The sequence below is a fragment of the Apus apus genome, chromosome 3 (genome assembly GCF_020740795.1).
Source record: "Apus apus isolate bApuApu2 chromosome 3, bApuApu2.pri.cur, whole genome shotgun sequence".
Classification (NCBI taxonomy): Eukaryota; Metazoa; Chordata; class Aves; order Apodiformes; family Apodidae; genus Apus; species Apus apus.
The window spans coordinates 93,118,372-93,250,577 of NC_067284.1; the positions used below are offsets into that span (position 1 = coordinate 93,118,372).

At 42.3% G+C, this 132,206-nt stretch overlaps 3 protein-coding genes across 5 annotated transcripts; 2 read left to right on the forward strand and 1 right to left on the reverse strand.

Annotated features, from left to right (window-relative positions):
- The first annotated feature begins 706 nt into the window (after positions 1 to 706).
- On the forward strand, positions 707 to 61,579 carry PLG (plasminogen). The gene is made up of 38 exons (XM_051615053.1): positions 707 to 814; positions 3,371 to 3,506; positions 4,118 to 4,224; positions 8,520 to 8,634; positions 9,764 to 9,927; positions 10,412 to 10,541; positions 10,665 to 10,783; positions 12,217 to 12,379; positions 13,263 to 13,393; positions 14,330 to 14,489; positions 16,029 to 16,219; positions 17,178 to 17,326; positions 18,033 to 18,126; positions 20,017 to 20,134; positions 21,222 to 21,296; positions 21,841 to 21,981; positions 24,255 to 24,361; positions 26,190 to 26,335; positions 27,337 to 27,492; positions 37,832 to 37,928; positions 41,187 to 41,322; positions 42,325 to 42,431; positions 46,751 to 46,865; positions 47,785 to 47,924; positions 48,400 to 48,520; positions 48,645 to 48,763; positions 49,646 to 49,808; positions 50,400 to 50,530; positions 51,297 to 51,462; positions 52,173 to 52,339; positions 53,244 to 53,392; positions 54,400 to 54,493; positions 56,004 to 56,124; positions 56,871 to 56,945; positions 57,301 to 57,441; positions 58,267 to 58,373; positions 59,256 to 59,401; positions 60,899 to 61,579. Exons 1-38 carry the CDS (start codon positions 766 to 768, stop codon positions 61,058 to 61,060), a joined length of 4,908 nt encoding a protein of 1,635 aa, XP_051471013.1. The 5' UTR covers positions 707 to 765; the 3' UTR covers positions 61,061 to 61,579.
- Positions 61,580 to 65,785: 4,206 nt separating this feature from the next.
- On the reverse strand, positions 65,786 to 93,840 carry SLC22A3 (solute carrier family 22 member 3). 3 transcript variants are annotated; one of them, XM_051616003.1, is made up of 12 exons: positions 93,165 to 93,840; positions 81,270 to 81,373; positions 80,329 to 80,379; positions 78,523 to 78,677; positions 77,040 to 77,205; positions 75,882 to 75,999; positions 71,344 to 71,441; positions 70,997 to 71,211; positions 68,461 to 68,569; positions 68,105 to 68,217; positions 66,785 to 66,884; positions 65,786 to 66,031 (listed from the first exon to the last, which is right to left on the reverse strand). In XM_051616003.1, exons 1-12 carry the CDS (start codon positions 93,576 to 93,578, stop codon positions 65,974 to 65,976), a joined length of 1,701 nt encoding a protein of 566 aa, XP_051471963.1. In that variant the 5' UTR covers positions 93,579 to 93,840; the 3' UTR covers positions 65,786 to 65,973. The 3 variants fall into 3 exon arrangements, with proteins under 3 accessions (XP_051471963.1, XP_051471964.1, XP_051471966.1); XM_051616004.1 differs by lacking the exon at positions 80,329 to 80,379; XM_051616006.1 differs by lacking the exons at positions 77,040 to 77,205; positions 80,329 to 80,379 and having other exon boundaries at positions 78,523 to 78,564.
- Positions 93,841 to 115,155: 21,315 nt separating this feature from the next.
- LOC127383103 (solute carrier family 22 member 2-like) lies at positions 115,156 to 129,219 on the forward strand. Its single transcript, XM_051615511.1, has 11 exons — positions 115,156 to 115,587; positions 116,122 to 116,225; positions 120,648 to 120,802; positions 121,562 to 121,730; positions 122,563 to 122,677; positions 123,235 to 123,341; positions 123,508 to 123,722; positions 125,558 to 125,666; positions 126,490 to 126,602; positions 126,971 to 127,070; positions 128,727 to 129,219. Exons 1-11 carry the CDS (start codon positions 115,177 to 115,179, stop codon positions 128,791 to 128,793), a joined length of 1,665 nt encoding a protein of 554 aa, XP_051471471.1. The 5' UTR covers positions 115,156 to 115,176; the 3' UTR covers positions 128,794 to 129,219.
- Positions 129,220 to 132,206: the final 2,987 nt, after the last annotated feature.

The window sequence follows — 132,206 nt, forward strand, 5'->3', positions numbered from 1 at the left end:
CTTGAGGGCACTCTGGCTGGGAATGCCTTGCTTGCCTTAGCTGAGGCCCATGGGGGTGATGGAAGTGGTGATGCTGAAATGCATGGGGCTTCCTGCATGCACCTCGAGGTCTGGGAAGACCTGAGATACCAGGAGCTTTGTCTGGAGGGCAAAGGCGCATTGTATGCTGAACTAAAGTGAACACCGTCCCCCAAGTCACGAGCAAGAAACAACCCAGGAATGGAAAAGAAGCATCTCTCCCCCAAAGAGGACACTGGCAATTATTGAACAAAATTCTGATATAGAGTTAACGTTGTCAAGGTCTGTTTTTTGAGACTGGCTTACACAAAAGTATAAATCAGAAGCAGTTCCAATGTAAGCAGTGCCAGTCTGTGACTGAAAATATCATTGGGACCTAAAGCTGCATATACAGGACTGAGTAAAATGATGTTGTGCCTAGGTTCTCACACTTTCCACCAACATGACCCCCATCTTTACCTTAGCAAATTGAAGCCAAGCAATCTGAGAACAAAACATGCCCAGCAAAACAAGAGAGTGTCTTCACATTTCCCAGCATCCCGAACAAATGATTGAGTCTGATTTGGTAATCCACTCAATTCAAGGTTGCTTGAATGGCCACACCACAGCAAAGGGGGTCACAGCATGGGAGAATCATTAACTGAACTTACCTGCCTTGTTTGTTTGATGCTGCCTCACTCCAGTGCGAGTCAATAAAACTTTGTGCACCAGCACACACAACCTCCAGCACCCGCCAGCTGGGCCACAATGGAGATTAGCAAAGCTGCCTTTCTCTTTCTTTTCTTGCTCAGCTCAGGTAAGACTCCTTTGCCTTCTGCTTGCCTAGCTGAGATGGGGGCCTGCAAACATGCCTCATGGCCAAAAATGGGGGCACACTTGGAAAGTAGCCCCAAAGCCTGGTACAAAACCTATAGCAGTCAGTGAAAAGGCTATCTCCGGTTTCAGCAGGCTTTGGGTCAAATGCTAAAGCTATTTTTAGTGCCAAGCATTGCTAAGCACAGTGATTCTGATTTTCATCCCTTATTACTGAAGTTTTAAAGTCTTTAAATTAAGTATTTAAAAGAAAATAAAAAAATAAAAGTCTCCTTTATATTTCAGCAATTTCACATTTTCTCTTGACAAACACAAGAAAATGTTCTCCTTTGTTTTCTTGGGGGCAGTAGGTAGAAATTTAATCTTCGGTAACCTAGATCAACTTTACCAGAAATATGTCTAGAATTCTTTTTTAACACTTCCACTAAAGGTAATATATGAATTTCAAGGTCAACTACAAATTATATAAATAAATATTCCACCTGTAGTATACATTTCAATCAGGTTTCCATCATCTACCATATTCTCTAGTACTTTAGCAATGGAAATCATTGTTTGGCCCTTAAGTGAATTTTAAAAAGTACTGCTAAAAGCATATGAGCACAGTTTGTATGATTTTTCTAATAGCTCAGGCATTTAATATCACAGAATAACAGGGATCTATCATTGTATGATCATGCTTATAAAAGAAAGATGATAAAATTATTTTTATCTGCTCATTTTATCAGCTCTAAATCACTTCTATTTCCAAAGTGGTGGTCCACAAAACTGCCTTAAAACTATTTTCAGTTCTTCTGGATTAGTACTGGTCAAGTCTGGAAAGATATATAGGTAAAAGAAGAAATCGGTTTGCTCACATATATTTTAATATTCTATTAAATTATTATGTGTCATGTCTGGGTTTATAAAGACTTGGACTTTAGCCAGAATAATACATTCCTTGCTGTATTTTAAGATCTGCTGTATTCTTTTTAAGGTTTATACTTTGCAGTGTTTCTCAGGCAAATAACATCTCATTTTCTTTTCTGTTATCTAACCTTCTGCCAATCTGTGCTGCCTTTCAGCTTATGCATGTCATACAAAATATTTTTTTTTATGATCACTGAAAAGTACTTATATGCAAAGTAGATCTCTTCATTCAGACACATCCTTTTAAGATGAGCCAATAAAATTTGGAAAGTAGTGTTTTCCCATTCTGGTCCCCTGCAGTTCTGGAACAGTGGCCTCAGTTAGCTTAGGAAGATCAGGAGAGGAAACTCTTGTTTGCTGAGTCTATCAGGAGAAATTGGTAGGCTGTCGGTGCTCCACATAGCCCTATTGAAACAGCAAGATTAGACATGGGAGGCCTCAGTGTCAGGGATTTCTTAAGACGTGCGGGTTTTATAGCATTGAGCCAAGTCTGCAGGCACAGAAGATCACCCTCAGGCAATTAATCATCTTACTTTCACTACTGGCCCGAGTACCTTCTATTTTATATGCATGTGTCATGTGGAGGTAGGTGATGGATGACATGTCATGCAAGTTAATTACACTAGAGTGATGTTGCAGTGAATTGAGCCTAATATGGGTGTTTGCATAAAAGAAAGATTCACAACATTACCTGTGAGAATGCTGCACAAGATGATGAATTTCCTGAGCCTGTCAATAATAATCTAGCTTGAAAATTGAAATTATTATACAATGTACTTCTGTAACTCTCTAACCTGGTGCTGGATACAGAAATAAACTTTTGTAGAAGTTAGGAACAGAAACATAGAATCTTTATAGACATAAAGGAAAAAAAAAATCAATTAGATGGCAAACTCCATCATGAGCAACAACATTTTGTAGCTAAGGTTAAATGTATTAGCAGGTACATCATATAAATCTTATGCTCATGTAACTTTCATCTACAGTAACACTAACTGATTTACTAGTTTAAAATCTTGAGTTAATTTGTTGCAACAGAGACGAAGTCTGACAGATTCATTAGTAAGTCAGCTCAACCCCTTTAAAACAAAAATAATGGTGGCCATTGTAAAAGACTACGTAGTCATCTTACAGTTTCTTGTTCCAGGGCAAGACATCTTAGGTAAAACAACTATTCAGGGACCAGTGAAACTGTAGTGATTGCACCATTCACATGGGAGGTAATAATCTCACATCTTCCCACTTCATGCTTCTCCAAAACTTTAATATTGCTTTCACTTCCCTTCATCTTTTTCTCTGACTGGTGTTTGACACCGTTTAGTTCCTCTCTCCAGTCCCTCTTACTCTTGTTTCACATTTCTTGTTCTCGGCTTCTAACCCATACATGCCCTTCAGAGCTGCTTCTCTATGTATCTTTTCTGCTGTTTTTACCTATTATGCATTCCAGTCACACAGCTATGATTGTGTCTGGAGACAAAAATTTCCTCATAGCTTATAACGTTTTACCCAGAATTGCACAAAATAAGTAGTGTCTTCACCTGGCAATACTGCACGGAAAACAAGACTCTTAATGGGGTCTTAACTGCAGCATCCTCATTTTTAATGTCAGTTTCTTTTCCTTCCCTTGTAGCAAAAGGAGATACACTGGATGACTATTTAAGAACAGATAGTGTTTGGATACTTTCTCCAAATAAACAGTTTTACAAGACAAATGATGAAAAAGAATGTGCAGAGAAATGTGAAGCCGAAAGAAAGCTTATTTGCAGGTAATTTCTATTAAATCTTAAAACTATGTCATTGTGGGTATCTGTACAGCAATGATATTTTCCTGCTGTTGCTTGGAACCAACATCCCCATGCTGCTGCAGCTCTGCCTACAGCAGTGTCACCCATGCCTGTGCCTTTATCTTGTGGTTTATCCATGAATTACCACAAGGTCACATAGAGGGTGGATTTACTACATATTACTCATTCTATATTAAATGCTCAAGTTTCTGCTCTTATCCAATGTTACATGGAGAGCAGCTTATGCCTCTTTAGCTGGATGCTGCCTTGTTTCACAAAAGAAAGGTAATATGTTTTAGATTAATGGTGGGGAAAGGCACAAACCTGAGCAGCTAGGATGCTGATGATAATGTTTTGCCAATACAGCAACTATATTTCCACACAATAACAGTCATTCATCCTAAAAAGTCAGCCGCTTCAGAGTGTCAGTCTCTTACTCAGTGTCTCAAATACTGACTGTGGTATCTGAAAGATATAAAGGGATACAAAACACTGCTAGTAAATTAATAATCTAGAGAAAAATATTCACAAGTTTAACAATTTTAATTGAATTGCTTCCTATGTCAATATTGCTTCCTTCTCAATTTCAACAGGGCCTTCCTATTCACCAGGAAAAAGCAACAGTGTTTAACTCTGGCTGAAAATAGCAAAATGGCAGTGATGTTCAACAGCACAGATGCAATTCTTTATGAGAAGATAAGTATGTATATAGTAAGATGATACACATTTACATGCTAATCCTGTTTTGCCTGCATCCTTGCATTCTCTGCTACAACACTGGAGACTGCAGGTGGTGGCAGTCTCAGTGAAGTGGGCCTGCACCCAGTCTGAACTGGGCTGAAACTGCTGGAGAATTTCCCATATAACAGCAAGACTCCTTGCATTTGAATGTACATTTCACTCCTTTAGTCATGTATTACTTGGACCAGGTAGAATAAATGTATTCCAAAGCAAAAAAAAAAATGTTCATTTCTCTGGCCTTTAAATATTTCCAATCCTTTGCTTCATGGAGCTAGAGGAGTTCTTGGTCATGCAAGTTTTCAAGACTACAGGACTATCTACTCCTACATACCTACTTCCCTAATTTTCTGTGTCATAATTCAGCCAAGAATTATGTGACTGAAATATTATATGAACTTATAATTGGGTGGGGTTTTTAATGATAATAAAATGCTCATGTTTTGTAAGCTGTTTTGGTTTTTGCTTAATTCTTGTTTTATGTCAGGCTCAGAAGTGTCTTGATTTTATTAGCTTTTCTACATTTAGAATAGATCCTATATAGCTGGAAGAATATTTAACTTTTAAATAGACTAACTTCTTAAGTTTTATGGAAACATAGATAATGTAGTCACAAACTCATTCCTTCTGGGAATAAGAAAGCTCCTATTACTAACTAATATGTAAGATGAATAGTGAAAATTTCTTGTTAGAATGTTTCTGTTTGTTTGAAAAGACAATAATTTTCAGTGTCTTTCCAATTCTCAAGCATTTATAATATATACAGAAAACTGATTCTGCTTTAATAATCATGTTCTGGGTCCTTTTTGCCATATCAAAATTTTAAAGAGAAAGTTCATGTCCAAATTCCCAGCCATTATAAACTGATATAATTTTGGTGAATTCATTAACTTCTGCTGGAGATCTGGCCCAAACATAACAAAAAGCTAGAATGGCGACATGTAAACAACTGTATCCCGATTCTTCTGCTACTAGACTGGTTACTAGGTTGCCGGGTTCCCAGCACCGGGTGCAACTGAGTTTGTAACAACTGTTTTCAGCAAGTGCTGACTTAACCTCTAGCTGATTATCAGCCAGTGACATTTTGCTCTTATGGTGCAAGGTGTGTTCCTTGGTGTCTTTTTTCGACGCTAACAACTGGATTTTCTCACCAGTTTTCCTGAAGTTATAGCTTATGTTTAGCTCGGACAGATTACTAAAGCCTTAAAAGCTAGTATTTGAAGCATACTACCACAGTTACAGTTGTTTTGTACAGATCAAAAGAGTTTAGGTCTACAGTCATGAGTGCCCCTACCCCAGTAATGAATCTCAGAAGACTAAAGCCTTTGGAGAGCTTTTCTCCACTTTTATTTTTCCATGTTCCTCACAGATGACTGATGTGTGAGTAACTAGCACAGAAGAATATTGGGGTGGGTGCAGATAATTTCTGGTACAAGAGAAATATCTGTAGAAATAATGGATGTAGCTAATGCCTCAATATTTTAAGTGCAATTTTCTTTTTACTGGAGTAAAAATTTCTTTTGAGGGTGGAACGGGATGGATGTAGGAGTATATGCTTTGTAAATTCCTCTGCATATGTTAAAAGTGAATAAATACAGGCACAAGTCATTCATTATTAAATTGATATTGGCCTTTTAAGTTAATAAATAATTCTCATTAACCCTAATGATATGCTGTCACAGACACCCAGACAAAAACTTAGGCTTAAATTGGTACAAATCAAGAAAATTGTTTTCAGTGCTTTTCTTTTCCAAACTAAGGTTGTAATGTCATCTGCCTTCTCTTTTTCACCAGAAGGAACACAGGACTATCTCATTCCTTCTGAAACTCAGAGCTCCCACTACCAACAACTTTGTAAAGTCTCTGTGTAATACAAATGGCAGCATTTTTTATCTGTAATGACCTCAATCCACCTCAAACCAGAGATAATTCTCATAGGGCTGTTGAAGTGCAGTGTAGAAGTGAGACTCACCTTCCTAGAAGCAACGTAATTATCACAGGCAGCATCACCAAGATGAACTTGAATTTGCAAATAAAGACATCTAGTGTCCTTAAGCCTCAGAAAGGATTTCTGTCCTCACCATGACTCCTCAGCACCAGAAAATAGCTGCTGCAAAATTCCTTTCTGCTGAGATATGATGGAATCTGTTTTGCTTGGAGGAAGCAACCCCCAGGACGAGTTGTGACTCTGCCGCTCCCCCAGGCTCATGATGACTGAATAATCAGTCTCACCTAGGCCTGACTCAGGCCTTGGAGTTCATAACAGCTACTCTGACACCAGTCTTTGTCAGAGCTTATTTTCCTTGGGATTGGATGCAAAATATCTGTACAGAACAACTACTTTAAAGTCAAAAGATTCATCCTTCTGTGACTATAAGAGTGTGCCTGGCTGTGCTGGGCTACATAATGTTGTGCACTGACAGTTTATCCCACCACAGACACTCTGGGACCTGAATGCAGACCATACTCTTCTGGATTGTCCGTTTTTACAAAGATATCACAAAACGTATGTCTGACAGTTATAGCTTCACTTTCTCTATGTTAATAGCAAAAGCCTGCATGAAGAATCCTCTTCTGATGACAGCCTCCATGTTAATAGTAGGAATAATCCACAAAGCACAGATACATAGGTTTTGTAGACTGTGCTCACTACATTATGTTGAGTTGGATTCCTTCACACGCACACCTCCAATACGGCCCTTTATAAAATCCTAATTGTCATCTCAGAGCTTAAGAACTGTGGCTTGTTTACTAGTTCAGTGGCCATCTGGGATGATTACTTTCTTGTGTGGCTATAACCAAAGTTTTTTCACTTTGTCGCTGAAAAAGTCCTTAAGAACTTGGTTAGAGACTTCTTCCTTCAAGTCAAACCTAAATTTTGTCTTGACGTATAGCTTGGCTCTTGACCCCATCACTCTTTTGAGAAACACAGAGGGTTATAGAGGAGGAACACAGAAGGTTTGAGGAACACAGGAGTTATAGAGCAGCACAGAAAAAAAACCCACAAAAAAACCCCCATAACAGTAAGAAATACTTTGGGGTTCAAGTAGAAAGGAGCCATATTACCAAAAATTCTGTTTAAGAGGAATCAAATACCAAGGTCTAAATCCATGGTGTCCTGCGTGTGCCATTTGCACAGGAAAGTGACTTGCTTGTCTTCATTCCTGACCCAGCTATACAGAGACTCCACCCCTTCTCCCCAGGTGTCACATGAGTCTGGCTTAGCATTTATACATGCTAAAATAATTTAGGAGGTACCTGGCGATATCAGAAAGTCCATGGGCAAGACTATTGACCAGATATGGTCATGCTGGGACTTGCTATGGGATTTCCAGTGTTAAAGCAGCAGTGACAAGACTTTTGGGCACCCCAGCAGTACCCTGACAAGCAGGGAGAAGCTCCAAGAGCTCCTGTTAGTAAAACACGCAGAACAGAAATTTTGTAGGCCCAGATGCATGCTGTGATGACAGTAACTACTGCTAGGTGTCCAACCAAGGCTCAGCTTTTCCTGTCGGACTGGTCTCTCAAACATGTCCATTTCATATTTGAGGGCTCAGGGGGACTTTTCTTGGGCAAAGAAACTGCTAAATTGGAAAATTAGGATCACTCCCCCATAAATGGAGATCTTTCAGTGTGTGTTATAACTGGAGATTTTTCAGTGTGTGTTGCCAATAAAAGCATTATCAACATGCTTTGCATTCTCTCTCCCTTGGAATCCCACTAGAAAGTAGCTGGTGGTCTGAGGATAAAAGGAATCAAAAGTGTGGAAGCCACTTCTGTGACAAATGTATTCTGACAACTAAAAATTCTCCATCTTGAAGGGAGAGTTGCACAATATCCAGACTTCTAATGTACTTATGAGCAACAAATTAAATTTAAAAGAATCTCCATCTGCTGGTGAAAGGTCTTCCTTTTTATCCCAGTAGTACAGCAATATAAACATGACAAAACCAATTGTAACTTGTATCTATTTCCTTAACTTGATTTTATTAGCTTTATAAAAATGCTTCAGGAATTTTCCTCTGTGGTTGCCTAGCAGCCGCTGACTTCTTTTTGGTTTTTTTTTGTGTTTGTTGTTTTTTTTTTAAATACCTTGTGGAATCACATATATCTGTTTGCATGAACAAGAGGTTCAAAGCATGGGTAAAGCACAGGTCATCATAAACTGATGAACTTCAGAGTTCTCAGATTCTCCGCAGATTTCAAGAGATGCAGTGTTGTAACACCATTGAATTAACAAAGCCAATTATATTTCAGTTTACCTTCTACAATGTAAAAAAGGGATTGGGAAGGACTACAGAGGAACAGAAGCCAAAACTTGGAGGGGTATTCCATGCCAGAAGTGGGCAGAAAAAACACCTCACAACCCAAAGTATGGTCTTATTTGTATTTGTCTTTATGTTGTTCTGAATCTTTTCCAAACTTCCCCAACTTCATGTGTCTAAATAATTTAATAGTGTGTGTTATCAAACCTAAAAGGTGACTTTTAAAGACAACTTTATCTTCACCTGTCTTGCTACTTTTCACCTACGGACAGAGAATTTAAATGGTCTGGGTAAGGAAATGGTGCATTGCCAGTTAGAGAAGTTGTGTCTAATTGTTGAGCCTCTTAAGAGTAAAAGCTCCTCTGTCAAACCATTATGAAAATTTTGCTATTTATGATAATGAGGTTATAATTTCTCTCTTCTGTATGAGGTATGAAAAAAAGTAGTATATGTCCAGTGTTATGACCTCCTGCCTGACATCCAGAGGCAGTCAAGAAGAAACATCCAACAACGCATCTAAGTATCCAAGGGAGCTGCCCAGGCAGAGTTTTCTCAGGATTGGCTGTCACTGGGCTCACTGAAGCAAGTGTGGAAGCAGAGGGTCTATTTTCTCTGATCTGTGTTGGAGTTTTAACTGTTTAAAAAGGTTTTTTATTTGATGTTATTCTAATGAAACTTAGAAGCACTTGTTTAAATTTTTTGTTTGAAGGCCATTCAGCCTTTTCTGTGAGAATTGCTATAGGAAGAAGCCTAGGCTCACTAGCTTCAAAGTCTTTGCAAATTAGGATCCAGTAGTGTTTGGTGAATAGTTTCTAGAAATACTCTTATTTTAAATCAGCTGCGTTAAGAAAATTATGTGATGGCCACAGGCCATAGTGAGCTTACTAGATGAGATTGGTGTAAGTCTTATAGGCAATAATTGTCCTTTGAGACCTGTCATAGTCCTTACAGGCTGTAAACTCATCATTGGTAACAAGGACCTAGGGAGAAGCTACTAATAATGATAGTTGGAGAATGTTTTCCAGATTTCATTTATGGGTTACAATGGGGAATTTGTCCCATTTTTACTGTGAATGAATAGAGCCCACAGGTAGATGATCAAGTTGAACATTTCTATTCTGCTCCACTGAATTAACAGAATTTCAATGCTATTTATTAATTATAATATTAAGACACAATTATTAATTATAATATTAATGCTATTCACTATTATTCATTATTTTAATACTATTACAGTTATACACCTGAAAAATACCCCAATGCAGGGCTGGAGGAAAACTACTGCAGAAATCCGGATGAGGATGCAAATGGACCCTGGTGTTACACAACAGATCCTGCCACCAGATTTGATTACTGTAACATCCCAGAGTGTGAGGGCCAGGTCACGCACACTGCAGAAGGTATATTTATTTCTCAGAAAAGAAGTGTGTGAGTAGGCAATATTATTCCTGCTATTTGTTCTTTCTTTATTATTGCACATTGGTTTTAACTGCAGAAGTTCTCAACACAAAGGTTTTTTTTTCCCAATTGGCTCCAGTTATCAATGTAATTTTGTGAATATGGAGGAACTGAAATTTTTTAATAGTTTACTGATTTTGTCCTGTTCTTACCCTTAACAATTTATTTCATTTTAACAAGAGTAAAGACTGATGCAAGTGCTGCGTTACATACAGAACTCCCATTGCTATTAACACATACTGATACGTGACAAAGTTATATGCCTAAAGCTGTTTTCATTTGTCTAGGCTATAATGGATTCCTTTCGTCCTTAGCTGGAGCAAAACCTTCTTTTCCTTTCAGTGAAGTCTTCCATGAATAGATCAAGACCTGAATTTCTGAATTCATGGGTTGGTGCAAACCTTGCTTTGTTTTCATTCTGCCTAGGCCCTACAGCAGAGTGTATGCAGTGTAATGGTGAAGACTACCATGGAGAAGTTTCCAGGACAGTGTCTGGGCTTGAATGCCAGCACTGGGATGCCCAAGAGCCTCATATGCATGGATTTACACCGAAACAGTGAGTCATGCTCAGCATTTAATTCCTTCCTGCAGTGTGTGGGAGACACTGCCTGCAGGCAGCCTAATTGCTACAGCCAGCCACTGCTGACTCACTACCTTCTCTTTCATTTTCAATGTGCAGTTTTCCAGAGAAGGATCTGAAGATGAATTATTGCCGTAATCCTGATGGCGAACTTCAGCCCTGGTGTTTCACTACCAGCCCAACTAAACGCTGGGAATATTGCAACATTCCTCATTGCAGTGAGTCTCGTTTCCTGAAATCATTCTGGGACGTAGTTCTTCTCACTAAAACTAGGGAGGGAAAGACAAGAAATGGCATTGATGAGTTACCTGAGGAAATCCTTGTGAACCAGGCAAAATGCACATTAATAAGCAGAATCACTCACTAAATTTATGTTACATAAAAGTCTGTAAAGTCAGAGAGGATACAGGCTTCACAAAGTGCAGTAATACCAGAGGTGTTATGGAAGCCCTAATTTGTTTTCAACCCCCTGACTTTTCAATTACCTGAGAGGCAGGACATTCAGGTTAAATCAGCTGGTAGTTTTCAGCTGACCTACTAACTCATGGAAAACACGTAAATCACCATGTGGCCATTACTGTGATATTTTACCTGGGTCTGGTCAGCACAGCCTGTGACACCTTTTTTTTTTGCAAAGAATGAACCCTGAGAAACACGTTGAGGACTCAGGAGAAAAACCTGACTTATTGGTGAGTTAGCTGAACCCATTAAGCTGATTACACTGCATTTAGACATTTCCAAAATACTGAATAAGCAGATTAGCATTGCCATTTGTAGAACTTGACTGCACTTTGAGAAAATTTTGTTTTACCTCTAGAACTTGCTTTCTTATGCCTCTGCACTTGTCAGTGCTCTCAGCAGCAGCATGTGTTTGCTGGGTGTAGTTCACCTCAGCATGCTCAATTACTGATGGAAAAATGACTATAGACTTCTGTATGATAAATTGTGAAAGTTAACCATAGCATCCTCATTTCATACTTTAAACTTTAAAAAGTTTAAAGAACAGACCAACACTTAAGAGTCACACTTGTCTCCTCGGGAAATCCAAGGCAATTTCTGTGACTCTGATTGCTACTCTTAATTTCTGTGTTGTTCCCCACGTGCCAGACCAATTCACTTACTTTCACTTCTCCTTCTGCCCCACTTTCCCCATTCACTGACTCCAGAGGCTCAGTTCTGGAGGTTGTTTTGACTTTTCTCACAATTTCTTCTTGGATCTTACGCTTATCCTTTCTACTTCCTCACTCTACCCGTGTGTGCTATATTAGTGTACTCCCTTCATCCCACTTGTTTTTACAAGACTACTTACTGCCTTTCCAGCTCTGCTGTCAGCAGGCACAGGCGTCTGCAGGCACAAAGTCTGGCGCAACCCAGCAAAGTTATTCACTGACTGCTGTAAAAGGGCAGGCACAGGACATGTGCCTGAAAGGCCCACTGCTTGTGAAAATGTACACCTTGGTTTTGCCATGGCTTGCAACCAATGTCACCTCTGCTGAAAGAGAAAAAAATGCATGTTCAGCATTACAGAAAACAGGGGTTTAATGTAATTGAAAGCATTATCCAGGTATATTTTTTGTTTATTTTCTCTTCCTTAATTATTTTTCCTTTTTTTCTTTTTTTTTTTCTTTTTTTTTTTTAAATCCTGCTACAGCTACACACCCACCAGCCTCTGGCCTGGGCTCCCAGTGTCTCTCAGGGAAAGGAGAAGACTATCGAGGCAGGACAGCCATCACCGAATCGGGAAATGCCTGCCAGCACTGGAGCACTCAGTTTCCCCACAGACACGGCTGGATTCCTGACAGATACCCTTGCAAGTATGCTGAGCCTCATCATTTTAACAAATGCAAAAGAACAAAATTATTCCTCATAGATCCAGAGGAATAGGTTTTTGGCAGCTATGTTGATAAGCTGTTTTCCCACCTTTTCTCAGCTGTCATTAGCTCCCTTCAGGTCTTGTTCTTAATCTTTTTTAACCTTCCTTTGTTTACCAGTTACTTCATTCTCAGGTTCTTGTCTCACCTGTCTCCTCCACATCCCACTGCAGAATTATAAGTATTTACCACTTTTATGTTAAAAATCCCCTGGATGTGTTTCGGTGCACTTTCAATGCCTTATTCTTCTGAAGAGCAATGCTCCAAGGTCCAAGATATGCTCCATTACATTCTCATGCTCCAAGGGCAGAGGTGCTGGGTTTGCAGAACATTATCAATGGGCAAGGCTAGCTGGACAGAACAGGCTTTTTTTTAGCTCTGTATTTTGATCCTATGGGTTGTGAAATGCATGCCCCAAGTTTTCCTGTTTCTGTGAAACCCTGTCCACCATCACGGGGCAGAGAGCAGTGTACACCAGTGCTCGTATGCACAGGCTTCCAGGATCAGTGACATCCAGCCTCACTTGCTGCTTTCCATGATAGTCAGGTACATGAATAGTTTGTGTTTCAAAGTCTGTTTTTACTGGTCTCAAAAAGAAGAGGAGAAAGTGTAAGCACTGGAAAAGTTCAACATATATCGTCAGCATTTAGGCTCTAAATTGAAGGTTGTCAATTAGTCTCAAAATAGTGGTGCATGAGGTAATTCATCTCCAGAAGGAATAAATGTAACCATTGAGTTAATATCTGAGTTGCAGTAGTTGTTAATGGCTTGCACACAACTCTTCTTGATTTCTATTAATAATTTAAAGCCCGTGTTTCTGTTTCAGGGGCTTAGAGGAAAACTACTGTAGAAACCCTGATGGAGAGAAGAGGCCTTGGTGCTACACCATCAACAGCAGCGTTCGGTGGGAATATTGTGCAATTCCTCACTGTGATGAGACAGAACAAGGGAATGCTGGTATGAGTAGCGGAATGTACTTGAGATAAGGACTTTAAAACAGTGAGAGACCTATTATTTCTCATTTTAAATGCGTGAAGGTCTTTTTTTCAGTCACTTTGTCACTGTTGTTAATGCAATTTTTCTGTGTGGCATGTGTGGCATGTTACAAAACCTGCCAAATATTGAACAGAAGAAAGACATGCAGCTCCCGGAGAGAGTCCAGAGGAAGGCCATGAAGATGATCAAAAGGCTGGAGTACCTCTCCTGTGAAGACAAGCTGAGAGAGTGGGGTTGTTCAGCCTGGAGAAGAGAAGGCTCTGAGGAGACCTCATAGTGGCCTTCCAGTATCTGGATGGGGCCTACAGGAAGGGGGCCTTTTTACAAGGGCTTGTAGTGAGAGAACAAGGGAAAATGGATTAAAACTGAAAGAAGGGAGATTTAGATTAGAAATTAGGAGGAAATTCTTTAGTGTGAGGGTTGTAAGACACTGGAACAGGTTGCCCAGGGAAATTGTGGAAGCCCCATCCCTGGAAGTGTTCAAGTGCAGGTTGGATGGGGCCCTGAGCAACCTGATCTACTGGGAGATGTTCTTGCCAATGCAGGGGCATTGGAACTAGGTGATCTTTAAGGTCCCTTCCAACACAAACCATTCTATGATTCTATGATTTCAAAGGTTAAGAAAGTGCAGTGAAAACATTCACATATACCAAAAATGAAACAGGGGTGTGAACCTTCCCTGGAACAACATCTGACTTAGGAGGATAATCTGTGCAAATTTTCTAAATATCTTTGGAAATGCCCTTCCACTTCTCATGCTGGCTGCGATGCTTTCACTAGACACTATCAATGAGCCATTCGTTCAGACACATGCAATGCGTTTGATGCTTTCTTGTGCCTACACAGGAAGAACATAAAACTGTGATGCAAAAGACCGGTTTCTGTTGTTCGCTGCAGATGTGCCTGTGCAGGTTCCCCTGGCAGAGGAGTGCTACCGAGGCAAAGGCCAGAGTTATCGTGGCACAACTTCCATCACTGCATCAGGAAAGAAATGCCAGGCTTGGGACTCCATGTTCCCACACAGACATGAAAAAACCTCAGACAGATTCCCAAATGCGTATGTTTATCTCAAATTTTCTTGCTTTATTTGACAATTACCATTGCTGATTGTATTATTTTTTTATTTTATCTATGCTTTATAACACTTATAGGGAATCTATCTATAGAAGAGAATTTTTCCCAGATGCAGAAATATTTTCTGTTAGTCTCCTTTTCAACCTATGTGTTTCCTCGTTATTTAAGTTTTGAGTAAAAATACTGCTGTGTCCCTTTAATCTTAGAGTTTCTGTAGCCAACACTGGGAGACCTGTATCCAAGCCTAGCCATCTACTGAAATATGCATTTAATTTATGAATTTGAGACCTTTGTGGTGGCCTTTCTACTTATTTTATGTGGGGACAACACAGCATTTATGCTGTAAAACACAGTTAGATATATTGTGATTAGAACTACTTTTTAAATGTTCTTCATAGTTGGAATTGGGTGCCAGAATTGCATACAATGATTTTTTTCTCCTTGTTTTGTCTTCTTCACACTAAAAAACTGCACCAGTGATGATTTAAAGAGCTCATCACAATTATTAATATGTCAGTTGTTAACAAGGATAGGAAAACAATAAGATGACAATTGCTAGGAAATACATCACTGCTCGGTGCATTACAAGCATAAGCAGGAAGGCTGATTCTTCTTTGTTTTGCCTTTTTAATGATATCACCCTAAATAATAATAAAAAATTCAGTCATAGTTTGATATAAAAAATACTTATGTATTGAAAGTGAAACATCCTCACAGGGGATGCTGTTTTTCACAAAACATTTTAAAAATGTTTTAAAAGCTGTGTGCTTTCTGAATGAAATGCATTCTGGCATTTTTGAAAAAAAAGCTTTTCCGTTTTTTTTATTCTGTAATTGTGCTGTGATTCAGGACAGGGAAATATTGCAAGTCTGCAAATTATTAAAGAGAGGAATTTTACTTCCCCCTGCCCCGAAAAGCATGGGCATGGGAGTGTTCCCACTGAATTCAGTAGAAGTTTTATATATATATATATATATATATATATATATATATTTATATATATATATATATAAAATATAAATATTAAAAAATATATTTTTTGGGGGGGTGGGAGGGATCACTTGCCCAAGTGTTTGTCATCCTTCTCGATATGAGAAAGAACTCTTTGACATTTGAAAATAAAAATTCTGGAAAACATAATTGCCCACCAACAGTATGAATCTTCCTGCATATTTATTGTGTTCACACATTTACACAGTTGCATATGGTTATACACATGTAACTAGAAATTAAATCATTGGCATATCAGGCATTTATTTAACTACTCAGCACATTGATATACTACAGCCAGAATTTAAACCAGTAGTTGAATTATGTCCCCTTATGCATAAATATATTCCTTAATCTGAGGTACATGTGAAATATAACTCTCCACTCAAATCACAGCCATAAATGTTTTTGCTGATAATAAAAATCAATAAATTTATTCATCTCCACGTAGTATAGATCCACATCTTTTTGGCAAGATATTCTTGTGATTACTTTCTGTCTTGTGCAGTTTAGCATGTATGTTTTTTTGCAGGGATTTGAGGGACAACTATTGTAGAAACCCAGATGGTGATAACAGCCCATGGTGTTTCACCACTGACCCCAGCACGACATGGGAATACTGCAATATCAAGAGATGTGATGATCACACACAAGAGCCCACACCAAATGACTCCCCTGTAAGGATGGCACAAAATGTTGGCCTGACTACACCCACCGCATCTGGTAACAGCTGACTTATAAATGTCACCTCCTGTAGCTTTTATGGGTAGAGGGAATAGTAATCTATCAAAATCATTATTGAGTAGCAACATAACAGTCACATCCCTCTTCCAGCTTTTAGATTGCACTGCTGAATTTACCACAAGTGCTCTTTGATCTGTTCATATCCTGTAGCCTGTACCATTTTACAGTGAATTCTGTAGGATACCTGTTTCATTTAGGGGAACAAGAAGAAAACAGCTATGTGCTATTGAAATACCATCACAGTGAATATTGATATCATAGGAATTTTGGTGGTGCTGTGCTTTTATGTTTTAACCTTAGCTCATTATACTGTTCATAGGCAATCCTGTTTTGCAAAATGCATGTAGCAAGAGAAACAGGTTTTTGCTCTATCCTGCTTAATATCTTCCTTAATAGTCCAAATTGGTCAAAACGGTGTGATTTTTCTGAATGTGTAGTAGAGCTTTCCATGTGTTATTGACTTTGCAAAGAGAGGTTGCAGGGTTGGACAAAAGACACATTTCTAAATGGAGCTGTGTACTCTTCCTCTTGGGCGGCAGAAGAAAGTACCTGAAGCAATGTCCTTGGAAGCAACAATTGCTCTCTCACTGTAAAGGGCTGCTAATGCTGAAACATGCTTCTCTCATGGAAGGTGGTTAATGGTACCAACTTGGTGAAAAATCTTGGCATCTTTTTGGTATTTGCAGTATATTACAGAAAATGTTTAGCCAGAAGTTCCTTGAATTTTTTCCAATTTGGTTACTCTGTACATCCTGGAAGACATCCAGCTTGACAAACTAAGAGATCACATCAAGGGTACATTTTTGTCTCTCTTTCTGCTGTAGACCCTAGAAAGTGAGCAGGTCCTAAAGGTACTTAATCTGCCTTGTTTCTGCATACCACCACCACACACAGATACAACAGCTAACAATCGTTTCCTTTTCCCCTTTGTTCACAGACTGCATTAATGGTAATGGTAAAGACTATCGTGGCACAGTAGCAAAAACTGGAAGGGGCAGGACTTGTCAAGAGTGGAGTTCTCAGAAACCTCACAGCCACAAATATTTCACTCCTGTGACTCATCCAAGAGCAGGCCTGGATAAAAACGTAAATTGCTGCAAATGTCATTGGTATAATTGATTGTTGTCTCTTCTCCATGAAACCCTTGGTAAACAGTTCATGTTCAATCTTTATAGACCAAGTTAAGCATGTCTGGAAGTCATCACCTTGACAGCCCAGACTTATAATAACATTGAAGAGGGAAGGATACATTTTACATTACCTAGGATGGTGGTACTTCAAGTGCAGAGGTTCATAGTGGGGTTGATGCTGACAGGCAAGCAGCACAAAAGAAAACATACAGGACTTCCGTGATTTCTGCAAACCTGAAGCAATACCCTTTGTTGTTTTTCACAAACTGAGCAGGCTTCTGGAAAAATCTCAGAGCTGACCTGACTTGCTCTCCCTGAATTTAGAGGAAGAAGGATTAGTGCAATAAATATTTTAGTGCATTTAGTCATGCAATGTCAAGCTTTACTTCTCATGAGGCCTCAAACACATACTAGAGGTAGGGTGACTCTTGCTGGATGAATAAATTATAGCAATTTTATACATTTTTTCTAATTTCACCTAATCGTTTTGAGATACAGGAAACAAAGGATTTTGTGATAAGAGAAAGTAGAAAGCATTAACATTCAGTGGAAAAGTAGTTGGGGGAAATATTTCAAAGTTTTAAAAAACATGCACTCATAGACTTCTTCCTTCTGTGCCTAACATTTGGAGTCCTCATTCTTTGTTTTTGTTATTATTACAGTATTGCAGGAATCCTGATGGAGATGTAAATGGTGTTTGGTGCTTCACAACAGACCCAGAAAAAAAATGGGAGTACTGTGAAATCCCACGCTGCTGTAATTATCCTTACACATTTTTCTGTCCTCTCTTTCTACAACCAATTATGATAGTTGCAAAATGTTTTCAATCCAAGCATAAAAAACTGCAGTAGACAGTAGCTTTAGATTTGAATTTAGGTCTGTAAGGAAGTTTGACATAATCAGGCACCTGTAACAGTCAGCCAAAGTTTAGATACTCTGGTGCTAAGAATCATCAGTCAGATTTCATAGATAACAATCTCTGTGCTTTTTATCATCTGTGCAGCTAAACATTCAAAGTGTTAGCAAAATTTGAAATGTCCAGGGAAGCTGTGAAGAGAGATATTCCTTCTCTTGGCTCCTCAAACACAGGAGAGGATTTCCTTGATGTTCATGCTCATTTTCCCATGCATTTATTAACGGGACTAATGCATCAAGAACCTGCTCATGCACTTTTCCTGTTATTTAGGAGCACCAGCCATGACATTCTTGGAAAATCTTTTCATCTTTTGCTAATTTAATTTTTATTCTGATCTGGATGTTAACATAATCTATCCCTAGATATTTTGCCTTTCTTTTGGGGAAGGGAGTTAATTTGATCCTGGATGTTTTTTGCAGATTCCCTTATTTATTTATTTTTCTATGTTTTGGATAACGATCAGTACATTGAGCATGTGTAGTGTTTGCTGAAAGATTCAGTAGTGAAAGAGATTTTTACCTTCTGTGGTGCCTTGGTAGTTGGCACCAGTAACAGCTGTAATGTACTGGGAGCGCTGCTTGGCACACCCAATAGTCAACTCGTTTGCTTTGCTCTTCCCTTCCTTGCCTGTATTTTGACATAAGGTTTTTTTTTATATATATCTGGCAGGGATATAGGAAGTCTGTTTCTTCTTCATCACATGTATTATATTTACTACAGTAATATCCAGAGGCCAGGTCCCTGCTCTGTTGGACAGGGTAGCAATACAAAATAGTGAGGAGTGGTCACTCTCTCAGAGTATGTGATATTCTTCATCTAATGAGTTCCTCTGTGTAGCAATGTACTGTAATTGTACACATTAATTTTGTCAACCAGACATAAGAACTATGCAGGCAAAAAGAATATGGGATGGTATACAAACTACACATACTACAATTGTAAAAACTTGCTCCCTGAAAATGCTGTGATGGAGCTTTACTTTGAGATCTGATCTCTTTTCAGATCAGCCTTTGAATACTAGATTTTTTTTAAGTAAGGTACAGTCTCTTACTTTTTATTACTTTGTTAATTGACTCAGACTGGGACTAGCCATGTGCAACTCTGGAAAGAGCTACTTGGGTCTTAATGAGCATCCAAGCTTGATCCATTTAGAAAAAGTTTGGAAAGATTTGGATTAACAAGGAAGTGGAGTGAGCAGTGTGAGCACAAAATTGGAATATTCTATGATAAGGGAAGAGTGACTCAGTTTTATGTATAATCTAGGGATTAGATTTAACTCAACTAAGGTGTAGAATGTGATGTTTTAAGGAATTTAGGAATTGTTAATATTTTCTATAAAATAAACTCTTCCACTTTCTTAAGCTCACTTTTGCCTCCAAATTCCCGACAGATTTTCTTTTGTGGGTGGGGCTAACTGTAGTTTTACTTATGTTATCTGACTATATCCAAACACTTGATATAGTTAAAAAAATTTCCAGGTAATTTAATATTTTATCATGTCAAATTGATATATTAGTCCCAAGTTTAAATGCTCATGGTAATGATAATACAATGGAATCTAAAGGTTCTGGTTGTTCCTTTACTTTCAGTTTCTATTAACCAACATAAAAAGTGAAAACCTAAATAAGATTTAAAAGTGTCTTGTGCCGTTCTCTTTTCATCTGATTACACTGTGGATGACATTACAGAATTGCTTTAAAATTCTCCATTGTAGTTTTTTTTATTCGTAGCTTCTTCTGAGCATGACTGTGGAAGAGTCCCAGTGAGGAGTGAGGAAGCCTGTGAGCAATATAGCATGTGTGATGCATCCCCGGGGTCTTGGCCTTGGCACATCAGCCTCAGGACAAGGTACTGTTATTTCAGACTGTATTACCATCCATTAGCACCAGGGTTTTACAGGAAAAGAGACTTACAGGAAAAAATGAATATGCTTCTGGAGATTGGCCTTGGTTTCTATATAAAATGTCTTAGCATGTAAAATTAAAAAAATAATAATAATCTTACAGTTCTGCTATGATAGATAACAGCTACTTATTGGGTCATGAATCCTGAAATCCTCACCTTCTCCTGATCTCTAGAGAGCAAACTTGAACTGCAGACATCAAGTACACCTTTATTTACTGATATGGAGAAGGAATATTTCCCAGTGAGGATAACGACAGTTAACTCCATTCTGCAGCGGGAGAGTTAAGCCCAGGAATATAACCCACCAACCTGCAATGTGTATGAATGGATTTTGATCATCCCTTTTCACCCAGCATCCAATCTGGTTCAAGTTTAAATTGATGCTGTGACCACTCTAGTTAGAAGGCTTTAGAAGTAAGACCATCATCTCTCAGTATAAAAAAAATATATATATATATATATATATATATATATATATTGTGCATAGTATTTCCACAGTCACAATGAGACCAGAGTGGCTGAGCAGGAGATGAAGAAGTGCTTACAGAAAGGCTAATGAAAATTTCTATAGAGTTGTTGACAGTTACCATAATAAATATTATCCCTATGAAATATAAAAGTTCATACTAAGGTTTATTCTAAAAGTTTTAAAGTCTAAAGAAATCCCACAAGTTAGAACAACATATCCATTGTTAATTGCTCATCGAGACAAACCTGTTACATTACAAATGAAATTGTTAGGATATGTAATTATTTTTATTAAATTCCTGAAAGCAGGAGTCCTCTGTTGCAAAATTTTCATCTGGGTGTCAAATTTCTCTTCACGTCTCTCATGTTCTGGAGCAAAGAAAGCTTGTCCTTTGAAAATCTGTATTTGATTTCTCTTGCCATTGACAATAGACAAACTATGACTTGTAACAGATTTGAATAAGGGGCATCATGTTAATTTGCTAATATTTCCCATTGTGCAGAGCATAGGTGGTGGGTAATTGACTATGCAGTCTCAATGTGATTATCCTCTCTATTCTAGTATCAACCTGCACCATTGTGCTGGCACTCTGATACATCCACAGTGGGTCCTTACTGCAGCTCGGTGCTTGCAAGCGTGAGTATCCCCTAGAATGAGCAACAGGCCTTTCCAAAATCTGTATGAGAAAATCAATAGAGGAGAAAGATCTACCACATCAGGCACTTTATTTACTCCTTAATTCCTGTCTTTCTAGCCAGAAAGATGATTTTTTTCTTCTGCTCCTGTCTCAGTCAAACAACACGAGAGCACAACTGAGGTTACTTTTGTCATCTGCCCTCTTGCTCACACAAAAGCTTGCCAAAAAGTATGCTAATGATATGCTGGTGGTAATTGCACTTGGAAAAAGCAGCTGACTTGTTGGGCTTTAGGAGTTGTGAACACTGCAAAGGTGCCACATAATTTACAGCCCATGGGATTTTCACCACCATAAAAATCAAACTGTTAAAAAAGCTACATTTTCTTTTCTCCCCAAGAATAAATGTGGCCATCTATGGTCAGAAGCAGTAGCCTGACCATCTTGCTAATTGCAGTTCTCCAGCAAAATCACTGGATTTTGTAGGAGTGACATTCCTGGTTACATGTATGGAAGTATAACCTTGCCACTGTCATTTTTTTCCAGGTCAACAGAGCCTTCCTCTTACAGGGTGTTTCTTGGGATACAGAATCTCAATGCAGCAGAGCCATCCCTGCAAATCCAAAGCGTTCAGAAAGTATTAAAAGAACCAAGTGGAGCAGATATTGCTTTGCTGAAGTTGAACAGGTACCATTTCAGTCCAAGTTTTCCAACCCTAATACCTTTATCCTGAAGTTCAAAGTTAGCTTAGCCTGGAGTTAGCTCTAAGGGGTGGTTGTGGGTGGTATGAAACAGTATGAGAGTCCTTTTGTGTGTTAGCATTAGGCATCTGTTCAAGGGTGAACTCTGAGCATCCCTCCTACTGAATGATCCCATTGGCACAACCTCTGTGAGCTTGTTACATAGTTTAGGAAAGGCAAGGACCACTTAAAATTAGAGGGATTGTCATGAGGAATTCCTACTAACAGCAGCTCCACTGAACCAAGGAGGGTGGAGGCTAACTAAAGCAGAGTTGTGTCTGGAGGATCTTCTGTTTCAAGGTTTTTCCTGCTTAGTTCTGAAGACTGTGAGTCCCAGCTGAAGCTTTGGCCAGAAGGCACCACAGCTTCATGGAGCAAGCAGAAGGGTCCAGTTTCCCTGGCAGTGCACCAGTTTAATGAGCTGCAGACTTAGCCAGATCCTGCTTGTGATACAGTGAAAAATCCTGTTGGTAACCATAATTGCCTGAAGCAGGGTAGATCTATTGAGGAGGACCATTGGTTTCATTAGAAGTCTAGTCCCAGGTGAATTATGTGCCACAATCCTCAGCAGATGCGTGCTGAGATTTTGTATGTCCATTTCAATGTCATGTCAACCATATTATGGCACATCTTCTGAAGTTTTGTTCCCTGCTCGCTGTTAATTTACCTATCCAGATATCAGAGGCCTCTGAGAAGGTGCCAGTGTCACCTCTTGCTCATTGCAATTCCTTTTGGAGGCCAACAGGTTTTTCAGATGCTGTCTTATCTTAAGATGACTATAGAATTTCCTTGGTGCAGATTTGGAGCACAGGTAGAAACAAAGTTAGCTTCTTGATGCTACGAAAGCAGGAGCTGCAAGACTCCGTTGCTGTCTTTCAAAAATGCTTGTCTGGCTACCATGACACCAGCAGGCCAGACAGGAGCCAGAGTTGCTGTGATAGACATAGTACCAGCAAAATTAGATCATGTGAGAGTGGAGGTTTGAGATCGTCTAAGTCTTCAGAGGGCTGGAGAACAGAGTTCAAAAAGAAGGCGAGGACATTGGCACAACTGTAGATTCAGCACAGGACCTGGGCATCATCTCCTACCCTCCTGAACTGCTGAATTCATGTTTCATTCAGATTTTTGTGTCGGAAAGATCTTTATTTTAAGATGATTCCGAGTCAGTTCCTTTTGGTCTCTCATTCTCTTCTTGGGGCTTATGGCCCTGGCATGGTCTGATTAGGAACCGGGAGATTTTTTAGTTCCCTTTAATTGGATATTGAAGATCTCACTATGTATATACTTTGAAAATCATTCTGGGCGTGAAAAGAGGTAATAAATATTCATTTTACCCTAACCAAGCACTTGGAGTTCATTCAGGTACTTTTACTCTCTTTCACAATCAGAACTAACCTTCACAAGGTAGGTTCATGGCAGTGATAGGTCTCATTTAACAGCTTGTTCAGACATTCTTTCACTGTACCAAAACTGTTTTCACTTGTCTGACTCCTAGGGCAATGTACCTTTCAGAAGCTACCTCATCTTTTTGCATCTACATCTGAAAGGGATCAGAGTCCAACGCAAAGACCTCTCTATGCAACATTTTCATCTTCTGCAGAACTGCTTCCCAGGGCCCTGTCCATTCCATATTGAGCTTTTCTCTAGTGCTGAAGCTTCCAGATGCAGTGTTGTTGTGAAGTGTTTTATGTTGGTATTCACTTTATTGAGGTGCTAGATTTAGTAATATTCGAGATGCTTGCATGATGTCACCCACAATTATATCAGCCATGTAACCAGAGGAGAAAGGAATTTCCTGCTGCTTCAGCCTTGTCTCCTTACTTTCTCATTCATCCACCCTTCCGTCCATCTGCGAAGTCCCTGAAAATGTCCATGACCTCTGAGGCAAGGAGGATCTGAGATAAGTCAGGCTCACACCACCTGCAGGGGTTGCTAGGGCTGGGTTTGGACTTGCGCACGCTTCTCTACCTATTTCAAGGGTGCCCAGAGGTCCGTGCTCTAGCACTGTGCCCTGAACACACACTGTGACTGTGCCCACCAACACATCCTAAGTGACCAGGCACCACCTACAACTATCTATACAGTTTTAAGGCACCATTGCCTTCCCCACCCTTCCTTATGCCATTTCCATGCAGAGCCTTCTGAGCATGAAGACTGAACAAGCCAATTGTAACTTTTCTAAGGATGTTTTAATTATGCTTTTGTTTGTTTTTTTTTCAGTCCTGTAACAATTACTGACCATGTTAAACCAGTTTGTTTGCCTGAAACCAGTCTGATGGTAGAAAGAAATGCAGTATGTTTTCTAACTGCCTGGGGAAAAAGAAGAGGTAAAGCATATTTGGTGCGGTTGGAAGGTTTTCACATACTATCACAAAACATGTGCACTCATGGGACTTGAAAAATGCCTTTTACTTCAGATTTAACTAAGTCAGAGATTACCAGGCAACATACTCTGTCTTTATTTCTCTCAGAGCTTGATTTTTCTCCCTCATTGCTTACACAAACTGAGTTAATTAAACAAGAGAAAAGAGAGAGAAGAATTAGACTTAAGAGTTTACCACCTTTTATCTCTGTCTATTTTGATCTTTCTTCATCTTAGGTATACACTGCATTTCACAAATAAGGCAAATAATGTCCTGCCTTTAATTGTGACCTCCACATATACCATTTTTTAACATTTGAATGATGCTTGCACTTGTCTTCCTGTAGTCTAAACATTACATTCTGCAGGGAACCACATTCATTCCAGACAGGTAAGCTATATGGTCAAGCACTAGCTTTAGGACCTTGCATCTGAGATAAGATGGCATTCTGGAAACTACGGAGTCTTTGAGGCAGAGCTTGTTCAGATCCAGCCGGCTTTAGGGCACACGCAAGGTAAGTTCAAGCTGAAGGTTTCTAATGTCAGGAAACCCCTTACCTGAATTTTGTTCACAGTCTAGCATTAAAAAACTAGTGATGTGGCCTCCTTCTGCCTACCTCTCACTACACTGGTGCCAAGGGTTGAGAACACACTGCTCTCTTTGATCCACTTTCGCTGCAGCAAGAGGCAATTCCTCACCCCCACAGGCTCCAGCAGTGATGCTGGCATCTGCCCTCATTGTCTCCCAGCAGCTTCCACATGCACATGTTGGCCTTGCTGAGCTACAGGAGAGGGATGCTATTCCCACCCACTTTGCCAGACAGCACCTTATTAATACTCCACCTGTAAAACTAAGCGAGTGGATTCCACTCTGTCTGCACATCCACAGGATTTAAAAAAAATAAAAAAAAATTACCAGAACATATCCCTGTCTCTGAATTTCACAATAAAAACATTTCACATAAATTGCAGTACCTTTCCCCCTTTCTTCTGTCATTATTGCTATGAAGTTCATGCTATGAAAATAACACTTAAGAACAATCACTTTACTCTTAGCGTAACTCATCAACATTATCAAGAACGACTTTTCTCCAGCATAGACAGTATTTACTGGCTTTTCTCTCACCTTTTTCCCATTCCTACCTTGCATTTTTTTCTTTTTTGTTCAGTTTACCACAGGGTGGCAGCTTCTTCCTATGTTCTAGTGATCACAGCCACAAAAAATATGCTACTGGCAAGATTTATTCTGGAAGTGCATTAGTTAGGGTGGAAAAATCAACGGACCAGTGTTGCATTTAGATAGTAGGAAAGAGAGTCCTGCCATGTCATGCAACTAGTTCGTGAAAATGGCAGGGGAAGGGGAGCAGAGCCAGAGCCCCATATGTAAATAAACTGTTTTGCAAAAATTCAGCCTTAGCTTCACAAAAATCCTCCTTGTCTGGAAAACACTATATTTAGGCTTGAAAGAGTTCAAATTAATGTAAAGTAAATCGAGGCTAACATTATTCCCCCTGAAACTAGTCATTGCCACTACACCCTAATGAAGCCTACAAACTGACACAATGGCTCAGAATAATAAGCATCTGTTTTTATTCATTTTGTAACACTTTGCAAAGAATAACCTCTGCTTGTTAAGGGTAGGTATGATTCAAGTATAAAAATGGTTTAATATAGACCTTCAAGGAGCTCAGAGCCTGTTGTAGAGCTGGGGATGGATCCCTGTCCTTTCATTACTGGAGCACAGTTCCCAGGCTGCCATTTATAATTGTTATATCTTTTGGTTGTTCATAAAGATGCTGATACAGACAACAGACTAAAACAAGTTGAATTCCCAGTGCTTGAAAATAGAGTATGTAATCGCCCTGAATTTCTGAATGGAAGTGTCAAAAGTAATGAATTTTGTGGTGGATTTACCTCTGGAAACATAGGTAATTGTGAGGTAAGAATAATCTAGCTCTGTGTGTAAGCAGGTCAAATGGCAATTCGTAATTTCAAGGCTCAGAAATAGTTCCAGCATGAATCATTAGAACTGAGATATAGGTAACAGTTTTTTCTTCACTCACACAGTTAACCAGAATAGCAGGGAAATTGCATTGGGTAATTTCACCTTTCTTTCAGGCATATCCTACTCCTAGTAGCTTACTGTTGTGAATACCCCATCCCACCTGAGATAAAACCTGTGATACACCACTTGGACTTCCCTTTGTTCCTCTAGACAGAGGGGAAACTAGTGAGAGTTTCTATTGCAGACTGGAGTTGTACCAAATCTTTGTTGAATACCTTGATTAAATAAAGCTTGAAGTGCTTCCAGGGTTCTAATTGTCACAAGTATATGAAAAGATTTTTCAAATGTTGTTTTCTTAATGGAAGGTATGGAATTGGGAGCTTTTAACTAAAAAGCTGGTAGCTACTTGGTGACGGGGTCAGAAAGCAAATGTTGGTCTGCCTGAGTAGGTGTTCAAGTCTGCCAGTGAAAATGATGTCTTTGAGAGTGTGGACAACGGATTAATTGATAGATGCACAGATCACTGGACATAAGTATTCATCTCCTGCTATGTCTGGATTTTAAGTAACAGCATTATAACAAATTATATTCATTTTGTCCAGGATTGAGTAGGTAGAGGATGTGGAAAATCGAGAACCATCTTTTTTATGTATATAACTGGGCTTCACAGTGATCTGGGGATATTCCCACATCCATGATTGGCTGTTAGATATCTCTTCTTCAGGCCAAAGGAATGGCCTGGGTATTTGGAAACAACTTTTTCTTCCCCCTGTTTTTTTATTCCAGCACATCTCTCTGTCCCTACAGCCCTTGCTTCAGGCATGTTTTGAGACCTTCAGGGTTACCACAGTATTATTCCTGCTAATATTTTACTGTTTGCACATCTAGTGTCTCCATCGCTAAAGGAGTCACTTATTCTCTTTTCTTCTTCCTAGGCTGAAGTTGGAGGACCTCTGGTTTGTCAAGATAAGGGCAGATTTGTCCAATATGGAGTGACCTCTTGGGGACTGGACTGTACTCAGCCATCAAAGCCTGTTTTTGTCCGAATTCCTAGTTTTGTTTCTTGGATCAAAAATGTAATAGCTGCCCACTGACTCTGGATGCAGGCTAGATTTTCTGGAAAGCAGTCCATGAGTCAGAAACAGCATTCCAATTATGGTTTTAAAAATGTAATGATTCATAAGAATCTTAAATAAATATCATTACTGGCTAAGCATTTAAGCTATTGTGAAGCAATAGCCAAGTTGACCAATTATTACTGTCTGTCAGCGCGTTGTGCCTGGGTATGTCAACCGTGTTGCATGTGGCAGTGGCTGTAAGGATTCTGCTTCACCCCTCCTTTTTGAGATGTGTTCTGGCTCATGAAAGTGGCTTCCTCTTTGTTCAAACACCTGCTTTTCTCCTCTGTACAAGGAAGCAGTTGGTCTATCTCTGTGTACAAGTTCTTCCCTGCTTAAGAAACTTTATCCTGAGTCAGGCTTTTCCCTGCACCCATCACTATTCCCCCTTCAGTTGCTGCTTCAGGAACAAGAAAGTAGCAACCAGACCCAACCACTACCTTAGGTGAGAAAAGGCCAAGCTAGACTGTGCCTGCGCTGCCAGGAGCTAAATGAGGGCCTGGTGGGATTGCTTCTTCCTGGGGCTGTGCAATCATCTAACCTTCCCAGATTAAATGTTTGCATGGAAAAAACTACTATCCACTCCAGGAGGCAAAGTGATGAGTTGGATGGCATGTGATATGTTTAACATATTTGTGAGGCACAGAAATTCTGCTGTCACTTGCAACACCATCAGTTCAGCCCTGACATAGAGTTCAGGAATTAAAATAAACTGCTCTTTCAATTTTTTTCCAGAAGAGGCAAGGATGTTCTAGAGGGCTGGACAGATGAAACTGGGTGTCAGAGTGGTGGTGCTTGCCTTACCAGGCTTGGCTTCTTGTGCTCCTGATCTTCTCTATCAATTTGTGGTTTCCATTATGACCCACTCATTAATTTCCTTTGCTCATCATGATACTGTTTGAACAGCTGTTCTTGAACCCAGTCTTTCTTTAGCCCAGTCTTTCTTGAAAGCATTTTTTTCTTGGATTACTTCCAGATCCTGAATATTGTCCTCCTCTCTGAATGCTTGCTCTCCTTCCACCCAGTCTGCCCTTGGTTGTTCATCCCCACAGCAGCCATAGGAACAGGCCATATTTAAAGGACATTTCTCATACTGTTACAGACCCCTGTGCTCTGACACAGGGGAGCTGTAGATGGTGGTGACTCTCTTCCACTTCTTCCTGTGCAATCAGGCTGTTACAGGGGAGCATGTTTCAGGCTACAGCCATTTCTGCATCCTTTTGTTACCATTCACCTCACTTAATCAACCCACTTGGCAGGGTTGGAGAAAAACCTGAAGTATGAACCTGGAAACAGCTCCTTTTGCTCTGTCACCAAAAGGCTGCACTCTCTAGTTGCACAAGTTTTCTGCTCAAGTACAGAACTCGGTGCTTTTCTCTCTAGTTCTTCTGTGGTAATACAGCCCCAGAGACATTTCTTGAGTCATATGCTCAGTAAACTTGGATACTCTCAGAACCTGTTGACCACAGTCCTTCCTGAAGCGTATGAAAGGCTTGCTGCCATCTGGCACTTGCTTTCTATTACCCATCTATTCTTGTAAGTTCTGCCAGTAGTGCTGCTCTTCCCTCAAAAAACATTGGCACAGGTTGTCTGTAATAGCTGGCCTGACCAAATAATTGTTCCTATTTCTCTTAGTGCCTGTCGGCCATTTTTTAGTGCCTGTAGACATTGCCTAATGAAAATTTCAGGTATTTGATACTGTCTTTTGCTAGTAGATGCTGAACTGTGCCTGCTGGAGATCTGCCAACCTAGGCAACAATTGCCTGTAACTCATAGACGGCAGTAGCAGAGGAATGTGCAGCAGTATACTCCTCATGGCGCCCAACAACCCCACACTTTTGTCACTGAAATGCTCCTGTTGTTTCATAAAAAGGCTATTGTTCTTGATTTCAAGGTTTAAGAAGGCCATTGTCTGTGGACACTCTTGTCAGAGTACCTCAGTGTTATCTGGTTAGACATGGGGTGACCATCAGTGTCACTCTCCCCGGACACTAAAAAGTATGACAATTTTCATGTCACTTTGCATCACATTTGGAAACTGGATTTCTCTTCCAGGAACCTGTGTGATTTATTAGCAGTACATCCTATTACTACAGGATGTTTTCAGGGGTGGAATACTCTTTTTGCCCTTCACTTTACAATATTCTCTGAGTCTTCTTTAACTTGGTTATTTGAGCCTTTTCTGGGTGTCATTTTGTAACTTGGTTGAGGGTTTTTTTAGATTTTATGAGAACACAGTCTGGAAATCCTTCACTATTTTCTCCAGCTGAGAAAATGACTGTGGTTTTAGCTGTCCTCTTGCAGAATGGGAATTCTTGATTTACTCTCAGACATCTGTCCTGGTGTCTTTTGGAGTGTCTAAATAATAAATCTATTTTTATATTTACAGTGCAATCATTACTACTAAGACTGTGAAAATACATTTTCAGAGAAGTTATGAACTTGGACGCTGATTCTGATAATTACACCAGCACTTGGTCATCAGATGGCACCCTGCATCCTTGAAATACAAGTATTATCCTCTTTGTTTCATCCAGGCTTCTTGGGTCTGCTTCTGTGCACTGTATGTTCTTACTCTGTCACACCTACAAATGTACCACTGCATTTTTTTTATTTTCCTGTGCCTTAAGCCTCTAGACATCTACAGCACTTCAAACCTTTCTAAGTGCTAGAACTGCATTTTCTACAAGCAGCTATCTTATACCCCACGTTACAGGACTAGTGGACAGTTTGTAACTAGGGAAGGTGTTGCAGACTTTGAAAACAAGTTTGGAAAAAGGAGTGATAAAGATTGCTCGCAGCATCATCTGTTCAAGTTTTCACCCCACTTTCATCTGGCTTCCACCTCATCTGTGATCCATCTTGTATTTATGCACTTTCTTTGGCAAAAATGGCAAAAATAGAACATTATATGCTACAGTCTTTTGGACACATGACATATGTAGGTCCTTTCCAACCCCTATAGTTCTATGATTTATGATATGTAAATGGCATATCTTTCAGAAATTTACTTTGAGTTAAAATATAATAGGATCAAACAATAGAACTGATCAGCAAATCTCACATGATTTCTAAAGCAAATTTCCTGATCTGAGCTCTGGAGTTTACATGAGAGTCATATGTGGGAGCAAACGAACAACCTTTCCAATACTGCCTCCAGCATATGCAAGTTGTGGAATCTAATGGTGTGGTCTGTCTGCATAGGGACATAAAATTATTAAAGAATAAAGCATTTTTATACAACATCTATTAAACTGCAACCACCATAAACACTTATAAACTGCATGTGAACAAAGAACAGCTTATTGTATGTTATACTCACACACACAGACACACACACATGCACACACACACCTGCCAAAATACTAAATCAAATCTGAAGGTGATATTCTCACTTCACTGACTTATTGTTGAAAATCTCATTGACTTAAGTGGCTTGAACTGATCCCATTCCACAGAGCCTTGAATGGAATGTAACACCATCATTTGCTGTTGTGAGGGACCAGCCCTCAGGACCTATAGGTGCTGGAATTGGTGAAATTGAAACCCCATTGTAACCCCTAAACAAAGGCTTGTTTACATCCCAAAAGACCTGCCTGAGAGGATGGAGACTGCACTGATGGTCTGCATATGACCTGAAGCTGCATGTACAGCCACTGAGACAAGGATGGAGGGGCAGAGGGGCAGGTCCTCTCCAGCTGCTCAGGCTTATGACCCAAACACACTTGCTCATCCTTGCGAAACAAGGAAACTAGGTCTATAAAATGGGGCTGCACTGGTGGGCTTGGGGAGCCTCACTGACACCAACCCCATTGGCTGGCCCAACTCTGGATCCAGGACTGGTGACATTCTATTATCTATCTCTCTATAAACTTTTCTTCTCCTACTCTCTCTCTCTCGCTCTCTCTCTCTCACTCTTCCTTCCTATCATCACTAAGTAACACAAGGCCTAAAGATGTTTTTTTCTCAGGTTGTGCAGCTTAAACATATAGGTATTGTACTCTTGTGATCTAATTGTCAGCCTTTATGATCGTGCAGCCTAAGATAATAATTGAAGTATCCATATTCCTTCTATAGCTTTAAGTAAGCCTAATATTCAAATACAGACCTTGAGTGTTATTTCATCTTAATCTGATCAAGGGGTACTGGATGGTCAAGCATTTCCTCAGACTGTGACATTTGAATCACTCTCCCTGGAAGGGCCAGGTCTGAGACAAAGGTGGGATCCAGCCACACGAGGCTCCTCTCGCAGAGGGAGTTTAGAAAGCAAGGGGGTCCGATCTGAATCTCCCTGGGCTGCCCTACTCGTGCCACAACAGCTGCCTTGCCCTTTTAGCATTTTATTTCCTAAGATTAAACTGGTTAGACTGTCCTTCCTTTATGCAAGTTGATGAGTCAAGAACAAGCACAGAAATAAACCTACATGTAAGCAAGAAACACAAACTGCACTGGTAACTTCAATATGTACATTGTGTGGAAAGTGGAGATTGCTTGTCCCTCTTTTCTGAAAATGTCATAGAACCGAGGAGCTATTAACACTGCTATTTCAGTGGCATTTCTAGACAGCTGATTTCACCACCAGTTCTCAGATGCTGGAGCCATCATTAAACAATACACTGCTGCAGGGATCATTGTATATAACTGTGTAAGCGTGTAGAAAAATACCAGAACAACACCTTACAAATAGCAGCTGTTTTCTAGGGTCTTTGGAGACACTTGGGCAACTGTTGGGTAAGTGCAAAATCTCTTGACCATATTACCAAATGTTTTCCACACATTCTTTCCTCTGCTTTTCTAAACAGAAGTGGAGTAGTGATTATGCTTCTTTATTTTGTCTTCAACATTCTGCTGCCAAATAGCGCTCACCCTCATCCAGGGACACCCCAGCAACACCAAACATTATAAATAGAGCAATTAAAGGGTTAAGCTGCTCCATTATTATGTGTGAGAGGAAAGACTGATAAGAGCTCAACAACCCTCCCTCTGCATGGGCTCCAGAACAGCAGTCCCAGCTGAGTCCTGTGATTTAGGGCAGCCTTACCTTAAGGAACTACTTGCCTGCTAAACCTGAAAAAATATATAGCCATGACCTGCCAGGCACCAGTCTTTGACATGCCTCAGACCTGTTATTCAATTTCTTGTAGACTCTTCCAAAAAGAAAACAGAATAAAAAGAAAAACAGACTTACAGCTTGAATTTCAGGCCCTATTATACGTTGCTTCTCCAGTTCTGTTGTGCAGCCCCACATGTAAAGGGTGATGGCACTCACAGGCAGGCGATCACTGTGCAGTATGAGAATAACAAAACCAAGAAAGGATAATCTTATGTACAGGGTGTAATAAATAAAATCCAGTTTGTTAATCAAATCAGGTTTTCTTAAAGGCTTGTAAAAACTTACAATGTTATCTGAATCACAGATATCTGGTGTGCTTTAACACTTCAAAGAGTTAAATTGTGCGATAAGCTGTAAAGGGTCACCCATAGGACACCGATGAAGATGAGGAACCTTCGGCCTCACGACCACCAGGAGGTGAGATAAGACCGACCCCCTAGCAACACGTCACTCAGACACAGAATATACCAGGGATGACACATATACGGGAACCAGAAGAGTATATAATCAGCTACTTTCGGGAAGTGGGTGCGCGCCGCTGGCGGAGCAAAGACTCCCCCGGCCGCCCAGCGCTGTTTTGTTTGCTGCCGCTTGCTTAATAAACTAATTTGATTAATAGGACTGATTCCTGTCAATTATTGGACCTCAATTTATAACAAGGGCACGTGCTCCCACTAACTGAAATGTGGAATTAGGCTACAGCAGATCACCACAGTGGTTTTGCTGAACCATTGCGCCAAGCAGTGTTACTGCAGGGCATTACACACTGGGCCACTCAGGCAGGACTCCAAGCTGCTCACCTTGTCACTCTGCTGAAAGCCATCCTTCAGCTTGACTATGGTTTTTCCAAAACCCTTTGTCTAGGACATGGGGAATGCTTTTGCCCTCCTACCTAACAGTGGCATGATAAAATTGTTCCACTTGTACGAAGAGTTCTAGCACAGTGCATGCTAAATGCCACGACAGATGAACTGGATGCTATTTCTAAGTATTTACAGCTGAATTCACTATTCAGCTGCTTACTTTTAAGGCATGGGAAAGAACTGCATTTTCTCTTAATCTCCTCCGGTAAAGGTTGCTGTCAGATTCTCTAGGGCATTAATGCTCTTCACAGATCTTTTAAAGGCAATTGCAGGGCCTCTCTTTTTCCAGATATATTTTCAGAAACACAGAAACCTTTACATCTTTCTACTATAAAGATGACACTCGGTTTGCTCACTTCGCAGCTGCTCTGCTTCTTAGATGTCTGTCTGACTTCAGTGTGCTGTTTTCCTATATTTGGCAGCAGCCAGAATAAATTCAGATTTCAAAAGCTAAAACTTTCAGTACTGGAAGAGCATTCTCTCTGTGTCTTTTTACTGTCACCACCACTTTACTTTCCTTGGATACATTAGTGTCTATGGCCAGAAATTCCAGAGATGGGCTTATCTACCTGATATTCTGCCCTCTGTGCTCCTTCACGTCTAGAGCAAGGACAGAATTTATTTTTAACTCGGATACCTTTTTCTTTCCTGAACCCCTTCCCACCTTACCTGCAGCAGCTCCTGCCATTAGAAGCCACCCTCATTCTCCCTCTGGGGTCACTGCCCAAAGTGCCCTCTGGCTCTGTGAATCAGGGCTAGGTAATACTCACTTTTGTCACTTGTTATGGTTGATTTTGAAAAGTAAGCATTTCCTAACTACCTATGGATCTACATCATAGCATTACCCTTTGGAGCTCTTAAATGAGCTCCTTTAGCTCATGTTCACCCCAGTCTTGCAGTTGTGCCCTTCCTTACAGCTGCCCTTTGAGACATTCCTGTCCAAGCCACAGAATCTTGCCTTTGGTCCTTTCTCCTCTTAGCAAATAATTGATACTTAAGTGGTTGTTTTCTGACTTTTTTTTTTTTTCTGAAATTTAGGGAGATAATGTTTATTTGAATTTATTCACTAAGGTGTGACCTATGTTTTGACATTGTTTGCAATTTCTTTTCCAGGACGTTTTCCTGAGCTTACAGTAAACCCAATTTCAAGGTTCAACTTCTATTTAAAAAGCCTCCTACTGTTGTTTATATTTTAACCACTGTGCTAACTAATTTACCCTGACTCTGAAATAAGATCTGATAAACTTCTACCTACGGTTGGCCTCACAGTGGTCAAATAAATGAGAACAAACACCACAAGCCCAGAAATGCAAAAAGATTTAGACACTGTGTGGGTCTATGAGGGAAAAGAGGAAAGGCACAAAAGGAGATAGATAAGTCAACAGTTTATAAGAGATCCTTTCAAATATGGTGTCTTGAGAGGTCACGTGTTTGTCACAAGACAGCAATGAGGAGTGCCAGTCTGGCAGATGAAGAATGCTTTTTCTGTTTTGACATTTTCTTATGGAAAGCTTGCAGAATGAGCATTTTTGTAACAGGATCAGTTGTTGACAATATCCCCAAGTACATCTTTCCAGGATCAGATCCATTAAGACAGAAATGAACATTTCTCCAAATCTGCACTGTTGTCTTTGAAAGAAATGGCAATAAAAGTTTTCTTTCTATTCCTTAGAAATAAATGCAACCCACTGAAATGGATGCATTTTAAACAGGTTCAAGGCAACAGAACTGAGAGAACCACACCCAAGTCTAAAAGTGACAACTGCTGTAAATCTGAAGGAGTATATGAGGACCTGTAACATAAGGAGAGCTTGCAAAACAGTACTTGGTACATGATGCATGCAGATAGTCCCAAATTATCCTGGACATACTTCTGATTACCACAATTTTTTTGGCTCCTTTGATTTTGAACTCCTGTAGGAAAATACAATCTCATTAAAACCTCTAAAGCATTGTGTGTGTCAAAGAGTTTTACACACTCAGTTGAAACTCAAGGCTTTTCAAACCTTTCCTGTCAGGAGAAACAGCTGCATGTAATCCACATATGCAGCTTTTTTCTTAGTCTTTATCCACCAGGTGTGTACCATAGCACTGCAACCCAGAGAATACCTCAGTGGAAAGGAGCGATACAAAAAGATGGAGAAGGTGTTAGAAATACTAGAGAGGGCAGGGTTGTGCAGAAAACAAATTTTACATTGGAGTAAGGAAAAAACAGTATCTGATAATATCTGATGTGAAGAAGGCATAGGGATTAGCAAGCAGATGCTGGCTGTGGCTGGTGACAAGATAGTGGTCAGGAGTTCTGGGGGTATGGAGCAGTAGAGAGGCAACTGAGGACCTGGAATGAAAATTTAAATTGGAGTTTAGATTGTAAAAAATGTGGTGCTAAACCAGACTTGAGCAGTTCTCAAAAGGCTGCTTGCTAGTGAAGCCTACTTTGTATTCTACTCCTTCGTTTTATCCTTTTGTCCCAGTGAGTAAATGTTCCTAAAATTCAATAAGCCTGATCTCACATATAACTGCCCAGTATCCAACCCCTTTTCTCTTTCACTCTTCAAGTGTTTCTGCGAACTGAGTCCATCTCCTCTCTTGGGCACATCTACTTTGTTTCCCTGTAGTGGTCTCCCAAGCCTCTACAGATACCCCATGCTTTTGTTGTTGTTCACAAGTTGCATTAAAGCAGCTTCAAGCACAGAAGGCATCCAGGTAACATGGTATTACAGCACCCTATGGGAGAAAAATACCTTAGGACTACAAGCAGGATCAGCTCTAGATTTTTCATGAGCTATAAAATAGCAGCTAATCTGGTTCCCATACTAGAACGCCTCCTTCACATATTTACTCCTGCATCCCTAGTTTTATCCCAAGCCCTCAGTACAACGCAATTACAACTTCAGGAAAGCAGGACAGCAAGGAAATGGACAGCTGCCCTAGTTTTTAGCGGGAACTCATGATTCTACGAACTTTTTGCCTTCAGTTGCAGAAGACTGAACCTCATGACCCAGCAGCACCTATTCACTCCTGTTTTACTCACCAAGTGTTCAGCCCCCTCCTCCTCTGATGATTCACTAGCACATTTGATTTGGCAAGTTGTTTTGAAGCAACACCAGTGACCTAACATGCAGGAGAAGTCATTAAATGGTGCTGCAGTGCAGATTTTTCTAAGCCAAAGGCTGCATGGGAAATGCAGAGTGAGCTGATGTTGAAATCAGGATAACACATGGACGAGCAAAGTCTGACACCTCACTGGATGAGTTTATGCACGCAGTATGAGGTCAAATGTCTGGTAAGGAAGAGCACTAAATAGCTATCTATGGGTCTTAAACCTAAAGTTATGTTCTTGCTAAAAAAAACTCTTACTCTCAAATAAAATTGAAAAAGAAAAGCCTAGATCAAGGCAACATAGGAGAGAAGGAATTTTTTAATTAAAAAGTAGTAATAATCTATTATTATAATTACTATTGCTAATAAACTATTTTACAGAGTTAATATTGTCTGGATCTGATAATTGTCCTTACCCTGAGGTTAAATGGATGTTGGTCCTTATAAATCAATACAGGTTTGTAACCTGAAGTCACTGTTGGGACTGTAATGTCAGGAGAAATTCAAATTCTGCCTGGACACATGATTTCCCATGCTTTCCAGCAACTTCAAGGATGATTAATGGACTGGAACACCTGCATTATGAGGAAAGGCTGAGAGGCCTGGGGCTTTTTGGTCTGGAGAGGAGAAGACTGAGAGGGGATCTAATTAATGTGTATAAATATATGTGGGCTGGGTGTCAAGAAAGAAGGGACAACCTCTTTTTACTTGTGCCCTGTGATAGGACAAGGGGCAATGGATTCAAGCTAGAGTAGGAAGTTCCACCTCAACATGAGGAAGCACTTCTTTAAAGGTTACAGAGTACTGGAACTGGCTGCCCAGAGAGACTGTGGAGTCTCCCTCTCTGGAGACTTTTAAGACTTATCGGTCACATTTCTGAGTGACCTGCCCTAGATTCAGTCCTGCACTGGCAGGCAGGTTGTACATGATGATCTCCAGAGGTTCCTTCCAACCCCTAGCATTCTGTGATTCTGTGATTCATTCATCTCTATTCTCTAGTATAGAACAACCTAACCATTTCAGAACAAAACATGCCCAGCAAAACAAGAGAGTGTCTTCACATTTCCCAGCATCCCGAACAAATGATTGAGTCTGATTTGGTAATCCACTCAATTCAAGGTTGCTTGAATGGCCACACCACAGCAAAGGGGGTCACAGCATGGGAGAATCATTAACTGAACTTACCTGCCTTGTTTGTTTGATGCTGCCTCACTCCAGTGCGAGTCAATAAAACTTTGTGCACCAGCACACACAACCTCCAGCACCCGCCAGCTGGGCCACAATGGAGATTAGCAAAGCTGCCTTTCTCTTTCTTTTCTTGCTCAGCTCAGGTAAGACTCCCTTGCCGTCTGCTTGCCTAGATGATATGGAAGCCAAATGCTTTCAAGCTCCATTTGGTGAAGGCAGGTTCCCAGATCTCAGTGTCACCACTTACCTGGAGTTGGGGCTCACTGGCCAGAGAGAGCTGCTGCTGAACAAAGCAAGAGCTATGGTAGCTCCAGTGTTGTGTTCTTTAGAGACATCAGAAAAGCAACAGCCTTTGTGTCTGTGTGGGGATCTAATGGCTCCCTGAGAATGTACCTCATGGCCAGAAATGGGGGCACTCTTGGAAAGCAGCCTAGTGAAGGCTTGCTACGGGCAGGGCTTTTTATCAGCAGCTTTTTTATCCTAGCATTGTTTCTTTTCTCTGTTATTGCCAAGTTCTGTGATCCTTGCTTTGACTGAAAATGTGTCATCATTGTGAAAAACAAAACCACAAAGAAAAGAAAAAAATGTTCTATGCACTAGAGAGTTTCAGTCCTTTACATAACCACAATCTTAACAGGAAATTATTCTTTCCATGTGATAGGGAGGCCAAAATCTGCTCAGTATTAGTTTCTGCAGTATTTTTGGTGCTGCAAGACTTTTTGTGGAAGATAATATAAAATAATTTGTAACATACAAGAACTATGTAAGGCTCTTTACAGGGTTTAGTATTCTTACAGAAAATTTGAATATATATTCTCTATCCTGAAAACCTTAAACTTCAATGAACTGTGGGATTCAGGTGGCTTATCTTCTTTCAGGCCTTTTCTATGACTACACAGCCTGTTGTGGTTGCAATTAGAAACATGGTTCTGAGTGTGCCAACACACATAAAAAAACACCCCATAACACACAAGCAATTTACACATGTAGTTCTAATATATAAAAAAAGTAAAAGAAAAATGTATGGATAGATTTTCACTATAAGTATTAGAGAAGTGCTCAGCATAAAAGAAAATTCTAGATATTATTTAATTTGAATAATGATCATCTTAATTTAAATTCTATTTTCTAAGCTTTGTTTTTGCAGAGGAAAGACATCATTAAAATAAACTAATCTTCTCAAATAAGTAAGAATTTGATACAGGAGAGGAAAACATAGGATTGGGGCTTTTGTCTGCAACACTCTGCTTTTATTTGCAAATCCTTTATCAGATGGTGGTAAATACTTGCATTTCTGAATAAGGCAGTAATACATCTTTCTAACACTGAAAAATTCCATAGATGTAAGAAAAGTGACAGTAATAAAAACTGCTGCATTTTTATTAAGCCTGCATATATTTATTTTCTTTTATTTCTGTCACTAAAATATTATACCTAGTCATGTAATTATAACAGAAAAGGGAGGAAATATTTTTATTACTCAAATCAATTATGACCCTGTCAACATTTTAAAAATCAAATGCTGCAATTATAATTACAATATTATTGCAAGGTGTCAGAACAGAATTAAGGTTGCATAGAAGCTGTACCATAATAGGAATTCTTTACTTGTATTTCTTGTCCTTGTGGAGAGCATTGCAGCATCCCTATGATATTGTTTTAACCTAGTTTAATGTTTACTGTCAAAACTTATTTCTTCTTAATGTCATTTTCCTTTTGAAACAAGTAATAGAATCAGTGATTCCTGAGCCTGCCACATGGAATCTTATTGTAATCTTTTTTCTTTTGGTTTGGGTTTTTTTGTTTTGTTTTTGTTTGTTTGTTTGTTGTTTGGTTTGGTTTGGTTTTTTGTTTTGTTTTTGTTTTTTTTAGCAGCTATCCTTTTCTTTCATGCATACTGTTAAACTGTCCACCCTTAGGGCCAAACTCTTCCCTACTTACATGCAGAAAAAGCCCTCCAGTAACACCTCTAGATTTGCAATGGCATGAGAGGAAGCATAAATTGGTGTTTGGGCCTGTTTTCTCAGCTCCATCTTGTAGGTGCAAAATGATCTTACAGAAAATAGTTGCAGGCTGAGCTAGCATGAAGGTGAAGAAATTAGTCTGTAGCAGGAGGCATTTGAGCCTACTTCACACTACAAAACAGTGTTAGGAAAGGGAGGAGTAGTTGCCTTCCTGAAAGACATTTCACTAACCATCCCTGTAGAGCCCCCCGGTCGCAGGCTGGGGGTCTGGGTGGGACCAGGCTGCTTTTTGTCACTCCCACTGGCATTAGGCTATGGCTGAGAAAAAGAAGGGTCAGAAGGAGACGAAGGAAGAAGAAGTTCCTCTCTTCAGCATGACTGTCATGCCTGAGTGGGAAGTCAGGGTCTGGTTCATACCCTGGATGCCTTTTATTCAGCAATTGCATAAAGCGAGGCACAAAATCAGAGCACAGAGCAGGACTGAGATGTGTTGCAAAGACAGCAAGCCAGCCATCTGTTCGGGGTTGAGACCATGTAGAATGGATAACTCCCAGAGCCAAATATTTGCCAGTAGGATCATATGCTTGTCGGATAAAGGAACTGTAGAGAGCACAGGACTCATGCAACTCTGTGACCCTGCAGCTGGAAGTCATGAAAGTCAGTTTTGTGAGCTATAGCTGAACAGTCAAAGGTTTCACAGCTGTAACAGAAAAAGAAAATATTAAACAGCGAAGTCCTTTACAGGAGCGATTGTACTTGAAGATGTTTTTATTTTACCACTAAGCATAGCTTTACTTCTTAGCATCCTATGTATTTCACTTGCAGCAGTAGCTCAGAGGTTGCTAGGTGAATTTATTTACCTGTTTAATATCTTGTGTTAGTTGACTGCAACGGAGGGCAACATCTGCTACCTTGATTACTAAGTTCAATACAGAGCTTTTGCAAAAATTATAAAAGAGCGTTTGAAAAGAGGCAGCTATGGGGTGGCTGATAAAACTGAGATTGTTCCACATGGGTAGGTATCAGCAATGAACAGTCATAGTTTCACACCCTTCCTGAGCCCCATTTCTCCCGAAGGATGAGCAGTCACTATTGTCTTTAGTGGTGAAGTGAAACACCTCATTTCTTTTTGCATCTTGGGTCATCTTTTCTGTTCCCATCACTTTATACCCTAGGTTTGTGTTACTTATTATGACTTCCAGAATGATACAAAGCACTGTTCAAGCCACTTTTCTGTCCTGTCTTACATGGAGTTTTCAGTGATGCTGCCCTTAACCAAACCAGGAAAGCAAAATTTACCCCTATTTTTGTCACCATTAATCCAAGTATTCCAGCAATTAAGTGATGATATTACTCAACTAGATGACAAATAATTTAACATGAGAGTTTGAAATAAATCACATCAGCATTGTTACCTCTTTATGCTTCTCCTTTTAGTGCAAGGAGACGTACTGGACAACTACGTGAGAACAGAGGGAGCTTGGCTGCTCAATCCAAGAAAGCAAATTTATAAGGCAAATAGTGAAGAAGAATGTGCAGAGCGATGTGAAACTGAAAGCAAATTTGTTTGCAGGTAATTTCCACTGGTTTTCGTATATATCTTTCATTGCAGACGACTGAACAATCTGCCTTATTTATCAGTGGTATGAACTTTTGAGGGATTTGTTAGGAGTATGTGTGTCTGAGTTTTGAAGGAAAAACAAAAAATGTATAGATGCAGAATGTCTGGGACATATGGATGAAGAGAGCAGAAATGGAGAAATCAAAAAATTATGTTGAGCTTTTATTGGAAAACATGGTATCTTGATGCACAGATTAGAGCACTGAAAACTGACTTGACATGGGTTTATTAAGGCTCTTGCACTCCTTTTGCAATAAAGAGTCATACTTTATTGCTTGGAAATTTAGGACAGCTGAGTGGGACACCCACTGAGTGCCTTGTTGCTGATGCTTTTTTAGTTAAGAAACGCTAGCCATAGAACTTACTTAACCTGTCAGGAGTTATCTTAGATGCTGTTGTAGAGGTTACATCATCCATTCCAGTTCTGCAGACTTGCAGGCTAGGTACTTGCTGAAAAGACAAACGGCTGTGTTTTCCAAAGTGCTTATATTGCTTCACATACAATGACTCTGAACAGTTATCACAAGGTAATTTAAGGTTCTGGGTTGTTGTGTTTTACCTGCTCCTTGGTAACTGCTGAATACTGTAGAATGTCTTGCTTCTTGACTGACCACTACCTGATTTTTTTAAAAGTAATTTTAAGGTCCCTTTTGCGTATCTCCTCTCCACTGTGTTCTGTGAAGTCTATGGCAAGTTATAAACCTTCTTTTTTATCCCTTGTCACAATTTGTTCATGTAGCTCCCTTTCAACCTAGGTGAGATATGAAGATTTAGAAGTCAAAGTCACCACTGAAAATGGGAGCTACAATACTCAGTGATTTGTGAAACAGCACTCAAATATCCCTGAAGTGCAGTGCTTGCTAAAATTACAACTGAAGAGTAAAAAAAGAGTTTAGGAAAATAATGCCCATGTTCAGCTGTTTCTTACATTGCTTTCTCCTCTTAATTTAACAGGGCCTTCTTATTCACCAGTAAAGACCAACAGTGTATAACACTGGCTGAGAACACCAAAACAGCAGTGTTATTCAGAAGAACAAATGCAGTTCTTTATGAAAAAAGAAGTATGTCTATGTCTTTTTAATATTATTTCATTAAGATTTGCTTTCCAGTGGGACTCACATAAACCTCTTGCAAACAGGGGCTAAGCCTTTATGGGGTCAGACAAAGTAGGTGGGTCAAGCCTTACATAACACCTGTTTTTTGCCACATTGCTGATGTAGCAGTGCTACCAATCTTTTTTCCCAGATGGGTGCTCCTGTATCTTTTCTGCTCCCCAAATCCTAGGGCCCACAAGGCAGGTAAGAGCACTGTTGCTTGGGCAAAGCAGAAAGTGCTGAGATTAAGGGAGGGGCTGAAGGGTCCCTTCTCTCCTCCTTTTAACCCAGCCAATAACCTATAGATGCATCTTCTCTGCCTCTGCTGAGGGTTCTAGGAAGAGCTACTTGTTCTGACAGTGATTTCTACACAGATCCTTGCCCACTGGAAAACTGGTGGCACTACCAAATAATTTAATTTGTATCACTAAAGAAAATTCAGTTTACTTGAGTGGGACTCAATTCAACTTTTTTTTTTGTTGCACATGTTGTTAGAAGTATTAGAGTGTTTACAATGTTTCAGATAAAAATTATCTAATTCTATAGTATTGGTATATAATTATATTATGTCTGTACTCTTAATTGATTTGGTGAAACTTTTATCTTAATCTATATATTTATAGTATAATTACTTGATGTGGTGAATTTTTGTATTCTTTTGTGCATGTTTTATTTCTGTTTTGTCACAGATGAGGATTATGTGACTTACGTGTATCGGATCGCTTATTCTTTCTGAAAATAGGAAATCTGTCTTTAAGAAATTGTAACTATCCAATTTTTTATAATTTATTTTTAAAATGTATTGTCTGATGCCAGCTGCAGAAAAAGGCTGGGTTTTAAGGCTAGTTTTGAATTATATAATCAAGCACTGAAGTCTTGCTATATAGAGGGAAGAAGGAATGTTTTCTTTTTAATATAGTGTAGTTCTCTGACTTTACTAATACACAAGAGAGAAAAGATCTCCTTTCTGATCATTCAGACATATAAGATAATGTGATAAACTTTGATTAGAATTACTACTGTTCTGTGCTAAATGAATTCCTGAACATTGCCCTTCAGATTTGAAACTTTTTAAAAAACATTAATGCCTTTGAGTATATTCAGAAATTGGGAAATATAGTATCTACCAAGAAGTTGATCTCCTCCAACAAAGAAAGGTGTATAAAAAATAAACCAGACTCTCAGCTGCTGCAAATCAGGCAATGGTTTCAGTAAGTCAGTTTCTAACCAAAAGTCAAGAATCCAAAACTGCATCCCTGTTGGCCTGCAAACGATTCTAAGATAAGATAATGTTATGTTTATAGCTGCTCTGAGAAGATTTTGTGTATTAGTTCAATAGCTTTAGCTGGATTGCAGCTGAGCATCTAAATGAGATTTGTTCAGACACTGGATTTAAGGAAAATAATTTTACACAGGGAGAGTGGGTAAACACTGGACCACATTGCCCAGAGAGGCTGCAGAGCCTTTGCCCTTTCAGATATTGTCTGGGCAAAGCTTAAGCAGCCTCAGACAGCTCAGAATCTGGCCATGCTTTTTATGGGGGTTTGGACCAAAGGCCACTGAGGGTCCTTTTCAGGCTGATATTTTCTGAAGGCTACAGCCAGCGGTCTGTCCTTCTTTCTTTCTTTCTTGTTTGCTTGCTTGCTTCTTTTTATATATGTATAAAACTGCTAGGTAATTTGATGTATTGAACATAAGATTTTTTATATATCTATCCAGAAACTGCTGGGAATTTTCTTGAATCATGATTAAGTAATGCCAAGAAATCTTCTGCATTTTCCATTGTAGAAGGAAAACTGAATGGATCAATTGCCAAGTAGCAAATTTTAAAGACTGAACAAATAACTGCCCTGTAAATAATCTCTACTGGTTTTGCTTCAGTACTATGTTCAGGAGCTAGACTGTATTTCTGGTTTATTTTTGAGACATCCCTTGAATTTGCTGAAGTTAGAAACTGGATGGGAGTATTGCAATATGCAGTAAGGATTTGTTATGGCATCCTTTCAAGCCTTTTGAGGTTATAGGCATGGATTTTAGTTTGCTGAAAAGCAGAACCCATTAGTACAAGTGTGAAAATCTGTAGCTTCATGTAACGGAAATGTCAAAAAATTGCACATCTACTCAGAGAAAACAAAAGATGGACCTAGGTATCATGAACATGAAAACAAGGCCTATTCATTTGCAGACAGTCTCAAATAATTATGTGTCTGTCCTAATGTTGACAATAATTTAATCTATTTTTACAGAACAGAAAGGAAAATGTAGCTTTTACACAGGCAGGTGACACCACTCTCTCCAACAGCTGCTGCTGTCCTGACAGTTCAAGGAAATTCCTCTCAGATGTGCAGATGCTTTGCAATACTATTACTGAAACCAACTTTTTTTTTTAGATTAAGTAATTACTTGATGAGACCTAACTGCTTTTTAACATTGTGTTCAAAGAAAAGTATGACAATTCACAGTATAAAATTCACAGTTTTAAAAAATATTTTTTCTATCTTATGTGCTACAAAAGAGAAAGTTAACCTTCTCTGGTATATAGAAAAGGTAATAAGAATTAAAGCTAACATTTGGCAATTGTTACCCATATATCTGTTTGTAAATGGTTAACCCAAGGGACATGGGCTGAGTTTGGGGATCTAAGTTAGTTATTTGTCATCAGACAGAAAAAACCCAACAACCTAAAGGTTATATAAACGGTCAAAAGTTTATGCAAACAAAAAGAGTCAGCACTTGACTGATTCGGTTTTGGGGGGTTTTTATGTTAATTTATTGCAAAATTGTTTGAGGTATCCAAATGGCTTCCAGCTAAGTTTCTAGTGTAAACTTGCCAATATATATGCCTTGAAATAAAGACATGTCTAAGGGAAGATCTATAAATTCAGATCTAACCTCCCTATCAGCCCACAGAAGAGCTGGACCTTATTTCAGATTCAAATACTAATTCTTTTCACTTTTTACAAGACAGATGTGTGTCAAACAACACTATTTCCCCAGATTTATGTTAATCTTCTGCTTGTATGTCAACTTTGATATAACTTTGATGCTGTGAAAAGCTGATGCAAAACTGGGTGTCCACAAATGTCTGATTTGAACACTACTTAAAAACACCAAGACAAGCTAGGTCACAACCTAAGAGACAGCCTGCTTCATCGCAGCTCAAAAGGAGACACTGTCTGATGAAATATGCCCTGTGCATAAAGAAATGTCAAATGAGTTTCCTGGTTAGTTTTCTGAGGCAGAGGATATGTTGCCTGGCAGTGACTGTCCCAAAACTGCTGATAGACAAGGTCTGAGGGAACGTGTCAAGATCAGGCCCATTGTTAAGCCTGCTGTTCTCTGGCAGGCGCCAGTTCTTTGCTGGAAAAGGTTCAGTCCTTCCAGGAAAATTTTAAAGGCTGCAATGGGGTCATGATTGCTCTTTTCTCCTGGAAAAAAAAAAAAAAAGTGACATCATTGAGCATTCAGTTCTCATTTAATTTAATGATAAATAATTTAAAACCATTTAATGCTTTAAAGGCTACGGATACAAAACCCACATTTATTCAGCGTTAAAATTCCCCTTGACTTACATGAAAACAGGATTTTATTATTAATTCTTTCACTCCTCCTTTTTCTTTTTTTCATGAAGGTACTATGGAGTTCCAAAATCTAAGAGTACAAAAAGAGATTGATATGCACCTTCAACAAATGATCCATTTTATATTGTACAGCAGAGAGTGATTGTTTTAAGATATTGTAAATTAATTAAATCTCATTCATGACATGGTGAACTTTAATGAAATAATGTAATCCATATTTGTATGAACTTAAAAAAAATTGCCTATTTTACCTGGTAAAGTGTGTATGTATCTGGGATTCTGTCCTGCTGTCATCTTCAACTGAATTCAGGTGGTTCTCTTTAAAGGTTTGATTTTAATTACTGTGGTTAACTGTAATAACATCATAGGAGGCAATGAAAAGAGTTACAGTGCTTATTTAAATGCTAAAGGCATATTTTATTATTTAAATCTACTATAGTATGTTCTCAAAAGAACTGCATTTTGTTACACATTTCTCTGGAATACTGCTTTGGAGGTTTCTGGCTTTCACACAGATTTTTTCAATACTAATTAATTCAGTTTAAACATCAGATAACTAGTAGGCTTTTACAGAGTGAGCTGTCAATTTAATGGCATAAGAAAGTAAAAATGTGACCAAATCTATTTAAATGTATGAGCATGAAAATAGATTTTGTATAAATCAAATTGATGTGTTACTGGTTAATTGAGAGCATATAATTTCAGTTTACCTTCTAGAATGCAAGAAGGGAAAAGGGGTGGATTACAGAGGAACAGAAGCTAAAACTCAGAATGGTGTGCCATGCCAGAAGTGGTCTGATAATGCACCCCATAAACCAAAGTAAGACATTCTCATATATGTTTAGATGTTTTTTTCTGAAATTTTGCTAAGCCATTTATATGTGCTAAGTACCCTTATAAGCAATTTGTTTGGTGTTCAATATCTTTGTACAACATATTTTCCTACACTTAAAATAGAATAGAATCATAGATTAATTTTGGTTGGAAAAGAGCTTTAAAGTCATCAAATCCAAACATTATCCTAGCACTCTGACTGTTAACCTAGCACACTGACATTTATCCTGAATAAGATAATTCTCTGACTTGAAACACAGAGTCCTGCAATGATGGGTCTTGTCAGTTGTATTTAAGTTTTGTCATCCTTACGTTAACAAGATGCTTGACAGGGAAGGACCTGGTTCTGTTGAAATAAGAATTTTCCATTAATTTCACCAGGGCAAGAAGTTCTTTTGGCTAAAGGCATAACACGTGGCAGATGAGATAGAGGTACATCATTTTATCAGTGAATCCACAGACAACAGGTCAAGGTTTTTTTTATTCAATCAAAAAATATCAAACTGAGTTTATTTAGTAACCTTCTATTGAGATGGCACAGCATTCAGGTTACAGAGAACTCTCCCATTTCAGCAAATATCTCCCCAGGGAACATGTCCCAGAGGAGACACTTCTCTGAACACTAAAAAGTACGTTGGCTGAGAAATAAGTTACTGGAAACTATAAACAGCTGGAGTAAATGCAAGTATTAAAGATGTGCCTGGCCTTAGAGGAACCGTATTTCCCCAAGTCAATACCTATGGCAGTTATAATTCCTCAACAATGGCACACAGACGCAATTAGGAGACTTCTATTTAACAACTACTAAAAAGTGCTCCTCAAATAAAGATTTCACATTCGGAGTCCTCAGCTGAACAGTGGGGATGTCTTCCTTATTCTCTAATCACATTTAAATTCTGTTGCAGTTACACACCTGAAAAATATCCTAATGCAGGACTGGAGGAAAACTACTGCAGAAATCCTGACAATGATGAAAAGGGACCCTGGTGTTACACAACAGATTCTGCCACCAGATTTGATTACTGTAGCATCCCTGAGTGTGAAGGTCAGGATAAATGCAAAAATTTCATTCCATTTTTGGAAGATATGTTCAAGAATGTGAAGTTATTCAGATAACTTTAGTTTTAATCAAGTATTTGTTCCAAACTTGAATTTAGTTCAACCTGAAACTTTTCAAAGACATTTTAAGCACCAACAAGGAAGACCCATAAAACAGCTTTACAAACCCTTTTTTTCCCCTATGCAAAAAAAAAATATTGTATGGGTGCATTTACATAATTACAGCTTAGTAGATTGGATTTAGCTCTTTTAAAAAAAAAATATAGCCTATAATGTTGGAGTTTTTTTAAATGGAATGCTATAAATGCAATTAATTGGTTGAAGCCGAAATGAAGACCATCCTTCAGCCTCATGCTCTGATCAGCCTTTTGAGTTTCATGTGACATGTGTATGAGTGTTTATGGACCAGTTTCTCAGGGACTTTCTGTCTCTCTTGTCCTCATTCTGCCTTGCTCCTATAGTAGAGTGCATGCACTGCAGTGGAGAAAACTACCACGGAGTAGTTGCAACTACGGTGTCTGGGCTTGAGTGCCAGCGCTGGGACTCCCAGAAACCTCACTCTCATGGATACCTCCCAGAAAAGTGAGTCAAACTCTACCATGGGTTGTTTACTCTCAAGGGTGGCCTAAAGACCACCCTGCACCAGACAGAGTAATTGTTACAGACGTTAGTAATATTTTATTTTTTTTACTATTTTTCTATTCAGTTTACCAGAGAAGGATCTGAAGATGAACTATTGTCGTAATCCTGATGGTGAACCTCGGCCCTGGTGTTTCACTACCAGCCCAACTAAACGCTGGGAATATTGCGACATTCCTCGTTGCAGTGAGTCTGACTTCTAGGCTTCTAGACAAGGACATCTAGACACAAAGACATCTAGACAGCTTCCACTCAGGGTGATAGAAGGAGCTAGAACAAATAGAAGAGGCTCCAAGTTTAAAGAAAGAATGAAAGACTGAAGACTTTAATCTCAAAAAAAAAAAACCAACACAAAAAACTTTGAAATTACCCTCCGATAGCCCTTTTGAGACTACACATTTCTGTCTTGGGCGTTTCTAATGATATTACCTGGAGCACATCTCTCTTCCGTGATGTGTTTTTCCATGACCAAATATTTCTGAAGTTTCTTCTGATGTTCCACTTTTGATTCCAAACAGTGTCACTCTTCCTGAAAACCTTTTGGCTTTTGTTTTGTACTTCCAAATCAATTCTCCACTTTTTCAATTTCCTTTTCCACTAAAGGCCTGTCCTTGCCACGATACTTTTCCTTGGGGCTTTTCACCAGTCCTCATCCTTGTCTCTAACTCTCCAGTACCAGTCAGAGTACATCTCCTTACACCTAAACCTGTAGCTATCATTGATGGGCCTGCCACTTTCACCAAGCTTTCTCACAGTATTACCACTTGTTCACTCTCCAGCTTTGTTCTGATGGGGCTTGGTTGTGTTGTATCCTGGCTGCTGTAAAGGGGCAAATGCCCTTCTGGTAGTCTGTGAAGATGTTAAAATGGAAACAAAAAAGATTATTTTTTTTTTAGATCTTTTCTCTGCCTTTTGGAATTTCCAAACATTTTGGTCTTTAAACCTTGCCTGCAAAGAAAGCTAAAAAGCCCACTTAATTATAAAGCTCAAAGTATTTTTGTTCTTGGTTTTTTTTTTTTAATATGTCTAGAAGACACTGCTAAAATTCAGTTCCTTTTTCTGCAATAGCTACACCTCCACCAGCTCCTGCTCCAGGGCGACAGTGTCTATCAGGAAGAGGAGAAGACTATCGAGGCACAATATCTGTTACTGAATCAGGAAATACCTGTCAGCACTGGAGCTCTCAGTCTCCTCACAGACATGCTCGCACTCCTGAAAACTATCCCTGCAAGTAAGTGAAACCACTCCATTATTCAGTATCTGTGACAAACGCCAAGGCACAGATTTAACCCATTTTTCTCCAACAATGTTACAAAGTTATTTGGCTTCACCAGCATTCATTACCTGCTGGATTTCATCCTTTAAATTTTTTTGCACATTTCTTTTTATTCATTTATTTGTTCTTAAATACTAGTATCTCCTATTTGGACTTTCAAGTTCTGCTTAACTGACTTTTTTTCCCCTTTGGTTCATCCTTTTGCTCAGGTGAATCAACGTGGACTAAGAAAGTTACAACTATGACATTCGCTTTGGGTTAGATTCTTTCACCCTGTGTTTCTGCTGTGCTGCTCTTGGCCTCAAAGAACTACATGAAATACAATCTCTAATTTCAGCCATCAATCTAGAAGGTGTCTGGTGTGGCACAGCCAAAACACCAGTGCGTTGCAATTATTCGGCTAGTCAAGGGCATCAGTAAATTACAGCAGAGCTTCCCACCAGTAAATACAACAACAAACCAAGCAGAAAGGTGCATTCCCCTGTTGTTCATAACCTTTACTAGGTTTCCACGATAGGCTTTACTTAGCCAAGTTTTCTGTTTCAGGAACCTAGAGGAAAACTACTGTAGAAATCCTGATGGTGAGAAGATGCCCTGGTGTTACACCACCAACAGAACTGCCCGGTGGGAATATTGCACCATCCCCTCTTGTGATGGGGCAGAGCCAGAGGCCCCTGGTAAGAACAACAGGAGACATCTGGAATTGAAGGGTTGTTGTGGTTTATTATTGCAAAATCTTGGATGACCGCTCACCTGTATTGTTGCTGTCACTCTCAGTGTTGCTATGTATCAGTTGAACTCCTGAGCTTGGTGTGGAGCCCAGGCAGATATGTTCAGTCTGGTAGATAAGTTCAGAAGTTTTTAAGTCATCTACTGACCCAGGTCAGGAAAATACTGCAGTAGCAGAGGTCTTTTCCTTTTGCCAAGTGGTGGTTCACTCCACCTCTAAATTTTTTAATGTTTCATGGAAAAGTTAATTAGCTTTATATACCAGCTCCTGAAAAACTCAGTCCAAAGCAAAACCTAAGATAATTTAAAAGCACTGAGCAGAGAGTTCATAAAAGGCATTAAAAAGAAAATTTTATTTGCTCAAGGCAGGCTTGTTCCACACAAACATTTGTGGCAAAGCCATCAACGTTCCCCTACCCTGAAGGAGTTTTGATCCATATGTGAACTATTTGGATCACTAGCTGAAATGAATCCCCATGCATAACAGTAAAATTGATGCACAAGTGCTTTTAATCTAGCATATCATAATTTTTTTACAAACATTTTTGGAAATCTTCCTTTTGGTCTACAGTCTGAGAAGGACTCTGCTACAGAGAGCGTGCTGTGGTGGTCAGTGAGATAGTCTGCCTTGCTGTTTTCTATTGGCTTTCTATGTTCATGGGTAAATATCAAAGTATTAAGATGCAAGGGACTGGTTTCTGTTATTCACTACAGCTGTTGATGTGCCTGAGCAGGCTCAAATTGCTGAGGAGTGCTATGAAGGCAATGGTGTGACTTACCGCGGCACAGCCTCTTTCACTCTCTCGGGAAAGAAATGTCAAGCCTGGAGCTCGATGTCACCGCACAGACACAATAAAACGGCAGAACATTTCCCCAATGCGTACGTGAATTCCCCACTTCCCTGTTTCATTGGACAATGACCATTCAGGAATTCATTTTGATTTGCATCATCTTTACAACACAATGATTTTAAAGCTGGAAAGGGAGTGTACTTGATACAAATAATGCCCTTCTTAATTTTTTTTTATGTGGTAACAGTTTCTACTAACCTCATCTTGAAACAAACCACAGTTGTCACTATTATGCTTTAGACTAATTAACTGTGTCCTTCTGCAGTGCTTCTAAAGGAATCAGGATTTATCATAAATTTTCCTTTATACTGAGATAAATTGGTTTTACACAATAGTTTATTAATGAATTTAAGACTTTGATTCCTAGTGAGGAAGAGATGGGTTATTTTCTTACTTCTAATATTTACCTTTTTTTATTTATTCCAAAATGAAAAAAACTATATCTTCTTAAAAGCTAATCAGTGTATTTGAAAAAGTAAAAGGAATTATCTTTAATATATGTATGTGTATTTGCTTATCTGGATTTTTAAATTGTATTCTACCATAAACATTAATCAGTTAATAAGTATTTGATATATTGAACTACTCTGCATGTGTTTCTTGATATGTTTTTTATGCTGGAAAAAGGATTTATGTTGCACTCTGTACATGACAAATCATACGTGCTAACTAAAATGTTCTTTCAAGCTCTCCTCAGAGCAGTGCTATGTGTGGGAATATAATCTGTTTACACTTGTAGGGACCTGAAGCAGAATTATTGCAGAAACCCAGATGCTGACAGTCGCCCCTGGTGCTACACCACCGACCCCAGTGTGAGATGGGAGTATTGCAACCTGAAGAGGTGTGATGACCATGGATCAGTGACTTTACCAAAACCTCCTCAGACAACACTGGAGCCAAATTCTGGTGAGAATACTTTCCACTTCCCCCAAAGATGCTCATAACCAGCAAGCTGTTTTTTGTGGAAACATCATTAAGAATTTAATTATGAAATACAGATAAGGACTGAATTTAATATAATACTGGATCCACCCTCCTAATTTTCTGAATTTTCTTGTAGAATTTTATAGCAGAGTTTCTACGTTTGATTTTTAGATTAATACCACAACTTTTATCTACTACATCTGGTAATACTGGAAACACAAAGAAACAGCTGGCTACTAGTCTCCACGCTACTGTGGGAGGGCTGCTCGCAATGACAGCAAATATAGAGGTGATGGCATTTTGCTGGCAAATGTTCCAAAGAAGTATTTTCTCGTGCCATGCATTCAGTTTTCCAGGGCTCCCTTTCCCACCTACCAGAGGACAGCTGGCTTTTTTCAGTTCAGATGCAACTTTCTTGTGCAGTAGAGGGTTAGAGCACTGCAGCTTCCTTTTTTTTTTTTTTTTTTTTTTGCTATGACAAGTTCTTCTGGTTAGAAGGTGAATAAATTTAACTGAACAGGTACATCAGCTTTTTACCTACTGTAAAATGTGGCAGTGGACACATATCAGTGTCCATAAGGACGAGACTTTATGAGGGCATGGTCTTTGTGGTCCTGGTTTCTGGAGTCAAGGGGGGTCAAGTGAATTTTCTTTAATTTATTACTTTCATGATCATGAAGAAACATTTAAAATGCAAGGAAATTAAATATGATTGTTAGCCATCACAGATATTATGTTGTCCTTCTTTCCTTGTATATATATAATGCAGGATGTGTAAGCCCTAGTAGAATTTCCTCAAATATATTACTCCTTCACCACCACCAAGTATGAAAGTGGCCCAATAGCTCACAGCTAACAATAATTTCCTTTTCCTCTTTGTTCACAGATTGCGTTTATGGTAATGGTAAAGACTATCGTGGCACAGTAGCAAAAACTGCAAGGGGCAGGACTTGTCAAGAGTGGAGTTCTCAGAAACCTCACAGCCATGACTATTTCACTCCTGCGACTCATCCAGGTGCAGGCCTGGAAAAAAATGTAAACAGTTGTTCATTTAATACTTGCTATAATTGAGCTTCCCCCTTGTTCTTCATGGTCACTCAGCAAGCATTTCCTGCCAGGTCTTTGTAAATTAATTTACTTTGCTCGGTTCAGTTCAAGAACATATTCAATTCAAGATCATGCTAATTCTTGCTGCCATGAGCAATCTGTACTTCTGTGGGACACACAGATACCCAGAAGCTCTGTTAAATGCTTCTGCAGCACAGCCAAGAGACTTCAGATAGGCATTGGCTTCTCCTCATTGCTGAGGACTAACTGGAGTTGGTCTGTGGGCAGCATCTCTGCCTCCTCTGCCAGAAAGAGCCCTTGAGATCATAGGTTTCAGTCATAACAGGTAATGATAGGTGAGATGCTGAGGGATGTCAGTTTCAGTGCAAGTTCCTTGAGATGTATAGCTGATGGACTGCAGCCTACATCCTCTACTATTTCCCCCTCCATCCCTCCGACTTCTGCTGCAGCCCATCACACAAAGAGGTACCTGAATCTGATCCATCCTGTAAGTCTATCTCCACCCCTAAGCTTCATCTCCCTAGTCCTAACACATGTACTCATCACTAGTTCTCTAGACTTGTAACATCCCAGATGTGACATTTACCTAGTTTGTGACAAAATCTGTATGTGATATAAAGAACTTGTTTGATGTTGCCAGCTTGAACTATTTTTTCTCCAGACACATTACTTTAGAGCTTGCTTTAGCCAATCCTCTGATGGTATCCCATACCTTGTATTGAATTCCAGCTCCAGTTCCATTTTTCAGGAGCCCAGAGGTCCAAGCTTGCACTAGTGAATTATCTTTTTTTCTAAACTCACAGAGCAAATAGAAAAATGAAATAAATTTTGACAAATAAAGAGTTGGAAATCACTTATCAGTAAGGAAGTAAAACATATTTCCCAAGTTTAATTTTATTTTATTTTCAAATGTGCTTTGGTAAGGGTTTTTTTGTTTCCTGGTTAATAGCTGGTGTCTTTATTCTTTGGTACAGTATTGCAGGAATCCTGATGGAGATGTGAATGGACCTTGGTGCTACACAACAGACCCAAGAAAAGCCTGGGAGTACTGTGACATTCCCCAGTGCCGTAATTATTCCTTTAAAGACTAGAGTCTCCCTTTCCTATTACCTTTTATGACAACTGTAGGACGTTTGGTGATTAATTTGAAAGACTGATCTAAGGCTGTGCCATGGCTTTAGACTGGAAATTAAGGCTGTGGGCAAGTGATGCTCAGAATCGGTGTCTGAAGTCTTAAGTATGGTGCTTATTCCTTGGAAGCCTCAAACCCAGCACAAGATGTACCTGGAGCCCACCAAAGCTCACGAGGGTTTTGCCACGTGTTTCAAAACAGGGCTGTTCCTGCAGAAATTTCTCCTGCTCCTGCCTAGTCATCTGGAATAACTGTGTGTGTGGCCAGACTGATCTAGGGATGCTCTTATCCCAGGAAAATTTTTGCACCCCCTGACGTGTGGTTCTGGTTCTGTCCTGGATGTTACTGCAACTGTGCCATGTCAGATGTCTGGAAAGTGCATCTGACCCTAAATATTTAACCAAATTCCCTTGTCTTTGTAACTAGTAATCAAGCCATTCAGTGCTCTGAATGAGGTGGTGCAACAGAGTATTCAATGATAAAGTTTTACCACATTTTTGTTTGGAGTCCATTCATGTCCATCAACAGCAAAATCTGTGCCAGGAAGAGAGGTAGCTCCCACTCACCATAAGGTTGATTCTCTTGCTGCTCTATCCACTCAGCTGTGAACAGCAGAAAATGTACTCTAATCAAAACCCCAAAATGAAGCAAACAAGAATGTTTTCTTCTTTTTTCTATTTTTTCCCCTTTGAATTGTTCTATAATGTGCAGATGCTGTAAGTGTAAAAATACTACTGCATTAAAAATGCTGGGCTAAGACTCTTAGAGGGGAAAATGGCATTTTCACATGCTTAAGGTATTCATTTTGAAGATCCAATGTATTTTTAAAATTAGTAAATTATTTTGTTCAGCTAAAGAACGGAAAAAATGTTGCTTTTGCCTTTAATTTAATCATTTAGATCATTTTACTGATGACTAATTATGTGTCAATAACAGTTGGTTTCCTATGGCTAAATAAGAACAATCCTTTTTTTTAATAATTCAGAGACATCTGAAGTACCAAAAGATCCTGAGATAAGAGTGGACAAAATTGAATTTTGCATGCTGTACCACCAAGATTAGTTTGCAAACAGCTGCCAGTGCAGCTTTTGCATTGCTGGCATCTGCAACAATACATTTACAGATGTTGGGAGAATTTCTTTCCTCTTTCTCTCTGTTTTCTTCCCCTTTTGGTTTCTCCTGGCTGACTGTAGTTCTATTCTGGTGTAATTTTCTGATCACTGGTTAAGTGTATGTGAAAAAATTTGCTAGGCATTTTAAGGGTTTCAGATGAAGGTAACGTAACAAAATATAAGTGGTGCATGGTATAGAACTGCCTGCAGAGAATCAAAAGATGAAGTGGTAAATGTAGCAGGTTCATCTTCTAGTTTTCTGAGTGCATAGTAGATGTACAGCAAATATGCTAAAGTTCCTTATAGTGATTTTTTTTTTTTCCTTATGCTATAGCTCCTCCCCAGTATGAATGTGGAAAATCCAAGTTCAGGCCAAAGTTGTGTGCTCAAAGGATTGTTGCTGGGTGTATTTCACATCCACACTCCTGGCCTTGGCAAATAAGTCTGCGGACAAGGTACAGCCATTTCCCATTACATTAGACTTCACATTCAGGGAACCTTTGCCTCTCACAGGATGCTACAAAATGTGGTTGCACCATTTTAAACTTGATTTTAATTTAAAAACTGCTCAGGGCTATACCGTATGTGTGCTAGTCTTAAAGAAGGTCATTTAGACAACAAAAAATGCCCTGTTTTGTGATAAATACTATGAAGTCAATACAACAATTATTTGAAAAAAAAAAATCACTAAAAGGTAGAATGAATGTACATCTGTCACTATATCCTATGGAAGAATTGGGATCCTACAAGCAGAAGCAACAGTTTGAAGTATGGCTAGGACAGATCTTAATCAGTCCTTCCATGTGAGCATTTGATTCTACTGGTAAAGTTATTAGCAAAACTAGGAATCAAGGCCAGCTGCAGAACTTTCTGACTGTGATCAGAGCTAGATAAAAGCCTGAATCTCTGAACGGGTATACATTACTGCACATAAGAATTTCCTGTAGTAAAAATACTGGTGAGGCACAAAGATCTAGGTATTTTCATACAAGGCCTTATAAAACTGTCCACACAACACTACTGTCATTGTACAAAATATTGTTCAAGAAAAGTAGAATGCTTGAGTCTTAATGCAAATGCAGAATAATGTCTGTAGTTTGTAAAGGCATACATGTTAGAAAGATTACCTGATGAACGGCAGTAGAATTAACCTCCCAGCCCTAAACTAATGCCCTTTTCATGCCTTGCTGCTCTATTACAGTTATGGCCTGCATTTCTGTGGGGGAACTCTGATAGACCCACAGTGGGTTCTTACTGCTGCTCACTGCTTAGAGAAGTAAGTATCTGTTACAGCCTCCAACAGCACAATTTTACACTAGGTAGAACATCAGAGGAGAATCAAAATGGGCTGAATAGCCAACTTGAGCTTTCTCTCAGTTTGCAAACAGTTGAGACTAAGTGTATTCAGCATTCATTAAAGCAAGTTTTGACTGAAGAAACGAAGACTGACAGTGATAACTTTTGTCAACTTGATTTCATGTGCCATAATACGGGATTAAGAAATTAAGTCTAAGCCCAAACTGGCTTTATTTTTTTGGGCTTGGACAGAACAAGGTGTCCAATAGTACCATAAGTGGTCTATGTCCTGGGTGCATGTTCATCAGCTCACCATGTGCAATCATCTCCAATAGGTCCTCACGGCCAGCTGCATATAAAGTATACCTTGGATTACACAGAGAAAGAGCATTAGAGGAATCAGTACAAAAACGAGATGTTGAAAGATTGTTCAAGGAGCCACGCGGGGCAGACATCGCTCTGCTAAAACTGAGCAGGTACCCTTTCTCCTGAAGTGTTCCTTTGTTCTGACAGGACAAGTTTGTCTGTATTTTAACTAAATAGTGGGTGCTGGTGTTGGGGAAATATGTGTATCTATACACTCTCTGTTCAATCAGTGATTTAAGACCCTCTCGTTCTTCCCTTTCTGCAGAAGGTCCAGTGAAAACCGAGGTAATTCAGTTGCAGGGCTTCAGAAAGGGAAAGGGCTCATTTGAGAGGGGAGGAGGGCTAGGGACAGTGAGCCAGGCTGGCAATGCACTGGGTGACGTCTGCTGAGACGTGAGGCAGAAGCAGCAGAGTAGCAGAAGGCAATGCCTAGAGGAGATATCACTCTGTGTTCCTGCCTACATGGTTCTGTCTTGATATGGTTAAGAGGACTGAAGGCTGCAATGCTAGCATCATGTCCCCCATACTTCTTCCATGTGGTGGGGCGAGATTTCTTCTTCAGCAGGTCTGTCTGGTGTGCAGGCAAATAGCATGCATGTCTGATGCAATACCCAGTATGGCCCTTCTTCCACCTGTTTCCATTCATCAGAAACTCTTGCCGAGACACTGTGCAATCAAAAGGAGTATGTCCATACAGCCACAAGCAGATGTGAACATACAGTGCTTGTGCTTTTATTTCCGTGGCTGCAATACAGGCCTGAAACAGATGCATGGTCAGCACAATAAATGTGCCTCGTCTGAGCTGCACCGAAAGGCAAATTAGACTGCCCTGGGCTCTGACTGCATATAAAATCTTTCTAGAAACTAGAAGGTGGTGTTAAGGGGAAATGTGCTAATGATTGTTCCTGTATGAAACTTTTGTTTGTTTCTTTCAGCCCAGCAATCATCAATAATCATGTAATCCCGGTTTGTTTGCCAAAAGAAAATGCTGTGTTAGGAGGAAGAGAGGAGTGCTATGTGACAGGCTGGGGGGATACAAGAGGTGAGGTAGTGTTAACACATTTGAAAGCTCTGTGTCTGGAGAATGGTATACACTTGTATACAAAGTGTATTTTCTCTTTGCCAAAAGATAAAAGATAGCTTATATCCCTACCAATTTCATTTAAATTCATCAGGTACTGCCTTTCTCTGCACTGTCTCCCTCTGTTTTAGATTCTCCCAAGTCACTCAGAACCATGAAACTTAAACTCTCTAACCCAATACTGAAAGAGGAGACACAGACCTAAGGAGCTGCTAACTCTTATACCTTAGTCCACCCTAATTTTCTCCTGACAGCTTTTACACAGTCAATAGGAATTTTTTTTGTAGATTCCAGTTATTTCTTAATCACATGAAGGTGAGTTTGCTCATTCTTTTGAATGGTTTTACTCCCAACCAGCCTGGTTCAGATCTCACTCAAATATACTTTCATTTTTAAAACCTCACACACTCTCTTGGTTGAGAAGTGCATCAGTATTTTCTTTGTCTCCTTGTTGGTGCCCATCATGCCATTTTCAGCTGTCTGTTTACTTCCTGCCTCCTGTCTTCTACAGAGAAGAAAACTCGGATACAGACAAATAAAATGGCTTGGAAATTACTCCCACAAATGTCAGTGGGAACTGGATCTATATGGGTGTACTGTGGGAGCAGGAAAGTCAATTAGATCAGTGTGGATTTTGGTGGGTGTTAGAGTGTGATAAGTGCCATGATACTGATAATGCTTAACAATTTTGGTATAGCTTCATAGTATGCATGGAAAGCATATGCATAGAGCGTAAACAGTATGCTTATTTTACTGCTTATCCATACCTCAATGTTTGTTTTTTGAAGATGTTTATTTACCTTTGTAATTTATTGTCTTTTGGTTTTCCTTCCCTTTGCGAAGGAACTGGTGGTGATGGCTACTTGAAGGAAACTGGTTTCCCTGTAATTGAGAATAAAATATGCAACCGCCCTGAATTTTTGAATAATAGAGTCAAAAAAAATGAGCTCTGTGCTGGGAATATTCATGGTGGCACAGACACCTGTCAGGTAAGTGGGTCTGTGAGCATCAGAGTTGGTTGTCAACCCATTCAAATCAAATGCTTTCTGGCCTTTTAAGGCTCAGAATTAGCCGTGGGATGCTGCCACACCATGGGGCATACAAGCTGAAAAATGCATATGGATTCAGCTCTTCCTTTGCTCTCTTGTCTGCTGCTAGGAAGTGGTGGCAGGTAATTTTTCAGAGAAGCCTGAACTATAGGCCACATGGTAATACATGGCTGCCTGAGCCAGGTATATGGAAGCCAGCTTAGAATAACTGATTGACTAATGGCCTGATTTTTTTTCTTTCCTGGAGCACTTTGCTTGCCTTGGCTAAACTATCTCCAGTGTCAAGCCTACTCATTTAACAGCCTGGCACATCTCAGTTAGCAGTCAAGCAACAATGTAGCAGAGTCTACTGCGCAGGCATACCAAGGGCCAAAGCAGTGGCCAATTTCCAAGTGTCAGTGTCAGTACCTCTGAAAATGACACTAGGTGAGACAAAATGCAGACTAGACTTCCCTTTTGCTGAAATGGAAGAATATGGTTGGCAAAAGCTCATCTAACAAGTGTGGTACAAAGGCTTTCTCCAAAAGTCTATGTTCTGAAATTGAGTTCTTCAGTTTCTTTAAAAACATGAATGGGCTTAGAAAAGCTTAACATACTGAATCAAGATGGAAACTTTATTCCATTAAAAGCTGGAGATGACCCTGTAAATAAGTTATCTGTAAAGAAAACTGCCTGCTCCAGCCAGCAGGTCACGGCCACTGCCAGCATTGCACAGCTGTCCTTGTGACAGGCTAGCAGACCATTGAGAGGTGTGCGCTCACGTCTTAAGACCCATGGCTTGAATGCATGCATTCACTTACTTGGTCTTGGATCATCTAGTAACAACAGGATTCTGCAGAGGCATCAGAGAAGGGACTGAGGGAGGAATTGCAGGTTAAGTTAGAATCATGGAATCATAGAATGGTTGAGGTTGGAAGGGACCTTAAAGATCGTCAGGTTCCAACTCCCTGCTATGAGCAGGGACACCTCCCACTAGACCAGGCTGCACAAAACCTCATCCAACCTGGCCTTGAACACCTCCAGGGAGGGAGCATCCACAGCCTCCCTAGGCAACTTGTTCCAGCACCTTACTTTCTTACTGATGTCTAACTTAAATCTCCCCTCTTTCAGTTTAAAACTGTTACCCCTCGTCCTATCACTACCATCTCTGGCGAAAAGCCCCTCCCCAGTCGAGTTATTAAGGGCAATCAGATTCCTTCTCACCAAATCCCCTTATTTTAAAATAAATGTAATACCTGGGTGGTGGAAAGAGATTACTTTACAAAATTGTTCAACAGCGTGCACAGAGAACTATTCTTGCCTAGAACTCCAGTGTTTCCTTATAACTCGTGCAGCCCTCACACAAGATGTACTTCTGTTTCTGTGCCTCCTGTGAGAAGGCTGCTCTTCCACACGGGGGTCTCCGTGAAGGAATCATTCTGTTCTTTCTCTGTTTAGGGGGACAGTGGAGGACCTCTAGTCTGTCTGGATCAAGATAAGTTTGTCCAACATGGAGTCACCTCTTGGGGCCTTGGCTGTGCCCAACCCATGAAACCAGGTGTTTACGTTCGAGTTTCCTACTATATTTCTTGGATTAAGAGTGTAATGGAAAACTACTGATCCTCGGTATGGACTGTCCTCTCCTGGAAAGCAGTATGCACGTTAGACAAGATTCCAAGTGCAATATTAAAGCTACAATCATTCATCAGAAAGTAAAATAAATATGATAATCCGTTTAAAATTTCTATAAATTAACAGTTGTTGCCAAGAAACCCAACTGACAGTGTGTTACCCTCTCTATATATGATCTGTGGTTTGCTCTGTTTGCCAATAGGCTTACCCAGCTCTGAAATACATGACAAAAATCCCAACCTCAACTGTAACTGTGCATCTGCATTTCAATCTTATAAGGACCTACAATAACTTTCTTTTCTAAGGTTGACTTTCTCAAGATGTGTTTCCAGCAAGTGAAGAAAGGAGAATATTTATCATTTTCTATAAGTTGAGCCTTTTACCAATTTAATGTTACAAACTGAAGAAGAATCTCACTGTACATGTCTTATATGCATGTGAAGTTATATTAGATATATCTGATAGCATTAAATATATGGGATGGGGAAAATAAAAGAAGCGAACGCATGTAGTTTGTATTGTCATCGTTTTTATTGACATGGAAATCTGTGTGTCAGCAAAAGTACAAATGTTGCTTCAAAGTTATAAAACAGTGAATAAAAAATAGCTTTACCCTAAAGTTAGTCCATAGTGAAGACAGAGAAGTAACTGTCAATCATTACAGCAAGTAATGACAATGTATATAAACTATTATAAAATTTTATTGTCTGTAGTAGCCATTTGATTCACTATATAACTTTATCTCACTGTATAACCTTATATGTACATTTTTCTTCTTTAAAAGAAAATTTTGTACACATGCCTTTGGTTATACAAAGTGAAAGCTTAGACCTTTAGAAATGCTTTCCAGGGAAACCTTGGCTCATGCTTGCCAAAAATAAACACTTGCTAACTATCAATCACTGCTCCCATCCTGCACACCTTTCATAGCAGCCAGGGAGCTCCCCACATGTGGCTGGGGACTCTGGCTCTGCAGGACATCCTTCCTACATCCCCAGAGTGTTTTCAGTGTACTCCAAAAGATACAGCTACTTCTTGGGCTGGGATTTGTCTAGCCCACTTTCTGCAGTGCAGAGGCTCCCTCCAGACATGCCAAGCTGCACGTAATTTCATTTAGATGGTTATTTGTTTTTTTTTTAATGCATGTACATAGAAATTGGATGGGTTCTGTCCTAAGAGATTATAGACTTAAAGGACAATGAGTGCTATAAAACAGAGTTTAGATGTCTGGGTGATTTTTAAGGCTTCTACACCTGGAATCTAATTCTGGAAGAAGCAATGATCCCAGAGCATTTCCTTCCTGAGCAGGGTCAACTCTGATAAAGCATTCCCTACCCTTCTCTTTAGTTATAGAGATTCACTGGGAACAAACAGTCTTCTGTGCATTTTCTGTGTCTATTCATTTGGATCATTAAGTCAGCTAAGAGGTCCACACAGTACTTCCATAGCAACAGAAATTCTGTATTGCTGCTTGGTCCTTGATTTGTAAAGCTCTTCAAATGTGAATTCTTGCAGGCATGGTTAGTACCTGGCCTGTAGGCAGACAAACCCACCCCTGCTGTCCTTACCAAACCCACCAGAAATGCCTAGACATGCCTGAGCATCCACAGGGGTCCCACCTCATAACATCTTAAAGCATATAAATTGTGATCTTTTCCTTCTGCAAGTGTGTCAGTAGGAATACAAATTGCCACTTATCACTAGCCACTCATACAGACTAGATGAAGTAACAAGGCGAGTTTGATGGCAGCAGCATATTTGGACCAAATAACAGATTCACTCATTTGTTGGTCTGGTGAATCTCTTTGCAGGCAGGAAGAACACAGCTCCTGGATTTCTGTGGTCATGTTAACGTGTGTCTCTGGCAATGGTGGGGTGGTCTGCTATGGTCATCACACCACTCACTGAGCCTCAGAAGTGTAAGACATGCAAGACAACTAGAGCTGGCAGTGTTTGGCCCCACCTGAACAGATGTCTCTCACTGAGGTGGGTCATGACAGACCTTTTAGTGTCAACCCATGGAGCTTAGGGGAATACTACTTTGCTTCCTGAGAAGTTTGTAGGACTTTCCCATAAGGCTCAATGTATCAAGTGGTTTGACATACGTATGGATTTATAATAACTCTTTTTAAATAAGCAGCCTGTCCAGTGATCCACATGAACAAAGCTGGTTTCCCCTGGGGTCCTCCCTTGTTGAAGCTCTCCCACTGCTTCCACCACCTCATCTGTCCTCTCTCACTCAGAACAGGGTAACCCCACACTCACCAAACTGCTGGTCATACCACAGGTTATTGCCCACTTCACCAGCTTCAAGAGGCAACCCAAAGTCTCACAGAGACAGGATGATTTTCTGTCTTACAAAATCCTCCTGATAGGGGTAAGAGTCAGCACAGGAGCCATTACCAGTTACAAGCTCTACCTGAAAATGTTAAGTATTGGCAAATTAAAAATTGGAACACCTACACTGCCTTTTTCCTACTGTCCTTTACATAATGAATTTTTAGAAAATAAATACATCCAAACTTCTGACACTGCTCCTAGCCATTTTACATAGTTAAATATATCACTTGTATTCTCTTCTGAGCAGTGTATGATGCTAAGGAAAATAACAGTGTGAAAGGCCAGAAACAAGTCTTTAAGTCTTCTAGTTCTCAGCACATTTTAGTTGCACACAAACAGCAGCTGGCAAAATAACACTGACACCTCTTTGGCAAGCTGTAGATTTAAACAATGTCCACAGTCTTCCTCAGAGTGCTGTAGTATCCAAGAAACTGATTTTAAAAATTAAAAATTCACAAAGAAGAAACATTGGAAGGAAGAGGGAGTTTCAGTTCACACAGTATCGCATCTACTTGCCTCACCCTGGCTCTCCAAGTGCCATGCCTGTGGTGCAGGCTGGCTGGGTGTGAGGAAGGCAGGGCTGAGCTCTGCAGCCAGGCACCTGCTCTCCCACCCTGCTCTGAGACACAGCACCCAGCCAGTGCCAGCCCACAGCGTCCAGTTCAGGGCTGGTCTCTGCCAGCCTGTCCCAGGGAGTTCACAGCTATCTGCAGAAGACCGCCTTGGTGTAGGAGCTATTTTCTCCCTGAAGCAGCTGCTCCAGTTTTGGGTTGTCTTCTAGATATCACTGATTAGCCAGATATATTATGAGGTGCTCATTTACTTTCATATCTTTCAATCACTACTGACCTTAGCTAAGCACCCCATTGACCTTTAACTATGCCTCAGAGGAGTTGGAAACAGCCTTGAAAGACAGCCATTTATTGCTAATAGATCAAATTATGCAAACAGTAGACCAAGATTACTAGTAAAGCTCCTGTTTTCATCTAGCAGGGTTGGTGCAATGGGCACTTACTGGGAAAAGGCAGGGAGAGTCGGAACTTTTGAAGTGCACAGTATACTTCTTGCCATAGGAAATTCCCCTGTGCAGGCACCCACCTGCATGTGCTCTTAAAATGGTGAGACTGGAACAGCAGGCATTCAGCTGCATTGGCCCTAATATAAGCACTACTCATTTGTAATATAACCTTCAAAACTCAGTCCTGTATTTGTTTATGCCAAATATATTATTTTCTAAGCTTATAAGACTATTACAAGAGCTCATTTGCTTTCTTTTATTTATTTATTTCTCTGTTGGTAACAGGATCCCTTTTGAACATTACATCTTCTCCTGTCCTTCACTGTAAGGAGTGTGTTGTTTACCTGCCAGTGGCCAGGACCCAGTGCTTGATGAAGAAGGTCATACAGCTGAAAGGGAGGGCAGGTTGTCCCTACTATCTGCCCACAGAGCCACAAATTCAAGCTATTCTGCTACATGTCAGCTTGAAACAAGTAGGACTTGTTAACTCTTCCCTTCATAACCAAAGCTCTTGTCTAATACCTGCTCATCTTCCCAGGAGAGCTCAACATCCCTGTCAACAACCCAAATAATTCATCCCCAAGACAGAAGAATGACAAATATTCATAATGGACAGGGGACAGAAATTGGGCATCATCTTGTCAGAAGTTTGGGAGTTAAAATTTAGTTTGTAGGGATAGGCAGAAAACATGTTTTAAAAGGGAAAAGATCATCTCTTGGAAAAGCACCTGACAGATTTAAGCAGACAATAGCTCTTCCCTCAGGAGACACGGGGCTCCCAGGCCATGGGACAGGACAATGGGGAGGCACACGAATTCCAGCTGGGTCTAGGGTGAGGCACTGAGGGGCAGCAAGATGATCTGACCTGCAGAGATAATGCTCTGTGTAGGATACGTAACACCTACAGAAAGCCCTGGGAAGGAGAGGAGAAGGACTGCTGCCACACTTCAGAAAGCAGGGTTTATGTGGCAAAAACTCACTGGGGGAGAGGAGCAGACCAGGATGAGGGTCTCCTGAAGCAGGCCTGATTCCAATTTTTCCAACCAGAGATAGGACCACACTTACCAGCATCCTTCATTCCTCAGCCATCAGATCTTCTTTGTCTAGATACTCCAGGGGCAAAGGAGAACAGTTGAAATACTCATCCTGTCTTCTCTGAAGTCATCCAAATCTTAAACAAGCAGCACCATTTCCAACCCTCTACACACAAAGGTATATGCTAACAATAGAAATAGACAAATGGCTGAAATATATAAAGAAATAAATATGAGCTCACTGAGCTGGATAGTGCATCTTTTTTAAGCTGTTCTGTTCTCTACCAAGAACCAGAGAGTGCTCCCTTCCTGCAAACAGCATACTCAGAAAAAATGAATTTATTCCATACTTATAGAAAAATACACTGCTTGTTTAAAATGTCCTTATGCTTAGAAGAAAAACATGGAGTTTAATCCATACTCTGCAGCGAATTTTGAAGTAGTGGCTGTTGGAGAAAAAATTCCCAGTATGGGAACATGGTTCTTTGCTCAGTCCCATCCTTCAAAGGTCAAATATAAGAGCTGTTGTCCCGGTGTTTCCGTTTCTTGCCACATTTACCAAAATGACTAAAGAAAGAGAAGAGGAGAGTGGTGTAAGACTGAAAGAAACAGGAAAAGATGTAGTCCCAAGTTGTAGTCCAAGCTGCAGTACTGAAACATTTACTTTTTGCATAGAAAATTTTCTCTTTCTTTAGTTTGCACATTGAAGCAAACAAAAGCTGTTGATGTGATATCCAAAGCCACTGTTTGAACTATTAATGTATAGCAACAGCTCCTCAAGAAGTTGACTGCCAAGGAAGACACGGTGTAAATGTTCCCTGTATGCCCTTAGTGCAGTGAAGAATCTGGCTTAGCCTGTGTCAGGAGTGGCAAGGCTGTGCCTGCAACTCTTCAGCTACAAATTCATCTAGTATGTGACTTTGCAATGATAATAAATTGTGGATATGGTCCCAGGATCAAGGGCCCTTCCTCAAAGGATGCTTTGATTGAGGCTTTGATGGCTGGTTTTCTTCAGCAGAGAGTTGCAGGATATACTTTGCAGTATCTCTCTAGGGCACTGCAAATTTCTGCTTCTAGAGGTGCACAAGACCTTGTATTTTGTGCCTCTATGAGAAAAATGCAGATTCTTTCCCCATGCTTTTTTTTTAAACAACCTACCTTAGTGGCATTTAACAGTTCACATTTCTATTGAGGTAAATACCACCTGCTCATAACATCAATCTGACAAGGGAATTTACCTTGACACTTGGAGAACATCAATAATTTATGACAGCTGACAAGGTTAGACAGTGATCTCAGGAGAACTCATCCATATCATACCTTGAAAGTTGCTCCACATCCTCCACTGTCTCTGGTAATGAGATTCCCTTTGTCTCTGGTAAAAGTAATACTAGAAGCCCACAGGCAACTGCAAGAATACCTACAAGGGACATTGCAGAAATACAAAAGCAGTAAGAAACTCGTTACTTTTGTTACTTTTCTTATTTTGGGGGCTCATCTATTGAGAAAAGTCTATTCAGATTAAGGTTAAACTGAGATTTTAAAGTGCAACAGCAATTTCTTATTACTCTACTCTCACCAAACACATTTATGATACTTTATTTTAACCCATAAAAAGAAACAACAAGCAAACAAACAAACAAACAAACAAACCAAAACAACAAACTGAGAGCTAGAGGTCCATTTGCAGCATGAATTTCCCCAAAAGGGGTCTTAGAAGTCAAAACCTTAGATAAGTGCACAAGGGGAAGCACATACAAACTGCACTGGAACCAAGACAGTGTTTCTCACATAAGACAAATCTGCCTGTGTTCAGGGGGCCCTATCACATAGATGCATCTGTGTTTCTTGAGTTCATTGAGATTTTCCTGAAATACTATCTTCGTGTGTCCATGGACAAAGTAAATTATGTCAATAAGAATAAAAATTCATCCTTGGGAAAGAACATTTAGATAAAGAGCCAATACGAAATAGTTCACCAAGAATGGTTATTTTGGAATAATTTCCTCCATAGATACAATTTAAAGTCTGTAATAAATCAAAAATAGAAGGGCTGGAGTGGAAAATAAAATCCCTGACTGTTGCACAGTCCTCTCTGTTCCTATCTGATTCTGTAGCTCTTCACCCAGTTCTGCAAGAGCAGAATTTCAGAATTAGGCAATGTGACCAGTACTTCTATATAGATCTATTCTTGGAATAATGGTAATTTAAAAAAAAAAAAAGTCTCTTGTCTTTCTGTTTTTGTTTTCAAGCTAAAATTTTGATTAATACAACATTCACAGTCATAAATGTATATACCAAAAAAAAAATTCCAAAAAATATTTTTTTAAGGGGATTAACCTCTACTGTTGGGAGTTACAGAACTTAGCGGTAAGGCTTTTCAGTCTTAAAGCAGCTCACATAGTTTCTTTTACTCTTCTTAGGCCAAGTCACACAAGCAGACCGAGCTCTTCCATAGTGTGCCATGAAAACACCCACATTTCACCTGTTTGTTGTTCAGCCTCTTGCTCAAGGCAAGAAGGTTGAGAGGAGCTGGTCTAGGGGAGAGAGGAGGCCACACACTACACTTTTGCCCCAGAAGAAACGCTCTGTGAGAAGGAGGATATTTAAGCCAAAAGTGCATTTAAAATCAAATCTTACTGAAAATAATTAGAGGTAGCTCCAACCAAATGGCTGCTAATCGGAAAAGCAGGAATGGGGCTATGATCCCACCTAGGTCACACAAACTCGAGCACAGGGAAACACCAAAGTTTCTGCAAAAGAAAAATAATGCCAGATATTTGAGAGGCACTACCAAACAGATGCACCAGCAGTTCCAGGAGCAGAATGTAGACTTAGCTCCAAAATTATCTCATCAGAATATTCCGTCCCCATTGAGCAGGGGCAATTCAGTTGGGAAACTCTGGAGAAAATCAAGTTTTACTAAAAAGTGGTGAAATAAGGAACAGGGAAAAGCAGAGGGAAAAGTCAAAAGCTCCTGGGAGTTTTAAACATACCTCAGTGTCGTAGGATATAGTTCAGTGTTCACAAGATAGACGATTTCAAAAGCTATTGTGATGCCCAGTCTTCCCAGTGTGGCAACTGTTGTTTTGAGCCATGAAATATCTGTTAATTCAAAAGAAACCTGGGTGAAACATGCTTAGCTGCACCAACTGAATGTTTCTGAGAGCCACAGGCCCTGCCAGCAGAAGCTCTGTCACAGAAACACTGGATCTGTTCTAGTCAGGCTGAAAGGCCACTGATGTAGATAGCAATCCATACTGACATTTATTTCTTTCCAGCTTCATGCAAACATGCTTTGGAGAATCAGAAACCCCTTCCAACTGACTGATTCAAGATTCTGTTGGGGGTAACAGCATGGCTGGGGGAATGAATATTAAAAGCTTCTAAGACGATGATCAAACTGTGCTCTGAAAAGGAGAATTTATTTATATAGCAATATTGTGCTGTAAGAGCCACCATAGAGTCAGCTCCCAAAGCCTTCTGATTTCAAAGAAACTGCCTTTAAAGATGTATCTTCAGCAACAGTAAAATCATTCTCCCTTGAGCAGGCCAGTATAATTTCATAATTTTTCTAGCCATTGCACATGAGACACACTCCTAATAATACTCCCCCTTCCAGGCTCTGGTGCTTGTCTTTATACCTGGCAAGACTGGCCCAGGGGCCTTGTGCTGCCTGGGTGGCTTTGCCCAGCTCTCCCAGCTGCACTGGAGCTCTAGTACCCAGCCACTGCCCTGTATGCATCAGTGGGGTGTGCAATGGTCACATCTGCACTGTGGGGCAGAGCCATCCTGTCTCACTGTATGCAACCCCTCAGCACTCCCACTGCCCTCTCTGGAGAGCCAGTGGCCTCTGGAGAAGTGTCACAAGGAATGCAATAAGCACTTCTGCAATGCTCTTGGGAGAGAACGGTCACTTGTATGGTCTAACCACAGCCAGGCTGACAGGGAGGTGGGTGAAACAACAAGCCTGAACCTGGCATGAAGGGGAGCTCTGCCACTGGAGAGGGCTCTGGCACTAACTGTGTTTTCTCAAAACTTCAACAAGGAAGAACAAGAAAACATTTCAGTTTGCTCTGAACAAAAAAATTAAAAATAATAAAAGAAATTAGATACTTGGGGTTATTTCAATTCCAAAACAACCAAACAAACCCCTATCAAATTTCATCCCATGTTGTGAGACACTGCCTTTGCCCTGAAAACTTTTGTTTTCCAACACTTGAAAGAAAAACAAAGGCTGGAAAGAACAAAATAAACCCATGTTGTCTCCCTGGCACCCTGTCAGTCCATCAGACCTCCAACGTGAAGATGACGTCTGTGCATCTCCTCCCTCTGCCAACAGACTCAAGCTGAGCACCCCAGAGTGATGGAGCACTCAGAAGCTGCCTCTGCAGTTTGTCCCATCTATATAAACAGTTCTTTCTTGAAAGCAGGACTTTAACGTCAAGTGTCCCATCTGTGAGTATGTAAACCCCAAGCTGTCCTCTCCTCACGTGGGCAAGGTCATCTCAGCACTTCACCCCTGCTGACAGCAGGCTGGTGGCAGCATCCTACTTGGCCCAGGCCACCACATTCTCCCCTTGCTCAAGCCATGCCAACCTCACACAAGGCTCCTGCTCTAAACCCAGACCTGCTGCACTGTACTAGAGATATGGTGTGGCCCAAAATATATGAAAGGGCTAGAGGTCCTGCAGGAGTAATTCCACAGTGCCACTCTTTGTTTCCTTCTCTTGCAACAACCCTAGCTCCAGGCGATCAACAGTCCCCAGGTCCTGCTGTCCCAGCATGTCCTTTGTACTTTTTTTAACAGGGGAAGAATGACACTGTCAAAGTCAGTAGATGACATGGTGACCAGTCCCTCTGTGCCTGAATTGCTGTGCCATGCACTGGGGGAGCTGCCACAGGAGCATGGGGCAGCCAGCATCTGCTCAATATGTTGTGGTTGTTCTGAGAGGCACACAACAGTGGGGAACTGGGGAGATACCAGACCTCATAGCTGTCCTTGAAGCAAGATAAGAATAACTTAATCAAAGGCCATATCTTTCCCTCAAATCCTTAACATTACCCAAACCCCTGGGAGGGTGAGAGCAGGGCAACAACCTTCATGTTGTCTGCCACAGCCTCTACATCATATTGTGGTTTGCATTGTTTTATTTGCAAATAAGATGACCACCAAGCTGCCTCAGCTAAGTCACTGATTATTTTATATCATTGTCTTCCAAGTCACGGAATAGATTTTTCCTTTATGTTTGTATACTCTTCCTTTTCATCTGCCTTCAAAACCAGTAGAGACCCTTCCTTTCTAAGACTACACGCAGCTGTTGCTAATCACTCATGAAAGATAAGGACTATTACATGTCCCAGGGCAATCTATAAGCAGATGAGGTATGCTGTTCCATGACTGTGGTGCTGCTTGCGTCACCAAACACTTTTTACTTTTACCCACAGTTTTGTGTGGCCTGCTGTCCTTGCTTAAGGAGTGTCAGAGAGAAGTGATTGAGCTAAAAAGCCTGACTTTGGGAAGGGAATTACCTTCTGGCAAGAGGGCAGTAATGATGCATGCAATTCCCGCCACAATATTGCTTATTCCAAAGGGAAGGCGCCGGCCAACACGATCAATTGTCACTAAAATTAGGAGAGCAGCAGGCAGCTCCACAGCTCCTGAGATGAAGAAGTCTAGATAGAGATTTCCTCCAACAATCCCTAGGCGCATGACAAGCCCTTGGTAGATCAGGGCACTTGTGAACCTAAAAACAGTAAAGGGAAAAAAGAAATTGAGAGGCAAATAAATTACTACAAGCAGCTGGAAAGACCCTTGAAGTCATAAAGGATTTTGGTTTTGAAACCCCCTCACCCTGGTAACAAGCTGGAGCACTCACCAGGCGTACATCAGGATAAGCGTGTTCCTCCTCATCCGGGGAGTCCTCACCAGGTCAAGAAAGGAGGGATTGCTGACCTCATCATTGCTAACAGTGATCTGAGGAGTAAGGTAAGCAGTAGAGTCAGCTGTCAGGGGTCAGGCAGGAGCTGGGGCAGAGTTTCTATGTAAACATGTTGCTCAGCAATATTCCAGTCCAGCAAGCAAAAGTGATGATTAAGCCAGATTGCTGCTTTCAGCACTCCAGAGCAGGGCACAGATTTGGGATACAGCTTGTAACTGGACACAGCTGTGGACTTTCCTTAATGACGATAGTGCAAAAATTAGGAAAAAAATCCCCAGTCTTGACTTGAGAATGGAAAAATTACAGGAAAAATTATTTCCTGTAAACAGTTGTAAATGGAGAGAGGTTGACCTTGAATCTCTAGGAAGACAATAATCAGTCATCGTCCCAGGGTCACTGGGAGCAGAGTTGTCTTCTGTCGGAGGTGACAGAGAACAGAAGACCGTGGCAGGAAGGGCAAAGCCATGGGCTGCGGGAAGCAGGAAGAGAGGGGATGAGCAGCAAGCAAGGGGCTTGGGAACACGGCTGGTGTCATAGCTGGGCAGCATGAAGAAAAGAGGCATGAGAGAAAGAGCAGATATGAGAAGAGTGAGAAGGCACTTGGGTGCTACGAAACATTCAACTGGTGAAATTCAGAGGGTCCTAAAATACATGAGCACTATGTGGAACATGGTTTTTACCCTGAAAGAAAAAAATCCTACAAACTATGAATTAATGATTCTCATACTGTCTACAAAGTACAGTAAATCTGTTCACAGCTGCCTCTGATACAGTCACAAAAGGCACTCAATGAAATAATTAGTTAGAGGGTTTAACAGCAACAGAAAAAGGGCAGGGTTTCACACAGCCTGTATTTACACATTGGAGTTCATTGCCATAGGATACTGTGGAGCCAGAATATTAGCAGGGCCAAGAAGGGCTTAGGCATAAGGATGAAATCTGGTTTTAACTGTGGCCAGAAGTTTTTAACCGTGACGTTCAAGCCAGGTGTCATCCCTCTGTTCATATGTTCATTTGGCAGGTGAGGAAGATGAAGAAGAGAAGGCAGAGGCGGTTTCAGGCAGGGACAAACCATGAGACTGCAGAAGAAGTGGCAGCCTGGCTGGGACTGCCATTGGTTCCCCAAGCAGCTGTGGGCAACACAACGTTAAAACTGCTGCACTCTTTCAGAAGAATTTCAGGCAGTCTGGCTGCTTTGACTCTCAGTTACTGCCCTTCTCCTCAGAGACCTAAGAGAGTTAAGAGAAGTAAATCCCTCTCTAACACCACAGTACCTGCTGCCCAGATGGGCATGGTAGCTCAGGGGAACAATCCCAGCTGGGAAGTGGGAGGGAGACATTGGTGAAAGGATGGAGAAGCACATGAGAACTTGCAAATCCAGGATAAGAACAAGGGTAAAGCCAAAGGCATTGCCTGAGGGTCTCCTCAGATCAGCCAGGGCTATGCCCAAAGCTTTTGCCCTGTATTTGTTCTTCTTACAAGGTAGCACAGGTGTTTTTCAGTGAGAGTTGGCTGGGTGTCTTTATGCATGACTTTCTTAAAAAGTGAGAGACACAAAACTTTGTAAGTGGACAGAGAAACCTCACATTTGTTTGAACTTCCTTTCTACTCCCTCTTACGTTTCCTCTGTACCCAGAGCCAGAAATTTTCTTCAAAGTGCTGCCACTTCTACTGAGTGCCAGAGCCCTTTGTGGGGCAGGCTGAGGTTGCTGGTTTTCTTCACTGCTTATTGAACTTTCTCATATTATGGTTATAAAGCTGCCATGGCTGTGTTTATAAGAGCAGGCTGCCAACCAGCAGTTGTGACTTTGTGCAGATACGGTTTTAGATTTCCAAAGGACTAAAGATAAAATCAGTATGGTTGCTACCATTTATAATAACCCAAAGCATGACTGAGTACTTTTTTATAAATGGAAAAACAAACAAACAAACAACAAAAACAGTGTGTAAAGTCAATTCTCTGTAGGGGAAAAAAAGAAATCCTCTTTTTGTTCTTTGATATCAGGGAGAGCTTTGCTATTCACATCAGTAGAGTCAGGAATTCAATGACAGGGCCCATGTTTCTGAAAATACTCTACCTGAAAACTCTTGAGGAAGTTTTACAACCAACTTCCCTGTCATTTTTGTGTCCCTCAAATTACATATCAGTTTTTCTGTAATAAGTTTTCAAGATTTCTTGTAACATAGACACATAAATCCTCACAGGCTTAACTCTGCAAGGGACAGTACATCCATGTATGTCCAATAAATCTGTATTTATGCTTCTATATTCTAGAATTACGTATGTCTACAGATGTGTATATAGTAGAAATACATATAAATGGAGAGAGGTTTTGGATCCATGGTCCTCTCCAGAAGCTGCTCTTACTCAGCTAGTTGTGGTCCATTCTGTGTTTGGACAAAGACCAAGAATGAAAAATAAAACATGAAGAAAAAAATAAGGTTGGATAATTACAAGCAACTGGAAAAAAAACATAGCTTATTATTAATTTAATGAGTTCTGGCCAGAGCCGAACTGTACCAGTGTTGTAACTTACAGAGGAAAAGGTGCAAACATCTCTCTGTTTTCATACAAAGGTCATTTGTGGTTTCTGCATGCCAATAAAAATGCAAGGCTGCTACATCCAGAGCCATGGAAGGGATTTGGCCAGTGAAATTGTTACAGACCTATTGGAAAACCTTAGCAAAAATGCACTGATGGATAATGTCTCTTCTCCCTGTCCCTCCACACCTGCAGCACTTTGCATGGAATTTTGAAGTCTTTCTGTGAAAACAAATTCTGATGTGAGTTAATGTGAGAAATACACTTGATCTGCAACTAACACGCTTCCTGGAAGTGCTTTCCCTCCTCTGGGCACAGCACCAAGGATGATAGTCATTGAATATTAAAAAGGTCCCAGCACGAATCTGGATGTGTGGAGATTGATCTGCTGCAGCTGTGAGTGGCCTGGGGTCATGAGCAGGAACCCTTCTGAAAAAAAATTAAATATAACTTGAAACAAAAAGCAAGGAAAGACACACATCTAGATTCTGGTGTGGCACTTTGAAAATGCTGATGTTTAGAGAGGGAAAGTGGGTGTAGGAACTTGGGGGTGAACATAGAGGGGCTGCTTAGGCTGGCTAGGTGACCTAGGTGACCAAGTGAATAAAATCCTATGGATTAGGGAACAGCTAGCTGCTATTTCATAGGAATGTCAATAATTACTGTTTGGGTTTTATGCAGAATTATACTCAAGGATTTTGGTGAAGCAACCCTGCTTTCTTGGATAAGCAGAGCTACATTCTCAGGTTCTCCCTTGCTAAAGAAGAGTGATGAGAAAGGCACAGGTAAGACACCAAGCTGTGGGAACCCAGGTTGCCCACTGCCTGTTACAAAGCACGCACATCATGGTGTCTCTTCCTGACAGGATGGGACACGTTTGTCCCCTCCAAACACTGCCATCCCAAAGTTTTTGCCTTTAGTCTTAGTGAAAATCTAGTTGAAAGTCACACATTATAACTTTGTATATGTATAAAAATGAATATGCATGTATGAAGCATAAAGAATACTACTGAGTGTTGATAGATGGACATTGTTATGTAGGTCATTTCAATAAGAAAATTGCCATTTCTCTCTGAGGTACTTACAGTGCACTCAGTATGCCACCTCTGGGCTGCTGCATGATAACAACTTGCAGCTGTTTTCCTCAGTTCTAATACTGATCTCTAACATTATATTAGCTAGCATTTAGGCTCCAGACGTGGCTGGTTACAGAACAGGAATCTTGTCATATCTATTGCTGTCATTGAACTGTAAGGTCAATGCTCTGGTAAATATGATCTGAGAGCCAGGCAGTGATACCCAGCACAGAGCAAGGCACATGCTGCAATGACATGAGAGTGTCATCTGAAATGCAGCAGTACTTTCAGTTCTGTCAAGACCACTTGTCAAAGGACTGTAATTCTAAAATTAGTTTTTCTATTTTGTAAATAGGGTTCTCAGACAATGCTTCATCTATTTTGAATTTGGGGGCATATTTTCCCCTTATTGGGATGGAAGCAAATTTATAATTAATTTCCAATTTTCTACACCGTCTTCTTTTTGAGGTGTTAAATTCAAAGTTCTAGCAAAAGAGCCAGGGAAGGGGATTCTGCTGCCTCCGCTTTGTCAGCTAAAGCAGCAGCTGCTGTGAAATACCCTTGGCCTTCAGGCTAGTTTCTGATACTTTCCACAAGTTTTTAAAAGAAGAGTGTTGCAAATGAAAGACTTTATTCATTGTTTTGCGAACTTCTTTTTTCAGCCTGTATCTTTCCAGCTAGTTCACTTTCACCTTCTTGCAATTAACAAAGTAAGTGTGGGACTGACAACCTTTTTCTGGTAACATACTTCAAGAGTGTTGCCCATCACATAAAGAGAATGTATTTCAACACAACCAAAAATTCAAAATATTAAGAAAGTTTAGGGAAAAACTTCTAGCTCAAAAAGATGAGAGTACCTCTGAATAATGTGGTGAGAGGTATTTCCCATTGTGTTTTGCAATGTTGTGCATGATTTTTAATGCCTTCTCTCCCTTTTTGCGTGTCAGGAGCCAACGTGGAGATTCAGGAACCACCCTGTAAGAACACAGAGGTCATAAATAGGAGTTTTGCCTGTTAGCACTGCAAGTAAAACAAAATCTTTTGCCTTTTGCCTTTGTTAATACATAACACACTGGTTTTCAGTCTCTGGAAGAAAGAAACTCTTTTGTGGACTATTTTTCCAGTCAGTATCCTGAAAAAATATCTGACCTTTGTGGGCAAGAAAGATTAAAATAGACTATATCATTACTCTGCAAAGCAGGGAAAAAAAATTCTAACTACTGTATTTGCACAATAGATGTTTAAAGCAAAATAACCAACAAGCAAACCATAAAGGTGCCTGTAGGACAGCAAGGAACAATGAAAGTTAACACCAAACATGTATGGTACCAAGTACAGAGAGACTAGAAAACTTCTAGCTGTTTAATGATATAAGATATACACACAGTCAAATGTGTAAGTATTTTATAAACCGAACACAAAGCAATAGTACTGATCAGTGTTTCAGTTTCTGCTAACCTAGCGCTAAGATGATTAACAATCTAAAACTTCACAACAGCCTATATGTAAGGAAACAATGTGCAGGAGCAGGGTATGGGAATTAGTTTCTTTGGATCCAGCCTGTTGGATGACTGTGCTTCACTGGGTCAGATGGGCACCATGGCATAGTGCTCTGCTTTCTTGCTAGCTGTAATACCCAGTTCATGGGACCCGTAGGGCAAGCTTAAGCTTGAACTGAGCGCATAATTAGAGATAAAGGTGGCATCCCATGGCTGATGGGAAAAGCAGACTTTCATCAAGTTAACCAGATAAACAGCCAGCCTCAGGCTAAGCAGGAGGACAGCAGTGTTCTGTGAAGAGCTAGCTGTGGCTGACAAGAGAGGCAAACCCTGGGCAGAAAAAGGAACGTAACATGTCTCTGTGATACACTTTTTGTGAGGTTAAAAATGCCAGAATCAATAACTTTCTTCCCAATCTGCAACATCTTGCACTTTGGAGACTTTAGACCACAGTGGGGTCTCAAGGTTCTCGAATAACAGAAGCAATAAGAGCAATTGCAATTACTGCAATGTTACCAGTAGTATAGCAGGAAGAGGAAGTTGGGCAGTGAAATGGCCAGCTGGATGCCCTGCCAGGTGGGAACCAAATATGCAATTCCAGGGAGAATCATAATTCCCAGCGTGAAAAACATCTGAATCACGATCCCAACGAACCGCTGGTCAGAACCAACAATCTCTGTCACTGAGCAGAAAGAGCCAAAATAAACAACATAGAAACAAACCTAACTGGAAAGCAAAATATTAGTGGTGGAACATAAGGAAGGACAGTACTGTATTGGGTCACTAGTCTGTCTAGTTCAGCATCTTGCCTTCAGCACTGTAAGCATGTCACTGAGACTACCCAGGGCAAGCATGGGCAACACCTCTTCATCAATTCACCCACCGTTCTTCAGCTAGAGGGGTTTCTGACTGCATGTTTACTAATGAATTATATAAGGCCAGAACAGGGGTTTGAGACTGCATCATGATCATGTTTAATGGTAAATTGTTAGCACTATTCCAGGCACTAGAATATCCTCCAAGCATGTGGCTGCTCCCAGCAGGTAATATGGACAAGGCCTCTGTGGGTATACACACAGAGTTTAGCCATACCATGCTGGTTGCTCTGAGGGCTAAGGTATGGTATGATCCACAGCTTACTTCATTTATTAGAGCAATTCATTAGTCTGATCTGAGCATTGCAAAATGTTCCTTCCTGTTAAAACTTGGCAATTTTAAGGAAACGGTTGGTCTGTCATAAAACATTTTGCTGGTTAGGGCACTTGCCAAGGTTTTAGGATAAGAACTCAGTTTAAAATTAGGCTGTGTGCTTGGAAGTGAAGAGAAAAACAGCTTCTGACCTTTTGACTGGATCTGGGACCTGCTCAGCATGGTAACTTTGCTCAGAAAACTTAGTTGCTTCTGGCCTTTAGATGTTGAGAGAGCTACACTGGAATGTTGATGTGTCCACAGTGTTCCCAGGTCTTACTATAACTCTTTACATCTGGTTGCACTTCTGCTCTCACTCTTGTAAATTCCACTAGGAATTTAAAAAAATTATCACAGGCCTCACAGACTACAGTGACGGCACAAATTTTTGCACTGTATAATGATGTTCGCACTGTCTTTTGGATTATCACAGTAGATTAGTGAATAACTGATCTTCTTTTTGAGTAAATCTGATGTCTTATCTCTAGCAGGATGCTTTCATCAATGCCGTGCTACTTCATACTGTAGACAAGAGTTCACCTTTCTGAACCTGGCAGTCATTCAAGATGCCACAACAATACCCTTTCCTCATTAAAAGTAAGTTTGTTATGGGAGAAGCTTCATTGCTGGGTCATTACTATAACCTATCAAGACCCCTGCTGGTTTGATGCTATTTATAGAAAGGTTTATCCCAAGGCCCGAGTTTTTTTCCCCAAAACAAAATTTTAACAAGAGCAGACATAGTCAGACTCCTTGTCCTGCAAAAATCCCTCACTTCTAAGCAGAAAAGAAAGAAGATAACATCTCTCACCAATCACGTAGCATGTCATCCAGGTTCCCTTGCCAAACACACCTTGAAGAAAACGGAAGATCAGAAATACGGTAAAGTCTGGCGAGAATGCCACTATGATACCACAAATCCCAACCCCAAGACAGGAGAGCAGGTAGATGAGGATTCTGCCATATCTGTTGAAAGAAGAAAACAAAAGTGGAAATCACGAAAAGACACAAAGGGATTTTTTTCCTGGCATCTTATTCTAATGCTAGATCCAAAAGTACCTTTTTGAGACTAGTCTTGTTCCCAAGGGAGACTGCCTGAAACTTTGCAGCAGGGGCTGGAATATGAGACTCTTTTACATGTGGCAGTTATCACTGCCTTTCAGTCACTAATTTTAAAGCTGGTGGTGTCCTCACCAGGCCTCCTTTTATTTTAGAAAACATTTTGTCTTTTTGTATCCAAACTATGGCCCATATGTTACAGTTCAGATTTTTGACTCCATTAAAATAAAGGCAGATTTTGTTGGTGATTTCTGTTTTCACAAGTTAGTCACTTAACAGTAATTACAGCCAGCTCTGTGAAAGTACATTCCCCAGTGCTATTGAAGGGCAACATTCATAGTTGTACAGTACTTACATTATGCTTAATATACAAGCACTCCTGATATCTCTTCCACCTTACTTTATCCTTATTACTAGATGCCTTAGAATGATCAGGTTTTCCTTAGAAGTATCTTTGTTGCTAGTGATTGGTTATCTAAGATTACATTCAAGATGATACTGTGAGTATTCCTATCTAAAAAAATTACCTTTAAGTTATTAAGAAAAATAAAACAGGCAAAAAGAATGTGTTTTATGAACTGAAGGAACACGCTGTGCCAGTGAAATGGTCGGTGGTGCTCTCAGCCAATGCATAGGTTGCCTACATTAATTATTGGCACAATGCACAAACTAAGCTTTAATAGAAGAGCAAGGTAGAGCTCATGGGAGCTCCCAGCTCCAGGGCAGGGCAGGTGCTCAAGTCTGAATATTATCCACATCTTTTTTCCTGATATTCATCCAGCACTTATACAGTTGAGGACTGGCTCAAGAGAGCTATGACCTTGGTAATAAGTGTATAATGTCAAATCATGAGTGAAAAATTTGGTGGCCTTTTATGGTGGGGTCACAGCATCAGTGAACAAGGAGAGAGCAACTGACTTCATCTACCTGGACTCATACAAAGCCTTCAACACTGTCCTGCATGACATCCTGGTCTCGTAATTGGAAAGATATGGATTTGAATGGATGGACCACTTGGTGGATAAGGAATTGGCTGGATGGTCGCACTTAAAGACTAGTGGTCAATGGCCTGATGTCCAAATGGAGACCAGTGACCAGAGGCATTCCTCGAGGGTCAGTACTGGGACCGGTCCTATTTAACATCTTTGTCAGCAACATGCACAGTGGAACTGACTGCGTCCTCAGCGAGTCTGCCCACGACACCAAAGTGTGTGGTGTGGTTGACACACTGGAGAGAAGAGAGGCCATCCAGAGGCCCTTGACAGGCTTGAGAGGTAGGCCCATGCCAACCTCAGGAAGTGCAACAAGGCCAAGTGCAACATCCTGCACCTGGGCTGGGGCAATCTCAAGCACAAATACAGGTTGGGCAGAGTATGGATTGAGAACAGCCCTGAGAAAAACAACTGAGGATACTGGTTGATGAGAAACTCAACATGAGTCAGCCATGTGCACCTACAGTCCAAAAAGCCAACTGTATCCTGGCTGCATCAAAAGAAGTGTGGCCAGCAGGTCCAGGGAGGTTATCCTCCCACTCTACTTCACTCTTGTGAAACCCCACCTGCAGTAGTGTGTCCAGTTCTGGAGCCCCCAACACAAGAAGGACGTGGAGCTGTTGGAGCAATTCCAGAGAAGAGTGATTAATATGATCAGTATGGGGGAGCAGTGCTGCTATGAAGACAGGCTGAGAGAGTTGGGGTTGTTCAGTCTGGAGAAGAGAAGGCTCCACAGAGACCATACAGTAGTCTTCTACTACCTAAAGTGGGGCTACAGGAAGAGATGGGAAGGAACTTTCTACCAGGGCTTATAGCAAAAGAACAAGGGGCAATGGCTTTAAACTGGAAGAGGGTAGTATCAGGTTAGACATTCAGAAGAAATTCTTTCCTGTGAGGGGGGGGAGACACTGGAATGGGTTGCCCAGGGAAGCTGTGGATGCCCCATTCCTGAAATGTTCAAGGCCAGGTTGGATGGGGCTTTCAGCAACCTGGTCTAGTGGGAGGTGTCCCTGCCCATGCAGGAGGTAGGAACTAGATGATCTTTAAGGTGCCTTCCAACCCAAACCATTCTATGATTCTATGATTCCAGCCTGTGAATAGAGTTACCATACTGAGTCCCTTCCTTCTTTCCTCAAGTAGCTGCTTTCTTCATCAATGGCACGTATTCAACATCCTCCAGTGAGCATTAGTCCATAAAATTCCTTTGAATGTTTTGTTTTCATTTCTGTGTCCTTCTGCCCTTCCTGGACCCAGATGTGCACAGAAAACATCAGAAACTGCAAAAAAGCTCTTTCTGGTGACATTTTAAAGTCCAAACAGGATCAGGAAGGACTATCATGTGAAGTTGCCAGCCCAAAAAGAAGTGAAGATTTTGTTAACCCAGGGTGGTGATGTTTATCCAAGGTGAATTAAACCACCAAAAATGTTGACAAATGCTTCTTGCAGGTGACACTACAAGTGATTTCACCTCCAAACAAACCAAAGGACAGCGGCGCTTGTACAGTACCTGTCTGCAGCGTAGCCCAGGGTGAACGCGCCGACCAGAAATCCCAGATTGAGGATAGCCTGTGAGAGATCCAGCATCCAGGCATTGCCGCACACAAGGTTATACTGTGGGAACAAGGCAGAGGCATAAACACCCCAGGTGGGTCATTCATCATCCTCAGGGCAAAACATAGAGACTACATAGAGCTGGGTGGGAAGGATAAGGGGAAGGAAACAAGGAAGAGAAAAGGGAAGTTGCAATGTGCTTGTTCAACAGCAAGAACCGGTGGGCCAGGGAAGTGTAGCCATAACAAGCACCCTTCAAGCTATTGTGAAGACAGAGGGAGAACTCCTCCTTGCCAAAAGGATGCTGTGTTTCATACAACAGTTGTTTAGATATAGAAAGCAAATTGCTCTTTTGCAAACCAAACACAATGTTGTTGGATATGTTGCCCAGGCAAAGCCATTATTTTGTTTAGTGCAGAGTAAGAGTGCACAGTTATAGCCAATGAAAACTTCAGTTTATATAAATGGTTTAATTATTTTTCTTAGTGCCTCCTAGATAAAAGCAAAACTGCGTGGTGTCTGAGGAAACGGGAAAAAGATCTCAGATCAATTTCAGACACATTGAATACGTATTTTCTTTGTGTAGCTTTCCCAGACTTTTCTATTCCTTATACTGTACAACAATAATACCCTAAGATGACATTATATTGGTGCATATCTGAAGAATTCATTAACAGGGATGTGGAGGAGCAGGAGTGAAGAGAAGAGAGAAGTTGGGGAGAGGAATAAAGACAAAGAGACTAGGAATTAAAAATAAAATGAAACTAAAATTAAAAGTAGTTATCCGGACAGCATATAACTGGAATTTACTTCAGAGGCTCTTTGAGAGTAAAGAAATGTCAACAGCTGCCATCCAAGTTCTGCAGACCTTACAGGAGTTGGCAGGTTTCCATCCATACCTGCTGTAACCTTAGGAACAATGAGGCTTTGGGGCCACAGCTGACACCATTTACCCTTCAGAGACCATTTTGCTTTCAGGCATGAACTGCAAGAAATCCTTTCATCCCTGACTAGGTGCCCCTTCCTGAAGTACATTTGTGTCCTGGTGTCACATTTGTGCTCCCCAGTGTGTGTACAACAGCAGTGCTCAAACACTGTGCTTGGATGAGGCTGCCGCAATTTAGAGAATATTAAAACCCTCTTCTGCCACTTACAGTTCTCCAGACTGTGAAATACAGTGCTGCAAGCTTGACCTCCATATTAGCCCATTTGCCTGCTCTAATGCCCAGTGAACGTCACCTAGGCCTGGGATTTCAGATGTGCCTAAGCAGGAGACAGAGCAGACACCCAAACTTAAGATTTCACTAAGCCTGAATCTGGACCCGAGACTCTAAAGGAACACCCTTAATTTTGTATTTATGTACCTAAACAGTAAACAGTTTCCTTTAATATTCTGCATTCCATACAGGTGCTATTCACACTTAATTCTATGGGCTATTTTTCACTTTTAGAAATAAAACTCAAATGTACTATTATCACTGTCACTAAATACAGCAGATTCACTGTGATTTTACAGAAAGTCCAGGATTTGGGGCTTTTTGGGTCCTTTTGTTTTTCTTGAAGCCACAGGTCTGGAAGTTTGTGACTGAGAATTGCAGTTTCAAGCTCACACAACTGTGAAGAAAAACTTGGCTAATAACCTCATAGGTGCCCAACCTGCTAGATATCCCACTGCCACTGACTGTCATACTAAGGGATATTGCAATGCTTTCCTAAAATAGCCTGGACATGGAGCAGCACTTTCAGTCTTCAGACACTGATTAACCTCTTGCTACTTGAAACTGTGACAACCATAAAAAATAGTATCAAAAGATGCAGCTTCAGCAAGTAGAGTCTTTTAATGAGAATGGCCATTAAAAGAAGATTTTAGAAGGGAATATTGATGACAGAGATTTGGGCTCTCACAGGAGCACCGGAAGCCACCTATACAGGGCAATATAGCTTAACAGAGAGCTAAAAACTAGCTACTATAAAATACCATCTTTAAAAGTGTGCTGGTGAAGTCTACCAGAAAAGGAAATGAAAACATGAAGAGATAGGCAGAGAGGGCAAGCAGGAAGAGCAGCTTCACATGAGCTCAGGGAAACCTCTGGCTTAGCCAGAGCTGTACTCAGCTAAACATCTCACAGGACCTGTGACTGCTGTGGGTCTCCCTGTCAGGGTCCATGCCGGACATGCTGGCACTGCCATGTATGCAGCAAGGGGACCATCTGGACAGCTGTTGGACTTGTTATACTCACAGAGATGTATAAACACTGCCTGGTCAGCAGATCACTGGCACTGCTTCTCTGGCCAGTGTGGTCTGCATTTTGGGTGCAACTGATACACTCAGGTGCTGAATGTTGCTCCTCAGCTGAGCTTTTGTACCATGCAGCACCAGTTCTCCCAAGACCCTGAAGTAGAGCACAGGTTTGTCACTCTCCTTGCCTGTGTCACCACACAGCTGCACTCTTCCTGGTGGGTTTTTGGTCAAACCAGTGCCAGATTCTGCTGGGTAGGCAACAGCCCTAGTGAGAGCTCAGAGCTCCATGCCATGGGCTGCTTTACAAAATGCTCTGTTATTTCATGCCGTTTCCTACTGGTGACTTCAGAGCTGGCTGTGGGGCGCTGGCTTTTCCCAGCATTTGCAGTGATGGAGTGTGACAGAGGCCAGCTCCCTGGCTGGCCCCGGGATTAAAGGCCTGCTTCCCACCTTGCCGTGGGACAGTGCTGGCCTGCCAGCCTCAGCACACTGAACGGCTGCCATCCCGGGAAGGATCCTGCCCTTCCAGGAGCAGAAGGAAGGCTACAGAGCCAGGAAGGCAGCTCAGCTCCCCGGGTGGTGGTGGGTGGCTGTGCCGGGCAGTGCTGGAGCTGTGGCCAGGTAGGCAGCCAGCCTGCACGGAGCTGCCAGGAGGGACCAGCCCCAACGCCTGCTGCAGGGACTGGCCTTCAGGGCTTATACTTTTGATCCTTTTTCAAAGAGTATAATTATTTCTTAAATAACTTGATCCTTCTTGACTGTAAACAGGCAATAAACATGCTGTCATGGAAAAGGGCAGGAGAACGAATGCATGCCAAGAAGAGAGAGGGGAAAATACCGTGACTGGAGAGGACTCTTTCATCTGAACAGCAATTTCAGATAATTTAGGTGGCAGTTGAAACTAGCTGCTGGCTAGCAATATAGTCTGGGAAGTAGGAAAATACAGAAAAAGTCTAAGAAACTATGAGCTCTTTCTGAAGAAATTAGTGACAATAAGCTAACTGCACTCTCCTAAATTGGTCCTGCGCTTTGTTATTTTCTAAGTATTTAAATAACTTCTGGTAGAGGTAAGCATTCTCAAGCCTTTTCTGTTTGTTTGACCTAGCACCTAGCATTTAAGTCATCACCCTGCTAATGCCTTGCTTTTCATTTGCAAACATAACCTTTAGAGGGGAATGTAACCTTTAAGAGAGAATTGCACACTCTGCAGAGATCTTTTTTTGATCCAAGCTGCCTCTCAAACCCACACCACCACTTCAGCTGTGATCTGGCCTCCTTGTGCCTGATAGTTATCCCCTCATCACTTGGAGAAAGAGCATCTCATCTGTTTACCCAGGGTTCCAGCCTGTCTCCAGTTAGGCAATAGCCTTCCAGTATGACACTCCCTCAAAACAGCTCCCATGTCCCTTGCGAGCAGCCTCCACAAAAGGGAGTGGAGTGGTACCAATTCTCTGTCTCTGAATAGTCATGTCCCGAGCCATGCATGGGCTGATGTTTGCACTCCTACCACACAGGATGCTCCTCATGAGCTCACTGAGCAGGAGCACTTCCATACTAATATCCAGTGCCATCAAGGAGCAGAAGAGCTATTCTTGTTAGCAACCATCTCCCACTGTGAGTAAAATGAGATTCCATTCCCTAAAAGTACACGTTCTTCTCATAACATACAAAAAAAATCCCAGAATATAGTCTTTAAATGTCACTGACTACCTTCCTGTGGTCCCACTTAGTTTCCAAAATTGGTAACATTAAGAATAAAAATTTTAGGATTCTCTATCTGCCTAGACCACAGCTCTCTGACTTTGGTTTTCTTTGTTTTATTGCTAATAAAACAAAGTTCCAGTTTGGCAACTCCAGGGAAGAAGAGCTATAGCTCACACCAATTGAAAATAAGCTTTGAAAATATGTAAGACCAGTGGCTTGTTGCTGAGCATGACACAACCCTCAGCAAGTCAGCACCCAGCTGAGTTTTATCTTCAGAAGCATCACTTCTGTGGCTGCAACATCACACCTCTGCTGCTCCAGAAAAATTTGGAACACATTCTGGAGAAATGGATGTAGGAGTGAGTAGGGCTTACTGTCCAACTACTCTCTGTGCATTTGTAGGTGTCTCTGCCTGCAATGTCCTCATTGTGCATGTCTTTGCAAAGAAATAAACGTTTCTGCTTTCACTTGAATAAGCTCGCCCAGCATAACACAGCACAAAGGGAATGTCACCATGTCTTGTCTTCTGTCCCCTTTCCTCCATAGACTGTAAATTTAATTGTTAAAACATTTGCTGAAGTGTGGAGAGAAGGATATGGAAAAGGAAATCGTACAATCATAGAAAGGTTTGGGTTGGAAGGCACCTTAAAGATCATCGAATTCCAACCTCCTGCATGGGCAGGGACACCTCCCACTAGACTAGGTTGCTCAAAGCCCCATCCAACCTGGCCTGAACACTTGCAGGGATGAGGCAGCCACAGCTTCCCTGCGCAATCCATTCCAGTGTCTCCCCACCCTCACAGGAAAGAATTTCTTCCAAATATCTAACCTCAATTTACCCTCTTCCAGTCTAAGTCCATTGTCCCTTGTCCTCTTACTACAAGCCCTAGTAAAAAGTCTCTCCCCAGCTTTTCTGTAGGCCCCTTTAGGTACTGGAAGGCTGCTATAAGGTCTCTCTGGAGCCTTCTCTTCTCCAGGCTGAACAGCCCAAACTCTCTCAGCCTGTCTTCGTAATAGAGGTGCTCCCGCCCTCTGATCATCTTCATGGCTGTCCTCTGGGCTTGCTCCAAGATCTCCATGTCCTTCATGTGTTGGGGGCTCCAGAAATGAAAGCCTGATGGTTTTTTGCCCCTGACCTTAAGCCTATTTGTTGACCTGTATAGTGCTGGGTACACTTAAATCCTGTTAAAACCCTGCTAGCTTGCAATTATCAAGTAGGTGGTCTAGCTCATCTGGCCAGCTACAGCTAAAGGTATGTCCTCTTCCTCAACATTGTCATGCTCCTTGCCAAGCTCCTCACTGCGCAAGTGCATGTACCCAACTCAGCCCTGAACCCATCTCTGCATCCAGTGCTTTGCTCGCTTGCATGATTTCTGTCTGTTGTATGACGAAAAGCATTGTGTGCCTGAACACAGCCTTCTTCCATTTAAGGAGTTGACTAAGATGGGTTGTGCCACCCAAATTGATAAATAATCCACAACTGCACTACTTTCCTCTTAGCCTTGGCAATGAGCTGTCATCCTGAGCGGAACTGAGGTGCTGCCAAAAGAGATAGGCAGCAGGAACTAGATCATTTAGGGCATCCCCTTTTATAGTGCCCTTAACAGAGCAGGGAAAATCAGTTCCTTCCACCCCAATGACCTTGCAGTATTGGGCAGCCACACTCTCCTGATTGAGAATACATCCCTGTGATGAATGTTTTCCCATCAGATAGAGGCTTGAGCATCAACGTGAAATCCCAGTGCAGATTGACAGTAGCAGTGGTGTGGCTGGGAGAAATTACACTGGTGCAATTGCTGACCAGCAGCAGCAAACCACCTGCTCAAGATCTCCCTGGGAGAATGAAGAGGTTTTGCACTGGGCCTCTGGTTTATGAATGGGGTAATCTATTTTATAGACAGCAGTGGGACCTGGCTGAAATGGGAACAGAAGAAATGCTCATACATGACTAATGACTGGGAAACATGGGGGCTGTAGCTACTGCTTATTTCTTCATAGCCTTGGCAGAAGGCAAACATTTTCCATCATAGTTTGACATGCAGATAACCTCACAGTTACAATTCCTGGTACCTGAGAGGCCTTTATGTACCTAGCAAGTCCCAAAACACTTCACCACACCTGTCCCTAGAGAAATGCATTGCTTTAAATAATAACATGGAATTAAAATCTCCTCAAAATATAGCAACTTTGCATAGGAGTTTGGAAATACTTTGCTTCCTGTTACAATTATATTTCAAAATGATGGATAAAATCCTTTGGTCACTAAAATTACCTATAGTGATTCCTCAACCCCGTTACAACAGCATAGTGAGAGCCCCCACACACATTTTAAGTGATGTTCATTCAGGTGGCCAAACAAGGCTGGATTACTCTTCCACTCCCAGCGACAAACAGTTTAGGTCAATATTCATCATTTAAGAAAACCTGGGGAGATGCAGACCATGCCGTATGTTCCCTATTTGTTGCTGGGCAGCTCTTCATCTCTTCTGTCCTCTGGGCTGTCAAACTGCTATCTTTTACACATCCTTACTGCAACAAAACACCCTGGAAGTGCACTCAGTGGAAAGAGAAACATTACCTTTTTTTATCCTCCTTCTGTCTCAGTGCTAAGAGACTAAGCAAGGATGCAAGGATGTCTTTCTCCATGTCCTGTTTCAGGCTGAGCACCTAAGAGGACAATGGAGTCAGTGTTCATCCTGCATCCAAGGCACTGTGGCTCAAGGCCTGAAGCATAGTTTAGATCTGAAAGCTTCAGAGGTTTCTCTCCTGTGTATGGCCCATGGGACCTCTAAATCTTCTGGACTCACTGAGCCACCTAGGACAGAAGATCTGCTCTGTCCTCTTTTTCTCTTTTTTTCTCTGGCCAAAGCAAGAGGGAGGCAGGGAAACTTCACCATATCCTAAAGGGGGAAAAACAGCAGCAGTTCTAAATAAGAAAAAACAAGGCTCAAACGCTCATCCAGTACCAGATGGTGCAATGGCAGCAACAGAAACGTAGCACCACTGATGTAACCCATGTAAGGAAGTGCTCCAGCCCCTCTCATACAGATAAAGCTCAGTTAGAACTTAATAAGGAATTCAGCAATTGCTGCTCCCCCTGCTCCTCTGTCTGCTCTTTTTCCCTTTCCCTCCATTACTTATACTAATCCTACCATGACTGTGGAAATAAGACAGAGTATTGCCATGCCAATGACAATAACCACACTAGATCAGCACTTTGAGGGTGAGCTGTGTTTCTTGTCTTGGAGGAGGACAGCAAAATGACCAGCTGTGCTTTCTCCACCTGATGCTTGACTGCTGTTATCTCTCGCTCTGAGGGACTGTGAAAACTATTAGACAAACAGTATTGCTTTGCTTACGGGGTTTCTCTGCAAATGCTGACTGTTATTTTCTGAGACAGCTGGCAAGCAGAGGAGTAAAAAGATTTATTACCAGCAGGTGCAGCAAGATATGCTCAGATACCATTTGTCCACCTCAGACCTCACACTTCAGGAATAGGTTGTTGCCAGGTCTCAAAATTACATCATCTATGGCACGAAGACTTGCTGCAGACAGGGCATATTGGAATTAGTCCCTTCTGCTGAACTCCTGCCAACAAAGGCTGCTAGTAAGCCTAAAATATGCCAGCTGTGCTGTAGCTGCTCATGATACTGTAAACTTCCTTCTTCCTTTCATCCGCCACCGCAGGCCATTCAACCTGCAGAAGTGACTGTAATTCATGCACATGCCTCTAGAGTCATCACCGCTGGAAAATGTCCAAATTAAACAGCTTTGCAGACCATCACTGGCCATCCCTTTGCAGAGTGCTAGACTTTCTCTACTGGGATGAATGTACATCGTGACAAACGCCAGTAGTATTAAGGGTCAGTAACTCAGTCTTCAGCACAGTTTCCTGGGGAAAACTAGGTTTATTGACTTACATATGTCCTGGGTAAATGTGTCCCTCATAAGGCTCACCCAGCAGGAGATGGCAGGCAACATGCTTCCTGCTTCAAGTGTTACAGGGTGAAGGAGGTGACCTGGGCTCCCTTCCAGACCCCCAGGCCACAGCATGAGGCTGCAGCCCACCCTCCGAGTCTACTGCAAATTCCCCTCCCTCCCCTAGCACCCTCACTCTAACTCTTTCTCCGTCTGCTGCTCAGAACAGCAATCCTTTCTGATCCCCTCCCCTTGTGAGAGGTGCTGCTGTCACCAGCCTTCCCTCTCAAACAGTGCCAGCCACCTGCTACAACCAGCATCATTTCAGATGGCATCAGCTGGCATGAGCCAGGAATGGATTTAGCTCGGTAATTACCCCTAGCCTCCCTTTCCAAGGAAAATCTGAGAAGCCACTAGGTTCCTGTCCCGACACTGACGCATGCAGCTGCATCTTCCAGTTTCACAGGGAGTTGTGCAAGAACCGCTCAATTAAATGGGAGGAGATTGTACAGGGCCAAGGTCCTCTGTGCAGATCCACCACCTGCGACAATCATTGTGTTGGAGGGGTCACTGCCAAGTTTTATACATAGTGAAGGACTTTGCTTATATCTCAAAACCTTTACATCATCCCAGCTCTGGTTTGCTCAGCCCTAATTCAGGCACCATGGTGCTGGGCTGTGTGTGTGCAGCACCAGTAGATAACTCCTCTTCTGATCTGGATTGCACTCACAGAAAAGCCTGACCTAAAGCGGAGCACAGAGGCCCTTAGGCATGTCAATGCAGAAGTAGGGAGCTCTTCTCAGAGTCTGTTAGACATCAAACAATATTTTAAAAGGGAATCTTTAGCAGTGTTCTGTTGCCTATCACTAGATCAAGCTGACTGGCTTTGCCATGTGTTACTTTTGTGGTTATTTCTTAATTACTTTTGCTCTTCTCCTCAAATGCTGAAGGAAGAAAGCCCTGGTGTGTTCTCCCAGCACTCGGCTGCACCCCAGCACCAAGACTCACGAGTCCTGCAGTTGATGCAGCAGGCACCCCAGGTACTGCTTATGAAGCAGTGGGTTCTTTATGTCAGTCCACATTCCCCTTTTTCCTCTGCTTCCTTCTGCTTATGCTACTGTGAATGTTTTTACAGAAGATAGCTGAGTGAGCAGCCAGTGAGCAACATGCTCTGTTGTGCACAAATGAGAGCAACGAAGTCAGGTACTGCAATACCATTCATTCCACAAGTCCTCATAAATCAGTTCCTGCAGCCATATGATTTAGCTTCTTTAGGGTGCTCAGAAATTATTGCAATAATTGCCTGTGGTTTGGCTGCCAGACCTGCTCTGTAATATGACATCTGTACCCAGCGAAGGCTTTACATGCCTGCATTTGCCCTCTGCCTCCCCTGCCATGCTGCAAATCCACACCAGATATATGCTTGCCATAAGCCTGAAAGAGCTTCTTCAGTATCCTTGCTTTTTTTTCTCCTTTCTCTTTCTCCCTGAACATATGTCCTTCAGGCTGACACGTAAGTCGTCTTTTTAACTTTGTCTCCGAAGGAACTCCACTGGTAACTCAGCCAGACATAAAGTGCCTGAAATCTTAAGATAGTTGAAAGAAACTGAAACATTTCTGCACACACAGCCAAAATGAAGAATTTACGAATATACACATGAGAAAAGGCATCTTTGGTGAGCTGACTAAACAAAGCACAAATCTGTTTAAATTGAGTCATGATGTGCTAGAGCCTCAGCTGAGCAAAAGAAGACTTAAATATGAGATTTAAATTGTCTTTGCTGGACTTATAACACATTAATAAAATACCTATCTCCTTTTAATAGCTGATCTCAAAGCAACTAAGCCAGGACACACATGCCACAAACTTCCTTTTTAGGTGAAGGATCCAAAGCTTGTGGGATGTGATTTATCCATCAACTCTTGCAAAACTGGGAATAGGACAAAAGTGCTACATGTAACAGTCGAGTGCCCTATGGCTGAGGTGCACCTGGCCAACAAGAGTCCTTGTAGGAGCTGCAGGGACACTGAGAATGGGACCTGCTGCCCCAGTACACGGGACAGACAGTCCCAACTTATTGCTGCTTGCAGATTGTTACTCCCTGGTTTTCCCAATGTGGACCTGTGCACAAGCGGGGAGCACTTCCCCAAGCATTCCTTCACAATTTATCCTTCTCCTCTGCCTGGAGGGTGTCCCCAGAAGAGAGGGTAAAGGTGGAGATGGACAAGGTGTTTGCCAGAGCACATTGAACCTTTCACTCCCATTTATTGCTGCAACACAAACACTGGTTTCATTTCTGTTAGCTGTACCCAGTGGTTCAGAGCTGACGGAAAATCACAGCAGCTTGGCCAGATACACAAATTGCTGCCATAAACAGATTCTGAGCACAGTCTTACGGACACAGCTTACATGCTTTCACCTACAGCACGGCTGGAGGGGGAGTGGGGGGGAAAGGAACAATGAAAGAAAAGGAATCTCTGTATTTTTATTTTCAAGCTCTGAGGGGAAGGGCTACCACAGACTGTTCAGGTAAGAGACACCATGACCTAACTCTGCAGAGTTCCCTAGCTAGGCACCAGCCTAACCTTCCCACCACAGTCACCTGCCACCATTCACTCTGGACCCAAGCTCTGGCTCTCAGTCAGCATCTGTCCTCCTGCCCCCACCCAGCCCTGGCTGCTATTGCCAGCATGGGCAGAGATTCATCATTCCCAGGGACCAAATTTTGACACCATCTCCCTGTGTGTCACTTGCAGCCCTCCAAGCAGCCTTGATTTCAGTGATTGCACACAAAAGCCAGTTCTGAAGCTATGTTCTAGGGCCAGCCAGGTGCTCTCATTTATCTTCTCCTGAGCATAGATCTGGCTAAAGCTGCTCAGGTGCTCAGATGCTCAGGGCACAAAGCTGCTGCTTTGAAGAGTCTGAAGCTTGTGAGCAGATCCAGCAGTTCCAGCTGGACGGGGGAAGGATGGTGAATTGAAAGGTTGGGATTGGCACCAGTTTTCAGTTCAGCGTTCACTGAGGGCCTCACCTGCTGTGCCCTGCTCTGTGTTTTGGAGGGCTTGGCTCCAGTGGAAGCACCTGGTTAGAAACCACAGCAAGAGGCTTATGAGACAGGCAGAAGCCAGAGCCCACAGCTGTGCAGACACATTTTCAGATGCACCTTGATGATTTCCTAGCCAACCCCTCTAAGTACACTTGGTATTTTTCATCACTGCATTGCTGACAGTTACTGCCAGGATGACCTTAAAGTACTTCTAGTGTGCAGCCTGTGAGCTGGAGCTGGACAACAGCACATCCATGGCACGACTGCAGATTACACAGAGGGTCTCCTAGGAAAGCATCCTAAATGGTCTTTTGCAGCCTTATTAAAAAGCCACTACTTGCCAGCACTTACCACTAGCAGTAACAGCCCGTGGTTTTCTGACATTTCAGGGAAAGCTGGATGATAGCTTTGGGCAGCAATGTGTTTGTTTGTTTTTAATTTAGTAAGCACAGTAATTTCTGCTGACTTTTGTCATATCTCAGAGCAGTCTGCCACCAGTTGTTTTTTTTTCATTACTTGCAGATTTCAATGTTAAGTAGTGGAAATACAGAGAATGGAAAATATACAGTGATCAAGATCATCGAGGGGTATCGGCTACACTTGGGATTTCTACCACCAAAGTTGCTGGCTCAAAATTGAGCACCAGAAGCTTCAGCTGCAAGGACTTAACTACTTTAATCTGACATTCCTTCTGTAACAGAGCAATCTCTGAGTGAGGTGTTTGGCTTTGGACCGGCACAGCTTTCCCTAAAATTTTAGTGCTGACACTCAATCATACTCATTGTCCCAGTTTGCCTGTGACTCGGAACAAAACAAATATAAATCTAGGAAGGAAAACCAGCCATCAAAGCAATGACCCTTGTGGTGGCAGTCCCATTTTACTGCCCAGATCCTGCACTGGGACAGAAGCCTCTGATTAGAGGACGGGGTTTTTCCTTACCTCGCTGATGATGGATGAGTGGGGCTGTTTGTACACCCAGTTACCGTGGCAGGTGGTGAGCGGCAGGTTGCCCCCGCTGCGATTGCTGTAGCGGGCAAGGGGGCTGGTGCAGCTGTCAGAGGTGTCCCACACCACGTCCAGCCTCTCACACTCCCCGCTGGAGGACCTGTTCCCCAGGTGCAGAGGCAATACCGTGAAATTTTGTTCCTCTTCCAGTGTCCAGCCACATCTTTCACTCAATTCAGCTGCCCCAGGGATTCTGCACCAATAGTTGTCCGGTGCCTGCCCAAGGAAAACCACACTGGTAAACAGTGACGAAAAAGTTATGCCTGTCTGACAAAGAAGGAAAAAGACCCTCTTTTGAAATCTTCCAAATTCCCCAGCTTCCTTCAAAACCTCATCGAATGATGGCATTATGTGAGGTGGTCTGTCCACTTGCAGCAGTCCAAGAGCTGGCAGAGTTTGCTTTCACACTTCACAATGACCGCTGGCACTTCCTATAAATGTGACCGTCTCGCCTCCCCTCAATCCTCTCCTCTCATGTGCACACACAGAGGCACACGGACACAGACATGTGGGTGTGCAATGCCGGTAGCATGAGCAGCACCAAAGTGGGGCAAAGCTACAGGCAGAGACATGCAGGCAGGCTCAGGGCATGTCAAGTGGTGTGGGGCTCACAGGCAGCCGGGGAGGAGTGTGATTTAAAGCGCACAAACATATTGTAGGAGAGGAGGGGCGAGCGTTTCCTATTCACCCCGAATGTTAAACAGATTATGTAATAAACACAGTTAACTCTCTCGGGGCGGGGGAGCAGCAAACACCAGCTGCCACCACGGCTGGGATGGATTAATAGGTGCAAGGATAAAGCAGAGAGTTAGATGGGAAAGAGTGCAGAAGCTGTTGCAAAAGCAGCAGTGAGTGATGCAGCCTCTCTGCGGGATGGCAGCCGCAGAAAGAAAGTTGTTTCAAAGAGAGCTATAAAGTCTTTCCTTCAGCAAATAAAAGTGAATACTGTGGCAATGTTTAATTATTCCTCTAAAGCACTACTTCACCATCTGCACAGATTTAATTTGCAAGTCTTTTGTTTCTGTACAGTAAATAAAGCAAGGCTCACAAACTGTGCCAGTCCGAGATCCAGGAATTTTTTTAGGATGGATCTACCTGTTAAAAAAGCTTCTATATGAACTTGTTAATTTTAATTTCACATAATGTTCCAAATATTTTAAACATAAATTTTCAGTTTTCTTCCTAAAAAAATTAATAAAACCCAAGTTATTTCACTTTTCTGTTCAGCTGTTTCTTTGAGTAGGGGTTTAATTGCCTGCCCAGGGTTAAACCATGACAGTGTAAAAGGGAAGGGAGAGCCAGGACTGGGGAAGCATTTTGTGTGCACATGAGCACAACTTGTGCACATCTCCCTGGATCAAATCTGACGTGAAAGAGCAGATATTTTGCACTGTGTTCAGGAGGTCCATGGCCACTTTCTTCTCTTGCGAGGAGGACCACAGGGACAGCATCTATCAAAGATATCTCCTACAGACCCTTGTCTCTGATTACCCACAGCTTTGACCATGGGTGTCTATCGTTTTAGAGTGAAGCGCAATTCCTAAAACAGTTAGATCCAGACCAAGGAAGGCTTTGATTACTATACAGACTATATATCTGGCGTGGACTTTATAACAGACATGAAGACTGGTGCTGCTATTTGAGCTTGGCAAAGATGCACATTGCTAGGTAGATGTGCTGCTGTGCTTGCATGAAAAAGTGCAGTTTCCAGCAACCAGGGAGATCATCTCTACAAGGACTGCCACAAAGACAAACAAATGGAGACAGAGCCTGATGCTCAGCCTGTGTGCTGCTCTCACAGCTCTGCTTGAGGGTATATTAAGCCTCCACTGTTTCTCAAGCTTTACCCCAATTCAAAAATATTGGGTTTATCCCTGTTGGGTATTACCTCAATTCTGACTCATGAGGGTTAGTCCTCTGTAAGCCATGTACCAATGTACCTGTGCTCAGCATTTTAACTGTTTCTGAAACCCACTGGTGCAATTAGTGCAGCCACCTCATAGCTAGTTAGTGGAGCTAGACCAGATTCGGCAAAGATTCACTCAATAAAATCAGTTCAACTGTCTGGCATAGATGATGCCAAAGTGATCTTGGTTCCTCAGTGTCCACCCATATTTCATTTTCTCTGTCCAAAAATGGCTTATCAATATATACCAACATACCAATGTGCTACAAGATGCCAGTTTGGGAAAGAAATCTAAAATATCCCAGTACAGATGAATGAGAGTGTGCATTAGTGCATTTATTCTACAGCAAGCAATTCCCAGGGTCCCTGCAGCGTTCCTGGAACTTCAGCTCCAGATGCTATGAGAACTGAACACATCTAAGGATGGGAAGACCAGGGGTTTGTATAAAAATCTGCAACTGTAACCTCTTGAAAGAATGTCTTTAAATCTTTGAGGACAAATCTGAGGGGGTCAAGCCAGCAATTTAAACATTTTGTCCTACACATACAGTAAAAAAGTATGGTCTTTGATACTGGGAAAGAAGTAACGGAAGAAAGAGCCAGGGAAGATGTTGACTGATGAAGAAGACAGAAACAGTAAAAATAGATGCAGAGAGTGAACAGAAAGAGGGAGGGGAAAGAGTGGGTAGGCAGCAACCCAGGGAAAGAGCAGAGGCAGAAGTGGTGATGAAAGGGAAGCAGAAAAGAAAGAGATAGAAGTACAACTAAATTGCAAACATGAGCATCTTTGGTTGGAGCTCTGTTTACAAGCCCAAATGTCACAGCTATTTTAGAAACAGAATGAAAACTATGTAGTCTAGAGGGGAAGGCACAGACAATCCCTGTACACTCATGGCATTATGCTACCATTTACTGATGCCTGGGTGACAGCATGAGACATTTGGGTCACTAGCTATTTTGACTGAATCCTGCAAAGTTACACCTTTTTTGTAACACCCTGGATAACCTTTGCCAGTGTTTCAGACAAACACTTAAAAACCTCAAAGTCCTTATTTGGGACATTATAACTGATAGGACAGTGACATCAGTCAGTTTGCAGACATCTGAGGGCACCGTCCTATATAACAATACTGCCTCCGTGACAAAGTTGTGCAGAAAACCATGACCTAGGTTTTGATCTCCTACAGACACATGCCTCTTGTTAAATAAAGAATACAGGATATATAAAGGAGAGCCTAGGAACAAGCTTGTGCATCAATCATCCACCCTGCCTGTTTTCTCACTGCTTGATGCAGCTTCACATTGCACTAAATATTTATCCCCTGGACAAATCTGCTATAGACAAGACAGCACTAAGCAGAAGGGGTGCAGACCAGTCAGCATTATAACCTCCCAGGGCCAGGAAACTGTGTACACCAGACTTCATCTCTCCATGCCAGGAGAAGGGGCAGGGATCACAGCCCTGCATTTGGAGATCTGTACCTCCACTCACTGGTGACCCCATGGCAGAGACTGCCTCAAAGAATCAGGCACTGCTCAAAGTACATTGTGCAATGTCAAAGCTTGGTTCACAGCAGAAGATGGCAGGGCCCTTTGTCATTATGCATCACTCACTTCACCTGTCACACACGTTCCAGCTGCATCCTGTGTGTTTGGCTCTCCCATGCAAAAACCATTGCTCTTCCAAGCTGGAGTGCAGAAGCCTGACACCAGCCCCAGAAATACTGCGTACTCATAGGGCTCACAGCGTTACTACAGATCTCGTTGTGAAGCCAGGATGAAAAGGATATAGGAGCTCAGTTTTGGAGATCAAATAAATAGTGGATTTTTTAAGATCAGAGTGAGACGTCTCACTGGGTAATTACAGATGTTTACACTTCTCTCTCCCACACATAGTACAATAACATTCCAAGTCAGGACACTAAATTACATGCAGCTTTTTCTCTGACAGTTCTTGTGGTTTTATTCTTGCTGCTGTTGGGTTTTTTCCCTTCATTTTATTAATCTTTCTTCTCCCTCCTCTCACTCACTTTCATATTTTTATTTCCCCTTCTTTTCTTGCAGATTTCCTTTTTTTTTCTTTCTAAAAGGTGGCAACTCTACTCAATGGAGTGTGTCCTTTCCTGGGCCTCCAGATCAACTTAGTGAGCTGCAGGCTAACTTTGAGATATGGGAAAAGTCAATTACAATCAACAGGGTTTCCACCTTTTGGCAATCCATGAAAGTAACACACAATGCATTATACTCCACTCCCTCAGTATTTCCATGGCCTCTAGGCTATTTTTAACATCTTGGTTCCACCAGCAAATATAAATAAATGTAGTTCTAGGAGCTGTAGAGTACAACAATCAGGAGGATCTGTACTCATCACTAGGACAGCAGCTGAAACAGCAATAGGAAAATGGGGACATGGGGGAGTGAAGGGAAAATCCAAACAAGAAAGAAAAAAAACAGAGAATGAAAGGAAAAGCAAAAACAGCAGCAAAAAGGCTTCCATTTCTCTCCTCACAGAAGAGGAGGGGAAAAAAACCCAAACCAGAACAGTAGTAACTACACCTGAGACAAGTAAGCTCCATCAGTTTGAGTGCATGTAGGCAAAAAAGTTGTGGCGGGGAAGGAAACCATCCTCCACCCACAGCCTGTGCTCGTTCTCACACTGTAACCTTTTCTCTTTCTCTCTCAGTGCAGAGGATGGGGACGCACGTGGTGTTAAGGTGCTTGCAGCCCCTGGGGGCTCCCACAGGCTAATTCTCACAGCACCTGGCAGGAAGAGCTCCTTGCTGCTGCCCTCCTGCCCCACACCTCTCCTTGCACAGGCTCCTTCTGGGTGAAAAGCATCCTCTGCCACAAGGCAAATGGGATCTTGGTGGCTCTGTCTTTTCTGACCCAAACCCAGTGCTGTTTCACCACTGTCACACTTGCACATTGTTCCTCTTTGCCTGTTGAAGAAGATAAGGTGCCACACATCTGGGTGCCCACGGATAGTCTGCATCTGTTCCCCACTGACTTTAATCCTACTTATGGAAAGGAGCAGAAACCTGTGGCTTTCCAAGCACAACTGGGAACACCTGCTCATCAGGATTTCAGCTCAGTATCTGAGACAGGCTGTAGAATCGAAAGGGCTCATCAGCTTCTCCAAGGCCAGCTAAAGGAAAAACAGCCAGAGGAAAAGGAGTTCCTACACATAGATTTTATTTTTTTTTTAGTCCATATGTGGCTTCCCTCATCCTTTTCCTCTTCACCCGGTCACTCTGGAGGTCATCAGAAAGACTGCACGGGGCTCTGCCTTCCTGTGGAGATAAATATGCTGTAATCCCACAGCAAGTTTGTCAGGACCCTTACTAATCACATAGAATAACTGAGCATTTCAGCCATGAGATAAGACAAGTTCACCAAAGGCTAATTTATGCAATGGAAGGAACAATGAAATATCTAGAGATGGTATAAAGGCCTAATAAAATGAAAATGTTCCCCCATGTTATCAGACAGCTGTGAATCACAAGCTTGCTTTCTCTCTCAGCTGCACCTGCCTCAGGGGGTTTTGTTCGTGGTTTCTCATGGCTGCACATCCCTCCCGTGAGACTGTTTCCACCAAGTCTGTAAGCAAACATTTCTAAACACTAAGAAAAGGGCATTGTGTGAAAGCTTCCAGCCCCATTTTGTGAGAAGAAAGGTGAAAGGTTTAAACCATACCAAGGGTGATGTCAGTGCAATGACAACTTCTAGACGTTTCACTCACTAGCTGTCTGCTTCTCTATCTGTTTCTTAAGTGGAACTTTCATTAAAAACAACAAACACCAAAGCCAACCAATCAATCAACCAAAAACTACATTAAAAATAGCACACAAATGCTTTGCAGAGTTTCTAACATCGGTCTTTTTTATATGCTTTCATATAATTTCTCAGTTTGCTGGTATATAAAATATTCTCCAACAAGCCTTTTTTTTTTTTCTTGACCTTTCTACTGCATAATTTTTCTTGCTGAGAACACTCAGGAACGTAGAATACCACTAAGATGGTCAGTGTAACAAAAATGCTATGATTCCTACATATGAGAAGAAGGTAATAGAGCAATTCTCCTAGATCACCACTGTCCATCTTACGGACAGCTTTGGGTAGAAGCAGCATGACTTGTTATAGAAAACAATCCAGGTTCAAAACACCCCATGAGCCTAAATATCTAGCTGATTAAACACCACATGGGACAATCAATATACATTTCATATTTATGTGAAAAATTATTTAGTCTCAGCAAATTCTTGTTTCTGGCTTTCCAAGATACTTTTTTAATTTTTTTATTTTTTTTTTATTTTTTTTTTTTACTGCACTGAGAAAGGACTGGGAAGCAGGTCTGGGAAAAAAGCTGCAGGAACAGGGTAAATTCTGAGCCATAGCAGAGACCCAGCACATTGCAAATGCACCAGCAACAGTTCAAGTCATCCTGGAAGCATGGATGGGAACTAGTAATTCCTCAGTGCCTTTCTCTAATCTCCCTGTAGTGTTTTTGGAAACCCTTAGTGGTAACAATCTATTTATAGTTTACTCTGCTTTTGTAGTTTATCTCTGCAATAACATTGTGTCCTTTGTCCTAACTGCACAATACCACCTCAAAGGAATTATTTACAGCTGGGTTTTCACCTCATGCTTGATTAGCATGCTTTATTAACAGGAAGAGGGACCAGGCCACTTTTGTCAGGCCACTTAGCTGGGCATACATGCTCGTTTGTCATGATTGAGCACCTAGCACACTACTCAAATGGGCATTTTTGGATATACAGACCTACCACAGCACACCTCCATTGCTCTGTACTTTCAGTTATTTTAATGTTGTTTTGTTTTTAAATATGAGTACATTAATAACACTCAGGATTTGTTATATTTTGTTATATTTTCTTATATTTGTTGTATTTTCCCTTCCCTAGTAGATGTTCCTGAGTGTATTTAAGAAAAAAATACAAAGATAGAAATATCTGATGTGGAGACACAAAGCAAGAATGATTCAACGAACATTCAAAAATCAAGGAATTGTTTACTTTGGTCTGAGATCCCAAAATCCTGGGCAGCCAGATGAGCTGAAAGAAAGGACAGTTAAAGTGCTGAGTGCTTCTGAAAAGGCTGCACCACACATAACTGTTTTCCATGAAGCAACTCTGCAGTAACTGGATGGAAAGTCTGGCATCTCCACCTTGGAAAGCTCAACCAGACAAAATGCATGTGGCAGAGAGAGTGCCTGAGATGGTTCTTGTATTTCTAGGATGAGCTTTCAGCCATCAAGGTCTACAGATGGAATCTTACATTAACAGAGGACCCTAAGTAAAGCGAGTGCTGTGATCAGGCAACTCAGACAGGTACACCCTGGCAGTGTCACCATGATGCAAGATATGGCAGCAAGTAGAAAGCCCTGGGTACCAGTAACTGGAAGGCATTGTCTGCGAAAGACTGATCTTCCTGAGGCTGCTCCCAGCCTCAACAGAAGTTGTGCAACCCTTGACTCAGTAGCCATGCAGTAGCCAAGAGCTGGGGCTACTGAACGATGACAGGGCATCATCAACCACAGACAAGGTATGGGACAACAGCTTCCCCCTCAGCTCCATGCAGGCCAGCTGCTGTAGAATAGGGAACTGGGGAGGTCTTGGAAAGCCTAGGGTAGTGCCATTGGCTGCCCTGGTGAGTGATATTTCCCAGTGGGTAGGCCCACCACCAGTTTGCTGAGGCAGCCAGTACTTTGTGTCCCACCTGTCTGCTCGTCCATGCTGAAATTAGGACACAGGGAATGAATCAGTTTCAATGAACAAGCAGTTACTGAACTAATTTCCAGCTCCTTGAAACTTAGATTTAGGAGACTAATTCAAAGATGAGCTCTATGAAAAGGTTACTCAGAGGAGTTCATATAGTATTTTTACACACACACATAGTTCATATGGTATTTTTAGCAAAATAATAGCTGAAGAAAAGCAAAAGGGATTTACTTTGGGTTTGTTTAATAAATGAAAACAGCAACGTTACCATATCATTTCCATATATGCATCAGCACAGCTGCTGGCAATGTCCTTACCCCTCAAATAACTGCCCTCCTCCAGCACTGTGTACAATAATAACAGCCAAGAAAACGTTTATGCTCCTGTACAGTGAGCAGGCACAAGCATGGACCTCATCCTCTTCTCATCTCCAGCAGGGCTGCAGGCCTCATTGCCTTCCCAACGTGGCAAGAGTCAGTGGAGCCCATCCCAGACCTGCTGCCCATCTGGCACATGCTGACAGAGCAAGGGTGCAAGGTGAAGCATGTGTAAGAGTGGTTTGTGTACCCAAGGAAGGCTGTCTGTCACAAACTTCATGAATTGCAGGTCCTGGCTTTAATCTTCCCAACCCTCATCCCAGTTTTCTGGGAGCTTAAAGGCATCTTCATGAACCTCCATCCTCTTCACAATCATTTTCCAAAGGGATGACTGACAATTTTCAACCAGATAGGAGAGGCTTGGCAGAAATAACATGGGAAAAACTCTCTTTTCCTCTCTTCCTTCCTTTCAGTAATATGATTAAAATGTCAGTTTTATTCTAAAGCACCAGGAATATCTCATCCACATTTTTCCTGGTAACAGCTTTTGCTCAGAGGACTAGAACTAGCTAAGCAATATGTCAGCTTTCAGGAAGGAAACCTCTTGTTTATCTTCTGAAGTCTATGGTCTTCCCAGCCAATCCTTTGTTCATTTTTCTGTGTTCAGGGAATTTTCTCCCTTGGTTTTCCCATCATATCCCTCATTGTTCTTATTTTGTCCTGCTTCACCTCAGTTTTCCCTTCTTGGAGAATGAACCTTTCAGGCAAGACCAGTTTTCTTGTGGACAAATCGCTATGTACAATGAGAGAAATCCCTCCCCCAGTTACTCTCCTGTTCCATAAAGCCATCAATCCAGGGGGCAACAATGGCCTTATGACCTACTTAAGGAGGCCTAGGACCTTGCAACCACAGTCTCAGCTGTGATCCTTGTTAGTTCACACTGTGCCAAAATTTGCTAAAGATTCATTGACTCAGGCCATGGCCAGACTTCTGTGTGTAGAAGCTGCAGAATTTTTTGCCAGGAGGCAATTAATTAAGAAGGATATCTTAAAGAGGCAATAGGCATAAACCGAAACATAGGTTGTTCCCTCTGAACATCAGGAAACACTTTCTTACTGAGAGGGTGATCAAGAGCCTGCACAGAGAGGCTGTGGAATCTGCATCCTTGGGAATATTCAAAGCCATCTGGACATGTTCTGGGTAACCTGTTCTAGGTGGCCCTGCTTGAGCATGGAGGGTTGAACCAGATGACCTTCAGAGGCGCCTTCCAACCTCAACCAGTCTGTGATGATTCCACATTTGGTTTTACACTAACTGTGTCGTGCTGACACCAGCTGTGGTAGACTAACCTGCAGACACCTGCAGGCTGTCATGGCCAGCTTGCTCTGCTGAGGCAGGCAGGCAAAAGGCCAACCCTGACCGGTACCGACACAAACAGAATAACCGCATGAGGAATTATAAGAGAACAACATGAAGAAAGGCAGAAAAGAGAAGTATTAAGTATATGATGAAAGGAAAGCAGTAGCTTAAAGGAATTGCTGACACAGGTACAAAATATGGAGGCTACGCTGTATACTGTCATACCAAAGATACCAGATACCACTGCAAAACCAGTAAATCTGGGACAGGGAGTTAAAAGCAAGTGGGCAGTATGTTTGTGAGAGGATAGGGATAGTAATGGGAAAGAGCTGGGGAGGAGAATGGTGTTGTCTGCTGCTGGTTTGCTCTGGTGCAGGCTGGCTGGCTCCACTCACCTTCACCAGGTTTCCTCAGCTTCTTCTTGTCCCAGACTGGCATTTGCTGCTGCCTCTACCTCACTCCCCATCTGCAGGCAGGTTTCACCAATGCTTTGCTGAGAGCAGAGAGCAGCTTGTGGAGCAATGATCTGTTCAAAGCACCATGAACCCATGTGAGCTGTGCAAACGGAAAATTGTGCAAAGCAGGCACAGACGGAAAGGAGAGGGAACAGCTTAGCTGACACAATGATAGCACAGGGCCAGGTCCCCGTGGCAGAGCTGTTGAGCTCCTCTGGTGGCCCCACAGATCTGCTGGCCCTGAAGAGACATGGAGGAGCTTGGACCAGTCAAGGGACAGGGGAGAAACAGTTTATTTCCTCTCCAAAGAGCTGGAAAGGAGAAAGGTTTCCTGGTGGGCTAAGGGCGGGATACATCCTTGTCCCTAGGTCTTCTCTGGGAACAGCTCAGCAGGCAGCTCTGGGTTGTCAGCATTGTGGTGCCGAGTTGTAACTTGTAGGTACCAAAAGTCTGTCTTCAGAAAGCCATGAGCATCCATGGGGTCTCTCCAGCACTGTCACTGCAGGCAGTACTTCAGAAGTTGACTTTCTGTGCATTGAAAAATGACATCAGAGGGGCAGCAGGGAAGCTTCTGTCACAGGTAGCACCCACCATCTTACTGTCTGCTGCTGTGGTGTCTATGAAAGGGTGGCTGAGGTCAGGTGCACAGCTGATGCTCTCCTAGTGGAACTCGATTCCTCTTTACCACTCTTTTTTGTCAGAGGAATGGTCTAACGCTCTATGTGTGTCTATACATGAGTGTGTGTGCACACAAGCCTTTGGCCAAGGCTCACTGAGGTTCAGTGGTGCCACTCCATTGGTGGCAGCTGGTGGTGGCAGCAGGCAGTGACCAGGCTGGGTTGTGACAAGGCTGCGCCCAAGGGGCAGCCAAGGTGACCATCTGTGTGCGGATGCCTGATGCAAGATGATGCCTGAGGCAAAAGTCCCTGGCTAGAAAAACTTGACCATGAGGAGTGTTTGCAGAAGAAGCAGGAATGCATGGCACTGATCTTGAGTGGTGACACAATATATGGGCAGTGTGACCCCAGGATCAGGGAGCAAAATGAGGATATGCAAGGATGGTCAGAAAGCCCTGCAAGGGCTCCTGTGCACAGGGGCATCAGCCCAGCTGGCACCGGCTCACCAGCAAAACCTTCACCACATCACACTTGGAACTCAAAGTGAGCTGCGAGAGCAAGAGCAGGGGGTTGCATCACCAAGTGTCACTGCTGTGTTGTGGGTACTTCCTGGGCTCAGGCTTCTAGCAGGTGCCATGTCATGGAAGCACAGAGATCTCATCTCCAGGAAGGGACCAAAAGAGGTCGCAGGAGTAAGGGGAAGCACAACTGCTCAACCGGTGGCTGTCACCCTCAGGCACAGATTGGCAATGCTGACAAATCAGCATCATTGGCTATTAATGTGGAATCAATACTGCCAGCACCTCCAGAGGGCACTCACAAGGACACGGTGTTCCCACATCTTCCCACTCAGCCTGCATCACTGATCACTGCTGTTGCCTGCTTAGAAACACTTGGCTCATTTATTTGGAGATTCTGAAACTTTTCAGATGTTTGTCACCTTCTCATTTGCTGTGCAGCAGTTTTATTTAGCAGATCTAGAGGCTATTTTTATTTCATAGAGTTCACTGGGCCTGGAAACCCCAAGAAGTTAAAAAAAAGTTCTTGCATGTTATTGTCTGACTCACTTAAGAGCTTTTTTCTTAACATTTGCCCCCTGTAATTATCTAAGAGCACACACAAGTGTTACAGGATGTTCTTTATAAGATCAGAGTTTGGGAGTCTGTAGTGTACTTCTTCCTGGTTTGGTAACTATCAGATTTGCTCTGAATTGGGCATGGCTTTGTGGTCTGTTGGCAGCGGAGAGCAGCCTAACAGGGCACCTGTGTGTAAACCACCATAGAGTACATCTGCCCTGGGACCAGCCTGGAAAGGAGTCTCTTTTGAGGTCTACATTACCAGTCAGACCCACCCTGCCCAAACTCATTGAAGCAGAAGCTCTCCTGCTGGTTATGCTCCTTGTTAGCTGTATTTCTATCTGCTAATCTCCTTGTGCCTGTGGAGTTCAAGAAAATAATGTTTCTCAAGAAGTGAAGCCACACATATTGCAGACACCAGACATACCTGATGCACAGGAGTGTCCATGCACTACCAGGAGCAGGGGCAGGCACAGGGGCTCTGGTCAGTGTGGCTTCTGGTGCTGGGCAAAAATGACGCAAAACACTGAGCTGGCATAAATGTGCCTAACTGATCATAGTTTGTCCAGAAAGTATTGAAGAGACCTTCTAGCAATATCTGTGTTGGCTGAAGTTCACCACTGTATGCTGGTTTGGGTATCATCTGTCATCCTGGGACTGGCCTTGAAACTGATGCAAAAGCATAAAGTTTGCATAGACCTCATGTCATGTGCACTAATTCAACAGAAACGTGTGTTTGCCTCCAGGCGATTCAGGTCAGCTTTGTGTGCTGTGTGACATGGGAACCAGCACTGGTGTCACTGGTGTGGGACAACTCTGCTGCAGGTCACAGTGGAAACATACCCTGAAGACAGGTGGAAAAACTGAGATCACCGCATCCTCTGCTGTAACTGAGGGGCAGATGCAGTTAAACATTAACATTGCTTTCAGATAGCTACGGCCTGGCCCCTTAACGTATGTAATTGCACTCACTTTATCACATGTATGACTAAGTATAGTCGCTCACCAGGATGGTCCCCATAAGTATGACTAACCACCCTGCCCACCAACTTTGTTTCTTAGGGATTCATAGAGATATATTTAAGGATTATTTAGTCTCACAATTTCCTGATACACTTACAGGCCACTTACTCTTGTATTTATGGGAACAGCCCAATAATTCAGAAGTTATTTGGAACGTCTTGTTCTGAATGGACATCTTGCCCCATAGGAGTCAGGACATACATTTTACAATGTCACTCAGTCCAAAATACCTCCCTGGAGAAGAAGCCTGTGCACTGGAAAACCATGTTGCTAGATCTGCAGCCTCAGTCTTGGGAAAGCAGAGTGGGACCAGTGCTGTTTGCATGGCTGTCCATGCAGGTCGGAGGCAGCTGTTTGTCCATTACCTGCTGAGTAACACAAGACCCTCCCTGCACACCCACCACCCCTACGTACACACCCACAGAGACACACTGCTGTTCCCGTACTTGAAGTTGTGGCTCTTTCTGTGAATGCTTCCTGTACTTTGTCCTTGTTTTTATCTTTATTTGACTTAGAGACTAAGCTTCCGCAGTCACCTAATTAACATGATTGGCTTGGCACCTTATCTTCAGTCCACCGAGAAGGGCTCCTTCACAGGGAGCTTCCCTGCCTTCATTTAGCCAAATCCTCCCAACTCAAGAGTGGACCCGCACCAGCCTGACAGTTCTCCTGTGCTGGATTTATGGTTTATCTGTACAAAGTGCCAAGTCTAATGATCTCGTTGCACCCACTCCCTAAACTATAAAGTGACTAGGCTTTCCCATGGCTATTTCATTTCAAAAGCTGCGTGTTCAAGAGATGACTAACCCTACTCAAGGGTAATACCGTGGTCTCACTGAAGCACGTGGGAAAGTTCTTCTCACCTGCCACTGCCCCAAACAGGGTATCTGCTGGTGGCCATCACTTCTCGTTACTTCTTCCACTACCAATATCCACTTACTGTCTCATTTCTTACACTAGAGGCAGTTACCAAGGCACCTACTGCTGTGGGGAAGGGAGCACTGAAGCCTGCTGGGCAACACAGTAGGACAATTTGCCACTGTGGGGGAAGACTCAACCAGAAAACATCAGTCTCTCTTTCTTAAGTCCTGTGGTATATGTTGGGCTTCAACCTTGCCTGCTAGGCATCTTCCTTGACCTTTAATCTGACGTCCTTTACTTCTCTGATCAGCTTCTCTTAGTCTAGCTAGTCCCACAGAAAATTCATCAGTCCTGGGGATAAAGTGAGGCAGGGCTCTCTGCATTCATGACGGGTCTGTAGTTTTCAACTCCAATTCTCTACCAAATGCCATCTGCTTGTCCACAAATGCTTGTCTGTTTGTTCTTTTTGTATTTAAACTACTGATGCCTTCTTTCCACTGCTCCTTGGCAGGTTTCTTTATCCTTGCAAACCCTGAGAGACTGTGTTTGCATTATTTCACTTGTTGCTGCAACAGAATTTGTGACATCAGTATGTTTCACCACCTCCCAGAAGTGTAACAGATGCTCAAATGTTCATAAAACCAAATTACAGATAAAAAATTAAAAAAAAAAAACTACAACACAAGCTAAGATATTGAAATAAAATTTAAGAGCAAGAACTCTGAGCTTCTCTGGGGCAGAAGACTTAAAAGTACCTGCCATGACAAGTAGTGTTGGATAACTCCTCTTCTACAGGGGCAGCACCTCACTTGCCCATGTACAGTGTCAGAGGTCACAGACCTGAGCACTGAAGCTCACAAACAAATGTGCCATTTCTCAGCTACAAAAGGGCTGTTTTTACAAATAGTTTGAACAGAAGCAATAGCTTTATCCCCAGCTGAGCAGAAAGCTCTTTTAGAAGCATAAATATCAGGGCTAAGAACAATTGTGCAAACAAACCCTGACAAACTGCATCACAGCTGTGTGCATATGATACTTAAGTCCCCGAAGATTCAGTCTTGCAGAATATATTTGGATCCCTTTTACATCCAGAAATATATGCTCAAACTCAGAGGCAACAAGTCTTTCATTAAATGTGTTGTACAGATTAATCCCCAAATGCTAATTGTCTAGGTCAATTTTAACTGGTTCACTGCTCCTTTTAATAACTGCTGTGTGTCTGATTCCAGGCCTTCTGTGATGTAAAAAGCAATTTATAGCCACACCAGAAGGAATGGGTGTCTTTATACAGAAGTGCTAAATGGGTGCTTTAACTGAGGGCTCTAAAGAAAATCCAAGAATAATGTGAAGTCTTCTGGCTTCACACCAGCGTTTCTAGCAGCTGCATGGAGACACACAAGGAGCAGAGCTGTCATAAATTCAGAAAATCATACAATCACAGAATGGTATGGGTTGGAAGGCACCTTAAAGATCATCTAGTTTCAACTCCCCTGCAATGGGCAGGGACATCTCCCACTAGACTATGTGGCTCAAAGCCCCACCCAACCTGGCCTTGGACACTCCCAGGGATGGGGCAGCCACAACTTCCTTGAGTAACCTGTTCCAGTGTCTCACCACCCTCACACTAAAGAATTTCTTCCTAATGTCTAACCTCAGTCTACCCTTTTCCAGCTGAAAGCCATTACCCTTTGTCCTATCACTACATGCTCTTGTGAAAAGCCCTTCCCCAGCTTTCTTGCAGGCCTCCTTCAGGTACCAGAAGATCATTATAAAGTCTCATCGGAGCCTTCTCTTCTCCAGGCTGAACAATCCCAACTCTCTCAGCCTGTATTCGTAAGAGAGATGCTCCAGCCCTCTAATAATCTTCGTGGCCCTCCTCTGGACCTGTTACAGTAACTGCAGGCAGCCTGTGCTGTGCCTGTGCTGAACCACCCCAGAGCTGGGAAGGCTGGTCTGGCCAGGTCCAGCCTCAGCTTGGCTGCCAGATGCAGTCACCCCCTCCAGGCAGCTCTGGGAAGAGTTTTCTGAACTGAATAGGTGGGTGAGCTTGGGAGAAGCTCTGATCAGCATGTCACAAAACCTGTGTGTTTTTCCTGGAGTGCCTAGCACCCTCCAGGCCCTGTGCAGGTAGTTACAGGGCTGCCTGGACTCCTTTTCTCCCCTTGGTAACTGTTATCATTGCCCTTTTTGATAACAGTGGCTGTGCAAACCACAGGCACATTGTGGGGTGACCTTGCTGTCTCCTTGGGAAGTCAGAGCAAAGCAACAGAACCCTGGGGCCCATGGCACAGGTTCACAACAAGCCAAGCTGCCCCAGGGCCAATTCCGTTTCCCCAGGCAGCTCAAGCATAGCTCGCCCTGGCCTAGGCAGCTCCTCACACCAAGCTCAGGCAGCTCGTGGACCCAAATGCCAGTATCACAGCAATTCAGCAGTGCTCCCACGCCTGGCAAAAGCCATGCCACCTCGTGGCTGCAGAAATGGAACATTCAGAGAACAAACTCCAGCAACACATCATGCTCTCTGCCACAGTAAAAGCCAAGGAGTGAGGACTGTGCGCTGAGCTGTCTTTATCACCAAGGGAGATATTCCTCGTTGCGCAATATAAACTGGTAATTAGTGTTCAATAAGGAAATGAGCTCAAGCTGTGACATTTGGATCTAGACACAAATAATCAAAAACTAGAGGATTTTTGCCAAATACAGTGTGATTATCATCTAAGAAAAATGTGTTAGTATGTGAGCCAACTACAAAGTACACTTTGTTTCTCTCAGTTAGAAAATACGTTCTCATGGTGCAAATAAATAACAAATGCAAACACATGTTTGAAAGAACTTGGATAGACTAAAAACAAGGTGTGTAGGCTCCCTCTATAGTCAGTTATCAGACATGTTACTCTCAGAGCTGTCTCAGGACACAGAGCACAGGCGTATCACGGACTCTTTGTCAGTGCAAATCTGCTTAAACATTTTTTGACAGCCACCTTTCTCCCAGCAGGATTCATGCAAGATCAGGTGTTGTCTGGCCACCTGCAGTCAACCTCATCATGAGCTCAGCACTTTGGGCCCTGGTTAATTTGGCAGAAATGTCCCTATGTGTCCAGATTAGCTGTGTACTGTGTGGTGCTCCAACTGCTATTAACAACTCTGGGTGCACAGGTCAATTATTAACCACCCTAGGATCCTGCTATACATCTGTATCTGGAGATCCATGTCCTCCTCTATTGACTGGACAGGCCTGGACAACAGGCATAGACAACTAGCTCAGCACAGATGCTCAGCTTTTATGAGGCTGACATTAGCTCAGGTGAAGCCCTACCAAAATCTACAAAACAGATGCCTGTCACTACAAGGAGGGCATCATGCTTCTTTCCCTCTCCTTTCCAGCTTTCTACTCCCAGCAGCTCCCAGTCATGTGGTCCTGTCCCTTCCCTTATGCTGGTTCTTCCTCATCCCTTCACTGAGCCCCTATGACTGATTATAGCAGATACTTGCTCAGATCAGCTTCTGCCTACTTTGTGTGTTAACTTTATTCTTGGAATACAGGACCATTAAGTGCCAGAATGAGCCATGGGAAAGGGGATGAGAAGTAGGATATTCACACCAAAAAATCAGACTGGCTCTCCCTGTCTCATGTACCTGTGTCCTAATGCATGGACAGTGAACCCCAGTGGGAGCATGACTCACTGTTTGGTTGTTTCCAGTGATTCTCCACCACCCAGCCTAGAGTGCTGAGGGAGCTGGCAGAGGAGCTTGCTAAGCCTCTCTCCATCATTTATCAGCAATCTTGGTCAACAGGGGAGATCCCAGATGACTGGAGGCTGGCTAATGTGATGCCCATCTACAGGAACGGCCAGAAGGAGAATCTGATGAACTACAGGCCCATCAGCCTGACCTCAGTACTGGGAAAGATCATGAAGCGGCTCATCTTGAGTCAGCTCACATAGCTAGTGCAGGGCAACTAGGGAATTAGGGCCAGCCAGCATGGGTTTATGAAAGGGAGGTCTTGCTTGACCAACCTGATCTCTTTCTTTGACCATATGGCTTATCTTTTTGATGAGAGGAAGGCTGTGGACATTGTCTACCTAGACTTTGGTAAGGCCTTTGGCACTGTCTCCCACACCATTCTCCTGGATAAAATGGCGAATCATGGCGTAGACAAGTGGGCTCTTCATGGGTAAAAAACTGGCTGGATGGCTGGGCCCAGATAATTGTGGTAAATGGGGTCAAATCTAGTTGGCGACCGGTCACCAGTGGTGTCCCTCAGGGTTCAGTTTTGGGGCCAGTTTTGTTCAACATGTTTATCAATTATCTGGATGAGGGGATTGAGTGCACCCTCAGTAAGTTTGCAGATTACACCAAATTGGGTGGGAGTGTAGATCTGCTTGAGGGTAGGAAGGCTCTACAGAGGGACCTGAAGAAGCTGGATCGATGGGCCAAGGCCATTTGTATGAGGTTTAATAAGGCCAAGTGCCAGGTCCTGCATTTCAGCCACAACAACCCCACGAAATGCTACAGGGTTGGGGAAGAGTGGTTGGAATTCTGCCCAGGAGAAAAGGACCTGGGGGCGCTGTTTGACAGCTGGCTTAATGTGAGCCCAGGTGGCCAAGGCCAACAGCATCCCGGCCTGTGTCAGGAATAGCGTGGCCAGCAGGAGTAGGGAAGTGATCGTGTCCCTGTACTCGGCACTGGTGAGGCTGCACCTTGAGTAGTGTGTTCTGTTCTGGGCCCCTCATTATAAGAAGGACATTGAGGTGCTGGAGCATGTCCAGAGGAGAGCTACCAAGCTGGTTAAGGGTCTAGAGAACAGGTCGCATGAGGAGGGAACTGGGGATGTTTAGTTTGGAGAAGAGGAGGCTGAGGGGACATGTCATTGATCTCTACAACTACCTGAAAGGAGGTTGTAGCGAGATGGGTGTTGGCTTCTTCTCCCAAGTAAGTAACAAGAGAACTAGAGGAGATGGCCTGAAGTTGTGGCAGGGAAGGTTCAGATTGTATATTAGGAAGAATTTCTATGCTGAAAGAGTGGCCAGGCTCTGGAACAGCCTGCCCAGAGAGGTGGTTGAGTCACCATCCTTGGAGGTATTAAAGAAACATGTAAATGTGGCACTTCAGGGCATGCTCTAGTGACTGAGGTTGTAGGGGGGTTTTTTGTGGGTGTTTTCTGGTGGAATGTGTGTGAGTGTTTGCATTTGTTTGGGTTTTGGGTTTTTTTTTTGTGTTGATGGTTGGACTTCGTGATCTCAGAGGTCCTTTCCAACCATGACAATTCTGTGATTCCTCTGAACATATTATGTCCTACTCAGATCCATTATAGCACATGTTTATGGCAGACAGAATCATGCCCAGAGTTCCCTGCTAAACATCTATGCCCATTATACTTGTGGGAAACAGAGCTGTGGTAAGATCCATATGAATAGGTCAAAATCATGACTAAATAGTGTGGATGAAAGAATGACTCACTAGAAGGAATTCAATGCAGAAATGTTTATTCATGCAGGAAGGCTTGTAGGGGAACATCTCAGGAGGAACATGAATGGAAATATCTGTCTGAGGCACCTCTAGTAAATAATTTTAACCTAAACTCTTAAAGACCCCAAACCCAGTATCTCTGAAGAGCTAGCCTGTTAGATATCTCTGCCTCAGTTTCTCAGTCTCCAACAGCAATTTCATTAGAAGATGCTTTCAGATCTTTGAATCAGGGCTAGTTGTTTGGCAGCAAGGAGTTATATATACTATCATCATCAGTATTCACTGTTTTTATGAATGGAATATACCTGTCTTGTGGCTGCAATCTTTTTTCAGCACTGTTTTAGGCTTCGCTTTGTTCACATTTGTCCCAACTCTGTGAGCCTACAGGTCAGGAAGGTCAGAGTATGGGAATGCTTAGCCCAGGTTTTGGAAGGCTGACATGTTTTAAGGCAGGCATGGTAATGCTCCACTAGTGTAAACTGAAGGGGTTGCTGATTATATGCAGTAAACTTCTCACAGCTGACACTGTTTCACAAACTTGCCACTGCAGGGCAATATGGGTCTTCTATTGGAGGCACAGATGTCCTCCACTAACAGAAGTGCTCTAGATTTTTTACTTCGCTCCTCTGGCTGCCTTACACGCTACACACTGATAGATGTCATGCTGCATCTGTGCTAACAGACAAAACAGGCAAGCCAATTTTGTATTGCTGGAGGCATGGGGCATGGCATGGCTTACATCTATATACACCATCCACAGGCAGAATGATGTTTTCCCTTCTGCCTACTAGAAACAGCCTGTTCGGCATCACCATCCCAAATCTGTCTGGGCATTGTGAGGACTATGCTAACAGGAATTGGGCAAAGCAGTACTAGGGAGGGCAGTAAAGACTAAGCAGAGTGGATATGGGGATAGTGCTTGAGCCCATACACCGTCCTTTTTAGTTTCTCAGTGAGGATGTCACCCCGGCAAGCTGTCACACTGCCTCCGTTCATGTGCACTCAGATCCAATAGCAGAGCTGTACACATGCTCACCCCCTGCTCTGTCCTGGTGAAATAGAAAATAACCCTTCTGCAAAATATCTTAGAGAGATCACACAAACACACTTATGTGTGTGCCGGTGACAAGAGTCACATGAACTTATGTTGGTGGGATGGGCTGCTCATTTTCCCTAAGACTGTTGTGACCATACACAGGAGGGATTCTGTCAGGATATTCAAGGGCAGCTCAGATGTCAATAACAGCAGTCTCTGGACATCATGCCATATCTGAAGCTACTCAGTGGCCACTCCCAGTGTAGGGCAATACTTTGCTTACTGGCAGGACAAGAGAATACTCAAGTAACACTGAAGGTTTTCCAAGAGGAAGAGTATGAATCTGCCTCAAAAGCAGAGATACAACCTTCTTCCAGCATAACAGGCATACAAACACAATACTTGCATCGGGCTTTCTTCTCACTCTCCCCAGCATGAAATGACACTAGGTAGAATCAGGAAAGGGAGCAAAGCAGATTTCCAGGATGCTTTATGGTCTTTTTTTTTTTTTTTTCCCCATTTAATTTGGTTTTGGCTGGCGCAAGTTTTAGCTATTAACAAACACATCAAATATGTGTACTGCAGGTGGGTGCAAGGTTTAAAAGCTGCTACTGCAGTAAGATGCTAGAGCATTAATGGGGGGAATAGCCCATTCTCTCCTTCTGATGTAAATCAGACCTGAATAGAGATAGGTAAACAGTTTATTGTAAACAGCCAAAGGTCTGGTCTTTTCTTAGCTGTGAAAAATGTTTACTGCGAAGTAGCAGCCCCATTTGTAATTCATGATAGTTCCTAGGTATGCCAATTGGTGAACTCAACAAGGTTTGTGATTAATAGCTCTTTAAAATACCATGTTACTTATCACGTCTGTTTTCCTCCAAGGTTCATAGTTTAGTTTTGTGCTTCATAAAACTCAAAGAGGTCACCAAGTGCTCCTCAGGGAGAAATTAACTCAGTGACAGCAGCTGGCTCAGGGATTCCCTTCAGAAGCACTAAACAAGCTACAAAGTTGTTACAGTTCAGCTTAGAAAGAGGGGTAAGAAAACCTGTCTGCAGAAATCTTTGCCCAGATGTTTTTTGTCCAAATCCACACTTTTGATGTTCAGCTGCACTGAGCCTCTTCCAGTTCTCCATCATTGCTTACATTATTTTAACACAAGATAATTGTTTACAGGGTAGGGAAATGGGGAACAAGAAGAAAGGAGCTTATGCAACCATGGCTATGAAAACACAGCATAAATCATCCCCCATCAGTAAAAGAGGCTGAGTATGTTATGATTGCTGAAGCACACATTTACACATTAGCATTGTCTAATTCACATGTAATAGCTGTGAAGTGTTTGTAACAGGGGCTATGGTTTACAGCAGACTCTGCATGCCACCTGTGTGCAGAGCAGAAGGCAGCGGGCAGGTGGACACATGAGGGCTGGTGATGGGTCTTGGGACCATTCTCACCTCCTCGAGTGCAGGCCAGCCATGTGTGAACCCCTGCAAGTTCAGTCTGGGCACCTCTGACTCAGAAATCAACTCGTACTGCAGTGGCTGCTTTGCCTCCTGTTTGGGGCACAACACTGTTCTTTAGCTACTAGGTGCCTAAAATAAATCTGCCCTGTTGTGTAATCTCTGCATTGTCTTCTTCTACACTTCCGAAGAGGAATGCAAGTGGTCATATCTCTCCGGTGAATTTAAATTATAAAGTTCTTCAGTAGTATAAATATGAGGGAGAGGATAATATTGCCTGCATTGCCTCTGAAACTACTGGACAAAGGAATTATCACCTACCCCATACCGTGCACTGACAGACTCTCAGTGACAGACTGAAAGGGCCATAATCTAAGACATCAGCTCTTGTATCTCAAGTGCGTCATATACAAAGAAAATAACAACAGAGGTCAAAACAAGAGAGCCAAAGTTGGGTTAGAAATGGCATTTGAGAAACAAAGATTGCAATGCATGGCTTGACAATTGACAAAGTTAATTAATTATTTGTGACTTCTGAACTAACACTTCAGCTGTTATTGAAGCATGCAGTGAAAGGCAAAGCCCTGGAAAGCAGCTAAGTATTTTAATGAGTGGCAACATACAAAGATGCCAACCCTGGATGACATTTTAGAGCAGATTGGAGAATTTGACTTCTTTCAGAAACAAACCCTCTTTGTGCTATGCCTGCTTTCTGCTGCCTTCACCCCAGTGTACGTGGGTATCTTCTTCTTTGGGTTCATCCCCGAGCATCGCTGCTTCAGCCCCGGGGTGGCTGAGCTGAGCCAGCGCTGTGGCTGGAGCCTGGAGGAGCAGCTGAATCTCACGGTTCCTGAGTGGGGCGGCCACGGGGCCAGTTTCAGCAGCCGCTGCAGGAGGTACGAGGTGGACTGGAACACGACGGGCGTCAGCTGCACCGACCCCCTCGGCAGCCTCGTGGGCAACCGGAGCACCGTCCCTCTGGGTCCCTGCCGGGATGGCTGGGTCTACGACTCACCGGGAACCTCTCTTGTGACTGAGGTAAGACTCAGTTTGTCCAGGAAAATCAGTCTTGCATGCACACCTTGAAGTTAGACGATGCTGTACTGGTGAAGTTTGCTTTTTTGTGAGCTTAACTGCTGATAAATAGTGAATATCAGGACTAGCTAGGGACTTAGAGCAAAGATTTATATAGGTAAATAATGGGAAATTATTGCTTTTCCTGGGAGGGTAATACTGCTGGCTTATCATCAATCAGACAATGGCTATTCTCATAATTCAATACTTCAGTCACCAAACTGAGTGTAGCACACTGTAGCCCAAACTGAGGAATTGCACATTTGGGTGATAATCCAAGCAGATACTCTCTCTATTGTGCAATCATTTTCCAGGGTGTAACTTTTCCACAAATTTTGGGAAAATCCAGACAAATGTATTGCAGATGTCAGTTTAAGAGATATGGGGAATTCTTCCCTGGAGCCTGTTTTCTAGTTGTGTGTCATGTTTCCTTCCTCCTTGAACAGCCATGGTTTGTGTTGAATGTTTCCGTGCTTCTAACTGTGGTTGCCCTTGCAGTTTAACCTGGTGTGTGAGGACTCCTGGAAGCTGGACCTCTTCCAGTCATGTGTGAATGCTGGGTTTTTTATTGGCTCCATGAGCATTGGCTACATAGCAGATAGGTATGTTGTCTGTAGACAGGTGAGAGATGAACTCTTTCCTCTGTCTCCCTGCTTTATGTGTATCACTGAATAACATTCATGATTCAAAGAGGAAATGAATGCAATTAAAACTTGATTCAAAAGTCACATGTGTAATTTACAAAAGGGTGGATGGTGGTTCCTAAGTCCCTTCTTTCAAAGGTTGTTGTGACCCAGGAATCCATGGAAATGCCATGGCGTTGCTCCACTTTTGCAGCTTCCCAGTGGCTCCATGGGGAATTTGCACATTCACAAGTGAAGAGATGACTTTGTTTCCTTTCACAGTGGCAAACTGCACTGCAAGCTCAAAGTTTGAGATGAAATTGTATCTCATGCACCAAAAACTATTTGCCATCTGACCTGCTCTGGCAGGGGGTGTTGGACTCTGTGGTCTTTGGAGATCCTTTCCAACCCCTAACATGCTGTGATTCTGTGATCTTTTTTCATAAATTTGTTTCACATTAATTTTAACAGTATCCAGATGGCCATAAATCAGATTCAAAATAGGAGAAATTTTCTCATCTAGAAATAATAACAGAAATAGAAGTTGCTCCTTCCTAAATTTTATTTGGTCTCCCTTTTTCTCATCTGTCTCTGAAAAGGAAACATAGTTGTAGCTGAACCTAGACCTTATTATCCCTCATCTCCTCCTTTTCATCACAAATGTCATTGTGTCATGTATCTGCCCAATAGTTTTTGAGCTTGTTCTTTTTTTTAGGTTAGACTCTGAACATATTTAATGCTTTGTAGGTGATCTTCCTGTCCATATTTACCATTTTTTTCAGCAAAATAGCAAGATAGGCTACAAATGGAATTTGAAGAGGTGAAGGTAACATGGGGTCAACCATCCCTCTGTAGAGTCAATCTGTTTTGAGGAAAAGGGGTTTTTTCTTTGTATTCTCAGAACACAGAAGAGCACAGTGAGTTATGGCCTTTTTCTTCCATGTTGATCAGGCCCCAAAACCATCTCTGTTGGACAGGTATTACCACCGTTCCCTTCTTTTCTCTTTCCCCCTTCTCCATGGGGGAAGGTCTATGGGAAGGTGCACAGCCATCCCCCATAGTACTTCTGAAGTGTCATAACACAAGGATGGGACCGTTTGTCTCACTGGTCTCTGCTCCCATGTTCACTGGAGGCAAACAAATCGTCATTTATGTTGTGCACAGCACCTTTGTGGGGAAAGTGGCAACCACAGTCCTGCCTAATCCCAACCTGTCCCTCCACATGAACAAACCTGCTTGTTCAGAAGCTCACCTATATATGTATTGAAGAAACTGCTTTCCAGTCCTCAGTAAACCATTACCTTACCACCAGTGAAACAGATAATGGATTTTTAAGCTTTCTGCTTAAATAGTTTGGCTTATTTTTGTCAGAAGATAGTGATTTATCAAAGTAGCTCTCTGTAGCCACATCTTGTGTGTGGCTACACCTTTGGCAAAATGCTCTCTCAGGTGAAAGCCATCAAATGGCTACAGCAGTACCACGAAGATCCTACATCCAGTCTTCAGCCCTGGGCTAGAGTTCCCCGTTTGATTTGAAAGACTGTCATGGTTTGGGCCAAACACCACAACAAATGACAGCCACATGGCTGCTTACTCAACTCCCACCCCTCCACACACACACTGTGGGATGAGGAGGACAAAGCTCATGGGTCAAGACAAAGGACAAGGAGAGTTCTTCACCAGTTAAGGTCCCAGGCAAAACAGACTCAACTTGGGGAAAAATACTAATTTAATTTCACACTAATCAAAGCCACACAGGACACAGACAACACAAAGAGCTGGGCTTGCATATGTTACCCCACCCCTCCCTTCTTCCCAGGCCCAAATCCCTTTGTTCCCGGTTTCTCTCCCTCCCCCCAGCAGCACAAGGGGACAGGAGATGGAGTTTAGAGTCAGTTCACAGGCTGGTGGTTCTTGCTGCTCCATCCTCCTCAGGAAGAAGGATTCCTTACAGTCCTTCCCTGTTTCCCCGAGGGATCCCTCCCATGGGAGAGAGACCTCCATGAACCTCTCCTTCATGAGTCCTTCCCACGAGGTCCGGAGCTGCTCCAGCCTGGGCTTCCCACAGAGTCACAGGCTGTTTTGGGAACTAACTCCCCTGGACCGGGGTCTTCCAGAGCTGCACAATCAGAGTCCACTGGCAGCAAATCCTCTGGCCACAAAATCCAAGTCCAGTGGCCAAGTTCAGCCCTCCTGGTGCCTTCAGGGAAAGTTCCACCACATTCCTCCATGAGTGCAGGGGAACAGCTGCCACCTCACCATGGGTTGCAGGGAAACTTCTGCTTGGGCACCTTCCCCTTCTTCCTCACCAACCATCAGCACCATTCTGCTTCCCCAGCACTGCTCTCCACCTCTACACCTTCTCTGCTCAGGTGGTTCTTTCATATGCTAATTGCAGAAGTGCATCCATTGTCCCTCTAATGGCTCCTTGGCTGGGCTTGGAGCAGAAGGAGCTTCTCAGCTTCTTACTGGAGCCACTCCTGGGGCCCTTCCCTCGTTACCAAAAAAACCCACCAAACCAGAACAAGGACAAAGGTTGACACCTACCAATTTTTGCTTTTCTTCATAGGCATTTTGAAAGTCCTGGTTTATTTTTTTGCACCAGAAACCGCCCCCCTCCCCCCCCCCCCGCCCCCCATCCTCTCTTTCCCTTAAATCCAAATTCTTGGGTTTTGGCCTCTCTTCTAGTGAACTTGGAAGTATTCCACCCTTTTTAGCAGAACTGACACTCAGATGATGATGCACAGCTTATGGGAGCAAAGGAGAGGATATGTAGCAGCCACTCATCTGGACATGACAGGACATGGAACAGCAGTGAGCAGATTCTGTAACCACCACAGGCACCACTCTTCAGGTCACTTTTTCAGCACCAAGGTGGATTAAGCAATCATGTTCACTAGCAGAGGCATTTCTTGGCAACCTGTGGCTGTGAGAACCAATAGAAACCGAAGCTCCAAAACCCACAGACACTTATAGCTGAAGTTCTCTCTCTCTGTGTTAAAATACTTAAGGATCTTTTTACCAAGGCTAATTATAAAGCAGAAGTATAAAAAGACATGAGGGAGTAGGATATCATTGCTGCTAAGATAGATAAACCACATGCATGTCATAGCCTTGAGGGGTTTTCTACTTCTCTACTCACTGCCATCCTACCCTAGTTCACCGCTGTCCCTGCACTGCAGGCACCCAAAACCAATACAAAATAACATACCCAGAAAGTGTTGTGCTTAGGGGTCAAAACCAAACAAATGAACAACAAAACACAACCCCAGAAGCCTCAAATTTAGTATAGTGACTGGGGAAAAGGCCCATGAATTCTGTGTTTCCTGGATTTCTCTTCTCCTCAGACAGCCTGAGCTCCAGTGGTGTGCTAGTTTTCTTGTGCATGAGATTGCTGCAACCTGCTGTACTCAGGACAAGTCCTGCAAATGTTTCATGTGCTTCAGGGAAGGCTTCATAAGCTCTTTCCAGGTGTGCTTCTCTATGAGGGATTAGACCTACACATTTACTTGATTGGTCTCTGGGCATACGTCCAGGCACTGACTTGGATGATCTTGGAAATGACCCTTCTGAGTCCCTAGAGGGCTTCCAAGGTCAGTGCTAACATGCAGCATTGCACCTCTGTCATCCAGAACTGGAGCACTGGGAAAGGGCCTTTGCAGGAGAGGGCTCGTCTAGTGGTCTCATAAGGCTCTCTTGAGCTGGGCTCTAAGCCAAGTCAAAAAAGTCTGTAATATCAAGCTCATGACAAGATGAAAGTTTTAGTGGTGGGATCTGCTGATACTGTTGTGGAGAAGAGAGGATATTTGTTTTTTTTCTGGCATTTATTATGCTATTTTTGTTAGTGGACATTGACTAATTTGATGTTTTTTATAAATCATACTTCTAACTGAGTATATATCTCTGACAACTAGAAAACAAATGCCTTTCCAGTGTTCCAGTAAGCTTGTCTCTTTTGGAAAGTTTGTTTCTCTCAGTGAGTCAATGGTAATACAGGGAATCACAAATAACAGGCATGCGCAAAACCCTCTTGAAGAAGAGCTCAATAGTTAGCAAAGGTTGATGAGAAAACAGGTAAAGGTCACAGCTATCAAGCATGATCCCCATTAAAAAGCTATTGCAGCTCTGAAAGATAGAATGAAGAGCTGTTTCAGAGCATTTCTTGAACTCATTAGCTGAGTCATTAACCAGAAGTCAATGATGACTGGAAAATACAGGACAGGGGAGTCCCTCGAGCTTCCATCGAGATGAAATATGCTGCAAAAGGACGAACAGATGCAGACTCCTACCCAAAATTAACAGAGTAGAGGGGAACAGGAACCATCTCCATCTGCTTCAAACTCTTTCAGTTGCCACTCTACCCTGCCATCAGCTGAGCCTCTTTCTTCTTTCCTTCCACAGGTTTGGCCGCAAACACTGCCTCCTGGTCACAGTCCTGGTCACTGCTGTCTCAGGGGTTCTCATGGCCTTTGCACCGAGCTACAGCTGGACAGTCACCTTCCGCCTGGTGCAGGGACTGGTCAGCAAGGGGGCCTGGCTGACAGGCTATGTCCTCAGTTACGGCTGCTTGCAATTACACTCTCTGGGTGGGAACCCCCTGGTTTAGCAGCAGGGCTGACCCTTGCTGGTGTGCCCAGGTGGAGCCATGTGTAACACGGGTAGACGGTGACACTCTGCTGGTCACTGCCAAGCTGCACATCTATGCTTAAATGCGGGGGTTTGTCAGCCAGGTTTGCACCAGCTTGTAGACATAAATGGAATAATTAGAACGCATCTCTAAAAACTAGGGAGTATTCATACCTGGAGAGGCACATGCCAAAATGAAGGACACAGTCTAAAGACAAGACCAAATAGAAAATGCTGCAAAGGTGTATGACATTTTACCAGGAAAGGCAGCAAGTGCTGCTGTGAGAGATAATACTTGTGTTTCACAGCCTTGGTGCCAAAACAATTGTTGGTGTGCTATTTCACATGCTTGGTGGGAAGGGAGACTCTGGTCCCAAGCCATATGGAAGGAGTGAGGTGGAGGAAAGCAAGTGCCAGCTGTCTGTTTTTATTTTCCCATTTAGTTCTTAGCTAGAAAGAGAAGGAGGAAGAGAGCAATGTTTGCTCCTTATTAATGTGTTAGGGCCTGACACCCTTGAAGGCAGGGATGAAGTCCCCAGCTGACTGGCAGAGGAGGAAGGGTCAGGACTTGTCCTGTGATTTGCTCCAGGAACCCAAACCTGCTGTCTCCATGGTTTTAGCCGGCAGGAGTTACATTCTCCTGGATCTCCAAACCAATTTATTTTTGCTCATATGACCTACCTTTGCAGTTGCAGAATTTGTTGGCTCAAACTACCGGAGGGCAGTGGGCATCACTTACCAGCTTGCATTCAGCGTGGGACTCCTTGTCCTCACTGCCCTGGCGTACGCGCTTCCGCACTGGAGGTGGCTCCAGCTCACAGTCACACTGCCCAATTTCTTCTTCCTGCTCTACTACTGGTAAGTGCCAGCTCTTACAGCTCCCAGCAACACTGAGCCAAAACCAGGGGACTCTAACTGGGAGTTGAGGCTTGTCTGTAGGGATCGGCTGTAGCTCTACACACAGGATTTCTAAGATGACATTGGATCAGATCTGGCAGTTTTCTGTTGTTCTGTTCCCCCTGCCCAGGGGTTGAGTCCAAATCACATAAGAGGAAGGGACTACCTGCAACATGTAACTCTTCTGTTTGGAGTCCCCATCACTCATCACAAGCTAGTAAGTCTTTCTTTCCTGAACAGTACTTGAGCTACTGTGAGAAGTGATGTTGATTAAAATTGCTTTTTATATATAAAAAAAATTCAATTAACAGACTTTCATTGACTACTTAGGGGGAAAAAAAAAAAAAAAAAAAAAAAAAAGTGAAAATACTCCTCAAAAAAAATCCATAGCCAGATCAGGGAACAGATCTGGGAGATGGTTTTTGTTTGGGATTTTTTTTTTAAGTTTATTCTTAGTATGAAGCTGAAGAATCAGGTTTACAGCTGTTCTTTTTTATATTCACAGACTATTAGCCATTTCTAAAACACGTCAACAGAAATTACCTCAGGCTAATGTTTCCAAACTATAATAAACTGGTTTTAGCCTTAAAAAAAAACACATTAAAAATTGGACTATGTTGTCATTCAAGTGCAGTCACTGACAGATACAACTACCACTGTGTTCAATACCACTCTTGGATATTTAATACACCATAGGATCCTTGCCTGAGAAACTCAGTACCATTTTCAATTTCTGTGCACCAGTAATGTACATTTCCCTCCCCTGTAGCTGCCACACTTACATATGTTGCAGGTGTCTGCCTGAGTCTCCCAGATGGCTCATAGCTCAAAAGCAAAATGACAAAGCTATGGAAGTTATTAAGCAGATCGCCAAGGGAAATAAGAAGAAGCTGCCTGTCTCTTTCCAGGTGACTGCGCTGCATTTGCTACATATATATGCAAATCTTGAGGCAAATAATGTTATGAGCTTAGGATTGGTTTTGGGTTTAGAGTAGGAAGCAGCTTGGCAACTAAAAGCGCTGCAGTTCCCTACAGCAAAGTCATGTGAGTTTTCTTCTTTGACTGCCTAGGACCGTCACAGAACATGTTTGGGAAAAGACGCTTGCAAAATCCGCAGACAAGAAAAAAATATTCTTTTAAGGAGTGTCAATCAACAATAAACTAGCTAAACCTCGTTACTCTAAAATTCCAAAACTTCCTTATTAGTTATTTTTTAAATGCTGCTTCATGCCATTTAACAGCCTCATACACAATATCTGTGTGGCTATGCAGATATGAAGACTGTATACATTTTTAAATTTCCTTTCCCCAAAACACTCTGGAGAAGTTATTTTGCCCTCAGTTGCTTAACTGGCAAAGGAAAACCCTAATTCTCCCATTAATTCTGAAGAAAATATTTGTTGCAGTGCTTACCACACTCTCCCCAGCCCACTGTAATCTCTTGTCCTGTTGCTTATGCTCCTAGAATCTCAGCTCTGAAGATGAAGATGGAGAAAAGCTGAAACCTTCATTTCTAGACCTGCTCAGAACACCTCAGATCAGAAAACACACATTCATTTTGATGTACAGTTGGTAAGGGAAGGCTTTTGCAGCCCAAATGGAGGAGTGTGATTTGATGCCCTAAATAGTCATCATTGATTTAAGCCTGTTTTGCTCCTGACCAGCTGCAAGTCTCAGTTCTTTGCATAAACCCTCTATGAAAGATTTTGGCTTCATCTACACCCTCTTCTCTGACCAGGTTCACAAGCTCTGTCCTCTACCAGGGGCTCATCATGTACATGGGAGTAGCTGCTGGGAACATGTATCTGGATTTCCTCTATTCTGCACTCGTCGAGTTCCCTGCTGCCTTCATCCTCATGCTAACACTGGACCGTGTTGGGCGTCGCTACCCCTGGGCTGTGGCAAATGTGGTGGCAGGTGGTGCTTGTCTCCTTACAGCCTTAGTCCCACAGAGTGAGTCATGAAATGCATTCTCCCCCCATCTCCTGGTTATTGCTTTGGAAAACAGAGATATATATATCTTGCTAACCTGGCCCATGTCAGTATTGTGATCCAATGAAGACCAATACCATAAAAGCTAATGCATGTCCCAGCATCAGCATTTATACCAGCTAGTGAGAGGCTGAGGAAATGAAATTTCAAAAATGGTGTCAAATCAAGTGGCAAGTCTGCAGGACCTAGATCATGAAGCATGTCATATTAAGTCCCCAGTCTTTGTCTGGCTTAAAATTTGGATTTGAATACACAATTCAGGGTTTTGATTCAAAAATCCCCATGTTTTCTGTTTCTAAAAAGGAAAAATGCATGGGCACACACACAGACTCTTAAACACCATCCAGATACAGTAAGTGCTTTCTGTTGTCAATAGTGCTGCTGCTATGAATGTAGGATGTTGAGCAACCACACTGACAGACACTTGGCTTTTGTTTAGCTAAACTTTGGCTCCAAGGCCATAGTCTCAAAGCAGTGTGTCCCTTAAGGGCCACCAAATGAAACACCTTTCCTTTTTCTTCAACCAAACTGAAGCCACAGGCCTAACAGTGCCAAACAGTTGCTTCACAGGAGGACAGGGACAAAACCACAAAATGTTACAGAAAAAATGTCATAGGCAAAATACTAAAAGTGCCCAGGCACTGGAAACTCATGTTCACAAGCACCTGTGGAGTGCAGGGGCTGTGCAAGAAGGGGCTTGGCTGGGGGCCATGGGGAGTAGGAGTCCAGCAGTCCCACCACTGCTGTCTTTACCAGGGCCTGGGGAGCCACAACACCCAGCTGAGCACCTTGAACAGGGCAGGTACGGCTGGTGAAGACAGCTGCCAAGCCAGCTCTGCCCATGGCTTTGTGCCCTGCTTGGGCCCTTGGCCGCAGCATCTGCCATCACAGACCCCAGTCTTTCCCACTGGCCTGCATCAGCACTGCCAGCCCCAAGCTGAGCCACCTTCAAAGCCTGTAGCCCACAAAATGGTTGTTTTCCACCCAGGCCGGCTCTGGGGGTGTAGGGGAGCAGGCAGTGCCCTGGCAGGAGGCAGGGGTTGGCCCTGGACTCCCACAGCTACAATTGCTGAGAACAACATGTGGCTGCTGCTGGTGACTCAGCTCTGGAGAGGCTCTGTCAGCCAGGCTCATCTGTCAGTAAAATACTGCCCTGGACTTGAGACATCCCTGGATTGCTAAATGAGGGAGAAACTCGGTGTTTCGGGTGTGCTAACAGCTGAAACATGTGAATCCATGCCCCAAGGTCAGTCTGGGATCTAGAAGCCCACGTGGCACACATGGGTGTCACAGACTGACCCTATGCACAGGGCTGGGGTAATCACTTGCAGCAGTCATCTGTAGCCCCAGGTGTGAAAGCAATCGTAGGACACACACTGAGAGACAGGCAGGCAACACAAACTTGTCCCAGCCTAAAAGCCATCAGGAGCCTCTGTGCAAAACTACAGAGTATCTTGCTGATAAGGAGATTTCAACTACCAAACAATGCGGCTGCCCTCTGCTTAGTTTTGTTGCAAGTAAGAAATGGTGTCTTGCATCAGCTTTTGGTAAATGCACTGAATAACTTTGTATCATTGATTACTGCTCTCTGTGACAGCAACTTAGCAAAGCCTTAGTTATTTGCTTGAACCATAAAACAATGGCATTATACATTCTTTATGGAGTGAAACAGAACATCATTTTGTGTGTTTCATGACAGTAAACTTAACAGTTTACTTAAATTAAATATTTGAAGCTGTTTTATGCAGAGAGCTGAAAAAAAATGTATTTGTATTGAAACTTTAATGTCTTTCCAGCTCTTAATTGGCTTAAAATGACTGCAGCTTGCTTGGGCAGGATGGGCATTACCATGTGCTATGAAATAATTTGTGTGGTAAATCCTGAGCTGTATCCAACATTTCTCAGGTAAGTGTGCAAAAGCCATGGGTGTTTCTCAGGGAGAGACTGCAAGAAGCTGACTCAAAGCTGTGGGTGGTGCTGAGGAGCCTGACACTCATGCTCTGCCTTAGAATAGGAGTTTGCATGAATAGACCACCTTGCAAAGGTGAAGAGTGGTGCGACAGAAACCCACTGCCTTCCCTGGTCAAAGCCCCCCTTCCTCGCTTCTGAGTCCAGCACTGAGGCAGCAGGTTTCTGAGAGCATGTGTAAGAGACTAATTGATTTAGACTTGGTGGTGTTACGTTTACAGTTGGACTTGATCTCAGAGGCCATTTCCAACCTAAATGATTCTATGAAACCTTCCCAGATGCCCTCCAAGCTCCCCTTCCAATGCAGTTCAGTGAACCAGAAATCAAAATGGTCATTAACAATCCTCCTCCAATACTGAAATGTCTAGCCTTGTCTAACTGTCTCCCTCCTCACCCATTTCGTCTTGAGGTATTTCTCCATGGAAGAATGCTCTGCCTGGGCTCTCTTTTGGTTATATTCACCACAACAGTGGCCAGGCCTTTCTAAGCTTCTTCCTTCCACCCTGGGGCTCATGGCCTATCCCTGCTCCAGTCAGCTGCAAATCCCACTCATCCCAGCAGCAGGGGTGAGCAAACACTGGTGGGTCCTGCCAGGGTGCTGGGCACCCCCCAGCCAGGGTGCTGAGAGGGACAAGGCTCCACGAGGCAGAGCTGGGGTGTGTGTTTGTGTGCACACACGCATATGTCTGTGTGCATACATGTGCTGTGTGCATACATGTGTCTGTGTGCATACTTGTGTCTATATGCACGTGCTTTGCAGGAACCTAGGAGTCCTCGTCTGCTCATCCATGTGCGACCTGGGTGGGATCATGACCCCCTTCCTTGTGTACAGACTGGCGGAGATCTGGCACGAACTGCCCCTAGTCATCTTTGGTAAGAGAGCTGCCAGATGGGTTAGTTGGCCACAGCCTCGATTAATTACTTTGGTGACCTCTTTTCCACCTTAAAAAAAAAGGTGGAGAAACGTATAAAACCTTTCTCCTTTGCTCTGTGTGCCAGATGACCTCTGGATCAATGGCCTAGGATGGCTTTCCTGACCTCAGATGCACCTCAGAAACATCAGCAATTACTCTGAAAAATGAGAATCATGTAGATAAAAAGACAAACATGATTATAACTTTGAGGAGTCCTTATTCAATCATCAGGGCAGCTGTGTCTCAATAAGAATCGATTAGCTACTTGGAATTACACTCAAGCATGACCCTTGCATTACCTTTGTGATCCTTGTTCTGTGTTTGCAGCTGTGATTGGTTTAATTGATGGTGGCTTGGTTTTGCTCCTGCCTGAGATGAAGGGAAAGACTCTACCCGAGACCATTGAAGATGCTGAAAATCTGCATAGGTATGTCATTAGGCATCCTCCCACAGAGCAGAGCAAGTCTCCTTCACATCTGCAAAATCTGCTAAGAAAAAACAACAAACAAAACCAAAAGACATTGCACATGTCTGAGGATCTGTAGGGTTTTGTTGTAGATGTATAAACCCAGTGGATGGCTGGTGGGTCACTCATGCCTGGTAGCAGGCTCTAGGATCTCTTACGTGATCTGACTAGAATCCACTAACACCTTACATGGCAGCAAGACAAAAAGAGAAAGCATGGAAGGCAGTTTCAGGGGCCATCTGAAAAACACCAACCTGGGCTTTCATTGCTCCTTAGGCAGCACATAGAGCTGCTCTGCCTTGAGAGGTGTCTCTGTCAGCACAGGGTAAAGCATCCTTCCTGCCACAGCAGGCCTCTGCTAGCAGCCAAAGGTGGCTTTCAAGCAGGAGAGCACCTTGGCATGGCAGCAGGAGCATTCAGCAGCTTGTTCAGGCATACATCCTGCCCAAGGCAGGTGAGGCACAGAGGCGAAGACATGGCTCTTAGGGGAAAGGCAAGCATGATGACATGGAAGCCCTACTTGAGCTGGCTGTCATACCTGTTTGAAATGCAAAATGTTTAGTGACCACATTTTGTATACTAAGATTTCTTTCAGTCAGTCACAGAATCACAGAATTGTCAAGAGTTGGAAGAAACCTCTAGAGATCATCTAGTCCAACTCCCCTGCTAAAGCAGGATTGCCTAGAGCACATTGCTCAGGACTGCATCCAGGTGGGTCTTGAATATCTCCAGAGAGGGGGACTCTACAGTCTTCCAGGGCAGCCTGTTCCACTGCTCTGTCACCCTCACCATAAAGCTGGAGAACACAACTCTTGTTCATACCATCCTCACAAAAACTTAGCTGTCCCATCTAAGCATCTGAGGCTGTTAGCTGCATCCCACATGTGCCTGGGGGTGCTCACCACCCCAATATCACCTCCTTCATGCAGCTGTGCCAACAACGGGGACTGCTGATGTCCCCAGAGATGCTCACACATGACTAGGACAATGATAGCTGAGGTATGATTTTAAATTGAGGGAACAAAGCAAGAAATATCCTGTGGTTTCAGTGCTTCCTCCTTCTGGCATGACTTTCACCTGCTGGAGCATCTCTCAGGGTGAGGGCAGAGCTCCACAAACACTGATGGAGCTGCTCAGATTTACTGAAGCTGATGCAGAGCCAAAAGACACTTGGCCTGCTAAAAAATTTGGCGCAAGAAGAAAAGGACTCAGCCTGGCCAGAAAGGGATGGCAAAGCAGCAGAGGGTAGAGCATGGAGAGGTTGCCTTTAGGCAAAGTTAGGAATTCCATACTTGCAACCACAAACCCAGATGTTACTTTAGAAACCGCCTAGACTAGCAGTTTTTACAGTAGGAAATGCCAGAGTTGAAGTTACTAGTGCTACTCTTGTGAAAGAATTTCCAGATGGCCAGGCAGCTACAAGAAAGCCATAGAAAGTCTCCAGTTTACTCCTTATTCTGCTGCTCTTCCAAATAACCTCATTTCATTTGAAAAATTGACAGTGATGAGACATCAGTTAAAACTAGTTTCCAATGAATGTAGGTGTATGGATTATGTGGTGAATCATGCTGCTAGCTACCAGGACCATCATCTGCCTTTTCCCCTTTCCTTCTGCAGGCAAGAGAGAAGCAAAGAAAAAAATATTTATCTCCATGTTCTGAGTTCTGAAGCTGCCTGCAAGTAAGAATCATAGAATTGTTTAAGTTGGAAGAGACCTATAAGATCATCAAGTCCAGCTGTTAACCTAGCACTGTCCACCACTAAACCATGTCCCTAAGCACCAGATGTAAGCCCCTGTTGCTTCCCAGTTAGTCCTTTCTTACTGACAAATAAGTACAAAAAATAAGTACATCTAAGCCCAGGCTGGCTTTGAAGCTTTTGAATCCCAGAATTTTCCTGTATATTACGTAAGCTGGAAAATGAAAAAGAAGACAAAGAAGAAGTGGAGGCAATGAAGCCTCACAATGTGGGGGGCTGTGTGCAGGTACAACATTATTAGGGATCTGTGATGAGGCAGGGGGAGAAAGTGCCATCATGGACATGCACTGGGAGCAGCATGAACAAAACAGGATGCTGTTCATATTAAAACATATTCATGTTTGTGTTTATGCATGTTTGTTTTCCTAATGCCATGAGTTTGGGTGGGTTTTTTTAGTGATCCATCTCCAAAAAAGCTGGAAAGGGCAAGGATGGAGAAAAGGAGCTAAAGATGGTCAAAAAAAAATAAAAAAAAAATAGATGGCTTTATAAGTAGATCTCCCTCAATAACATGCTGGAAAATCGCTGCTCTAGTACTTTTGAATGTTGAAATCTTCCCTTCACAGCCCTTAGGAAGCACTTAAAATGTGATACATATCATATTCATCAACTTGTATATATTCTCTGGATTTGAGTTTGTCTCTTGACCCATCCCAGTTCTGGGAAAAGATCCAATTTCTTCTTATTTTTAAACATTTATAGAATGTAGGATGCCAGGGAGAACAACAGAAGTTTTGTAAAGGTAAAGAGCAAGTCTTTCCAAAACTCAGTTACTGAAGGTTGGTGAGTAACCTGAAACATGAAGGTTTTATGTTCTCTTTAGGCACAGTCCATGCCTACTGTGGCTTCAAGTAGTTGGACATGGGCCTGGGTCTTTTTAAAAGGCCAGTCACACTTTCATTAAGCTGGACACAGCCATGTCCAGGTTCTCCCTGGGTTGCCTGAGCCAGCCAGTGGTTGGGCCCTGAAATGCCCCTTCCCAAGCTCCAAGGACAGCACTGCCACTGAGCTGGTTACAAACCAGCAGTTCCAGGCCCAGACAAGCTTCAGCTGCAATTAATGGGAAGGGAAGCTGGCAAACCATTGCTTTATCTAAGGCAGGATGTTAGACAGCTTGTCTCATACTCTGGAGTAGATCCACTCCTACCATGTGCACAGGACACAAAGGCACTCTGCACTTTGAGAGTAACCATGTGCAGCTGAGCCACATTTGACTTGTTTCATTGACTTCCGACTCCAGGCAGAGACATATTAATTAACAAGGTCATCAGCAAGGGAATGGATGAAGCACATTTGCCCTTGAGCTAATTAAGGTGCCACCAGAAGCAAATGCTGGTATAACTTGCAAGCGATTGCAAAATGAAGGCTCATCAGAGCCTGCCACATCTTCAGCTCCTGCCGTGGCAGTAGCAGTGCTTGTGGAAAAAAACGTCAGTGTGATGGGTAAGGATCTTGAGAGTCAGCTTTTGTAGTTACTCATTCATTCATCCCAGTATTAGCTTTGCTTGACTTCTTGCCTCCTCCTCCTCCATTATCTTTCTGCACAGAGTTTTCAACAGGCTTCAAATCAATGAACTATAATAAAGACAGCTTTTCCACCAGATTTCTTTTGTTGCAGAGCGGAAACATCTCTGCAATCACAACAGGACACCAGCTCCAGGATGCCTAATTACATCACCACTGTTCTGCTTGCCCATCTCAGGACCAAATTGTTTTTCTCTGACTCTGAAGCAAATACTCATTTTGCAACTGCCTGGGTCAAAGTCATGTCAGTCCACATCTGTCCTCACTTTCTCAGAGCAACCTCTTTGTGGTCCTGCTTTGCTGGACAATGTGCTTCTTTGCCTTTGAGGCCCTCATAGCCACACTAAACATTAACTGGTGCTCAGGCCAGTAAAAATCCACCACACTACCACACAGGGAAGCAATTCTGGGGGAACAGTACACTGCCTGCCAGAGTCCAGCAACACTTTGCTCAGCTGGAAGCTGTCTCCCTGCAGATGGTCATTAAATGACAGCAGCATCTTGTGCTCTGCATGCAGCAACTTTATTGGTGTCCTGGCTTGAACCAGGATGAATCCACAGTTGGATTTAGGATTGAGAATTAAACCAGCAACAATAATGCTCTTGATCCCCTCCCACTGAGGTAGGGAGAGGAGAGAGATACTTAGAAGAGAGACTTTCTGGATTGAAAACTAGACATCTTTAATTAAATACCAACGATAAAAGAAATATGTACAATTGTATATAAATGTGTTCAGGAATGTGCAAAACCCTATTACCTCCCCCCACCCCCAGCAATTCCCATGGCATCTCCTGAGCTGAAAGCAATGCTGAAATGTCCCGGAGCACTGCCAGAGAGAGTGGCAGAGCAGACAGGAGCTGAGGTCAGAGTTACGAGGGTCAAGAATGCACGAGGCCAAGGATCAGTGGTGATGGATAGATGAAGTCCTCCCTGGGCACTGACCAGGGATGGAAGAGAAGAGCAAAAGAAGCAGCAAGGAAGGGGCTTGACTTTAGTGATCCCTGAATTATATATGGTGTGGAATACTCCCCGGCCAAGTTTGCTGTCTGTCTAGTCCACTCCTCCCTGCAGGAGGGTTGCAGACAGGACTCTTCTGCTCCTCTAGTATCCAAAGCAGAGCAAAGTGTCCTGGAAGTCTTAGCAGTAACATACACATACTCAGTCCACTACCTGGAAAACTTGTGTGCTTAAGAACTCACTGAAGGAAAAAAAAAAAAAAACAGTAAAAATAAAATGGGCTTCATCTAGGCTCAAACCAGGACGATTGAAAACCAGCGTTTCCCAGCAGTGCTAGGGACCAACAAGACAGAAACAGTGAAGAGGAGTCTCAGTCCCCCTGTGCCTGTTTTCCTCTGAACCGCAAGGCTGTTACAGTCGCTAAATGGAAAGGACTAGGAAATCTGCAGATCCCTAAGCGTGAGCCCCTTTCACTCTGAGGGTCTCCCCCTGCAGGGCTGCCCCCTCCAAACACAGAGATAAGGCTCTGTCCTGGCCCCAGTAAAGTAGGACTCTCAGTCTCCTGGCAGCTATAATGCTTTTTCGACCCTAAATGGAGCGTCAACATAATATTTTTATTTAAATTCCGCATGTCTGTGTGTTTAGTTTTAGGACAGCCAATAAAAACCCCAATGAAGGCTACTGTTCAGGCACATGGACTTACATGAACAACACAACATGTAAGTGCTAGCAAAAAGAAATAAAATAATAATAATTTGTGCAAATCTGTTGCAAGTTGTACCAAGACTGGATGAGGTTTGTAGCCATCTCAGCTCCACAACAGAAGTAAAACTGTTGTATTACGTTGCCCCTTCATA

Coding starts and splice junctions, on each gene's coding strand:
- PLG (XM_051615053.1), top strand. CDS start 766: ATGGAGATTAGCAAAGCTGCCTTTCTCTTTCTTTTCTTGCTCAGCTCA. Junction 815..3,370: donor TCTTTTCTTGCTCAGCTCAG/GTAAGACTCCTT, acceptor CTTCCCTTGTAG/CAAAAGGAGATACACTGGAT. Junction 56,125..56,870: donor CAAATAAGTCTGCGGACAAG/GTACAGCCATTT, acceptor GCTCTATTACAG/TTATGGCCTGCATTTCTGTG.
- SLC22A3 (XM_051616003.1), bottom strand. CDS start 93,578: ATGCCATCATTCGATGAGGTTTTGAAGGAAGCTGGGGAATTTGGAAGA. Junction 77,206..78,522: donor GATGACATGCTACGTGATTG/GTGAGAGATGTT, acceptor CTTTCTGCTCAG/TGACAGAGATTGTTGGTTCT. Junction 66,885..68,104: donor GCTACCTCTAATTATTTTCA/GTAAGATTTGAT, acceptor TGTCCCTTGTAG/GTATTCTTGCAGTTGCCTGT.
- LOC127383103 (XM_051615511.1), top strand. CDS start 115,177: ATGCCAACCCTGGATGACATTTTAGAGCAGATTGGAGAATTTGACTTC. Junction 121,731..122,562: donor TTCTTCCTGCTCTACTACTG/GTAAGTGCCAGC, acceptor CATATGTTGCAG/GTGTCTGCCTGAGTCTCCCA. Junction 125,667..126,489: donor CTGTATCCAACATTTCTCAG/GTAAGTGTGCAA, acceptor CGTGCTTTGCAG/GAACCTAGGAGTCCTCGTCT.